The sequence below is a fragment of the Fringilla coelebs genome (genome assembly GCF_963513975.1).
Source record: "Fringilla coelebs genome assembly, chromosome: 1".
Classification (NCBI taxonomy): domain Eukaryota; kingdom Metazoa; phylum Chordata; class Aves; order Passeriformes; family Fringillidae; genus Fringilla; species Fringilla coelebs.
Window position 1 is genome coordinate 122332137 of NC_140028.1, and position 144179 is coordinate 122476315.

The window sequence follows — 144179 nt, forward strand, 5'->3', positions numbered from 1 at the left end:
CCACATTTGGGAAATTGCATCACTGCACTTGGAGAATTTCAAATAAGACTGAAGATATGCTGGTGAATTTCAACTAAGAATTGTTTTTAAATAAAGGCTTTTCTGTTCTACTTCTAAATGACATGATGACTGAAGCCAGCTAAATTCAAAATTGTTCTTAGAGAAACTAAGCAGCATGTTTTGTTCATTTGGTTCTCACCTCTTCCTCACAACCTGTGTGGGATTTTGGTGGGTTTTTTTCAGAAATAAGACTGTATCTTGGTTTGGGTTAGTTGAGAGGGTGGTGGTTGGTTTTATTGGTGTCTTTTTTCCTCCCTTCTGAAGAAATCAGGTAGAATAATCAGGTTATCTGCACAAGCTTAAAAAAGAACAGTTCTTCAGCTTCCCCACTGGTACATATTATAATCTATATAATTTGCTTTCAGTAATGCCTTTAGGGTTTATGATATATAAACTCCTAGTTGTTCTTCCATCCACGAAATGCCAGCATCCCAGAGAAGACTCCCGGATATTTAAACTAGATACTCAGCTGAATTTGTTTTCAAGTAGCAAGTTCAAGACTTGGCCTAATTTGAGCTTCTCTTGTCCACCTCCCACTCAGTATTCAGATTATGTTTGTGTTACATCCATTGGTCATAATGCTCTGAAAGAACCTCAGAAGAAAATGCATTATTGGGTATTGTTGTCTCCTGCCCAAAGGTGTGTTCAGGTAGAGTCAAGCTCCTGCATGTCAAACCCGTGACTGTTTCTGTACTTTCTTATCTCATTAGCATTACCTAGGATTTATATTACTTAATTCTATTTTGTATTACTTGTATGTATACATATGTAATTCATATTAGCCTGGAGAAAAGGAAGTGCAGAGGAGCCTTGTCCAGAACTACCTGAAAGGAGGTTGTGGCAAGGTGTGCATCCGCCTCTTTTCCCAAACAGCAAGAGACAGGATGAGGAAGAGGCCTTCAGTTGTGCCAGAGAGGTTTAGTTTGGATATTATGGAAGAAGATCTTCAGCAATGTCGTCAAGCATTGGAATAGGCTGCCCAGGGAAGTTGTTTTGTCACCATCCCTGAAGGCATTTAAGACATGTGCAGCTGTGGCACTTAGGAACATGGTTTAGTGGTGGAGTTGACATTGCTGGGTTAATAGTCTGACTCAATTATCTTAGAGGTCTTTAAGTCTTTTCAAGCCTAAATGGTTCTGTGATTCTATGGCTGAATGTTAAGCCTGCATTATGCACATACACATCTGCTCTCTGCTTCAAAAAAAATTAAGAAGGCCTTTGGCTTTTGCTGCCATGAAGAATATGAATTCACAGATTTTTGGAAGAGACTGAAACACCAAGGTGAAATTACTTCACTGTCCCAGCCTCAGGCTTCACAATTTTATGGAGTATTTCCTTCAACAAAGGTAACAAGCTTTCTTCTTACTCACCTAAATGAGAGGGAAAACATCTCCTTACCACAGCTCAGTTTTTTTATTTGAACAGGTCATAAACGATTATTTTCAGAAGAAACTATCTTTGCATATAAAATTTTAGACAGAGGGACATCCCATCTGAAAAGCAAACTTCTGGTGTGTGATTAAGAGCACATAGATAGCAAAGTAGATGAATGGAGGTAGCATGAACCCAAAAAAGTCACTCGGACTCTATTTTAGAGCTATGCAATACTCACAGATGGTACTCAGCATCACTGGCAGCTAGGAAGTGCTTAATACCTCCAAAACAGATATTTTCACTTTTCAAAGCTTCATTATTAGTTATTCACACACAGTTACAATGAAATTGTTGCAATCACAATTGAGATCCACTGCACTGCACTCCACAGGCCTGGCAAGAAAGAGCCTGAGTTCTTCTGCACAGAAAAGTTGGTCCAAAAAGGGTGTGGGAGAAGAGCAAAGAGCTGATCATGCAGAAAAAAGAATCACAGGGTCTTGAGCAGGAATTGGTTTCCTCCTCTCTCCCTCCTCTCCCCATTTCTTCCTTTGGAAGGGATGATATGCTCTATGCAACTTAATGAGCATCTTCAAAAGGGGAAGAATCCCACCCCAGCTATAAACAAAGAGATTAAATAGAAAATTAAAAAAACGAAGGAATAAGAAATGGTCTCCTGGAAAAATATTCCCCATCAAACTACTTCATGAGAAACATAACCTTGTAGCCTAGCTACAGCTAACCACTCTAAACTTAAGTTAAAAATAAATCAGTGTATTCTGATATCTTTGCAGAAGCAAAAACTCTGGACTAAAATGCACATGTAAAACAGAGAAGGCTCCCATCAGTAGAAAGGAGAGGAGCAACACAAAAAAATGTAGTTTACAATTTTGCCTTTGTAATTTTGAGATGAACACATTATGCTAAAAATATCATAGTGCAATTTGAGAAGAAATACTATTTCTCCTTTATCCAAAAATATTTTCTATCTTTTGAAGGTGATCCAACCATCTGAAAAATATTCTACCCCAGATAGCCAATGTACACCCATGTCTCCATGTGTTTGGTTCATCTGTCCAAACATTGTCACTGACAGGAAGAGCAACATTAAACACAATTAAATATAATCAATTAACACCAGCCATAACAGACTAGAAAATGTATCTACTTAAAAATACCTATTACCCATAAGCACATTATTAAAAACAAGCAAACCAAACACCCTACCAGAAACACCCTGGGAACTTGTTTCCCCAAGAAAACCATTAACCCTGAGAAAAACGCAAAACAGGGTGTGCAAAACCAGGGGAAACACAACTTTACTGAAACATTTCCTCAAAATGACAGTCAAGTACAAAGAAGGTGTAATGTATTGTACAGGTATCATAGCTCCTGGCCACTTTGTGATTTCTCTGACAGAGCAGAAGAACACCAGCAAGACACCTCTCTGCACTCAGAAACCACATGTGGGAAGTTAGGGCCAGTATTTGGCCCACTACCTTAATTACAGCTGATCACCTTCACATTTCATTCTGGCTAGTAATTCACAGGCAGGACCTATAAAATACCACATTGCACTTCGGTTTTTCTTGCTTTGTGGCTTTTGTTTATGAGACCTGAGATTCAGCCAGAAAGGGCTTGACAGAATCACTTTAAGATAAGAAAGTCCTGGTTACTCATTTATTTGTTGGCAATCAGACTAAAAATGGAAAATTGTTGTAGGGTTTGGGGACAATTCGATATAATCCCCTCCCACATATCCACAGCAGTACAGTGACATTTGTGCTGTACTGAAGCTCAACAGCAAAACTATTAGTAATCACTGGGAGTAGCTGTAGTCATGGCACAGTGCTTGGAATTAGGAGACTGGATTTCGGTGGGCATCAATGGAGTGGTTTAATAAAGGAAGCAGCCAGCGAAATGTTGCAGTCCTCCAAGCTGAAACAATGTCACAGTTATTCTGCTGTCACACTGGCAACTGCAGAGCTGTTAGGGACTTGATGCAGGGAAGGGAGAAGGTATGGGCAGAGGTGAATGCTGTAGAATGAAAAATCAGATAAAGAAATATGTCCCAACACTTGAATTTTCTGAGAAAAACTGAGCTGTGTTATCCAAAATTCCTAATGCTGTAACCAAGCAAAACTATTATTTGTGGTTTCCCAGAAACTGAGGAGCAGGAACACATCTGATTCTTTTAACTAAACATTAACATCAAAGATAGCTATTTATTTATAACACTTTCTAAACAGAACAACTTGCAAGAATTCATTAATGCTGAAATAGCTTTACAAGTTCTCTAGTACACATTTTCTCAAAGAATAAAAACAAAGAAATGCATTTTATTCTTGAAATTTGTGGAGGTCTGTTTTAGGTGACACTTAAGTGATAAGTGTGAAGAATTTGGCAGGATTACTATAATTCCTCTTGCCTTAAAAAGAAAGTCAAACCAGTGTGATTCATTGCTTTTTATAAAGTAGAGAGTTTTTTATTCTTTTTTCCTTCTAGAGTGAGATAAGTAGAAAGAAGGCAGTCATTCTGCTGAAAACTCTATGCTCTGAGCAGGAAAATGTCATACATTATGGAAATGGGGAGTTAAGTCAGTAAAGATCTAGAGACGTAGTTGAGGGGACTGGATGTTGTTATGCACATATTTCAGAAAGACAGGGAGGAAAGAAAGGGAAAGGGAGGGGGAGCTGCCCTGTGTAAACAGGTAATTAATTCTAGGGCCTTCCATCCTGTATCAGGAGAAGGAACAATGAGTTATCAGTTCAGGAGTATTAAGTGGGCAACAGAGACAAGAGGTAAAAAAAATGCCCCTTAAATTCTTGGAAAGTGCCAGGAACAGAATTTTCTTTCAAGAGTCAAAAGAAGTAACTGGATATGGGCATTTCTTCATTTAATCCTGAGAAACTGAATGAGATCAAGGAAGGAGATTTCCATAAAAGAGATGGTGATATTCTGTAGTTCAGTAGTAGTAGTATTTAGAGAATAGTAGTTCATATTTAGCGAAAAAGAAAGGAATAATAACAGAATAAATACAAGATTGAATATAAGATTATTTGTACTCAATAGGATTATTGTTACTCATGGAAAGGCAGCCTAAGTGCAAAAAGGCTGAAAAGAGTTGGTAATTAATAGAAATTTCTTATGAACTTGTAACACAAATAAGAGAACATTTCATGCAGAAGCATGAGATTCATGTGTAGGAATAATCTATCAATAAGCAGAAGCTGGGAAGGAATTTACAGGAAGCTTTTTTACAAAACAACATCTGGGAGATGTACTGGAAGGAAAACTGAATAGAAGCCAATGCTGTCAAACTAGGATGAAAAAAACCAAAATTCTTAAAAGCGCAGAAGAGTCACATGTGAAACATATGGAGCAGCACTGTGTAGCACTGTCAAGTCCTGAGCTGGAGTGCTGTGCCTAATTTTGGTTGTTTCAAGACAGATGTGGGTGATAGGAATTAAGGAAGAAAGTGAAACTGAAGGCATATGAAAGATATGACCCTTGAGGAAAGACAGATGGAATTTGGTTTAGTATAGTGGAAAATATGCAATCAATTCTGGAAAAATCTGAAAGACCGTTGCAAGACCAATATAATCCAGTGTCTTCTGTATCTACTGTGTTATTGAATTACAGTAAGAAAGAAAAAAATTAGAATGCTCTGGGCCAGATAATTGATGAAACTCTTGGTGTCTAGATTTTTGTGTTGATTCTTTTCCTTTTAAAGACAAGTTATTTTGTCCATGAGGAAAAAATTGGTATAGATTATTTTGCCTTGAATATTGGGAAAAGATGAGATTGTCTTCTGAGACCTTCATCAGCTTGATTTTCTCTCTGGTGCTGGTAAACATAATGAAGGGTAAAACAAAATGAAAGTGGTTTAATCACAAACAATTTGCATTGTAATTAAAGATATGAGTTTAGCAATAAACTGAGTCTGTGGAACGGCTGGCAACAGTTTTGATGAAGGTCTCACTGGCAAAAGATGGGAAAGTGGACAAATGGCAGTGACTTCACAACCCAATCTGTACCCTGGGGAGGGTCACTGACATGGCCCACTGAAATTAAAACAAATTTTCAGTCTTCTTTTTGGAGCGCATCAGTTATTTTACTTTCAGATGAAAAGTGGGGTTTGGCTTTGGGAATGTTTATTTCTGAGTTTACTCCCAAGAGCTTATTTCTATAGAACACTTTTTGTTCTTTCCATCATTTGTCATCCTGGAACATTGTCCTTGTGGCTTTGTTTCTGCACAGACATGATGCATTCTGGAGAATGCAATGTATATCCTTAGCTTTGGCCAAGAAAAATGTTTTTCTGTGTTTTTCCTTTCCATATGGCATCACTGCCAAGATGCCAAGGAAACTCAGGCTAAGTGGTATTCCATAGAATTGTGGCCATCCAGAGGGACTACTTCTGGGCAAAATAGATAAAAGCTGTTAAAACCATGGATACATGGACCTCTTCTGCAGGTAATGGATATATGCTCAGCAGTGTAGACATAATTCCTGATACAATTTTTTCACTGGTGCAATTTCATAGTGTTTCATGAATATGACCCCGGGATGAACAAAGCTGTCTGAAATGAAACCTTTCTGGGTCTGAAAGGTTTTATTCAAGCACTCTATACCATCTCACATCAAAAAGTTAGGTGATAGTGGGTTATCAACAGTTCATAATACAAAAACGTGGAGAAAATATCAGCTGTCTCTACTACAAGGATGGCCAGCTCTTGCCTTTGAGCTGAACAACATTTTGAAATGTGCTGCATAGTGCTGGGCAGGATGTGAACAGCACAGAGAAAGTTCACTTTTTAGTCTCAGACTCTCAAAGGGAATTACCAAGAGACAATTACTTTCTTTTAAATATTTATATTTCTCAACATAATGCCAAATCTTGAGGGCAAGGACCTCTCTCTTTTACTTTGCCATCTCACCCTCCAATAAAAGAGCATTTTGTACATATATATAATTTAAATAACATGACTGAGTCAAATAGGTGTTATTCATACATGTACCATGTGTTTACTACTGGAAGATGTTCTGAATAAATGTTTATATGGACTCTTATATGGACCCTTTACCCCCAAGGCTCAGCAAATGTGGTAATTTCCATCTAAAGGAATCAGTGTAAACATCTCTTCTCTCTGAGCATGCTCTTCATGACTCATGAGCACGTCACTGAATCTTTCTCTTGTCAGGACAGGCCATGATAAAAATTAAGGTTTAAAAAAAAATTCAAGATGTGTGCAGAGAGTGACCTTCTATTGATACTATTTAATTCAGGAAAAAGAAAGTTAAAATGCAGAGGCAGAAAAAAAGTGATGAAGACACACATAAGACATTTTACCCTACTGAAAATAAAACAAGACAACTGTGGGTTTCATATTTAAATAACATATGGACAAGTCTTGACTGAGAGAGTGCCTGTCTCTGGATTGAGCTGGTGCTGAAATTTGGGAGCATAGTTTATCCTAAATCATGGTTTTTCCTGTCTGCTCCATGACCCAGCTCTGCACCCCAGCTGTCCCCTCTTCTGAGAGACACAGCACCTGCCTTTGCAGCTGGTATCACCACTTCCTTCATTTCAAACCCACATTTTCCCTTTGTTTAAAAGTTCCCATTTCTTTTGGCATGCCTCAGGTGTTGAAAATCTCAGCTATCCCCTAGTTTCACATCTCATAGTCACCTCCAAGATATATGGTCCCAGAGGACATGAATGGGAAAAGCATCCTAGAAGTCAGAAGAAATTGTCTCAAAACAGAGGAGATGGGGAAAATTTCTGAAGGCATCTGCCTTGTACTACTTGCATGCAAATTTCAATTGATCACCAGAATTAATTTGGTTGTTTACCCTAATTATAGACTTGGCTTAAATCTCTCAGATTAGAGATTGTAGTTTCTGCTCATAAAGTTGTGTTATGTGGTCACAATATTGTTTTGCCTTAGGGTAGTTGGGTTTTTTCCATGACAGACCATTCACATGTACTTGGCTGCATTCTCTTCTGAGGAAAAATGTTTTGGCATTTTAGAAAAAAGCAGTAGGATTCCTGCCAGCTGATGGTTCCTGCATTTCAGTCTGCAGTGTCTGGGGGCTAGTTTTGATGCTGGCTAGGATGGCACTGATTTCTGTTTCAGAGGTAAGAAGACTGACAGGGCTGAGGGGAGGAACAAAGTACCACACCTGTCTGTCACACCTGTAGGTAGGTAAATTGTGGTGAGGGCAGAGTGAGAACTCCATGTCCCAAAGCTGCCTGAGTCAAACTCCAGTGCTTAAAAGGATGATGTTGTCATCTTCTAAACTTCCTTTCCTTTTGAGTAAGTAGTCTCTCAGGTATCACTAAAATCTCCCTTTCCTACATCTTCCCCCTTCCACTCTGAGAAGTGACAGTATTCGCTGACCCTGGCTATTTGCACACTATGCAAACTGGGATCTAAAACCACATCTGCTTCCCTTAAGTTCCTGACCCAGTCCTTCAGCTGACAGGTGAACAGTGTTTAGGAGTATGCTTTGTCCAGTGGAATCTTTAACATTTTACACTCCCAGGAGTGAAGGAATCCCTTTACATGGACTGAGGAGTCCTCAGGTGACTGAAGGAGCTAGTGAGATACAGGTCCTGGTTCGTGTTGTGATGTAAACTTTAGATCAGGACTCTGTAATGTTTTCATGCAGGGCTGAACTTTTAGCTCTAAATGTGTTTGCAATATTAAACTAGTTATGTAAGTGTACATTTTTGTATGCATCACTGCACAGTCATGCCTGGGCTCTCACTAAACTTTCCTTCAGCTGCACCACTTTCTAAACAGGCTACAAGAACTCTAAAGAACTTCTGGTTGGACAAAAATTAACATGGCATACAAAAAGGTCTGATGAAAGATATTTCCTTTAAAGCAGAATTTGATGCATCCAAGGAACGCACAATGCCTGAATAGCTCTCAAAGATTCAGGAAATGGTTAGCCTTTTCAAATTACCAACAGCATAATTAATTTTTAATATGGTTGCTTCTCAAATATTGCTTTGATTTACTTAGGGATACAAATTTGTTTCCGTAAACAGAACAGAAAAAAAAGACTTTTTCCTCTTGTTCTTCCTTATGACAATCTGTGTCATTCACTATGTACTATTCTGATGAACTTATGGAAATAATTAGAAGATCCCAGCAGTACCCACTGTGCATTACCAAATATCCCTGAAGTCAATATTCACTGTGTTTCCCTTTTTAAAGTCATTCAGAAAAGCTTTTAATGAATTGAAAGGAAATTCTTACCATATGTCCAAGAGAGCAATCAGGAGGAACTTTCAGCCAGTAACACTGTAAAAGCATTGGATTTTTTTTTTTGTTTGTTTGTATTGGATGCTATCCTATTACCAATAAGAAGACACAATCTGAACATTCATCACTTTTACACCTCCAAGACATTTGTACTGTAATGCCATGGAATACAACGTTCTGCAATGTTGCCCTAGCTATACATGTGATAAAAATAAATAAGCACAGAACCCAGCTATTTCTCCTGAGATCTTAAAGATTTATGTAATTTTTAATCAAGAAAACTATTGTGTCTTTTCCAGCCAAAGACCCCAGAACAACCTATCATAGCCTTAACCAGAATCCAACAGGGAATAACCCCTCTCTTGCCAAATGCACATAAAAGTTCAACCATGGAACAAGACAAAGTCAAAAATTACCGAAGTGTTAATCAAGAGTGACGGCAAGAAGCTCATATCCACCAGAAGCTCAGCATTCTGTGGGATGCACAACATTTAAATTGCTGCTCTGCTGGATGTGGGTCACCAGTGTGGCTCTGGCAGTAGGACATCTCTACAAGCAGATGTCTGAGGTGACATGTCTGAAGGTGGGAAGGGTGTCCCTTGGTGAATGAAATGAAGATCACTGTGTTTTTGCAAGTGTTAGCGCATATTTCCACAGGGAAATCCTGGCAAGATGATGGTTCAGGATGGTCAAAACTTTCAGTAAGCATGGTTTTTTGTTTAAATAAACCAAGCACATAATCCATTCTGCTCTACCATCCCCTTGAAATGTTACTCTGGAGGAATCACAGTAGTCTCTAGTTGTCATTCTCTTAGAGAGCAAAAAATTAGGTTGAGCTTAGGATAACTGTGTCTCTTGCTGTCTGAGACTCCGTACATAAGTCTTTCTCTTTCAGGAGAAAAGAACATCTGACTTGGTTACACCTTCCATTATAAAAAGCTGTGCTTATGGGGGTTTCCTTCTGGTGTTTTCATTTTATGTGCCAACATGTGTTTTGAAAGTAATGTGAGTTTAAAGTACATAACAACATTGAAAAAGACTTGTGGTATTGGTAAATATTTTCGATTTGTATTTAGTGATTTGAGTATTTACATGCAGAGAAATCATGTGGCTTGTTGTGAGAATGGTCATAGATATGAAAAGAGATTAGCTAAATACACAGTTAAAAGAATACATTAAATTGCCTGCTTTGATGAACTCTTTTATAATAAGCCAGGAATGTTACTGGTTTTGGATAAAATTTGGTATCTACAATAACACATCTTCATTGAAAGACTGCACTTTTACTGTCAAGACTGATCCTACCCATTAAGGAATATTTAATACAAGAAATAAAATGAAATTTATCTACACCAGTATAGCATAATATTTCCACTGTAGCTGCCAAGAAAGAGTTACTCATTGAGTAGAATCAGGGAGAGTGGTATATCTTGCTTTTCTTTGCTTTATTTCCAAGTATCACAGGGACAGCATGATGTAACTTTAAAATTCCACACAGGTGAATTGTAGGAGTGAGAATCCATGAAGTGTTACTCAAATGATGCTGTCATGACAAACTCAATATTTCTCTGATGTTAAATAGTGTTCAGGTTATTTCCTGACAGTTGTCGGTTTTGGAAGAAGGAATCTCTTCCTGTGGATTTTGGTCAGAAAAACACCTTGCACTAAATGCAGAACTCAGAGAAATTTTCAAAATGCATTTAAAATTAGTTTGTGCCAAATTAAATTTTTATATAGCTAAAAAAGGCAATATTCAAAGAAAAAAATAATATTCTCTAAGTGGCTAGATTATTTTTATGCTCTTCAAATTACCCCATCCCAAAACTTTCCTAAAAATATTGCAAAACAAAGGTTCAAAATAGCTTCCAAAAGATAGTATTTTAAACTTTGAGTACTGAGGATACATGAACATGTAGATTAAGAAGTGTTCTTTTATTACCAACCATCTGCTTTTATGTGCATAACCTGAATTAAATTGAAGTTCTTTCACCATGAAGCTAGAAGGTTCACAGGAGAGGCAAATCAGACATTGAAGTGGTTGATTGAGCCTTGATTCAAGAATACTAATATGGGGAATTAACCTGGAACTCCACAGAAAACTTTCCTTATGTGATATTTCTTATTCCTGTAATGATATAACTCCTCTGGGCTTATAGCAATAAGAACTTTGCTCTAAATATTGAAGAAAATAATTTTTAGACATGAGATAGTCCAGAAAGTGGTGATTTGTTTTCTTTTTTAGCTCTTCAACCTCTAATTTGTGTGATCTTGGTCAGATAATCTTCTCCTATTTATGTAAAAAAAAAAAAAAAAAGGAGAGCTTTTACAGAAGTTTTAAATTATTTATATATTTATGAAATGGAATTTATGAAATACACATTTCCTGATCCATGGAAGTGATCAAAGGATGAAAGTCCCAAGTTCTACAGACAGAAAAGTCAGATATATACGTAGTAATAAACATCAGTCAGCAGCTGAAAAACAAAATCTGATAAAACTTGGCAAATCTGGAAGGCCACAGCAGGACATACCTTCTGTTTAAGGCTCAGATGTTTTGTAAAGCATTGTGTGGGCTGTAAACTGCAGAAGAGCTACTATTGCATTTTCTGAAAACATCACCATCTATCTTTTATTTACTCTCCAGCATGACTTACTTAAAAGAGAGGGAAAAAAATCTCAGTAGCTGAAGCTGTTTCTTGGCTCGGTGACCACACAAGCCGTAAGGACACACCGGTGGGAGGATGGTGAGAAACAGCTGAAGAAGTTGGTGAATTATCAGTATGCAGGGTCATGCACATGTACAAGCCTGCTCAGCCAGCATTCACAGGCTGGGCTCTTGCTGAAGCACGTGATAAAAAAGTGGAGGGCATTGTAATTACCAACTTGGAATGCTGTGCTGAGGCCATTCCTGTTTATCTCCCACTATAAAAGTCATGCCCTCTGTTGCGTGCTGCACGGTAATAAACAACCCTATAGAAAGGCACTGGGGCAAACAGGATACCTCCTCCTCTATTTCCCAGGGCTGTTCTTTCTCCCCTCTGTCCTTGACCTCAAACAACTCCTGCTTTCCTCCACTGCTGGCCTCACCAGCCCTCCTGGTTGTCCTGGCCAGACTCAGTCGTGCCCGTCCCTGCCGTGTGTCTCCCAAAGCTCCCCACGGACCGGCGCCCTGCCGCTGCTCCGTGCTGCCAGGGAGGAAAGGCAGCACTGCTCCAGTCCTGGCTCTGTAAGAACTTGCAGAACTAAATGAAGAATCCCAGGCATCAAGGGAAAATCCAGATGTTTCCCTCCCATCTCTGGTCATGCTTAGGATTCATCCATTGCCACCTCACAGTAGGAACAATTTTATTCTTGGAGCAGTTATTACTTATGATCCCTAAATTAGTGATATCTTGAGTTTGATAGTGGCTGTCATCTGTGACTAAGGACATTTTGGAACAATATTACAGCATTGGCTTATTTCGGCTTCCTAGTGAAACAGCAAGACCTTTTATCTCCCTTATTTTTTAATTAAAAAAAAAAAGAGAACATATTTGAGCAAATGATCAGTTAAGTTGATCACAGTAAAGCAAACCTAGCCAAGACAGGCTGACTGTTAGCACTGAGCTCCAGCTACAAAACCAGACATTAAATCCTGGTAAAAATGTTATTTCTGAGTTGTGGTAAAAATGTAATTTTTAAGAGACAAGAGTAATGTAGAGATGTGATGCCCCTCAAACCACAAGGCCCTTGTGCATGTTATAAAAGAGGTATAATTGGTGATCAGTTCAACCAAGTTTTACTTTGAATTTTGCTACTAAATCTGGGGTCCATTTAATGTCAGGGTTATCAGAATTAAATTATGCTTAAAACTTTTGAAAACAAATGACTAGCAAATGATCTAGCAAACAGATTCATGCAATAGGAAGCAGATAACTGCATATAAACACAATCAGAGAGAGATAAAATGCCTTCACTCACCAAAGGGTCCATAAATGCACAGGAAGTACAAATCAGTATTCCAACATGTTGAAAAACGTTGAAATAAAAAACACCAGTTCCTGTTACTTCTTATCACTTATGGTTTGCAGTTATTCAAGAGCTGTAGTACCCCTCACACTTTAAGTTGGTTACTGTTCTCTCCCCCACAGACCGATTTTGTATGCAGGGATCAGGAAATTCCCTTGAGCCAGAGAGGAAAATTTAAGTTTCTTAATTGCCTTATCTGTTTTACAACTCCTTTACAAAATGCATTATCGCTGCTTATCAGAGGGTGGTTTATGTTTAACATTTTCAAAGAGATAAAAGGTTATGAACCAGGAACCTAGCCCTGATGTTCATGCAAGGTGACAGAAAGGGAGAGATGTTCATTTCAGCTTACCTTTCAGTGCAGAGAAGCTGCCTCTCACCATGCACATCACCATGATGAGCAGGACACGCCTCTTCCTCTGGTTAAATAGTTAATTCAAGCAAACATCACTGCCAGAAGGCTTTGCTTTGCAGAAAGTAAGAGGTGCCCTGGTGCAAAAATCAATATTTAGAGACCAACCATTGCTAGGTAAAGTTCAGTAGATCTTTTATTGTACCAGGTTAATGTGTGCCAGCAGGCAGAGAGCTCCAAGAACAATCCCCACATTGTGCTGGATTTTTTGTGTGGTAAGACAGCCCAGGGAAAGACCAGTCACCTCCTTGTGAGCAGGGCATGTAAGGATGCAAGAGGAGACAGAGGGATATGAGACATTCACAGGGCAATGTTTTCCTATTGTCTCAGTTGTTTTCTTTCCAAGAATTTTTAGGCACTTTTGTAAATTTGTGCCCATCAGAGCCCAAAGTTTTAGCTGTCACAGACACAGTCTTGCCAGGTAACAGGTAAAGGGACATGCTTTGGATGCTGGGGAGAGCAACATTTTAAATTGGTCTAACTTGTCAAAAACAAAACAAAAAAATCTAAAGCTACCAATGAATAAGGATGGTGGTTTTTTTCTTACCAGAATCATGTTTTTTTCAGGAAGGTCATGCATGATATTGGAAAGTTGCCACCCATTTCATAAAAAAAAAAATTAAAAATCTGTACAATATAGAATATTTCCAGCTTTAGTGATAGTGTGTGAGTGGTTTTTTTTTTGGCAGAAATATAATGAAAATTGTAAATTAATTTCTGATAAAGACACCTGCCACAGAATTTAAGTTTTTGTTGTATAATTTACTATCTGTGAGGAAAAGAATTATTGTTTACTTCTTTATGATCAAGTCTCACTGATTTTCTGCCATGTCCATGTTTAAGAAATCAGTCTCAAACAAAAAATAAAAATGAATTTTCTATCACTTCCTCCAGCACCTGGGAAAACCACGCCCAAGAAAACAGACATTTTTTTCATGTTTCCCTAGAAAAGATGCACAAATCAGTGTTTTCCATGTTTAAAAAAAAAAAATCAGATCCCATTTGTCCTTCTGACCTATCCTCTCTGAACAAGATTTTAATCAAATTTGACATCTGCTTCATAACACTTGAAGCATTTTTCCTATCAGAGTGGCACTTCATCTGGAATTTTCCAAAAGACATTTAAATTTTTAAAATTTCTATCTTAAATTATCCCCATAGCTAATTTTCTTGATATTTCCAGTGTCTGGGGTGGCAAGATCTTACCTCTAAGGCAGTAAGGTTTACTTTAGTTTCAAAACAACTTTAAAATGACAGGGCTTCTAGACATAGGATTTCTGAAATGCATGCAACCTCCCCCTAAAAAATTTAATATCAACAAGGATAAGTGTATTATTTTCACCTGATAAAATTTAGATGTTTTCAAAAAAATCTATGAAATACCGATATATCCTTTATTCCATTTCATATTATATACATAAATATATATTATTTAAATTATTCTATTTCATGTATTTCAGCTCTTTCTTCAGAGGCATGTAAGAACCAGTCCTTTAATATTTGCTTTTTATAGGACATGTAATGATGAAAGGCATATAAAAGAGGAAGACAGAAAGGCATAAAAAAGAGGAAGACAGCTGAAGGCTGTGAAGGAGTTTTCACAGGTCTCACAGACAAATGTGTGTTAGACCCAGATTTTACTGTGGGGTTACATGAACTTTGAATACAACAAATACTTTGGCAAAGGAAAAGCAGAAAAAAATGCAGTGAGATCTTCCTAAAATTAATAAGTTTTATTGATTAGACAATTGGTGTCTTATGTAGAGGGAGATGTATTAGTTCCAGTGGGTCTGCCATTCCTTAATGCATCTGCTAACTGCATGGAGAAATGCAAGTAAAACTGAAGCAAGTTGGCAGAAATGTTATGACACAAATATTGGCCAAGCACAGGGGATCAGCATGAATCTTTGTCCAAAGGAAAAATGTCTAATGTGAAGTGAAAATATTCTCCAGGATCTGTTTTGCTTTGTGGAGGAGGCTGTTCCCCAAAATTGTGAGCAGGCTTGCAAATTGACTTAACACAAGGCTGACTTAACATCACACAAAGTTTGGGTGAATATTTCCCCTCTGGTCAGAAACTTCCTCATGCTTCAAGGTCCTTTTGCAGGTGGATCTTATGCTCCAAAGAGGAATTCTTACAGATAACAGTGATTTTAGCTGTAACTTGTACCAGTAGTTATTGGATGCACTGTGACAGATCTGAACATAAGTGCTGCTTTGAAATTCAATCCCTTCCTGATCCAATATACTGCATTAAATGAGGTGGACTTAATATGTAAACAAAACAGAATGGCCCAGCTTTTCAGGTAAGCTGGAAACCCATGAGATTGACTTCAAGAAGAGCAGGATTGTATGCCTTTTTCTTTCCCATATATGTAGTTTAATTTTTGTCCATAAGCTGTTACCAGTAACCAGCATTAGTGTATTTATCTGTTTCAATATATCAACCAAAATAATAAAATATTCATTTGCCCTCAGGGAAACAAAGGAGAACCAAACCTTCATACAAAGCATTAAGCCATGATTTGCTTCATTTACTGTGTGCAGTTCCTGTCTTGTGGAACATTTGTTTCTTAGTATTTCATGCTCTACTCGGCAGGTTAATCACATGACACATCACTGGCACTGCAAAAATCATAAGGCTCTCTAAATTTGCATTTATTATATATTTAACACCTGAAAGAAGATAAAAAATTAGGAAAACAGGCTCCATGGTGTAAGTCACATGATGGGAAGATGGCCAATTCAGAGAACTTGCAGACACACTGCACATTTTCAGGAAACTAATTAAAAACATTCATATCCAAGGAATGGGAAAAAGCCCAGCCCCAACGAAATCAAAACCAATGGCCCAGAAATGTTAAAGCAGACAATGCTTTTCCTGAAAGTAACCTACTTACTGGTGTTACTTTTACTGAAATTGTGATTCCCGTCTGATGCACCAATCAAATGTTGGATAATGGAACTGGATGACACAAAAGAATGTGTTTGGGTTTACCCCAAACTTAGTATCCAGTATTTTTCAAGGTTTGGTCAAGTTGGCTCTGATTGTAGCAGAGTTTATCTTTTGTATCTGCTTTTCTCAAATCTGAAGGACCCAGCTGTGATTGCAAGTAGAAAAGCCAAAATACTGATGGAAAAATTTTGCTTTTAGTATTTCTAAATTACTGAGCAGAGTTAACTCTCTGAAGAAAGATTGTTTTAGAGAAGTTTAGAGACTGTTTTCAACCTGATGATGTCCATTTACAAGTGCTTTTCAGCTCTCACTACAGCTCAGGGTAAATTTTTGTGATAGTATTTCAGAGATATTTTTTCCTTGTGGCTACATTAATTAAAGTGGAGCAGAAAAATATGGAATATTCTTAAGAAAAAGAAGAAGGTCTTTCTTCACAATTTAAATGATACAAGATTCTAAAGTCCATTGAATAGTACATTTCAGCCAAATCCCAATGTCTCCTACAACACCAGAGAAAACACTGTTAAACCTACTTGAACCTTCTTGTACCTGCAGAGTGGTGCAGCTGACAGAAGCTGAGGTATTAGGGGATACCATGCTCTATGTGATTAATTAATGAGGATGAGGTTGTTAATATAGTGGAAAACATTCTATTAGCTAATGAGCATCCATGAAAATTTACCAAGCACTTTGTCATATTTGGACTGACGCTTCTGTAAATTATTTTTTTGGGGCAGTTTTTAAAAAGGCAAACCACATAAATCAGAAAGCCTCTAGAAATGTAGTACCAGGAAGAAGAGGGCATTGCAGCTGAAGGAAAGAGGAATGGAGCACTGTTGGTGTGCAGGAGAAGAGCTGCAGAGCGTTGGGGTGATGGCTGGTGGGTGGTGTGGCAGCTCCCTTGGGGCTGCCTTCTCAAAGGAGTGGTTTTGTCAGGTTTTGCATTTCCCATTGCAGGCAAAGAATGCTTGGGATGCTTCACTTCATCTTTGTGTAACTTGAATAGTTCCAAATACACACTTCATAGATTTTTTTGTTGCACTTCTGAAACTCCATTCAAGTGACAAAAAACAAACAAACCACCGAAAACCATATCTGATGGCTGCCATACCTTGCTTAGCTTGAAATAATATTTACTCCATGCTATCTGATCTGATCACCAGTAAATGAGGAAAAAAACTACAGCCTGATTTTAATTAGGCATTACAGTATGAAAGTATGTAAATAAAGAAGTTATGATTTGCTCAAAGTAGTTTGTGTAATACCAACTCAAAAGCCTGCTGGGGATCCCTAGAAGTACAAGGGGAGAAAGCAGGCTTGCCATAACAGAAGCCATAACAGAAGCCTTATCTTTCCATGTTAAGAACTCCAGATAAGCAGATAAGTATTAAGTAAAACCCAGAAGTAACTAGATTTTCACATTGATTGAATTCTGGCCTGTAAAAACTTTTAAAGTAATTAACTGAAAAAGACTACAGAGTGTATGCAGAAATAGCATAGCTTTTATAAAGTAACAGATAAGTAAAATGAAAAAAAAAAGTGGAAGCTCCAAGGTGGGAAAATTGTCCAAATATTGGGGAAGTAGAGAAAACAAACATATTTTCAATCAGAATTTCTTGTGTTGTATATCCATACAGCCCATTGCAATAAATAGAAACTGTGAACTGAAAATATGAATGGGATTACAAAACCAAATTAAATTTATCACTCATCCTGATGACTTATACTTCCATCTTGAATAAATATCTGTGGCCTGTATTTGAAGCCTGGAATTTTCCCAAAGCATTCCAGCTCCCCCAACCCATGGCAGGACTTTTTCTCTTTGATGAAGCTGCTTAGAAAGCGAATTGTGCAGCTGAACAGCCAGCAGACCAAGCCTTGTGCTGTCTCTCTGAGGTTTGGACCCTTACTGTGGATCACTGAGGTCTTGGAGACTGATTATTGCTCTGGAGTCTGCTGATTGAACTTAAAATGCAAATGCAGACATTGGAAGCAAAGGCTAGCCTGTAGGGACTGTGCCTTCCTCTAGTGGCAGGGCACAGCTGCAGGTGCTGGTGCTGGGCAGGAGTAGTGAGGTGTAGTCCATATCCTTACTTGCAGAGATGGCTAGGGCAGCTCCCACAACTGGGAGAGCATTTCCAAATTGAGAGCAATCCTTTTCTTGCATGGAAAAATGCAACTTCCTGCTGACCAAACCAGTTTGTAGGCTTTAAGCAAATCTTACACCTGTTTCTGATCAAAGACGTTCAAATGGAAAGGAGTTCCATTGCTGGCATTCAGTCTGTAATAGCTTATCAAAAACCTGTTCCCTCTTTCTGGAGAGCAAGGCTGGGAGTCAATTCATTGTTGAATAACCCACCTGGTGTGTAAGAAGAACCCTTAATGAAAACAGATTGTTGTGTTTTGGGTTTTTTCCCAAGTGCCTATTAACTGATGGCATCTGGGTGATGAACATTGTAAAACCTCGCCTGGTACTTGGGAGAAGACACATTTTAAACATTTTCTCTGGTACCTTCAAGTGCATTTTGAGGCACAGCAGACTGTACTGTCTGGTATGAACGCCTGCATTTTCCTGTAGTGCTCATAAATTCAGTGACAGCAGGGAAGGAGAGCTTGCAGCGCAGGTCTTCCAGTCCTGCTACAGAGCAACCTGCCTTCAACTGTGGAAATATCTGCAAGAAGCATAAATGGTATGAGGATAAGTTGCACTTCTGCTTGCTCTCAGCATTTAAACCATCAGGCAGGCACATATCTGCTCACTGCCAGCAAAGCCACGTCCCCACAGCTGCCCTAGCCAGGTGCTTGTTCCTGGGCCTTGCCTCTCACAGCTCCATTGCTGTCTTCCCCTAATTTCCTTATTTTCTCTCCCTAAAATGAATCACTTTCTTTTCCTACCTTGTGTTAACAGATTTATTTTATACAGCTTCACAAATTGCATCTAACATGAAAAGTCTGCATTTTGCTCAGAGCAGCTTTGTGCCTCTTTAATAGAAGTAAAGAAAATTTAGTGACACAACTCCATTGTTCCCAGCAAAAGAAAACTGGAAGGAGCAGCATTCAGTTTGATGCTGCTGGTTCCCAGATCCTGTCAACAAACACTCAGCAAAAACCTTTGCTCTAGTTTTTAGAAAGAAATTAACACCACACATTAAAAGATAATAGAAAAGTAAATGAATAACCAATTAAGTCACCACGAGTTCCCAAGTCTTTGGTTTTACCTCAGAAAAATCCGGGAAGGGTTCTATGCCTATTTTATTTTACAGAAGGAATTTTGAATTAAAAATTGCCTCAGAACTTGCACAGTAAAAATGTAAAAGTTTTGTTCAGCCTGTTTCTGCACATGCATTATTTGCCAGTGACCTGGCAGCAGGTCCAAGAGACCACAGGCAAACTGAGCCCATAATGCTACTCTAACATCAAGCTTTGCTGTGTACTGATGTTAATGATGGCCAGGTCTAGCAAATTTACTGAGGCCAGTTAGAATTTACAGCAGCAGGGTGAAATATCTATCTGGGCAGAGGAGCTCCCAATGATTTGTAAGCGAATTGCAAGAGAGAAGACTGCATAGCTGTGTGATGGCAATGCCTGTCTTTCATGCAATATTTTATCTTTCACAAAACATTTGTTCAAAAATGTATGTATACCTTTATTCAAAAGATTTTTTATAATTCACTTGAATCTTGGTGAAAATGAATTCATTTAGGAATTCCTACAGTGAGGTGTGCTAAAACAAGTGTGATAAAATTTGTGCTTACTTTGCTCCTTTGTGCCCTGTTTCCATTTCTATTTCCATGGATGTCATCAGAAAGACTTCGTATTTTTGCCCCTCATCTTCACATTGTAGAGTTGTATGACATCAGTGTTTTGTGCCAATCCAAAGTAAAGCACTCTGGTGTTTTTAAGCATACCTACCCAAAAAGGCCTTGTTTTCAAACTGCTCTGCCACTGCCTTGACACAGCCTTAGCATTCTGCATGTGGTGTGACACAGCTCGGAGGGTGCAGGGTCTCTCCTCCCTGCTGGCTCACACAGCTGCATGTGATGGCACACATCTGCCTCACACCTGGGCTCTTCCTGGATGACCAGAGCAGCCCTGCCCCACATCACTCATTGGAGTGTGGGGACCTTGTGGTGAGTCATGCCCAAACAGAACAGAGGTATTTCCATAAGCCCTTCCCATAAAAACTGTATGGAAAAACGTTCTGGTTTAGGAATAGTATTCCCAAGTTTAGTGTTCCTGCCAAGCCTCTCCAAACCAAGTCCTGCTCACTCACATTAACATTCTTTATTCTGTAGCATTCACATCTTGCCCAGATCCTACATCTCCCATGTATATATATATATTTAGGCATGGGCATCATTTCCATAGTCAATGTCTGTCCCTCCAAGATGACTGTGGAGTTCATTTAGTCCTAACTATGGGCTCTATCCATCCTAGCTGTCTTCCACTGCAGGACTGCTGGTGTGTTGTCAGGTGGTTGCAAGCCACAAAAGGACTTCATGGATGGTGTATCTGGAGCAGTCCATACTTTCTGTCCTTGGTAGTTATGGCATAGAGTGGCAGTGTCATTCAACAACCAGTATTATACAATTTAACATTACAAGTATTTTTTACCCTTGAGGAAAACATCATATTTCCCTGTCCATCTGCATTACCCACCCAAATGCACCCAGGTCCCTAAACAAAAGCAATCCCACAAATGTGTTTGTCCTTGAGGCAGGGCTAATACCCTGACATGTTCCTCATATGAACCACAGGGACTTCATTCCCTTCTGTGGTATGTGGAGGCTTTCATTGGGCAGGGCAATTTCAGTTGGTGGGTGGCTCTCACTAAATGCAGATCCCAGCGTTTGTAGGTGCACCCCTTGTTGCTCTCAATGCCATTTTTAACAGTCCATTGCCCCATTGGATTTTCCCAGGGCTGGTGCATGCTAGGCAATATGATACAGCCACCCTAAACCTGGCCCAGGTGCTCTCTGGCCCAGGTGTCTATGAGGCTGTTTGTGCAATGAGTCCTGCTATCTGACTCAGCTCTTTCAGAGGTGCCATGTGGCCACAGGACTTGCTTTTCAAAGCCCAGGATGGTGCTCCAGGCAGTGGTGTGAGGCTCAGGGTGCATCATCATCATCCATCCATCCATCCATCCATCCATCCATCCATCCATCCATCCATCCATCCATCCATCCATCCATCCAGTCATTGCTTCCACCACTGTAAGCTCCCGGCACTTGCCTTGGTGGATTTGTAGCAGTGTGATGTCATCAATCTGCCAAGCTTCACAACATTTGTGTTTTAGCCATTGTCCACATTATCACAGAGGCCTTACCGATTCCCAATAAGGCTGTCTTGGCTTAGGAATGGTATTCCCCAATTTAGTGCTCCCACCAAAACACTCCAAAGCATATGCCACTCACTCAATCCCCTCTCTCCCCACTCCCTCCCCTGTGGTGGGATAGAGAGGAGAATTGGAGGCATAAAAGGTAAAGATTACTGGTTGATATATGAACAATTTACTGGAAACAGCAATGAAAGAAAAAAAGAAGAGTGACAAAATTGATATTAGAGAGCACAAGAGGCAAACAATGCCTCAGCACATGCGATCCCCCACAACACCTGACTGCACAATGCTACCTGACCTGAAATGGAGCCCTTTCCCTCACTCCCCACAGTGGCACAAGGTGTTATAGAATAACCTCTCAGTCCTGGTCATGCTGCTCCTGGCTATGGCTAAAAATTTAGCCTGTCTTGGCCAGAACCACGAAAAACTGTATCAAACACCTTAAAACCAAAAGAAAAGTCAAACCCAGCAAAGTAATAGCTTTTTATCAAATCAGCCAAAACTGGACAGAAATGAAAACTGGAAGATTTCACCAGGAGAAACTTTCTTAGAAGCCATGAAAGTTACAGCAGTGCTGAAGCTACTTTGGTCTGTAATTTACACCGTGTCTTGTTGCTATGAACATAGACTGAGGATTATCTGTTTCAATAAGATTTCATGTCTTTTCTAACCATTTATAACCATGTAACTTACCTTATTAGCAGCTCTACCTGTAACTACACAATGTGCATTTATGACCCATTGTGATTAAGTATGTATAAAAAACAGACCTTTAGCCAACAATTAAGAGGTTGCCAGGATCAGAAGAATGGTTTTGAGGAAACCACTTCAAAATCTCCCTGCCTTGCCATAGGAAGGCCAGCGCCAGATGTGGTGGGCAAAAGCCTGTACATTTCAACAAAATCAAAGTTTTAACAGTCCTAATCTTGTCTACTTAATTGTTCTGCTTCCATTCCAAAAATTTTAGCAATGCTGCAGATGTGCAAGAAAGCACCAAGTGAATGTGAAGCTCTGGAACAAGGTTCATGAAAGATTAAGGGCAGGGAACCTATTACCAGCTAGGACTATCCTGAAGGTAGTCTCTTCACAGTATATTAATGTTATGATATGATATAATATGATATAGTATGATATGATGTTATATATCAGGAATCAAAGCAACAGAAATATTTCTGGAAGAACAGGAATACTAGAAAGAAGTTGGAGAACTGTTGCATCTCCAAGATACTGTCTCAGTACTGAAAGCAGGTAGTAACCGCTGACTGGGTCCTGATCTTTAAGCCAACATATAACTGAAAAGTTTTAAAGTAAAACATTAATTGCTCTAAAAGTGAAAATGAATCTTAGAAAAGTCAGCTGGAAAACACAGGAGGAAAATGATACATGGGATGACAATACTACTAATAGGGAAAAAGTCTGTTTACCTTAACTGTAGATGGTGAGAAAAGATGAGTGAGCACAGATTACCAAGTAGCTGCAGATCTGGATATGAGCATGAAGCAGTGTGGCCAAAAGTACACTTGTTGCTGCATTCTGGTAGTTCATTTCTGGTGCTGCCTCCCTGCCTGAAGTTTTAGGAATCAGAGTTGCAATTTGCACACATGCTCATTATTTGTGACTAATGAGACAGAACAAAAAGAGATTTGGCATCTTCCTCTGGGTGGTGACTACTGTGAGAGAAATTAATTATTGAGAATTATTTGTGTCAGAGTAGCTCAAAAATACTACTGCTGCAGAAGAATTCATAGCTGAAAGAAGACAGAGAATCATCTCTGATGATTGCCTTTGACAAAGTTTCCTTATGAACTTGATAACATGGCAATTGCTCTTCATGATAAGTGGAAATGACCAAAAAAGTGTCCTCAGAAGAGGTCAGGCATGGCTGTTATATGCTGTAATAGACAAGCCATAGATGGGACAAATTTAATGCACTCAAAAAGATGAGCCTGCCTGCCTCATCGCTGCTTTTGTGCATAACACCTCTGGAAGGTGGCCCAGGCACACCAAAACTATCAGAGATTAGCTTTAATTGTGACAGGGGTTCATGCCTGTAGGGCCAGGAGCTCCCCAAGAACAAGTGACATAGGCAGCCAAGCTTAAGGGGCCAAAATTAAACGGGAAAGGAGGGGAGTGACTTAATACGGAACCATAAAAATCAAGCACACAGGAATCTGAATGCAGTGAGGTATCTCAAGCTACACATACTCCAGAGGAAAAAAAGCTCAGCCCAGTGAATGCCTCCTTGTTTGCAGGTCCAGCCTAGCTCTAACTTTGCTTAAACAGGGCAGGGTTGGGAGTCAAAGGACTAATAATCACACCCTTATCTCCTCCCAACTGAGATTTGACTCACAAAAACTGTGTCAACACTTTTAGCAAGAGGGTGAAAGAGGAAAATTATCCCTACCATAGCTTCCTTTCATTTGGCTTATTATTAACTACACAGCCAGGCTAAAACACTAATATTTTCTCTTGGCGTTAAACATGAGGATTGTTGTTTACACAATACCTTAGGTCCTCTGTCCAGTAAAAATTATTCACTAGAAATTCATTAATGTTTCTTCAAGAGAGCTCAAACACTTTTTTTTTTCTCCTTCGATGATGGTTATCACAGCAACGCTGATCTCATCCACAACTCTGTATCTGCACCTAGTCCCAACTTCAGCTGGATTTGGTGAGTGGGATTCATACAGGAAGGGTGGCAGAGGTCTGCCCAACAGACACACACTCAGGGGGAGTGAAATTGTGACAACTATCAACACTTTCCTTCTTCAAAGGGCTGCAGAGCAGTGAATTTTTATCTGACTTGGAAGGCTGGGTCTTGTCCTTGAGGAAATTTTTTTTTTTCTCCAACACAAGCATTCAAAATTGTCATTTGGTCTATAGACTTTTGCAGCTGAGAAGCTGAGAAAAATTTGGTTTGAGAAGGTCTTGTTTCTTTCATCCCTCTGGATGTTTTGATGCTGGGCTTTGTGGGTTTTGAATCTTTGTTTCATTTTTTAAACATTAGCTTTTTGTAGCAATTTAGAAAAGACAAAACCAACAAACAACCAGCAGAGAACATCTGCATTTAGTGGTTATTCATCTGTTTTCTGAGAATAGGTCTGTATATATTAGAAATTATATGATACAGTAAAATGGGCTGTATACTATATAACAAAGCATAAGTCATCTATATATTATATTTATTATAGTTTATATTACATGTATTATGATCTCTATATATTTAATATATGTTACAATATATTTGATATAGTTTATTATATATAATAATAATTTTATTTTTATCTCTCTCATTATGAAAAGCTAGTAATATCTAAAATGAAAACAACAGTATGAATCTCATTTCCAGGTGTGGCACAGTGTGAATAAACACTGTTTTGTAAATGTCAACTTGTATGCATAAGGAACAAAGTATCTCCAGCAACATTTTCAAAAGTGACCAGGGATTTTGCTACCTCAAAGATGCTGGATTCTTGCCAGTTGTTTTAAGTTCCTCTTGGACTGACCCTCTCAAAAGACAGCCTAAATCTGTAGATACCTTCTAAACTCCAGGGCAAGATACAGTTTTGCTTAGATCTCAGGTTTTCCATGCAGCAGAACCTTTCTGTGTCTCTGTAGCAAAAGGATTGTCACCGTGTAAATTATTATCTCATATCTCATCATGGTGAAGTGCACCCACCCACGGCACTGATGGGTGGTAATTCATGTCCCTGAGAGGCAGGGCAGCATTGCAGAGAGATTTCCTTGGAAGTCCTGGCATAGGGGAATTGCTGCTTGCATTCAAGAAATATGTTGGGAATGGCTTAATACTTGACAGATAAGTTTGAGATTTAATGAGTCACTCCTGTGCTAGCAATTGGAGAAGGAAAGTGGGGAGGACTGCTGGAATGGAGGAGGGTTTGGCAGCTGTACCTGACAGAGAGAGCTTTGCATGGGATCACAACACCTGTTTGTGCTGCTCCTGGAAGGACTACACAGCTGGACTGCATGAAGAGCCCAAGAGCTAAAAACCTGCAATTAAACCCAAGTTTGAGGCCAGTCTATCTGCTAAAAGAGTATGTGGCCACTGTTGGGAGAACACAGGGCTCTGGTACAAGAATCAAGCTGTCACTGTGTGCTGGGACTGGGAGACGTCCCTTCATGAGTTGCACCCACAGTATGAGGTCCCCACTCTCTTTTAGTGATGCCTTTTTCTCCTGGCGACAGTTTCTGGGATGTGCAACTCCTGTGCACAAGGCTAATGTTTTAAGGGGTTGGCAAACCACTTGAGTAAGAAAAGGACCCAGAATAGTCCATCAGAATCTGTTTCTCTCCCACAGTGTAGCACTATGTGCAGCACCATACATGTTTGAAATGTATTTTTCTTGCATTTTGCCTCCACTGAGGAGCTGCTTATTTTTTTCTTTCCCACCATCACAACCAACTTGGTAGGGAAAACTATGTTTGTTATAAATTCCCATTAGGCTGAACAAAGACACCAGTCCACTTGTCAGGGAACTCTCTTTGGCTTTACTGTATAATTGTCTTAGCTCTGGCAATCAGCCCAGTCTTTAGTCTCAAAAGTGTGTTCTATCAAGCCCTTAACTTTTACAACACACTTCAAAAAGCTCCCGACTTCCACAACAAATTTGAGTGCAATGTACAGGGTAGAACATGATAGTTGAGCTTTGATGAGACAAAGAAAGAGAGGAGAGAAATAAAGGTGGAAAAGAGAAAGAGAAGCAAGAAGATCCAGTCCTTATATCCCATGATGGTCCTGCTATGTGGATAGTCTGGATCTGGAGTAGTGAGACTAAGAAAAAGAGAGGAAAAAGAGAAGGAGTGAGAGGGACTGATGCACTTCCTTTCATAGCTTTCCTTTCATAGCAAGCCTCTCATGTAAAACTAATTTTTCTTCCCATTTCATGGCACACACAGCCAGATTGTTTGCATCTGAGCAGTCAACCCTTCTGAGCCCCTAGGAAGGGAGTCAGGGGAGGGTAAGAGTGAGTCTCAAGGTGGAAAAAAAGTTGGCTCAGCAACATGCTGCCCCACCTCTGTGGGACCCTCTGTTCAGATCACAACTTTCCTGTCACAACAGCCAGAATATTTGAGACAAAACACACCTACATCCTACATGCTTATGCCTGGTCCTCCACACCCATGCACACAGTGCTGTGTTTGTCCAAAATGCAGCCTTCATGTAGATGACATAAGTTAATTTGCACAATGAAACTTTCCCCAAAACAGGCTTGTGGAGCACCAACAAAATGCAGTAATCAGGGACATTCTTCTTCCTCTGAAGTGATCACAGTGGATTTTGGTTTGGAAATGATGACATATTTTCAAGTTGTGACTAGTGACCACATTTCCTGATCTACTCAGTAGTCAAGCAACAAGACCCAGATCTCACATGAGGCTCCAGAGAGCTGCCTTAGAAATTATCCTCAAGAGATGAGTTGAGAATGTAATCATACCATAGGATTATTTTGTCATATTGTCTGCCTCCTCTGAATTTTTCTTTCAAACAGTCACAGAGATGTTTCATGAACCAATTTATAAACTCAGCCACAGCTGTTATTACAAAAAGTTGTGCTGGAAACACCTCATTAAAGGTTCTGCCATGCTCCATGGTCACAGGAGATAAATTTTATGTTTTTATTTGCTCATTTTTGCCAATATTCCATGATGTTTGATATAGGGTGTGTAATAACCTGTAACTTTAACTGATCCAGAAGAATATATGGCACATCTTGTTCCTCTTTTGGGCCTTCAGTTTAAATAGTGTGGAAAAAAGAAGTTTTAAAAGAATGAAAATTTTATTACATATATAAATGGGATACAGCAACGGAACATTGCATATTACAAGAATTACATATTATTTTGAGTAAGAAAAATGAAGCACCAAATGATTATGTGGAAGGAGAAGACGAGTTAACCTAGCTAGCCACTGGATGGCACAATTGCTTTATTTAACTGTTGCAAAACTGGGTTGTTTTTCCTTCAGATTTAATTGAATAAACAAATCAACCCAGATGCGAGGGAGTTATTTACAGTGTAATAAACCACACTGGAAAACCATTATGCTCTAAGTAGGAAGTACAAATTATTACTGTGCAATTTAAGATGTTCTGTTAACACCACTACTTTAATAGATCAACAAAAACAACCATATGAGCAATTTTCCCAATACTGGGCTTTGCTTTGTGTGCTGTTTATGCAGCTCCAGTGTCATCAAATTTGTGGATAAAAGGAAAAAAAAGTAAATTGGCTGGAAATGTAAAGTATAAAGGTCTATCAAATAGAATTTGGCTTCCTGATCAAAAACTTACTGTTTTAAAAATAAGCTATAATTAATAGGCATAAACACTGAAGTTTTGGAAGTGTCCCTAATTTCCCCATTGATCATTTTGGACCCTCAAAACAATGTTATTCTATTTCAAGGCCTGTTTCATGGTGTCAAGTGTACTGAAATTGCTTGATGCTTTTTCTTGCTGACATTCTTTGGATCCACACCTTTTTTCGTCCCTGGAGGAAAAGTGAGAAGATGTCAATAATTTATAACGTGGAAGTCTATGACATATGAATTTTACCTCCTGTGGGATATGTTCCTATTTACCCAAATAGTATTTAAAGAAAAAAATCAATCATGTAAGACTGATATTCAACCTTAGAAGTACAGTAATAATACACAGCAACAGCAGCAGCGTCCTTTTGATAGACTTTACTGGCAGCCTTTTGCTCTAATGGGACCTCTCCTTCCCAGCTCCATCTTCAGCAGCAATTTTGGCTGGTTTCTCATGAGGAAATATAAACACAGCAAGAAAGAGCTGCAAAGTGGGTGGGCACCATTGTTTGCCCAAATCAACCACAGGAAAAAAAGCTTAAGAACTGCTGATTTAACTCTTGTGGTTTCCTAAAAAACAATAATAAAAAAATAAAAGCAGGAGAAAGAGAGATTTGCACCATCACTTAATTTTCAATTGGCCACTTGCCATTCATAACTTCCGAAAGATGAAATCAGCCTACAATTCTTAAATCTAGAAATTTCTCCCACTTTGGTGTTTGGATAAAATGATACCTGGGGACACAAGATATGGGAACAACCATGCTCCTCTACCCTTTCCAAAGGTTGGCTGTTGCTGGCCTGTTGCCACACCCACCTGCCAATGGGCATATGCATTATTTCCAACCTTTGTCTGCCAACCAAATAAATGGGGACACGAAGGAGTGTGCTGGGGTTATCAGGGAAAGATGCGGAGATTCCTGGTAGATGGAGAGCAACCAGATTTCATCATATGCACAACTCATGCTTTCTAAACTTGTTTTAAACTCTGAAAAGCTCAGTCAGATACCTCGTTTCAGACACACATCAAAAAAAGAGAAAATAAATAAGTAACGTTACCCTTGAAGGCTGTCAAAGCACAAAGCCACAATGGAAAGGCTGAGACTAGCTCCAAGGGTTTGCATGTGGAAACCATGGCACGTGGCCAGTCCCAAATCCCAGGGACGCCTCTCTCGCAGCAAAGCAAATTCTTTAATAGGCATAATTCAAAACCAGAAGAATAAACAGTATTTGTATGAATAGCTGATCAGTTCATCTGTGGAGGAGGGATCCCCTTGAAGGGGGAAAGGAGTAGTACTCCTGAGACCTAAAACCACTGGATGAAACTGAAAAAAGCATGTACTTAATACTACCAAACACTCCTACACAAACCCAAAGAATGATCATAGAGGAAGAACTCATTTTTCTGTAAGGAGAATTCCTGGCACACCACCAGTCTGTAGCACACAAGTCAGCTGACCTACAGAAGGCATACGAATTAGGGATCCTAATATTTTTCTTCAGTCTGTTTAAAATGAGGAAAAGAAGGGGCAAAAAAGAATGTGTTACATTAACAAAGGGTGCTGCACTGGAGAGAGTGCCTGTGAGATTAAGCACCCTGTTTGCAGGGCCCAAATCTTGAACTGGGGTGGGATTTCCCCCTGGGGCTCCTCCTGAGCTGGCCTCTGCTGGCTACAGCCCCGCAGCTCTGTTGTGCTGCTCTCATCCATCTCCTGTTTTATAAATCAGCTGCTAGAAAAAGTGTTGAGGAAAGCATGAGAGGTCAGGGAGGTCCAGTTGTGGTACTTTGGGTACTTGGGCCTGAGTGGCTTCTTTCAGGGGGCCATGTTCCATTTGGGTGACCTGGAGAACACGGCTCCAGGGCAAAATCTGATATTTAGAGACACAAACATGCCTGTACTCATGAACCTTCTATGGATGCCATATTTACATCCCGCAAAGCTATCATGTGTTCAGGCCCTCACATGACAGATTTACACACCATGAAAAATATTAATTATCCCAAATATATTGCCCAAAACTTCTGTTTTATAACATATTGAGTTCTCAGTTCATAGTCACACTCTTTCCTTAGGCAGCAGTATGAGACCTATGGGCACTCTTTTTAGTGGACTCATAGCTGTGAAAATTACATTCAACTGCTACTTTTTCAGCACATAAATTACTTTTCCAACACATAACTCTGACAGTTAAAGAACAACAAACTACTCAAATATTAAAAAGACAGACTCATCTCAGCATCAGTCTAACGTTACTCTAAATGCCATTTATAAAACTGGAGTTGTGCCATAATGAAACAGATCTCAAAGCTATGTGCTTAAAATTATGGTTGTAACCAAATATAAGTTTTATTTCACACAAAGGGATTTCTTGCTGTTTGCGGGTTGCAACATAAGTAAGGTTCTACGTGCTCTGTTTTCTGGATGATTGCTTTAATTTCTTTTATAAGAAATAAGCACTGAATGTACAGAATGGAAGATTTTTATCCACAAAACTCTTATTTCAGTGACACCAAAAAAAAAAAAAAAAGCTGATTTTGCCTAAGGATTCAGCAGGTCCAAATAACTCCATGTATTAAGTCTGTTCAAAGTCAGGTTAAGGCAATATCACCCCACCTCCATGTGGGATTTTCTGGGATCTTAAACTTCCCCATATGCATTAGAAGACGGAAGTATCATGGGCTGCAATGATGTGGTTTGTCATCACCATGACCTGCTGACAAAGATATGTGCCAATGGTCACCTCTTAGTCTTGCCCTTGCAGACTCTGCCCAAGGAACCATATATTGACCCACTACCTAGAGTACTTGCAAAGAGGCCAAACGAGCAGCAGTTTTAGGTTGAGCTTGACTGTGTTGTTTTGGGTCAGCCCTTGAAGACAGTCACGTCTGGACAAGTTGACACCAGCTTTGCTGTCACTATTCCACCGAAGACAGAAATGGTTGGACAGTAAGTGACTGAGAGCAAATTTTAACTTAGGGTTTGTAAACACATTTCAGGATCTTCTGTGCCGAAAATGTTGCAGTTGTGAACGAGATGCTGTTCTGCTGCAGCCCAGCTTCTGTGCTGCCAAGCAGCTGCAGCCGCCTGTTCGGCATGAGGGAATGCTGAGATGCCAGATGGTGGGATACAGCATCTCTCCCTTCTCCCCCAAACTTGCCAGTGTGCCTTGTGAGGGACCACCTGAGTAAAGCACAGGAGAGTGCATGTGTAATCTAATGCCCTCCTCTCCTGAGTGGAGTGAGTGTCCCTGCCCCCAAAAGGCAAATCAGAGCTGATTTCACACCCGCTGCAAACACTGTAGCGGACGGATAAGGTCAGGACTAGTTCAAAACAGCTGTAAGGTTCAACTTTCAAGTTTTTTATAGTCATATGTGGAAAATTCTACATAGTCACTTGTGCATTTCTAGAAAAGGGGCATAGATGGCAGCTGTGTCTATTATATAATATTTCATCTTGCTAGCTCTATGGATGCAGTCTGTACCTTAGATGCTGCAGTCAGAACTGATGTTGTGGACATGTGAGGCTTTCCTTGAAATTTTGTGGATGTGGATGATGTTACCCTGGTGTAATGGACAAACTTCAATTTAATGTGGGAAAGGGAAGATTGTGAGAAGGAACATTTTCCATAGGAAATATGAGAATGGACTATACAAGGAACATTTGGCACTTTTCTGATATGTCATATATATTCCACAAGCTTTTAAAACCCAACTCATGAGTGGGAAGAGAGCATGAATTGCAGAACAATTGCACAATATTTGGTCTAATATCACACTTTTAGCCTGAAGCAATCATGTGAATTTGTATTTCAGATTACCCATGGTCTTTCTCAAGAAATCTAATTAAACTTCAAAGATGTTCCCACTAAATTGAGCCCTATAACTTCAGCAACAGGAATGACATCAGAACCTTTGGAAAGGAAAAAGATGAATATTGCAAGAAAAAAAAAAAGTAGGAAAAAATGCTTTTAGAAGGCTATTGACCATGGGCCAAGCCATGCCCTCAGCTGTGTGCATGCTATTCCCACTGAAGCTAAAGGGATTTGTACATGCCTTGGAGCAGAGTATGGTTCTTTGCTTCAGATGGCAAAAACCTCCCATGGCCAGATACGGAATACACATTCAAAGTCAATGTATGCTATAAAGGTCACTGAATTGAGTTTCTTTGTATAGCTATTTCTTCAATGAAGAGAATCTGTCTGCTTTGTAAAGGAGTGTGATGATTGCAGCTTTTCCTTCCTAGCAGATCCTTGGGAAACTGTTGTGAGCTGTACCAATGACCCCCTGCGTACAGCAAGCCTCTTGGAGCAAATGTAGGTAACACAGAGGGGAACAATGATCTGTGCTTAGGAGCTAACCAGGCTCCACATATCTCACAGACTCACAGACCTATCCCGATTGGAATGGAGCTTGAGAGGTCTCTAGTCCAACCTCTTGTTCAAAGGAGAGCAATGCTGCCTTGGAAAAGTTTGCTCAAGACATTGTCCTGCTGGATTTAAAAAACACTGAAGAACAGAGACCCCACAGCTTCTCTGAGCAATCTCTTAGAATGCTTAATTACCCTCAGAATGAATATTCTTCTAGCCTATGTCCATTATCTTACCACGAATCTTGGAGAAGAGACTGATTCCCTTGTCTTGATCACCTAACAGTTGCCCATAGGCACTGACAGGCTGCTCCTTGGTGCCCTGGAGCCCCCTGTTACTGAGGGTGAACAAGCCCATATCCCTTGGTCTCTTCTCACAGGGCAAGTGCTGCAACCCTGACCATCTCAGAACCCCTCTGTTGAACTTGCTCAAGGTCCTCAATGCCTTTCTTGCATTGAGACCCAAAAGTGGATGCAGTATCTAGGTGTGGTACTACCAAGTGCTAAGTAAAATGGGACAATTTCTTCCAGCATTTCTCTTGCTATGCTTTCATAAGTACAAGCCAAGATGGTACTGTTGGTGTGCTTTGGTGCCCAGACTCTCTGCTGTCACCCATTCAGCTTGCAACCACCAGGCTTCACAGATCCTTCCTAGCAGAGAATTCCCCCAAAAGGCAAACCCTTGTGTAGATTGGTGCAATGGGTTAGTCTGCAATGGGTTAATACAGGGTGCAGGATTTGGCATTTGCTCTTGCTGAGTGTCACAAGGCTCCTGTCAGTCCCTTCTTTCAGCCTGTCAAGACGTCTACCCTAATCTAAATGCACACCCCAGGTGGAAAAGCAGTAGAGATTCATACTGTGGAAAATACCTTAACAGATTTCAGTCATGATGACTCTTACTTTCAGATTTATCCTAGTAGTCTTTTTCTTGTTTTTAATTTTCCGCTTCTTGTGATTCAACAAATGTAGGAGTGCATTTCGGACTGTGCTGTGCCAAAAATTGGAGGAATCTCTGCCAAAATTTTGAAGTTCAAAACTTTCGGCTTTGAACAAAACCTAGGAGTGAAATAGTGATTTATGACCCCCTCAAGAGACTATTTTTAAGATGATAGTCACCACAGTAGAGGACATGATAATCCTTTTTTTAACGTTTTTCAGATACCTTCTTGTTTTCTCTCATTTTCACTGTTGTCTAAGAGCAATACCTTCCATTGCCATAGTTGTATTTAATGAAAAAATCAGCTTACAATTCATAATTTTATCTAATTAAAAATTCAGCTTAAAATTCAGGGAGATTTACTTACAAAATGATCTAGTTTTCAGATGCTATCATTTATAGCAGGACTGTTTAGGGCCCATATATAACATTTTCATTTTCTGTGTGCCTTGCTCAGGACACTAAGAATCACATCATGTGCCTAAGAGCATTTTCCAAACTCTTCTTGAAATCAGACAGCCTTGGTGTTATGACCACTTCCCTGGGGAGTCTGTTCCAGTGCCCAACCACCCTCTGGGTGAAGAACCTTTTCCTGATATCCAACCTAATGTTCCCTGACACAACTTCAGGACATTTCCTCGAGTCCTGTCACTGATCACCTCAGAGAAGAGACCAGTGCCTGCCCCTCCTCTTCCCCTCATGAAGCTGCAGCTGCAAAGAGATTTCCCTCAATGTCCTCCAGGCTGAAAAGACCAAATGACCTCAACTGCTCCTCATATGGCTTCTCCTCCAGAACCTTCATCATCCTTGTGGCCCTCCTGTGGACACTCAAACATCTTTATGCCCTAATTATAGTGTGGTGCCCAAAACTGCACCTCTCTTGCCAAGCTGGTGATGCTGTGCCTGTTGCATCCCAGGACACGTGTGGCCATCCTGGCTGCCAGGGCACTATGGGAGGATAATGAAAAAGGAGCAGTTGGCAACAGAGACTTCTTCAGGAACAGATGTTGTAGGTGTCCAAAAAGGGAAAAAGAAGGAAGAACACTAGAAACACCTTTCCTGCAGGGAGAGAGGGAGAGTCGTGTAAGTATTGCCTCCGTGGAAAAGCCAGCATATGTGTGTATGGATGTCAGATATCTGGCCCAGAGGGAAGTGGGTTAATGAAGAAATTCATTGAGGACACATTGCAGTTGCTGAATATTTTGTCTTAAAAAAGGCTGTTTACTTCTGCTGAGGCCTAGGCTGGCAGATGAGATAACCAAGAACGTCATATTGATAAGTGAAAGGAAACATTACTCCAGTAATAGGTATCTCTTAACAGGATTGTATGTGCTCTCTCTTAATGCAAATGCCCTTCTGGAATTAGGATGTCCATCAGGAAGGGAAGAGGAGCAAAATGCTTTGATACAGTACACGGTTCAGACATATAGGCAAATATATAACTTGCCTACAAAGTGCAAAGCTGGTTAACCTCCGAGGTAGTGGGTTACAGTGGGTAGAATTTAGGTAACCATATATCACATATAGAAGAGAGAAAGTAGGAAATTCTGGAGGAAAAGATTTTCATGCTAGAAAAAATAGCTGGAGACCAGGAGTTTGATGAGAACTTTCTGTGAAGCCTTTATTATAGCCTGTGCAGACCTGGAGACAGAAGAAGAAAGGCAGAGCTGTAATACTGGGCGGGAGAAAGGTATCTGGCTGCGATTTCTGCTTCACCAGGAATGATGCTGTGCACTGAAAAAAACAGAATTATGAATGAGAGAGAAAAGCAGATAGGGAGAGAGACAGAGATCCTTCTTGAGCCAAAAGGGAACTGGACTTCTACCACTTGTATGCAAGAGAGATGTGAGGAATCATCTTTCCTTCATTCAATGGTTTCAGAGCTAAACAGGAAAGTATGCTATAATTCAGTATAAGATCTCTGTTAAGGAGAAAGACATGAAAATTCTGTATCAAGTGAAGTCATTAAAATGTTAGGAAGCATTATAAATAAAAAGGAAGAAGCATCAGTATGTCCCTAGTAAACAGGTGGGTTGTGTACATTCTGAATTTTGAAAACAGCTCTCCTCCTTCATCCTTAATGAAGGAAAGGAGAATGCCAGTGATAGGAGAGGATCTGAAAAGTGCTGCAAAGAGAATCAAGGATAAGGACAGGTTTTGGTATAAATGACTCTGTATGCTTGGACTTCATAGTCTGGGAAAGGTGACCTGGCAAGTTTTCCAGAGAAGAGTGGCTGGGATTCAATGTCCCCTCTGTTTGCTTGGTTGTCCATAGCTCCTGCACTTCAAGTGCTGCATTCAAAACCAGAGGAAGCTCCTCTTCAAGCAGCAGTTCCTGACTTGGTGGCTGACTCTTTTTTCTTTTAATTTTTTGTTTAAAAAGTAAGCTCAATGGCCCATACCTGAAGGTGAGGGTTACTGATTTACCAAAGGAATGAGATGTAGGAAATGCTGAAAAATGACTTGAGGCTAGGGGACCTCATGGAAATAATACACAGTTGGAGTGTGCTTATGCTTCCCATGGCAGCTTGGCTGCACTGCTGGAGACAGATACATCATGCTAGACGGACTCCAGGTTTGAAAAAACCTGGTTATTCTCATGGATTACTGATATAGAAAGTAAGGACTCTTGTTGGAACATGGTTCTGAGAGCACTAGTCACTTCCATATCGCTAAGGTAAGGAGGGCACAGCATCATTCTTCTTCCTTATGAATACTTTAAATTAATCCTATTTTGATGGCTTCTAGGGAGGCACCAGGGGGAGATAAAGTATCTAAAAATATCATTCCAAGGGGGATCTCAAAAATACTCGAATAAAAGAGAGTTCTTCAAGAAAGTCCCTCACATCATAACCCTTAGAATTAGCAAAATTTCAGGTGTGTTGTACTGCTGACTTCAGGCCAGCTGTGTATAAATTGACTACACATTTTATAACCAATAAAACTTCAATAGCCCAGGTGCTGTAATAGTTTAAAAATTACAATACTGTCCTGTTTGCCAAAGCTTGCTGAAGAATAGCAATTCCCTTATTTCATTAGTTCAAAGGACAATTGCAGACTTTGCTGGCAAGCACTTGCATTGACCTAAGGAAGACGCAGGAAACAAGCGCTGACCAAGTAAGGGAGTAAAATTTGGCAAGGTAAAACACTTGAATTCCATCAGAATAAGGGCACCAAATGTATCAAATCACTTAAATAATAGCATTTAGACTGGGTAATACACTTTACTTAGAGTATTTCAAGTGATGCTGACAGATGTTTGTTAATTTTCCTTCCCCGCATAAATAAAAATGAAAAAAAAAACAAACGAAAAGAAGGGGGGAAAAAAGTAACTGAGTACAATAACACACTTGACAAAAAGTCAACTAATTAGAAAGCAAAGTTCTTGGTTAGTACAGGAAGTAACAATAAATTATGCATTGCATTATTTTCAGATACTTTAAGTCCAAACTACCTTTTTTTTTTTTTTGGTGGATAAAAAGGGGGAAAATAAAAAACCTAAGAATACTTGACAATATTTGCTAGCAGAAATTCTTGATGATCCAAGAGACAACATCATCTAAGACAATAAATAAAGCTTTTTGTGTTTTAGATCACCAAACAAGTTCTGTAAAAGGTTGTGGTTTTTTAAAAGAAGGGATATAACATATGACATTAACATTCCCAAACTGCTATATATCTGATATCAAAGGCAATCTTATGGATTTGATATTTAAAGCTGCTCAGCATGTTCACTTCTAACAGAGTCTTCAAATGAACCACAAAGGCCCAGCAATTTCACAGAAGTGAACCTTGGACAAAACTGTTGAAACCAGAGTTGGTTTGGTTTTGGGTCTGGAAATTAATCTACTTGGTTTTCATTTTAGACAGCATGAAACACTTTCAGTCTGTCGCACAATAATAAATCTTCCTTCTGAGAATGACACTTTTTGGATTTGCAGAATGATCTGACACATTATCTTTTCCTTCTTTGGGCCAAATGATTCTTTCTTTTTTAAAAAAATTGAAGGCACAAGGAAAAAACTGTTTTCAAAGGCATGAGATAAAAACTGGCAAAGGAATCATTAATTTATTATTTTTGACATCGTGATTAGGACCTGTTTGTGAACCAAAAATCCCTGGATAAGGTGCTGTGTCTGTCTTCTATGTCTTAGGTTAAATGTGCTAGGCAGCAGCCAAAAATGATAAAAGCACAAAGAATAAATAAAGACACCAGGGAACAAGGGAACACTTCAAGTCACAGTTTCCACATGATAACAGAAACAGAAATTTTAAAAGACCCTGCTATGCATATGAAATTAGGAGAGGAGTTCCATTTTAAATATATACAAAAAAGGTGTGTGAGACTACGCCTGCATATAGACTGACAGGTTACTTAGCAGTCAGAGATGGACATCTTGATGCTGAGGAAAAGTTAATTTGGATGGAATAGGCAGACAGACACATAAACATACATAAATACACACACAAAAAGTTATACAGAAAGAAATACAAATGAAAAAAAATTGTTATCAGAATGGGAATATTAGAGGAGAAATATGTCTCTGGGCTTTGTATGTTGCAAACACCTTGCAGAAGCTGTGATTTAAAGCTTACAGAAGGAGAATTCCTGTGGATATCTGTGGGCTGGCTAGTACACCAAGAAACAGCCCCAGCTTCTTTACTCTGGAAGGGAGCAGGGGAATGGGTCTGCACCTGACCAAGTTGAGAGATGCTCTCTTTAGCTTTGCACCACAGACTTGACCTTGTTCTTTTCTGCCCAAAAGTAAAAACGTTTTCCTCATCAGCTGTTTCCTGATGGAGCCCTCTGATCCTGTGTCTGCAATTTTCAAAGAAGACACATGTAGAGCTCAATTTAGGTATAGAAAGATACGCAAGAAGAGGAGAAAAGAAGCTGAGAAAGACAGGAAGTATTTATTTTAGCTGTTGTGGTTTTTTCCCCACAGGAACCTGGGTGCAGCTGCAAAATGATTCAAGGAAAGAAGCCAACCATAAACACTCCTGAAGGCAAGGACAATCTAGAGAACACCATGATTAAGTTGTGTAAGTGTTTGAAAATCCTGCTTTGTCTAGAGAAGACTAAAGTAAGAGTGTGTCCAAAAATTTTATGACAAACCCATCCAATGTCATGTTCCCAGTCTCCTCAGCAGGCCACACATCTCAGAGCACCAGTGATGCTTTCAGAATGCCTGTGGTAAGGCTATGGTCAAAGCCCAAAAAATCAGAAGGAGGTTTGTGAGAAAGGCTTCTCCTGTGAGCAGTTTTGAGAGCAGAGAAACACCACTCAGAAACAGGTCCTGGGCTCTCCAGATTGCTCAGACATAAACAAGAGGTTTAGGATGAGGCTTTGAGCCCCAAAAGGGGTACTTGGCAAGCTGCAGAACTGAAAGAAATACATCACAAGTACTGATTTCAATAAGCATATGTGACATAACTTGGCATTATTATGCTTTTGTGGTTAATAATTTAGTTTTATCTGCTTGCATACACATCATCTTTATTAAACAGTAACTGTCCTTCATGAATCATGAAGTTCAAGGCCAAGAAAATAATCAGAGACCATGCTATGCGCCGTGCTGAGGAGACAGAATGGTTTGCAAAAAATAAGGAAAATTCTGCTCTCTGCCACCCACCAGTTTCCCTGGAATGAGGAACCAGATGATAATGTTGGGGCTTCTTGAATACTAATAAATCAGACTACTTTATATGAATTCTGTACAGTTATGATTTATTAGTCCAACTTGGACCACTCCAAGACTCCCAAGCAGAAGATGAGCAGCCAGAAGCACTCACAGCACCTGTGTTCTAATCAGAGCTTCAGACCACTTCAGTTTCTGTAAAACTAGATTTTTATTTACTTTATACGATACATTAAACTACTTGCTTTTAAACCCAGGGTAGCGGGAATGCATTTCCAAGGTTCTTGTCTTTGTTGCAGTACCTGAAAGCAAAAGAAACCACCCACTTGTCAGATTAACTCCTTACTAGTCAAAAGCAGTCTGTTAACAAAGTTTTACCCTTAATTCTTATCATCATCTTTTGGTTGTCATCATGCATATTCAGATACTCACTCAAACCAACTCTCCCTAATGCTATTCTCTCTGAATATTGGACCAAATTCTGCAGCTACCATGAAAGGAATCATGCAGGCAGAGAAATTCTGTAATAGCATACACCTACATGACTGGTGTCATAAAAGTGGCTGAAATCAGGATGTCTTTCCTCCTCCAGCTTTAGAGGCTGTAATTTAGGTTTCTTTTCTCTTTGGAGAGTCTGGGCAGCAAGCCTTTTCCTTGGCAATGGCATCTGCAAGAAAATAGCACTTGCGTTAGGTTAGAGACACATTTAGGTCCTGTTGTACTCTCGCTGACAGCTGTGTATATGTGGGTGAAAATGGGCTAAATACAATGCCAGTGTCACAATCCCTGTCATGACCTGGATATTTAAAGGTATATAGGCATGAATTAGTTACTGGATTAGAGAACACAGGAAAGAAGAGAGGAAGAAAGATTTTATACAGAGCACTTACCATCATTTCATAATATACAGGATATGCCAACAGTGCTTGGTGCCAGGATCACTGGCTATGGGAGGCTTAAGTAGTTTAAAAAACCTCAGCTTCAAGCTGCTCCCAAACGGTAAAATGGAGGCCTATAGCTCTGGCTCAAGTTATATGCTTGAATTCTACATCTGAAATTCAGATCTAGGTTTATGTTTACTCTGAGTAATGATAACATGAATGTTTTTCCAATAAAGAGCTTTCAAGAAAAATGTGTATTTCTGTTTATAGGACTCATTGCTCCTGCTTGCTCTGGGTGTCAGTGAAAGTTGATTACAGCATCTGTGAAAGGAAATTCTCAGACATAGTCTCACCATGCATATATTAAGATGATGTCCCTTGCTTTAATAAAAGAAGCAAAAAAGATCTACAGATTTTCCCTGTGACACTTTTTTTTTTCCTTCCAGTTCTGACTTTTTCTTAGTGTTTCTCTTTTGTGGGACACTAAGCTACATGATGATTGAGAACACATCTAGTTGTAACTTGATTCTCTCTCACTCCTACAGCACAAACTGGATTATGTTAGCAGCATGGATGTCCAGTTTTACCAGTGATATCTGGCAGGTGTCAGCGCCACAAATGTCTCTTACTGAGGCATCACGGCAAATTTTAAGTGTCTTTATCCAAGGCATAACTAAATCCTTTTCAAGAGCAGTTTTGTGCAACTGTGCAAAGCAAATGCTGTGACTGATTTTGCACAAGGAGAGAATGAGAGAACCTTCCCCACCAGTGACATGTTTTTGCCAGTACTTGTGAAGTGACCCAAGTGTGCAGTGAGTGGCATAGATGAGGCATCTGCAGAGATTTACCCACTCCCAGAAATCTAGCTCCTCTACCACCTAACAGAGCAAGGGAAAAGAGAGGCTATCACAACCATATTGATCTAGAGATTGTATTTACACAGGAAGTATCTTGTCTTCTACAAAATACTGGCACCTCCTGGTGCTTTCGGGTTTCAGATGGGTCGGGCAAGGTAAATCAGCTGCACCTCCAAACTGATAAATAGTTTTTTCTCCTTCCCCTCTTCTCAAAATTCATCCTGAATGTGCATCTACTCATTTGCCTACATCTGATAAACAAAGTATTCCTTGTATTTTATCTCCTTGGACATGGTGTTGTTCAATTTTAAAATAACCACGATCATATTCTTCCCTTTGCAGATATGGGTACACCTCAGTAAATGAGCTTTATACTTTTAAAAGCAGGTGAACTTCTCTTTTTTGTCACAGATATGTTTAATATCAAAAATATGAAAAATCTATATGGATTAAATATTGATTTTATTTTTTAGAGAGCAAGTACAATGATGTTGCATTAAAATAATGCTATGTCATAGTTGTTACAGCTCTGATAGAAAAATAAACATCTCAATATGCTACAGTGTAACTCATTAATAAATACCACAATAAAAGTTAGTAGTCAACTGAAATTAATAAAACAGCTATAAAAGTATACTATTTTAAATAATAAAATATTCAATATATTTCCAGATGAACAAAAGTAGTGATTTAAAAGTATCATTCAAAATGTAAAACGAGCAGTAAGAAGTTATCAAATTTAAAACCTCTTCCCTTACTAATGTTCTCTATGCATAAAATCTAGACACACATTATTTATCTCTCTATATTTATTTTTTACAAAAGGTAGTATATGTTAAATAGAAAGTTTAAAACTGTAGTAGTATTAATAGCTGTCATACAATTGCTAAGTAAGACACTTTAAAGTAGCATTATTTTTGAAGCAGTAGTAGGTAAGAGCGAAGATGTCAGCACAGTGAATTCATCCAACACTAATGCCTCTGTGAAAGACTCATTTTTCAGCATCTCCCTTCAAAATATAACTGAGATATGCCAAATATGATATAGGTATCAGGATGAAATGTTAGAATTTGGACAGAAGTAATTATTTTAACAAATGCCACATACTTAAATTTATTTTAATAGGTACCTTTTTTTGAAGCATGTTCAGAAAAGGAAACAAAGAGAACATGAAATTCAGACCAGCAGAAAGCTTAAGAATCTAGAAATTTAAGGTTTTTTCTTCCCCCCCCCAACCCCCCCCAGCAGGTGAACCATTCTGGGCTGGCTTGCTCTCAGTGAAACCCCACTGATCTGGCATGCTATTAAGATGCATTCCCATTGGTGAACTTTAACTTTTTTCCCCCCTCTCCATGGATTTCAATTCTCTGTAAGAGCCAACCTATGCATCAGAGCAGTCTCGAGATCAGAACTAAAAATTAGTGTTTTTCTTAAGTATTGCTTCATTTCTGCTTTCCCCTCTGTTGCAAAAGGGTAGCCAGGACATTGTCACCAGGTGTCACTCGCAGTTGGGACAGAGTAGGAGTCACCCAGCACTGACTCAGCACAAATGCCTCTGTGAGAAGTGCCTTTTACAGCCACTGCTTACATTCCTTAAGGCTGGCTGGTGGAGATCCAGGGGCTGGTGGGAAGTCAACGTGCAGGTGCCCAAACGCTCCCCAGGAGCTTTAATGGAGGTCTGCAGCATTCACGTTTACAGGCTGTCCCTTGCTGGGTTGTGTGCAGGCATTTTTGATGAATAAAGATGCAAAAAGCCTGCAGCCTTAGGGTTCAGACTGCACACAATGCAGTCCCAGTCTGGGGCCAAGTGCCTGTGATGCAAACCTAGGGCACCACCACTGCCAAGCCAACCCACTCTGAAGAGGCTTCCTGCCCTGACAAAAGGTGAAGTGAGATCTCAGAGCACCATTTCTGCAGGGATGCTGTGGGGAGCCCCAGCACTGTCCCTCTTGAAGTCCCCACACATGCCCTTGCATGTCTCTGCCCTGGGCATCACCAGACTCTATGTCTAGTTTAGGATGGAGGGTTGCTTGAAGCTGTTACACACATTTACTCCATGGTTTGCAAAACATACACACTAAGCAGGAAATAAATATTACATATTATCAAACTGGGAAAATAATATTTTTCCACTGCAGTCCGAAGAATGCTTTACATAGCAGGTTTTCATGACATCATAGAGAGGAAAAAATAAATCCAGTTGTAAATAATAGCTAAAATGTAAACTATGCCCATACGAACATCCTTCCTTTTTAAGGTTCATTTTTAACGTCCTTGCAAATGTAAGGAATTTCAGCTGGGCACAATGAAAATTCCTTACATACCATGTGCACGTTTTCTGGATGAAACAGCTATTTTCCCACACACTTCTGCAGCAATCTTATTAGTGTAGTCATGATGCTTGGACAGAACTATTTCATAGCATTTCTTCATTTTATAGTACTCAAAAAAATCTGAAGTAAAATACATACTTTTTAGTTACATAAACATGCAATTCCTGAAGTGTCAGGCAATTAACAGGTTAAAGGTTAAAAAAGGGGACTAGAATTTGAAGTGTACATATGGATTTTAACAGTAACAAATATGCTGTGAAAAGTCATGCACATGCTTCATTTGTGGGACCAAAGCTAAAAACAATTCCCCAAACCAACGATGAGATGCAACAGCATCTGCTGGTATATTTTTGGATATAAGCACGCAGTAGAATTTACTTCTTTCTAAATTTTTTTGAAGGAGCCCAGTATAAGAAATGTTATTTGAGAACTTTGGAACACTCTGTTCTAAGGTTAGTTATTTTTTTCCCCTATTTTTATGTGCATCTTTGATGCACAATACATTGAAAACTAATATGAACTAATTTGTCTTTAATAACTCCCATATTAAGCACTATAGGAAGCACAGTCCTTCTGCAATCACTGAAGAAATTCCTTGTGAATTAAAGGCTGCTTTCTCATTTAAGGTCATGTGCTGAGGGAACACAGCTCCCTAAATAGTGAGGCTTTTGTTGAGCTATTCATCTCCTGCAGCAGCTCTTCTGAAAAACATGGTCAAAGGCAGAGGGAAACAAGTACCAGGCAAAGCCAGAGTTTCTCATGGATAGATTCCATCCCTAGAAACAAAGCCTCCTCCCAAGAATCCTGCTCTGTATAAGCTCCCCACGGGCCTTCTAAAAGCCTTGACCTGTCACATTAGCAGCAGCTTATTCTCTTTCACCAGCCTCTTCCACAATACAGCAAAACCATGAGGGAGATGCAAGAAAGCTTTTTTCTTTTTTTTTTTCCTTTTCTTTTTTTTTTTTTTTTGTTAATTTATATACATTTTTTTAAATCTCAGGACAGCAAGCAGCTTACAGTGCAATTTGTCCTGTGAGCTGGCTCTTTTTGATCAGAGCATTTTAAACATTCAGGCAGGTGTTTGATAAGGAAATACTGGCCATGCCCCTTCACAGGCAGCAGTCCAATGCCAAGTGCTACAGAAGAAAAGCAGTAGCAGCGTGATGTGATGTGTCTGGAAGATGGGTATTACAGCTCAAGTCTTTCTTCCACCAAGAACCCAGTTCCATTTTCCCTCACCCACAAAACTGAACTCCCTCTAACCGTGAAAAGTAATTTCTAACTAAAAAAATATATTTATCAGTTCAGTAAATGCTTTAGTACATAATTTAAAGGCCATTGTGGGGTGAAAATAGATTCTGAGGAATCTTTTTTTTTTTTTAGGGTTTATCACACTGTTTAAAGAACATAATTAACCTCTTTTTTATATACTTAGATATACTCCACTAAGCATTTTTAAAATTTAAGTTAAATAGACAACCAGAGATTGCTTCCTACTCACAAGTAGCCATGAATTGTGACAAGGGTAACAGCAGGTCAACCTTTATCAATCTTTTATCCCACCAAAACCAGTTTGAAATATTTTAATTTACACAGGAGGAAAACAGTCCTATACACTTTAAAAGAAAAATGAGAGTTTAAGATGTAGTTGGTAGACTACAGAATTAATCTATAACTAAGGTTCTACAATTAAGCTAACACTAAAGTCAGGGTCAGTGTAAAGAAACACTCTTTTTGTTAAATGAGATAATTTTACCTGTGTGGTAGAAAACTCAGGACCTACTTCAAAGACTGCTTTAAAAACATTTCATAGTCCAAATTACATGTTTTTTTAAAAAAACATTCCCTAAGGTTTTATGACTAATGAAAGGCCCATTGTCTGTGTATTATTTTTCTCAATCCCACTTGATCTATTACCCAAGAAACTTAACACTTATAAAACACTCACCATTTTTCTACACCCCACCTTCCTTTCAATCCTCACAGTCCTCAGGTTTCAGTGGGAATTTACAGAAGAAATACAGAATAGGAAATACAAGTAATTTCTAAAGACTGCTCATAAGGAAGTCCTGCTTTGTTTCTGTAACTCTTATCTATGACAAATAGTATTTAGTATTAGTAAAAAATGTTGGTGAAATTATACACTGCCTTCTGAGATGATTTTTCTTTTTGCCAGCAAGGTTTTAGTGCATTAGAGGTTGATCAGATTTTCATAGGGTTTCAGCAGCTCAGAGTTAGTAAATCAGACTGACACTTCCAACAAGCATATAACAATAACATGTGTTCTACCACTCTAGCTGGTTTCAGGGATGAAAAAAGAAGATGCTTCTGCTTGACTTTGTAGCTTCCATTCTGCTCTCAGAGAAGCTTATATTGGTCCCACCATGTTTGGAAGAGTTTTGCACATTTCTGAAGGCAGAATCTGATTCATATTTATAAAGTCAATTAATGTGTTTTGAGAAAAAGACTCTTATTTTCCTCACTTTCTTCTAGTTTGCAGGTTCTTTTCTCCATCACACACTGGACACACTTCTCAATGCACAGTCACAAAAAATTGAAGTGTTACAAAAATCTTAGAAAACCTAATCTCATCAACTAATTTACATAGAGAAAAAGAGCACATGTAGAATCAGACTTACGCCTGACATCATATAAAAAGATCCAAGTCCTTATTTGGCAAAACACTGACATGTAGCTAGCAAACCAAACACAGCTCTGGTGTAATTTATCTCTTTGCAATGGATTTGATGCTGTTGACTCTAAAGGCGTAGTCTGCTGGCAGTGATCATCATGTAGACTATGCTGTTGGGTAAAGGAACTCTCATTTTCTGTAGTCACTCAGTTTCCAAACACCTTAAATTTTGTATAAAATGGGGGCATTTTATTTAAACAAGTAAAAAAGCTTAAAATTACTCTTTATCACATATAAATTATCCTTAAATGACATCATCCATACAAAAAACCCTATAAATATATAATTTACCTGTGTATGCATGCATCTGTGTATGTATACACACACAACATACACCTATACCAGGAACTAAACACTCATTTAATCCCATCATTTTTATGAGGAAAAGATAAGAGGAATAAGCAGACAAATTAGTGGAACCTGTCAACTGAGAGAACTATAAAAGTACCATTTACTCTATTAAAGAGCATTTTAATAGTTTCATCTATTGCTATAATATACAGCAATGTTAATACTTCAGTCACAGCTTTTGTCCATTCCCACAGAGCACATCAGTACTAGCTACATGTAGAGTGAGATCAGTGCTTTGTCAGACCGGTTTGTATCTACATTCTAGGCCATAACTAAATAAATTAGAATATGCTAAAGTGCTACATCAACACTAATGTTTGTGAACAGTAGTAACGCACATTTCTCTTTCAAAAAAATTTAAAAAAATACAGCAGCTATAGTTCCAAACATAATCACATAATGTGAATATGTTTACATGTCACTTTGTTACAGTATTCAACAAAATGCACAACACAAAACCATATGGCAACAGTCAAGACTCCCACAGAGTACAAAAGGTAATTTCTTAAAAGTTGAGCATGATGGAAATAGAGATTTGGAGTCTTCAGAAGTCACACTTGAAAGTTTCGTTTAATCGCAACTTGCTGATGTCGATATTTATTTCCTCTGGTTTGTCACGTCTGTATGTTACTGTTCTTGTACAAACTGTAGGCAAAAACATCTTATCCTTGAAGGAGAAGATACAATTTTTATCAGCAATTAGCTAACTTTTATATGCAAGAAAAAGATTACTGAAGATGATGGCTCTGAAATCAATTACCTTCTTTGTCGTAGATACTCTGTAATCAGATGCAGATTTAACTTTATTGCTACTCCCTTGCAGAATTATCTGCCTGATGATAAGGACAACAAGCAACCCGATCAGGAAGGTAACTATAAAGATTATGGAAAAGACTCTAAAGTAGTTTCGTCCAGAGAAACAATCTGCAATGAAAGGAAAACACAAGGGTAAAGCCTAATGTATGGAACAGGCACATTCCTCTAACACAGGCATATCCACCACTGCTTAGTAATGCTGCACAAATGTAATACAAGCCTGATAAAAATTAAGGGAAAATAAATTAAGGGAAATTAAGAGGAAAAGTTGTCACATGCAAGCTTTTAAAGTTGGGCATATCAAGAAAGGCAATTCAGATCAAGATCCATGATAGAAAAATAGTGAAACAATTATTCCTTTAATTTAGGCTTCATTGTATTGCCCACCATAAATTCTTTGTAGACCAGTGAGTTTATAGCTGAAGTAAAGAGGATGAAATATTAGAGATGTTTGGGGCTGACAGACTTTAATCTTCACAAGATAACAGTGAAGATCACGGGTAAAATTTGAAAGAAATTGTGTTTTATAGAATCCTTGCCCAGTGCTCTCCTCACTGGTAGATTAATACATTAAGCTTTCCTTAATACTAAAGTTATAAAAAAAGTATTCACAATTAGTTTTCTCATTGATGAACTGTAATATAAAAGGATTTATATATATATTTCAAGGTATAACAAAAGGTAACCATTTACCTGCATTTTAATTGCTGCATGGAGTGATTAAACTTTGTGAGATTTTATTTAAAAAGATTTTGTTCTTCCACAGACCTCATAACTGCAGTTTTTTATACTTGAAAGGAACTTTTAAACATTCCTGAACTTGAGGTAAGCATTCTACTTCTTTCTTTCCTGTTTCTGGTAATGTCAAATTCTATAAGCATGGCCAATGTAATAAAACATACAGATGCCATAACAAATTTCTATAAATATTTCTTTAAGCATTGCTCTAGCAGGATTCATCATTATTAGATGTGACTTCTCGAGGAGCTGGGAAAACTGAACTTAGCAATGCTTGACAATCTTATTTCCTGTTATTATTTATCTTTTACTTTCCCTAAAGCAATGAATGATTTTTCTCTTTTTCCTGCTTTCTTTTTTTGTTATTGCAATAATGTGATATACTTCTGAAAGGCATTCTGGCACTGGCAGATTTAATTACTAATTGCAATAGATTTTAATCTCTTATTAAAATTACCTAGAAAATGCCACTTACCTGAAGTATTATCAATATAATGCAGTAGGTAAGTGCATGAGGTTGTGCACTGGTCAAGTATGACTTGAGATGCATTATTAGAATGATAGCACTGAACACAGTTCCTGTAAAATAAAAATTATAATTGAAAACCTATGTCTTTCTCTGCACTCCCCTTTAAGAGCTTGTATCAACAGGCTGATGTATTGCTTGCACATAATGCTTTCCTGCTGTTACTAAAAACATTGCGACATTTATTTATTTTTTTCTGAAATGTGATGCCTCTCTCAGCATTTTATCCCCCTGATGCTTCTCAGAACCTACTAGTCAGAAGTTGCAAACTAAAACATGTCTTTGGCTTTGAGCCACCTTCACCCAATCCTTGCTCTGCCTTTTGTGATGCAAAGGCATAGCTAAGGTCCAGCTTTCTTCAGCTCTCAGCCTCCACCTTCCAGTCTTCCTTACCTATCAATCTCATTCAGAAGCACGCTGGAATTGAAGGGTACAGGTAGGTAGAGGAAACACAGCTTTGTCAATAATTTTTGGGTGCTATGTTAAGACAAAGCCAAGGAAGTCTGCACTGCTGGGCAGTTTTGAGAGAGAGCTCAACAAGTGGGAGACAATGCCCTCAGTCTTACTGTCTTCACTGTATAGCCCTGAAGGAGACAGATGTCACAAGAGATCCCCAAAAAAGCCCTAATTGAATTTTTAATGAAGATATGCCATCTTCTAAATTTATTAAAGGCACATGTTTCACAGTGACTTTGAACAAGTGTAAGCCAGAAAGGTTAACTGCATTTTATCTAGTGAAATCTTAGCAGCAACCTTTCCAGATGTGGCCAAGCTTGGTTCTCCAGCATTTTCACCAGATGAGATATAGTTGAAATAAATACAAATAAACAATGATTCAGTTTTGAGCACAATGACCTTTCCAGGGAAAGGCTGATCTTTCACCCTCTGCACCACAGTGAGATGCACAACACTACATGTGTGACGAGAGGGTGCAGAAGAACTGTACCCAAAGAAAGGGCTTCACTTGCTCTCTGTGCCAGGACCACTGAGCGCACCACTGAGAGCCTGGTCTAGCTTGTCCCCTCCTGGGCTTGCTCAGTTTTGACCTGCACACTGTCCCTTCCTTTACATGAGTAAGGAAAAATGACATGCTCTAAGACTAGCATGGCAAAGACTAAGTGTTTTGAAACTGAGCAATGAAGAATGTTGTTCTCTGGGTAAGACCAGCTCTGCTCTGCTGACCAATGGCAGTGACAATCGTCAAGTACTGCTCTAGCTCCACACCACTTCCATTCAGCTGAGAAGCACGAGGAGTGTGCAAAAACAAATGTGGAGAATATTACTGGACTTGGTGGCATCCAAAAGTAGGATCTATTTTCAATTTTTAAAAATACAAACTTATGGTTTTATTTCCTACCCAGGAGATCTCATATGAAGAATGGTTAAAATAGATGCTGACATGCAATTTTCTTAATTGCCAGTGGGAATTCAACTACACAGAGAAATATCAAGTATGAATTGTACCAATTTCCTACCATCTAAATAACTAAGAAATATAAGCAGAAATATTCCTTCATGTTTCAATACTAGGGAGTGAAAAAGTCAAGTCTAGCACAAGAAACATACCAGTTTTCTTCACAGGCTTTGTTACAAGTAGGGCAATATTCACAGAAACGGCCAAAGCTTCTTGGGTCTGTGCACTCACACTTTCCACATACACATTTTCCTCTTCCACTGCAAATTTGGCCCTTTGAATTCAGGCAGTGCTTTGCTGATTGTGATGAGCACTCACAACGATCACCTTCCCAGCCAGCAAAGCATTTGCATTTACCACCTTCACATTCACCATTACCTACAACACAGAGAGGCTGGAGTCATATGCTTCTATGAAAACACAGAAAACAAATTTTAGATGGATACATTTGTATTGTTTGTGCTTTACCTTGAACGGAGCAACTTTAGACCTGGACTTTCTAATTAGTTTTTAAGTTAACAACTTGGACTGAAGTTACTGGCATGATCAATATTGAAGGCTGCTGTTCATTGTTAAGTTGAGCATAAGTTGCTGCTATGATGTCACCCTAAAAGCTTTTACTAAAATTCTGCTCTTTTGCTTTGGATCAAAACAATGGAGATTAGGAATTACACAATGACCAGGAAAATAGTCTTCAAGCAAACTAAACAAACTTCTCTTTAGCAAGAAAACATTCCATTCAAATAAACAGCAAGATTTAAGCAAGAAGAAAGAGTAAAAAGTTCATATGCACAGGCCAGGTTCTTTCCTTCCTTTTCATTTTCCACTTCTATTTCCATTTCCATTTCATTTCCTTTTTTTCTTTTTTTTCCTCTTCCCTACCATAAAGTGGACTACAAAAAGAATGAAAATTTCTAACAACTCTGTTTCACTTAGAGCCTCCTTTCTGAAGCAGGTACTCCCTACAGTGTTCATGTTTATACCAGTATTTGAAATCAGTATGTTTCACAGGACTGATTTAGGGTGGTAGAAAATCAGAACCTCACCTGGAAGCTATGACCCCTTCCTAATCTCTCAGTATCTCATATTTCCATTATACTGAAATGTATCAACTACCTTCCTGGAATAATGTTATTTTTTGTTTGAGAAATCAGTATCATTACTTATTAAGAATTTTGAGATTTAAATATTAAAATAGCTTAACTTTAGAAAAAAATCAATGTAACCCCTAGAAGATGGTGGTGAAATTTAAAAGAAAGTAGTGGTGAAGAGAGTCCAGGAGTGTGAATTCCTAACAGGATGTTCAGAACATTTCCCACACTAATTCTGCACAAACGATTCTAGTTCTTGGAAGCCTTGTATCATTGTTTTCAGCTGCATCACATAAAGTAGCTTCATAAAACAAAACAAACCAAGAAAATACAGACATAAACACTGTAACTTACCAGAACACAAGTTTCCTTGGTGATATGGGCAGGAAAAATCATCCATTTCACAGTACTTGCCATACACCTTGCCTAGCTTGTTTTTGTAGCAGAAACATTTTCCATCTATGCAATTTCCTTGACCACTGCAGATGGGTTGGTCCTGGCGTTGTCTGCACTTCTCTGAGGAAAGCGTGTCTCTGTTACAGTTACTGTCACTGCACTGGGACTGTTTGCTGTCAGGAGAAGTTTCATCAGCCCACACTCGTTTGTGCCCTGTGCTGTCTCCATACTGGCAGGCACAGCTTTGCTGCACATTGACAATGGCAGTTTCATTGAAACCAATAGGTTTAAGTATGACATATTTTCTTCCTCCACTTGTATGACATCCTTTCATTGTAACCGATACATTGAAAAGTGCCTAAGAAGAAATAAAGACAAATTTAACATTATTATTATTTCCTTGTTCACATTTGCCTAAAATTTTTAACACATAAATAAAGCATAAATTTATATTGTATATGAATGTGCAGTAGCTGATAATAGCAAAATACACAGTGGTGACTTGTCAAATATGATGTTTAGTAATGATAGGCATCACAAGTACAGTTAAAATCCTAACAACAGAGGATTGATAGAAGTCTACTTTTCAAGTTAAGAAAGCATAGTTGCAAAAGACAAGTTTAATACAAATTAAATGGAAATAGAAATATCATCACCATCTTCCTGATATTATTTTAAGTGTATATTCTTTTATATCACAGTAATATTCAGATAATAATTGGGACTAGATTGAGCAAGACAATATGCAAACAAAACCAGAGATACTCTTCATGAAAAGAATCTATGAATGTCCTGCTGCAGAATTGGTCATGCACATATAAACCACACAGGTTTTTGGATGGCCCTGGCTACCCCTACTAAAACACAGAAACAACTCACATGTTAGCAGTTACTTTTCCCAATTCCATGGACCCAGTGCCTGGCTCCAGGCCATGTCATGGCCATCACCACCATCCTCCAGGTCCTCATCCCAGCACTGCCCACTACATGCCCCCATGGCTTTTTGTAGTCCCAGTGCGGGACCCAGGATCATTTTGGTGGTTAGGTGATTGCCATAAAGTTTCCACCAATCAATCCTAAAAATTTTTGACAGCTCTGAAATGTGTGACACACTAGATATCAATCTTGTATTTTACAATGATTTATTTGGTTTTTTTTTTGACCAATATGCTTCTGACAGGGTATTCTCTCTAAGGTTTTGAATTTTTTCATCTTCCTGATGTAAAGCAACTTTTTCTCGTCTCCTCACCAAAAAAAATGTAAACAGGAGAAAAAAGTGAGATAGTAACACAAGAGAAGCAAGCGCCTTTAAACTTTACTACCAAAAAATAAAGATTTCCAAATAAAAAAGGAGAAACCCCGAGAAACTGATTACATATGAGGCTGAAACTACCCACAAATACTGAGGGCATTCATCTCTCATCACTGTCTCTCCCTCCCGCTGTGCCCCCACACGAGAACAACCCAGCCCTTGGGGACAATGGTGGCTTTGTGGCAAGTGGGACTGCGGCTGCCTACACGGACAACAGGAGAAGAATGCGGTGCAGAAACATGCACTTAATGTCATATTGAGGGGGCACACAGGCTTTGTCTTACCCTTTGCTTTTCTTCTTCTCATTTCTCAAATGTGCCACTACACACATAACCCCTCAGTAGCTCACACTCTCCATGCATTGAGATTTCTTCCCTTGAGTTGCATTGCAAAAGTGTGGCTATAGAGAAATTGATTCATACAGCAGGTGCATATCATGTGGGGAAGACAGGCTGCAGCTAAGGAATGTGCTTTTTGTTCAACACAGAGCCCTGCCAGAAAACATCATCTTCATGTACAAAACAGTACTGGAAGAATAGCAGGGAAATGGGAGGGAAGGGAAAATTATGTCGTGCATATGAGTCGTGAAATTTGATTCTGAACACAGCAGCAGATAGATTGAACCTGTGGTGACTAAATAATTACAACACCAGGACACTTGCTAATAGCCAAAGTTAGTTTTGCACCCTGAAGAAGCCTCAGGATTCTTCCAGAATTTAATCCACTTTGTGTTTTGGTAAGAAAAGGAAGGAAGAAGGATTAGACAATGAAAGGAATGTGAGAATTAAGGAAAAGCATTTTGTCTGTAAACAAATACTGAAAGAAGGATTTAGGGTTAAAATAAATTAATCTCTTAAGGATGGCTCATTTTCAACAGCCGTAGAGGTTTAGGACCACATGCAATCTTTTACAATCAACTGGCTTGGCTTTTATTAAAAAGAAACAGATATAAATATTTTTCTTTTCATTAAACAGAACAAATTCCAGTCCTGATTCTTATGACATGCCCGGGGACTAACAAGGGGGAAAAGATGCTTTAAGAATAAAACCAGCAAATCTCCTGTAAACTGTAGAAGCTACAATCAGCAGCATGCAGACAAAATTCAGTAGAGCATAAAATACATTCAAATTTACATTACAATTAACACATTTAATTTGTTTTACTATTTCTACACACAGACACAAGCTATTTCTCACACTAGTTGAGACATAAGTACATGTCAAGCAGGAAAGAACTCCTTGACCTTGCTCTCTAGAAACACAGACTTCTTCCTGGCAAGTGAAAAGAATTACTCCAGTAGTCCAAGCAATTAAATAAATATATCAAGGCACAGAGAAGTTTTTCTGGGAAGAAAACCATGTTCTTTACCTCAGCCAGACATCTTCCCCTGCATTTTCATGGTGCATGATGCTCTGTTTCATTCAGTAGGTGCCACCAATTCAAACAGGAATAAATTATTTTATTAACTTGATTTATAAAATAAACTAATTATCCACAACCCTGATTGTGCAGGAAGACTAGTAAAGCAAGAAGAGAGAAAGGTGACATCTAGTACAGTCCCAGGGAACACAAATTCCAGTGATTTTTTTCCACTGGGTGATTATCTTTCAACCTCTTTACGTACAGATTTCATCACAATGGATGTGGTGGTTGTGCCCAGTGGAGGACAAAGCAGGAAAGTTTTAATGGACGTTAGCTTTCAGGAAAAGCTTTGAGCCTTAGTTCCATGGGATTAGTGAGAATTAAAATAAGATTCAGGAAAAATAAATCCAGAGAATAATAGAGAGCCTGTGATCATTAATCACATAAATCCATTTTCAGTTTAAGTAAATCCCTAGAAGATTTCACACCATTGAAACCCAACCAAACAGAAAAATAAGTATTCCAGTTCCTTGAAGAATGAGAACTATCAACATACTTCTTTATTATATCCCACATTTTTACATCCTTCCATGCCAGTTTTTTTACTTCCATCAGGACAGATCGCAGTGATATTGAAATGAAGACCCTGGATCTGGTTATCCACTTGAATTTTCACTTCAGAGATTAGTTTCTGTAACCAGAAAACAAGTTTTAATTGCACTGCATCTCAAAATGTAATGTACATTAGTGACTAACACCAAGTATGGCTCCTATGTCTGACTAAAAATGAAGAAAGCTTGTCTGTGTGAATAAAGGAATGAATTAAAGCTTTGTTTCCTGTGTAGAGACCCAATTACATTCCAAATATACACAACCAGTGAACTGGTAATTCTGATAAAGAGGATTAGGGTTTCCAGATAAAAATGTTTTCAGCTTTGCTAGCATAGTTTTGAGACTGCATTTTTCACAATTTGAAAATCTATTCCAACAACCATGTGCAACAAAAACTGCTGATTGTTTGAGTCTACACTGACTTTTAGCCACACACCTAAAAATACAGCAGTAAACATGCATACAACCACTGTTATCCAGCAGAAAAGTTTCCTAATTTACTTGACACTTCAAAATCTTCTGATATTTTTGCAATTGTCTTAGAAAATTTTTCTCTGAACAAACCTTAGGGTGACCTAAAGGTCATTGGGATTATTCTCACTGATTTTTCTGAGTCAACTAAGACTATAAAAGCCAGCAATTGGCTGATTTTGTATTTAAAAATAATGAAAAAGCAACTACTGTGTAACTTGTATTTACTACATGACCTAAAATCCTGCTTCCTTCAAAGAAGTACTTCTTGACCATTTAAAAATTTATTAAAGCTCTGTACAAATTTATGAGCTGAAAATTGCACAGAGGGGTTTTCAAAATTCCTGTCATATTACTATTAAAAAATTCGTTTAGTGGGATATTTTTACTACTACATGTGGAAACACAATTATATGAATCTTAACACATGTTTATCTTAGTAGTAACTTTTTGAAAATTAGTGACTCATCCTTGGCTTTTTAGCCAGGGATTTTCAGCCAGGGTTTTCCATAGCTAAGCCTAAGGTTTCCCCTGCCTGGAACAAGAGTGAAAGAGGCCCACTGTCAGTGAATATCAACACTAAATTTATTTTCTTATCTACGTCCTTTTTTTCCTAGAATGCAACACATTCAGGACCTGTTCACCATGTGTTTATATATTAAAAAGCCCCTAAAACTATGATGAAAAACTCAAATTGTGAAATCCAGTGAAGGTTAGGATGGAAAGAAAGACAGTGTCTAAAAAATGAAAATAAAGCTAAAGCAAACTGGGGGTGGCTGGACCAGGAAAGTCCCACTGAATCTTGTATTGAACAAAGTAATTGCTTCATAACATTTCATTTCCTCTCCTTGAATGTTTGCCCTGCACTGGGTAAGAACTGTGTTTCAATTTAGGAAGGACAGTGTAAAACTGTCATAGAAAAGGACTACAATTTTCAAAATTCTATGCCAGCAACTTCCTGCAAACCTCCATATTCAAAATGAGATCTCTTGACTTTATAAGAGAAGTAAAATACCAGTGAGAACTTCTCTGCAATTTGACTACCCCTATACTCCTCTGCTTTTGAATGCTTTTGCCTTTTTCCTAGTGTCTCCAACGTGACAGTGAGAGAAGTGCATGCAAAAGCACTCCATGATTTAGGAACAGCCGTGGGGGCTGGCTCTTCAATACAGCAAATTTGCTGTAAGCAAATTGCTTGATTCTCTGGTTAAGCAAGTAAAATGGATAATTTCAGCCTCCCAAATCTAACTAATAAAAAAGAAAAAAAAAAGAGATACATGTGGATGCATTGCATACACTTTTGTAGCTGAGATTTCAACTTTCTGAAATGGAATGTTTGTGTGTAACATTTTCATTCAATCATGCAACCTATCTCATTCATTTAGATGCTGCTCTATGGGCTCCCCACGCTCTGGTACCTCAAATGTCTATTTCTTGGCTTCATTATCAAAGCTGTTTACACCCTCTTTTCTTCACTAACAACATGCCTGTTTCACTTTCAAACTGCCATTCTACGTCAATCATGTGTGGAAAATGGCTTTATGGTATTTCCCATACTATTATTTTCTCTTTCCCAAACTATTATGTTCAATTGATGACTCCAAGCAAGAGTTCACAAGGCCATTGCCATTTTTCTCTCCCAAATCCCTATGAAAACTCTTCCCTTCCACGCCTAAAACCCCCAAGTCATTACTCTGCTCTTTACAGTATAGCTACTGCTTTTCACAATATCCACTGTTCTCAAACTACCTCCTTGTAAATTCCCATTTCTTGTTTGTTTTCTAAAAATTTTGCTGCAAAACTCTCCAGATATTGCGTTGGGCTTTTGCTCTGAATTTAAATGGTGCCTAGACAGTGGTGTCTGGTCTGTAACTAAAGATCTGAGGTGCCGAAATTAAAATAAATAAACCATCTTTTGAAGTGACATAGCAACTGGGTACAGAGAACCCAACACGATATTTAGAAGCATCCTTAGAAATTAAAAACCAGTAGCTCTTGGCTTTGAGACCCTGACAGCCTGGGACTTTGAGAACTATCATAAAATAGTATCACCTATCCACCTGGACATTAGGAAAAGTACGGAATGTATCCTTGTGGACTTCGGATGGAAGACAAGATCCTGGAAATTCCAACTTCAGGCTATAAAAGATGAAAAATGTACACATATTAAATAGAACATGTAACTCTCATCTTACCTGATAGGCTTCTACCACCAAATCATTGAGATTTGCTGCATGGGATTCTATTTGTCTTGCAACAGTACCAGGCAAGAGAGGTAAGAGATCCTATGGAAAAGAAATCATTTATGCACAGTTTTAATTTTAAATATAAATATTGTGCCTTCAGAATTAAAAAAGAAATCGGGTTTCTAACCTACTTTATACCAATGAAACTGGCTTCCTTGAACGGCAAAAATAACATTGATGTTATTGTCAATCAGTTTTTCAGAGAGCTGACCGAGAGATGGATGCTCCTGCAAAATAAAATAGGAAAGAGAAGATTCCAGATTAGTAGGAAAAAAAATCTTATATTTCACATATGGCACATTACAGATTTCCAAAACCAATCCAATTGTAACTCCTAAATGTACAGAGAATGGTAGACTGACATCAAAACCAGGATGGGGCCATCCTAATGAACAGTAAAAAAAAAATCATCAGGGCTTCAGACAGGCTTATCTGTTGCCAGCTATGTTGATCTGCTGCACAGTGGGAAGACTAACTCTCTGGTAGTATTTTGTTGGTTTGAGTCTGATGCTTAAGAAATATGGATATGATGTGGTCCATGGTCCTTCTAGAAGAACAGGGAATGAGAGGTGGGCTCTTGTGCAAAAGTCAGGGAGAAAGCAAAACACAAAGCACTGAGATGAGGTGTGCTTTTGGGAACAGCAAGAGGGCAATTAAAAATGTTGGATTCTCAGATGTGTATTTTGGCATCATATGCAGCCTCTGGATCAAGTTCTGGCAACGTCAGTATTCTATGCTTATCTCACGACTGACAGTTTTCTCCTCAGCGTGTTCAAGACCTGCCCAAGGACTGATGACTTCAGTCCTCACCATGACAACCTACTACATTTTCTTAACCACACCTATGCTCGAAGAAGATGGCATGAGTTTCACAGCTCTCCTCAGTAACGCATTGTTCTATTTGGTGGAGTACCTATGACAACATGTCCTGTGCCAATGACCTGCTCTTCTACATTTCTCATTGAGAGATCTGACATGGATTTGAGAACTAGAGCTGTTTTGCTATCTCTTCATCCAAGGTCTGGGGAACTTCAGGGGTGTCTGTGTGGTCCCAATGGGCTTTGGACACCTGGGTTATGTGAGATTCCTTCAGCTCCAGTACTCCAAACCAAACTGTATCTGAAAATCACCACTTATTAACCAACCTTAAGTGAATACTTCTCAAGAAGTAAATTCAACAGTTAAAATTCATTACTAAAAAGAAAAAAGTGACTGGGGGGGCCTTGGCCTGCGATTCCACTTAAAGAGATTTCATCTGGACACCTCCATTTATGTCAGGTACTTCAACCTTTATCCCCCACATACTTTTGTTGTCTTTCTTTTCCTGGTATTTTTCACCATCTACATCCTATTGTCTCTCTCTTGCACAAACACAGTCTGTTACCCTGAACAATTTCTTTCTCCTCAGATTGTCCCTTATTACTTAAGGGACCTTGCAAGTCAACAGCCCTTCCAGCAATAATCTGAGTAGCAAGACAGCTGAGACAAAGAGAGTCTTATGCAAGAGAGCAAAATCCATTTTCCGTCATATTGCACCATTATAAAGAGCCTGCATAATGTACAGAGAGAACAAAAGAGTATCTCGGTGCAGTTTGATATTGGCCAGGGTACATTCCTCTCTCAACATTTCAATGCTTTGGTAAAAGACTTTGTTCCTTAAGATAACTGATGAAAGGTAGATAACTCAGTATCAAACAGGTCTTCTTTCAGTTCCAGCTGGAGAGAGCAGCCTACAACAGAGTGCTAAGCCCTCCTTCCTTCTCCATGGCACAGAGCACAGTGGTGGGGCCTCCACTGTGCTGCACAACCCTACAGGCCATGTGCAATTGGCTGGCAGATCACAGACACACCAAGTGGTCCCAGGACATGACTGAAGCCAGATGTTCTGCAAACTCCTCCTGCACCATAAATGTGGGAATGACAGGGGCAGTACCAAGAGATCAGGAGATGGTGGCAAAATAAGTCAGTCCTCTTCCTTAGCACATGACACTAGATCTGTCTGAATTTCAGCACAATGGCTCCTCAGCAACTGTGCAGCTATTAGCTGAACTCTGGAATCAGGAGTATCAGAAATAGCTTTCCAAGCCTTCATAAAACAAAAACTTATTCAGATGGAGCTTATGACACCCACAGACATGCAAGGGCTGCAAGGACAGGATCCCCAGACTACCCCTGCTCACAAGGAAGGCTGAACTTCCATGTACTTGTCATCAATAGCTCTCTAGAGTGTCCAGCTTCTTGTTTACTTTTATTAGAATTGAGTTAAAAAATACAAAAACCAAAACCAAACAAAGCCCAAAGCATCAACAGACCCACACTAGCTTTTTAATTTTAAGCATGCAAAGACATGACATAAGGTAGCAGAGGTCACTCATGGAGCCTCACTTTGCTTGCTATGAAAACCTTGCTGTACTTTATGTGTTTTCATCTTATCTCTTCCCAGTACTACTCAGGTAAATGTACTTTAATTTTGGATCATCTTTCTTGTTTCAATTGCATCATTCATTTTATTATTTTAACTTACTCGGTTAAGCTGAGAAGATAGCTAATACAAATGTTAAGTATTTCAGAAAGGGAGCTAATCAAACACAGGTCTAATAAAAGAGACTAGATTTCTTTCCTGTCATGCATTTTTTTTGCTGACCCTTCTGTGACTGCTTACCAGAAATTAGAAAGAAACATGCAGAAAAATGTCTAAGTGGAAACATTTCTGATATAAAGGCTAAGCTTGTTCAAATAAATAAAGCAAAGTCCTCTAAACTGGCACAAGTAAGAAATAAAAATACGCCAAAATACAATCTTCTCATGACTACCCAAAGCTAAGAATCAAAGCAGGAAAACAATGTAATTGCAGAAGTCTTTAATTTAGCACAGCCAAACAAAATCATATTGATACCAAAAACCCAAAAGTATGTTTCATATTATGTTTTCTAAAAGATTGACAGACTTTCATGATATTTCATTTAAGTATCAAATAGTTATTCCAGCCCTCTGATTTCACTCACTCATTTGAATTTGGATATCTATGAATAAAATAATCACATGTACCATGGATGAGACAAACAAAGCAAGAAATCAGCACACTTTCCCTTACAGACACTATTGTGTTGTCATCAAATCTGCTCCAGAAAATGCAACTCCTAGTACTGAGTTGATGCCTACTGTTAACATGTAGCATGCAAAACTTAGCACATATTTAAAAAAAAAGGGGTTAGCAGGCAGGAAACACATGGATCTAAATGTTCCACCACAGATCTAAGCATCTTTCAAGGTCATTTCATTTGGGTGGCTAAAAATACCAATTTCATAAAATACATCCGTAGTAGTCATCATGGAGATTTCATTTTCCATATGGGAAAGTTCTATTATGATCCATCAAACCAGAATGCAGAATATCAGTTAAAACACCTTTTTTTTCAGTCAGCCATCAATTTATCATAGCTGCATAGAAATATATTCATTAATTTTGTCCATATTTTCCATTGGTGAGTTTCTCCAGCTGCAACAGAAATTAATTCCCAAAGTTGGACAGAAAATAAATACAGTTTGTTGTTTTTTGTTTTTTTTTTCCTGAAACAGACAATATCTTTATTATCAAAGGAATCCTGAACACCAAAAAAGATTTCTACCTTTAGCAATTATTTAATAAGCAGAGCAAACGTTCTCTGATTTATAGCATTGCAACCAAGAAAACTAAAAAGAAAGAAAATAGAGAATGTTCTGCTTTGGAAAAGAAAAGTTTCAGGATTATTTGCTCTAAGTAGAATAAACTGAATAGATGATTAGAATGGAAAAAAAAAATCTGACATCTGTGAGGAAATATCCAGGAGGTGACAGAGGGAGTATATGAATGCAAGAACGTCAGATAAATGGAAATCTAAATAACCTTCCTGTTAGCACACACTGATCTCCCTCCTCCGCTCAGCAAGGCCCCAAACACTCACTGCTTCCCAGAAACCTCCTGTATTTCATGATAAAACAACAGCCAGCAGCCTCTTCCTGCTGCTCCACCATCCTTGTAAATAACAGTTGCCGGGATTACATTTAGGTCTAACCTCACTTACACAAGCCCTCACTGACTTCACTTTCACATTGCTGGCTCTGGCTGAACTCAGGCTGTACACTTTAATTAAGGGCAGCCAGCACTGAGAACAAGACTTCAATGTGCTCTAATTGTACCACAGCTCATACTTCTGATTTCTGGGGATTACATTGCAATGAAGCAGTGATTCATGTTTCTTAAATAAACAATTCATATTTATTTAAGAAAATACTCAAAGCAGTTGAAACTTATAATTCTTAAGAAAAATTCCTTTCTTCCATCACTTATGACTACTTTATCTATTACTGAAGAAAATATTTTGAAAGCTAAAAAAAATCTGTTGAAGGCATCTTACTTTGCTACAGCAGATTTGCTGCAACTTTTTGCAGAGGTTTGTATTACCACATATTGGCTTTCTGTGGTGTAATCTGAATGCATTTAATGCTAGTCCATCCATTTGAGGCAGCTCATTGCTGTTGTATGCCCTCTGGTTTACTCTTACCAATCTTTCAACCAACACTCCTGTGCATCCTCTGACCATAAACCATAGCCACTACCTTTGTCTTGTGAGCACAATTGTACAAGTCCTACATATTATCAGCTTCTACTTGTGCAAAATATCACACCACACGCTTCTTACTTATATTTTATACAATACATGAGTGATTTTTATGAGATGCTAATAAAAACCCACACCAACACCACAACATATCCTTCTTTGCTGCGTACTGCTTTTTTCAGACTCCAAAATACTTTAGTCCACACAAAAAGAATGTCAATATGCCAGGTGACCAATTCTTCATTTCACAACTTGCCTATCTGGAAAAATATTATTATAATAACTGAAATAAAATCAATGCTTTGAGAGCAGTCTAAAAACCTCCTTTAAACAGTTTTGCACTGCCTCTCTGAAGGCAAAATCCATGACATATACCTTACCATACTCGTAGCTTTGATGTACACATTATCTTTCAAATGACAGTTTCCATCATGGGGAATTACAATTCCTGCTAATTTACTATCAAGGGCCAGATGGGAAGTTTGATCTGTCATCACAAGAAGCAGTCGCTTTGCTTCGTTACGCCATCCAATATGGCTCTACAAAGAAAACAAAATTAGGCAGAGGAAAGGAGTAGCTAAAGTATTTTCTAAAGTAATCAACAGCCAAATGAAAAATTAACATGAAAGACCACTTTCAGATGTTACACTGCCTGGCAGCATTGCATTTAGACCAGGCTATTAAAAGCATTTTGTGTGGAAGTAGACATAATGTACTATATCTGAAAACTACCAATTTCTTTGCTTTTTTCCATTTACCATTTTCTTTGCTTTTTAAAGAGCCATGTCCCACTATACATGTCAGTTATGCTCCATACAGTGGGCTTGATAACAGCTGCCACATTGTGCATGTCACTATTAAGTACAAATGCAAAGCCCATAGTTTGTAAAATCCTCTGGAAGAATTACAACCAGTAAATATGCAATCATCCATATTGATACTTGGCACTGTTCTATTTTTACGTTGATTTATATTCTCATCACTCTATAATTTTCTTTTCCCACACAATTTCCTGCGAAGTGCATTAGTATGCAATCACAAATCAATAAACTAAAGTTTGAAGGCCTTAATGCAGTTATAAATTGAGAAATTCCTTATTAAGCAGCAAAAGGCTACATTTATTCACCATCTTAGGGGATTGATAGCAAAGTGGCAGCCTCAAGAGTGAACTGAATGCCTTTCAGGAATTGGGTGATGTGAAGGATGCAGCAGGGTAAGCTTATACCTAAATCAATTTAGATGCCAAATTGTATTTTCAAAATATTTATCTCTGCCATTATAATCAAATTTCTGAGGCACACAGGAAACACATCATATGCTTTTTCAGTATTCCCTCTCTTGCTTATTTAATCTACTCTTTCACTGCTTCCATTTTATCTCCTTCTTATGACACAGAATCTCTATGATTCTCACCTGAAACATGTCCATGTATTCAGCCATGCTTTGTGATTTACTCTCTGCCTTCCTTTCTTCATGGAGAGGAATTAAGCTCCCTTCTCAGGCTCACTCTCTACTGTCTCTGAATGGGGATTAAATATCTCAAGCCAGCAAAAATAACAAGTACAGAGGGGTGTCTTTTCCAACTTATACTTTAGGCTTCAGTCTCCTTTGGACACTCCTAGACAGCATCCCTCTAAAGAAAGTTTATTTTAAATTTTATTTGTAAACAGGTTTTGTCTTAAATCATTCCAAATTCTCCTCCAGCACTGTAAAAACCTCCTAAGACTCCATCATTTGACTTTGTCACCTTGAGACTTGTTTAGTTTTAGGTAATGCTGTGAGGAGCAGGGAGTTGGACTCAATGATCCTTATGGGTCCCTTCTGACTTGAGATATTCTGTGATTCTATGATTCCTACCTACATATGTCACAGCAATCTAAGTTTTAAAGTAGCTCCATGTCCTAACTTGCTACCTCTTGCACCTATGATGTATTGGTTAAAGCAAGATGGAACAAGTTATAAAGGTCTATTGTAGGCAAAATGAGTACATATTAATATAATTTATAGTTCATGATGGTCATTATATGAATTGCACATTCTTCCCATCCATTTCAGTTCACAATTCACTTACCAGGAGAGCCTCCACATTCTCATGAATGTTTCCATTCTATTGTTCTTGGAAGCATATATTATTCTAGAACTCACATGTCATAAGTGTGGAATGTGTCCAGTGAGAAACACTGAATTTTTAGGAATTTTTCCAAAGTTCCAGAATAATTTTTTGTAACAGCTTCAATCACAGTGTTTATGAAGCGTGGTTTTTACTTACCTTCTCATCAAAATTTGAAAATAAAATTGGACCAAACTATCCATTTTTAACATAGTTTGGATTACTTTTTGTTCTTGAGATATTGTACTGTGCAGAAAAATAGTGTGAAGATGGACAAGATAAAACAATTGTCCTGACATCATTCTAACAGATGAGAAACACGCCAAGCCTGTGATTTGCATGGGAGTTGAATATTTTATAGAGCATTACCAAACCCATGAATCAGCCAAATTTCAAAATTCGTACTGCATTAATGTGCATAAGAAGAAAAACAACAACCAAAAATAGCTCTTTAGAGCAAAACAAACTCTCTTTATCTAATATGCTTTCAGGTTGAGACTTATCAATGTAGATCTTTTCTATCTTTTTCTGCATGGCAGAGACTGTGATGACCTTTTATCAATATACAAAAGTTAATTTTTAGTTGATTTGCAATGTTTTAAAATTTGACATTTTTAAAAGCTGAGAACATAGAAGTTCTTCTGTTTTCCTTATCTACACAAGCAGTTAAGTAAAACATCTTCAATTTTCAAGTTCTTAAGGAGAAGAAATGTCAAATGGTATGTCTTCATTGAGGAACACAAGCAGTGCTTTAATGATTTTTGAAACTAATTATGTAATTGACTGAAATTAATACATGTGTCTGTTGAAACAAGAAGCAGTTGCTTTCATCATCCATCCTATGTTGGTTAGGCTGGTTAAAGACAGAAAGTGAACATCCATAACCAGTACTGAAACATGTTCCCTCATGCTCTCCTTTTTCAGTTTCAATTGAAAATTTTTACTTAAGGGGGAAATAATGGAAAAGGAAGAAAAAAGTTTACTATTATCAGGCACAGAACTGGCATTTTGAATTCAGGAATACTGACCACCAGTTTATCTCTCTCTCTCTATGTGTATACATATATATATATATATATATAGCCTGAATTACTATTTCTTTACTCTGTTGTAAATAAGCTCCTTCCTTACCTGGCACACAGCTGCTTGGAGCATCGCATCGAAACCCCCTTCAGGTGTATCAATATTCCCCGATATTTTTTGTTTATTTACTGCATTTCTGAATTCTGCTATATTGTCAGTCAGGGATAGCACATGAATATAACCATGAGGAGGCATACAGTCTAAATTGTAATCACTGTACAAAAACAAAACAAATAAAAAAGCCTTATTTTTCCTTTGAAAAAGATGAAAACATTCAATCCCCATTAACCCATAAAATCCTAATAATAATGATGTTGTTAGCACAGAATAAGAAACAGAGAAAAAAAGAGCAATTCCATGTGAAATTAAGTTTAGTGGGAAGTAATTATAATTAACTACAAAAAATGTATATTATGTTGTATTTTATGGAATTGTGTATATAATAACTTAGTTAATACATTAACAGTGTTTCATACAGAACCAAAAATGCTACAAGAGGGATGGTATGATCTCAGGGATTATATAAAACCTTTTGGAATATCTACAGCATGGTACCACTTTGCTTTTCATTATCCTGAGAAAGGACTATCATACTGTAAGATCTTTTAATAGGTTGCTACACAGGCTATTGAACTATAACAAAATCTAAGTTCCTATATCCACTAGTGTTACATAACTGCACACAAAATTAATACTGATATTAATAATAATTACCCCATCAAATAGATGAGAAAATCCATTTTCAGTAACATCACAGCAAATGATACTTTCTCAAATTATGCATAAGGGAGAGAGTCTGATTTTTATTGTAGGTAAGCTGTTGTACCAATCATTGACCTGGGACCTATTCACAGCCGTGATTGATGGCACAAGCTGAAGTGCTCATCCGTTTCAGAGATGCTGAGCAGCTTTCAACTCTTAATTTCTAGTGCATCCAGACTGTAACCTGCTCTTCTCCAATCAAGGTACAGTCAAAGAAGAGAAACCGGCATTGAAAGGATTAATACCTCTGCAGATGTCTCCTCTTAGGCAAAATACATTGTGACCTAGAAATGCTAATCAATATCCACTCACTATATATAGATGGTCTAGATGACTGCTTTATCTGTAGATAGTCACATCTGTAGAAGGAATTCCACTACTAGGAACAAATTCAAAACCCACTGAAATCACAAAGGGTACTTAGGGACTTCACAGAACTTTGGATCGTGTCTTCCCAGGAAAGGCAAAGCAAAAATTAATATTCACTTTTCCAACTACTATCATTTATACAGCTCTGAATTTGTTGTGTATATTCTTGTTCTCCAGGGGTTTTGGAAGTGATGTCTCACTTTATATAAGTGTTGAACCCAAGGTATATAAGGCATGGCATGAACAAAGGAATGCAGGCCAGAACATCTTTTGTATTTAAAAGAGGAGCTCCTTCACATTAGAACTGTAGAAGTAGATCAGAGAATCGCTTATGTTCATTAAATGTGCTGAAAGAAACCACATCATGTTGACAAAAGCAGAATTGTCATGAAAGAGTTAATGAATACATGACCATACGCTAGGAAGTACCTTGGTCGGAAAGTAAAAGCTTTATGATGAATCTAGGTAACAGATCCAAAATACTGAAAACCACAACAGTTGAATTTAAAATGAAATACAAAACACAACCAAAGCAGCATGGGTTTTGGCTTGTTTTGCTAAAGAAAATACAGCACATTTTTTCTGATATAGAAACAGTTTTTCTGAAATCATTCACCGGGTATTTCAGAAGTAATCACTGTAAAACAATTTTCAGCATTTTCTTAGGAACTTTGTCAAAGAACCACGGTAAAAGGAAACAAAGATAAATTCTGAAGAATTTTAAAAATAAATATGTATAATGCATATTTCTGTCATTAAATACACATCTCTGTGCTACAGTAAATGTAAAAAGACTACATACCTGCACTGGTTATGGATTCTACCTGGATGAATGCTAATATAGGGTGACACAGTTTTATCCACATAGGATCCAAATCCAAGTCGAAAATCAAGAGAAATATTCTCCATCTTTTTAGATAAAGCAAATCCAACAGAATTTAACTTTTCTATATTGTTGTGCATAGAGGCTGACACATCAACTAAATAGTAAAGATCCACAGGGTATTTCTCTAAAGGACGAACTTTTAACATAAAGTTTGCTTCACTTCCTGATTAAAAAAAGAAACAAATACGTTTGTTTACTATTTTTGAATGGACATGCATAAAAATACATTTATTTTTGTAGCAACCTCAGCACAAAGTTGTTTGTGTCAGCAAAGAGAAAAACAAACAAACAAAATCTCCCAAGAGTAAATGAAACCTTGAAGAAGCATTCAAAAATAAGCCATAAAATGCTGTTTTGGAGAACATCTTGGGTTTTTTTCTTGCAGGAGCACTGTGCAATTTATTGTAAAAATCTGACTTCTCCCCATTTTGTTTTAAATTCATGGTTATGCAATCCCTTTGGCATTATAACAAAAAGCAGTTGTGGCTCACAAAGGACACAGATCTGCATACAAATTGGGGTCAGTCACTTCAAGGTTGTCACTTCAAAGTATGTAAATGTATCCTGCAAATAGTTTGTCATATGACAGAATCTAAAACTTCATACACACCACAAGGACAGCACAGTCTCAAAAACTCACATAAATAATGATAAAAGTTTATCCCAAACTGCTCATCAAATCCTAAAGATCTGATGAGAAATCTCTGTGGGATCAAAATATATATATATTTAAAAAAATGTTTTAATATTAAAAAAAAACCACCCATCTTCTGTTATATACAAAATAGAACTCTTATTTCAAGATGATAGATGTTATTGCTTTGAAAGCTGCTAAAACTAGTCCTCACATTTTTGCTTGTCTAATATTCTGTAATGTCAGCAAAATGACTGAAGTTATTTGTATAGGCAGAGTGGGTGCAGTAATGCGTGGTTTCAAATTAGCAATCATTTTATGTCATCTAAAGTGTGAGCTCACAGCAGAAATGAGTTCAGGATCTTCATGTGATGAGTGGAGAATCTAATTTAGTATTGTACAATGAAGATACAGCAAAGGACAGGAGGAAGGAAGATGTTACAGAAGAACTACACAGGTTTTCAATAAAAACTATCAAAAGGTACATCCAGTATAGAGATCTGACTCAGAAAATTTAAATATGCAAAGTACTTTCTTCCAATGATCTTTGAACATAATCTCTCTGAAAATGTCAGGATTTGTCTGTATTAGGTTTTGCACGAGGAAAACAATTTCAGTGTGCTGTAATTTATGTTTCCTCTTTGCCAATGTCAATTGAATTACTTTTTGCAAACAAGCTTTGCAGGTCTCCAGTTTGCATATAGTGAGATACTGAGTGCAGCTTTTATTTCTTCCCACATAGATCCTAAATGATGAGTATATGTAAACAGTGACAAAACCCCCCAGTATCAAAACAAAAGCATCTTTACACTGCATGATTATACTGTAGCAAATGTCTCTTTTGAGGAAAAACTAGTGGTATATCTGTGTGTTTCCCTGAGGTGGAAAATATGGGCAAGATATCTACATATAAAAAGTTTTTCTTCTGGAGTCCTTGAAATTTCATTCTTCTGCCTCCCTGATGCTAAAACTTCTACAAAGCATAAGGAAATCCAAACTTAATTTCATTATTTGCTGAAAAAAAGCTTAATGAAACCAAATTTGAAAAAGCTAACTTTTTTCCCTGTGAATCCAGTATGCCTTTGGAAATAAAAGTGATCACAGACAATGCTTAGACGTAGCTCAGTTCCTGAGACCACTTCTCAAAGCAGAAATCAGTCACTTTGAAAGGAGAGTGAGGAAAGGAGAAGTGCTAATGTTACCTTGACTGTTTTATTATTGTAAAGTGTGAAAGAGATCCTTTGTGTTTACACTCATGCAGATCCTTCCTTTTTCCCTTGTAATTGACAGAAAATTATCATTTCTAAAATGAAGATCAGCAAAATATTTCTCCTACACATTTAATGTTTTCCAGACAAAGATTGATCCCTCTCACATATTTCTTTCTCCAATTATTCTTTGCAAAAGAAATAAATTAAATTTTATTGAGTGAAAGGTAACCCTGCATCCCTTTATATCACCTGCACTTCTGCTGTTGGCTACAGCTTTTTTAGAGACAGAGAATGAACACTGATTTAACTAGACTTGTGCTGAGGGCAAATGGAGATATACTAGTAATAAAAAATTCAGGCAGTGAACACCTAAGTCTTCTTTAGGAATGTAGTCTTTTATTATATTATGGTTTTGGTATTTTTCTAGTTGCCTAGTCAATGCACTTGAAAGTAAAGAAATAAGAAGTTTATCAAATTATGAATTTAGGGATTATAACTCTATTTGCTTTCAGAAGGAATATTTATATACATGTAAGGCAAAACTGTTAGTGTAAGTGGCTAAAGAATCAAGAAACCACATAAGGAAGGAATAGCTAAAATTCCCTTATTACTGGCATTATTCCAAGCTGAGTTTGACAGAAACAATTCTTGGTGAAGAGGATACTTGAATATGGGAGCAACACCATCACAGTTCTACAATACGATGCCATAGCATCATTCTTCCAAATAATTATTTCAGATGCCTCTTCACAAAATATCTGTACTTAGAAGCATTGTTTTTATTTTAAATTCATTATAATATCAATGTGTTAGAGATGACCCAACCTGGATGCAGTTGGACTGAAACTTTTCCCGGTGTCACTTGTGTATTTGTTTCATGGTCACTAGGTATTGTGACATGAACCATGGGGTTTTCAACCAAATCTGATTGGCAGCCTCTTTTCATTAAGTTGAAAACAGTGTCACAGCGTCCCTTCTGTGTTGTGCCAGCCATGAAATCCTGTTTAATAAGAAACAAAAAGTACAAAACAATCTGAGCTGAAAAAAAAACCTGTATTAACTTCAAAGGATGAATAAAACCAAAATATTGGTCTTTGAAACAATAAAATATGCTACTATAATTGCATAAATTATAGGACAAGTTCATGAAGCCATATGTTTTTTATAATGACAATGATGCAATATTTAAATTAGAAGTTAAACCTAATTGCACATTGACCCTTTTCTAGACAAATTTTTTATTTAATGAGAAAGAGGGTCTTGCACAATCAGAACAAGCTGACTTTGGGGAAAAAGGAAATTACACACTGTTATAATGTCACTAAAAAAAGTTCTGTGCCATGCTATGAGCTCATTTTAGCAAGAAAGCATCATTTCCACAACATCAAAACAGGGTAGTTTTCAGAAGAATCCACTGGTAACGTTACTCAGGCTGATATTTAGTAGGAACACCAGAGGTCAGCTCTAGATTTAGCCAGCCTGAATTTGTCTATCCCACTACACAGAATCTGAAGAACTGCTGAACTATATCATTTCAATTCCCGGAAAGAGGAAACCATGTATAATTACAGGAGCGGACAGTTTAGGATGTCACCAACATAAAAAAGCCCTTGCAGTAACAGAAAAGTGATTAGTAAAAGGATGATGTCAGAAGCAGCCCATCCTTTTCTGCATTGAAAGAGAAAAGTTGTCAAAAATTGTGCCAAATGATCCAATGCAAAATTCCTTCCTGACCACTAATCTGATGATTAATATGATTCTGAACATGTGGGTTGGGGGGAAGACAAGATCTTTTGTAGTCTTTCAAAGTATTGGTCCATCTGAGTCAAAGCTGGAGACCAACCAAACAAAGGACAATCTCTTATCTTTCAGATGCAAATGGGGAAAATAAGCAATCTAAAATACAGCCAACACTGTATTAGATAATAAATAGTCATCCAGACCCTGTAAAGACAAGACCTGTAAAGAAAGCCCCTGAACAATGAAATATGACAGTCCTGTATCTTGTTTTTCAAATTTCAAAGCTTCTTTTTGTAGTCTATCCCTGATATATTTTTTCTATAACCTTCTTTATTAAAACCAACAGAGACTGCTTTTGAAGTTACTGCGATTTACATACTCTTTTCAGTGTATACTTTTCAAAAAGCTAGATTTTTAAATGCATAAAGAGTGTAGCTACTCTTGTTACCAGTAATGACTAAAAGATTTGTAGTGTTTTCTGAGGTCCACTGTGTATGGGTATAAATTCAAAGCATTTCAAGAGTTCCTCAGGCCTGATTATCTTATTTAAAAGATTTTTCTCATGAAGCAAGCAGGCTAAGCTGCACTGCAATATTTCCATCTGAAATAATATGAGTTATGCCATTCCATAACCACGGATGGTGTGTAGGTGAGCCAGCTGTTTAAGAGGGTTTGAGAAAGCCCTGGTCTCCATGAACAGCTCTCAGGATTGACTTGAGAAGTGAAGCAGGACAAGCAGAACAGAAGTTAAACTGCCCAAGTCCATGTACCTACTTAGAAGGGGACCTGCTGCAGCCCCATAGCACTGGAGAGTTCGCAAATGCTGTTCTGTAATAAATGCAGATGGAGGAGGATAAAGCTTTGCCCATTGTAAGACAGGACACGGGGCCAGAATAATGAACACTGTAATCCATTGTGCCATCTACACGTGCTAAGGTTCCTCTGGGAAAACAAGCCCTGCATGCCTCTACCCATCCTTGCATTACTCAGCCTTGTACCTTTGGCAGACTAAGTTAATAATTCCAAGACATAAATATTACCAGTGCCTTACTCTGCTTATCTCTGCCAGGTACACCCCAGGAACTTATCTACCTTCTCTGCTGCTAACCTGAAAGCTACCACTGATAATTTCCACGTGAGCTTAAAGAGCATACGAGCTTGCAATTGCCAGTGATATTCTTCAAAAGCTTGCTCCTCTGAAGTGATTACTCAAAATTATGCTATCAACAGGGTTATGTGTTTTCTGTCAAACAAAACCAGAAATTCCCATACTCTTACAGCTTGCAAAGTAACAATAATTTCAGAATAATTCTTGCTACCTAAGATCTATCTTCTGTGCCAAGTCTCAGAACTGATAGTTTCCAGTGTCAAAATGAGAAAAGCATCATTTTTTCCATTTGTGATAGGATCATAATATAAGGTGAAGTTAAAGTCAACTCCACTGTTAGTACAACCTTTTGCTAAATGCAGTAGACATATATGTATAGACTTGCTTTCATATATGATAAGGACTTAATACAAAGTACTGATAAGTAATTTTGCTCTGGAAGCCAAGAACTGTTAAAATCTCAAAGCTACTGTAAGTCTGCCAAAGCTGTCTACAAAACAGATGGAATGCATTAGGAAGGTCTCACTTTATTTAAAATTACTGTGATTTTCCAAATAAAAGATTGCATTCTCTCCTTTGGAAACAAAATGTATTTCACATTATTTCTCAGGTTCTGTCTCTAGGGGTCATTTAAATATTTTTTTGCTATTTCTCACTATAATTTTCTCAGTTTAAAGGTCTTTATCTTTATAAAGATCAGAAACAGCTAAAATATAAAGTCAAATGTAATTAAGCAAAATGCCATACCTCTTGAGCACACCATCCACACTCTGGACCCAAAGCAAGACACTTTGTGCATGTTACTGCATTTGAAGTGGCACATCTGTTTTCCGCTGCAATGAAATACAAACCCAAACATTCATGATTTATAATGATATGTGAAATTGTAAAATACCTAATTTTAAACCAAGATTTCAAAAATTACTTCTCCAGATTAAGAGTGATGACAATATATTAAAACAGAAGTAAAACAGAACAAAGGCACTGTGGCAATGGAACACAATTTTCTTTTCTCTACAGTCTAGAAATATATGCACAAATTGAACAAACTCCACTCACAATTCACAAGGCCAAATTTTTAAGATCCTGATTTAGAATAATTTTGAAGTGCAAATTTATCTTTGGCATGTATCTTGCTGATTTACTGCCTAAGAGAAAAGAATTTACTAGGTAGCTTATCATTTCACAGACATTTTCCCTTTAAGTCATTTACACTTGACTGAATTATTCATTATTCACTCCTCATGAAACCCAAAGTATTTTCTCACCTTCTATAAATATTGCCCCTCTGCATATTCATTTTTGCAATGAATAGTTTCCCAGAAGAGGAAGATTTTCTTTTCCAGAAGCAAATAGAAATGAATCCAACACTACATGTGTCACAGATTGAAGACACATCATTCTGTACCAACAATTGCAAAAATTGTGCCTACTTACATGTCTACCAGCAAAGTCCTTTATATCCTTCTCACATCTTTGTTTTATAGATCACTGCTTAAGTTACTACTCTTTCCTATGAAACTTTGGCAGTTGGTATTGAGAAGAGTCTTTTCAAGGGACTGGGTCAGCTCAGCTTCAATGTCAGCGTTAGTGTATCCTTTCAGCATGTTGAGCACAAGCCTCTTGCAGACCAGTGCACCCCTAAACAAGACAGAACTCACCTGCTAGGAGTTATATGGAGGGCACAGAATGCACAGCTTGGTAGCACTGTGTTAAACAACATTGCTTTCTGGCTCGTTCAGTATGCCATATTAGAAAATATAAAGGGAACAAAATAAATTTAATTTCTGCATATGAAAAAAGGCTGCATATGTTAATGGTCCATTGTGATAATGTGCATCATCATATCAAAACAGTTTGATGAAAGGTTTGGTTTTTATCCAAAGTTTTGGTGACATGCACTGTCTCAGATTATTTCTTTCCAACCTGCAATAATAATGCAAACCATCTTTCTTTTTAGGTAATGAGACAAACTTCTCACAGTGAACAGTTCCATTAGGAAAATATGTACTAAAATACCTTTTTTTTAAAATTGATTTTGCTGATTTCAGCTGTGGATTCTAAGATGAGATCTGTATCATATAAACAGCTAGTTTTCAAGAGGTCACTTAGAACGATGGCTGATGCAAGGCACTAATCACAGTTTGCATGTTATTATGATCAACAACACATATACCAGTATTAACAAGCCTAGTGCAGCACAGCAGCAGCCTTATACTGATAATGTGTGGCAATGTAATGAATTTCAAAGGTCAGACCAGTATTTATATTTCATACCAACTGCTGCTGACAATTTTTGCCATGAAGGCAATGTGAGGAAAAAAAGCATAAATGAAAAGGAGAGCTACAGGTGTGATATAAACAGTAAGTTGAAAAGCAGCCCAGGAAGGTGCTGGAATGCAGGGAAAACTGATTAAAGGGTGGGAGAGGTTGGTAGGGATAAATAAAGAAAGGATAAAGGTAGGGATAAATAAAGAGTTGCTAAGGAGAAAGAAAAGAATATGTCAAAATCTGAAGGTTTTTGTTTGGTTTCCTTTTGTTATAAAAACAAGCATAGCAAGTTTTACTTGGATGTGAAATGAGAGCAAGCTCATTCAGCACTAACACAATAAAACTTTTTTTGTAATTATAAGAAGATAGCAACTGCACTTTATGCAGTTCTAGTTCTGCACTCTGAAAGAGCAGTCCTAGAGGCCATAGAAAATGTTACCACATACTGCAGGAGAGGGAAAAAAGCATGAAGATTTTGGGTAGGCACTGACATGCACAGGGTTTTAGACCTTGCCACAGACCCCTGTTTAGACAGTATTCATAAAGTGCAAAGACTCAGAATGAAAAGTTGTTGAAGGAATAAAAATAAAAGGAATGTAATTGTTCTTGGCACACAAACACCCCTCCAATCTTCAACTGAGTATCAAAGACAGCAGAGATGAAAGGCATTACAAGAAAAAGAGAGTGATAAATTCAGTGAAGTGTCAAAGGACAAGGAAAAATATAAGCTGCTGATCTGCAGCATAATAGTGGTTTTTAGACCACCATGGAGCAAAATAGGGAGAAAATTACATGAATTTTGAAGTTACTCATTCAAGTTAATATTCATTGCAAGAGACAGAGCTGCTCTGATAAGAATAAATAGCTGACATGAAAAAATGAGAAACCTGTGTTTCTAGCTCTTCAGATAAGGAATAAGGAAGATTAATTCCTAGTCATTGCAATCAGTAAACCAAGTAAGCCAAATAATAAGTATGGCCTAATTAATTTCCTGCAATAATATCTGAGACTCCTTTCTTAAGACATATAATCCTATCTGCAAAGCACATACTTTAATTTAAATGCCATTGACCACATAACAAAATATTAACACCTTTTTTTAATATGCACTTGCTAAAAAAACCCAACAATATGTGTCTATGTGCCATTTTTCAGATGCATAGGAAAACTGACTGAAAAATAACAGTCCCATTTTTTTTTCTGTATGGTTAGTTTATTGAATCTATTGAAACTTGATTTAGTTTATTAATACAGTCTGTCCAGTAAAACATAGGGGGGGGGTCTGTGTGCCTTTGCAGACTGCTAAGTCAGAAAAAATATCTTAAAATCCAGTTTCAGTGTGATCACATTAACAAATGAGATATACAGTACTCCTGGATGGAAAACTTTTTGCTGATAACTCTCCAGTCTCAAGACCTCAATTTTCACAACATGAAGTCACAGATTGGCAATAGAGAAGCTTGGTACCATTGGAACAAATGTTGAAATTTTTTGTTTTTAATAAAGAGAAACTTGAAAAAGTTGAATTAATTTCTTTATTTATTATTCTATCTACATCACTACTCTGGTTCCCAAGTACATAGTCCATTAGAACAGTAACATTTATAGACATGCTTTCATTCATCAAATATTTATTATTTAGTTGTAAACCTACTCTAGAGCCATAACTGTTGAAGTATAAACTTTTCAGTTGCTTTAAAAAAATCATGGTAAAGCAAGAAATATTTTTTTATGAGTTGACTTAAAAAAGAAAGGAGATTTTTCCTGCCACTTCACCAAAAACAGAGTCCAGAGAAGACTGAGTTACTGCTCAGCCAAAGCTAAGGGCTAGTTTCTACTGGCTTAGTTTGAAGTGATGTATGCCAAAAGGTATTTTCGACAAGGGCCAAATTCTGTGCTGGGAACTGCACAGGCATATGCATATAATAAAAAGTGCATCAGGTTAAACTACACTTTTCCAGCCTACTCCAGAAAATTACAACCATGCTCCAACAACTGCAGCTATTTACAGTGATCACAGGTGTGGCAAGCCTAAACTCTCTGCAACAAGAGGGATCAAGACAAGACAAACATCCTATAAGTTATAATTATATCCTGCCTCCTTATTGTGAAAGTAACCTTATCACAATCAGGGTATTTATCTCAGAGATGAAACAGCAATAAAGCACTCTGGTGTCTCAGAGGGGATGTTAAACAGGTTTTCAAACAGACAGCACTCTGTTCAAGTACAGCCAAGAATTTGGACTTGTATCAGCTTCACAGTTGGTACACGCTTGTGCTGGTTTTGGAGAGTGTACCCTTTGCTTTCTTAAAAGAAATTATATCTTGCAGCTTATACTCCCTGATCATAGCCCTCACACTGGTGAGCACTCATTAAGGCAAGCAGATAGGAAAATATCCAGCTTCCACAGAGCTGGTTTTCCTTCAGTTGTGCATCTAATCTTGTTCTAGGGCAGCCATCAGCCAGGCTATCCCCCTGCACAGATAATGAATGAGGCCCTCACTAACTCCTGTATAGCCTAATTGATGAGGAAAGCTGCTGCTTTTATGCAGTATACTGCAGTTACTTTCACCTTTCTGTCTTCAGAGCAAAGCAACATGACCCTGCAGAGGGGACAGACCATGGCTGTCCCACCTAACACATGGCTTCCCCATTCACTCTAGCTGAGCATGCAGGTACAATGAAAAGCATTATAAAAATGCTACAGAGGAGGGATTATTTTTCCATGATTATTGTGTCAGACAGTTACTTGCTCAAATTACAGGAAAAAAATGAGTGTCTGTGCTTTAACTGCCAATCCTAAAACCCAGTCCTGGAATTAGGGATTTTTCCCCTCTTTTTTTTTTTTTTTTTCCAAACAAGAAATAATTCTCTCTGCCTTTTGTGCCATGCCTTAAAAACACACTATGTCACCACCAGATTTTCCAATAAAATTACAAGGTATACCTCAAAATCAGCTTTAAGAAGTACTCAACCTAGCCCAGGAAAGGAGATTCCAACTTGAATACTGCACAGTTTTTATGCTTTATAATAAAACTCTAAGATTACTTGAGAAGAATACCAAACAACTTTTCTTTCCGTTACCATTTTTTCTACTGCATATGGGATTTGTTAATTTGTTTCATTTGTCATTAACTTTTGAGCACTTTAGTTTCACTATTCAGACAGAAAGAAGCTAAGCTGCACACTGATTTTAAAATGTTTTTTGCCAGCAATAAAACAAGCAGTAAACTAAAACTCTGCATGGTAGAGACATGTTTTTGCTAAGAAAATAAAGATGTGTAAAAGAAAGGTGCAAAACGCTATTAAATTCTGAGCTCTCAAAAAATACTTCTGTAAACCTGGCACATGAGTAAAACCACCTTTCCAAACAAACAAGATAAAAACCCCTCCAAACCAAGCTAATCAACTTTTACAGTGTTCCTAATAGGAAAAATGGAACCGGAAGAGATAAACCATAATATGGTCACAGAAATGGTAAGAGGCAGAGGTGAGAATCAAAAAAGTCATTGCACATCTAAATAAATGCAGTGAAAAGAATCACTAGTGAACAAGTCCTGATAACTGATAGGGACTTCCCGTTCCTAACTCTGCCAATATACCCCCCATCCCCATCCTCTCCCCGCCCCCCCCCCCCCCCCACCATTTCCCCCCCACCAGAGTTTTGGGGTTCCCAATTTATCTGCATTACTGTATGAAGACAGTACCTTTCAAACATGAGGGTCATTAGTGAAAGCTACACAGGTGATTTAAAAATCCATTAAAATGCAAAGCAATGCAGAAGTCTGCCCTGCATGAGTTTGTGCCTTTGCAAAGCATGCAGGAAAAAACACCAAGATCTTCCTTTTTCGCACATTGTGCAAGGTCTGAGTGACACCACTGGAGAGAGCTGAGACTGGATTTCAGCTGAACAGCGCAGACAAAAGGGGAGGACACCTCTGTCAACACAGCACTGGGAAAGCCCTGGCAGAAAACAACAGTCATAGCTGATGCTGGGGGATAGAAAATGCTTTGTAAGTCTGCTCTGTAAAGGCACATTGACATGGAGTTCCCAAAAATTGAATGGACACTTCTGTAATTAGAGAAGGATATTCATATTAGGCTTTGAGCCAATTATATAAAGATCAATAAGGGGAAGTGCCAGGTTCAGCATTTCAGTCAGAGCAACCCCATGTGGCACTAGAGGCTCTGGGGAAAAGGGGGTGGAAAGCTGCTAGTGAAAAAGACATTGAGGTTCTGGAGCATGCCCAGAGAAGGGCAATGGAGCTGGGGAAGGGTCTGGCACAAGTCTTATGAGGAGCAGCTGAGGGAGCTGGAGGGGTTTAGTCTAGAGAAATGGAGGCTCAGGGGTGGCGGGGGGGGGGGGGCTTATCACGCTCTACCATTACCTGAAAAGGATATTGCAGCAAGCTGGGGGTTGGCCTCTTCTCCCAGCTAACAAGCAATAAGACAAAAGGAAATGGTCTCAAGTTGTGCTGGGGAAGGTTTAGATTGACTGTCAGGAAGAATATCTTCACTGAAAGGGCTGTCAAGCCTTGGAACAGGCTGCCCAGGGAAGTGGTAGAGCCACCATCCCCTGGAGGTATTTAAAAGACATATAGAATGCTTAGAAACATGTTTTAGTGGTGGGCTTGTGCTGGGTTAGGTTGAGAATCTTAAGGGTCTTTTCCAAACTAAATGATGTTATGATTCAAGGAGATACTCCTGACATTCTCTGAGCCTACCTGTGTCTTATCCTCATCTCTCTGAAAAGTTCCAGCACTTACATGAAGGTTGCACACTATTCAAGACAAAGACTTGGGGAACATAGGCCTCAGACAGATGCACAGCAACCCAAGTTTTTCACCTATATACAGCAATTTTGAATTTTTTTTCCCCAGAAAGATGTATATAACAGCATTTTCGAAAAGGTACTACCTATAGTAGTTACTGGTATCACATCTAGAATTCAAAAACACAGCATTCAAACCACAGCCTCAGACATGGCCTTGACCATGAGAGACAGAGCTATTGACTACTCCAGTCTGACTTTGTTCCCAAGCCACAATACAGAATGAAAACAAGCAATGCAACCTTGAAATTTTTCACAATACAATTTTTGTTTCTTGGCCAACTTTACTTGTAGCCTCTCTTTTCTATGAAACTTCCTGCTTTTCTGGGAGATGGTTACATTTTGTTGATGCAATTCATGCCTGCAAACAATGAGTCAAAGACTACTCGGTTTCAGAAACTAACCTATCCTGTCTCTTGCAAATAAAAACATACAGGAAAATTTACCAAGATTATATCATTAGAACAGACTAATTTCCCAGAGTCATAAAAGCTAATGCTTCTATGGCACAGGTTCGATGGTCCTGTTTGCACAGCTTTACACCAATAAAATGCAAAGCATATGGAAACTGAGAGCTTAAAATGTTTCTTTTTTTTAATCCCTTCATTTCAAGGAAACTTCAAGATGTGTGGAGTTGTGTTAGTTCTGTTTCCTAGGATGGAACATGGGCATAGGAATCATTGTACTCCAGTCATCTACAGCTGCTAGAAGCTCTCTCAGAGTTGACCAGCTTGAATGCAGTCGTGCTGCTTCAGCAAAGCCTGGAATGGCTACTGCCATATATCACTGCTAATTTAATTTCTTGTGCATTAGTAAGCACTGCTAGCAGGCAGCCTATCAACAGCCCAGAATAATTGGTATTTTCTTGTGTATTCTATAAAGTCTTACCTAATCAGGAGGTCATGATGGTTATAAAGGTAGATAAAAATGACTATTTTCTGCCTGCTTAAGATCAACCTTGAATAAAAGACCAGCCGAAGTTTTATCTCCCATCATCTTCTATAGCTGTACCTCCTTAAACCAGGCCTTCAACCCCTAATTGTTTCCCTAAAGTACCCTTTTATTGCATGTCTAAACACCACCAAACTGCTTCTTTCTGCCCTATAGGAGCATGACCTCATCCTGGCACTGCCTCTTCATTCACATACCCAGCAGCAGTGCAGTGGATCCTAATGCTCAGGGCTATTTCTTCCCACACAGTATCACCAAAGACAACCTGATAGATTCTTAGTCCATAGCAAGGCAAACAGCTTACTTCACTCTCTTTTATCTGCATACACGGTGGTTTGGAACAAACCTGTTCTGCATTCTAGATCGAAATTCCCAAAGCTGACAACTCAGGGGAACAAGTCCCTCAGTTCTGAACACAAAATGATAAACTGAATTGTGCTTTTACAGAACACTTTCCTGAAACAAACCAAAAGCTGTGCAGGTGTGGATTAGGGAGACAGTTCATTGAACAAACATAGTTTACACTTGCAATGGGAAAACCTCAAGAATATGAAATAAAAACTAAGACTGGTATCAGAAAGGATAACCACCACTCCCTAAGGAGTGGTGTATAGTCCACAAGATTGGGGGGAGCATTTGTTCAAGAGGGCTATTTAAAAAATGTTACTTTTTTCTAGAATACCAAGTCTATGGTATTTGTTATTTCAGTAATTTGCTTTTCAATAGAATTTTCAATCCCCAAAGATGGTCATTGTCTCTGAAACAACTTGGTAAAAAACTTTTGAGATTTTTTTCATAAATAAAAAACTCAAAACCCCACCCACCTGTCTGGAACACACACTGGCCAACCTCTATTTTAGGTTTAGCCTGTTAAATTTTATAATTTGGGGGCTAAGATTATACAAAACATGACAGTGGGCTATAAAATATGCAGACTCACATACTAATTATAAGCAAACTACACGTGCACACAGACTGTTTGAATGCAAGCTTCTCCTTCTGCTCTTTCAAGGAAGTATTCACGTTTGTGTAAGGTCTGCAGGTGCAGCTTAAATGCTCTCTTAAGAGACAGACTTCAAACGTGCAAATTCTAGGCTTTAAACAGGTAGTGGTTTATTAAATGTTCTGAAGTAATGCCACAACATTTCTAACAGCAAAATGCACTCCAACAACTTTGCTTAGCTTGGAAGAGCCTGCTTGCTGATGTCATTAGGTTTATTTAGATACTTTGTGCCATTTGTGCCATTGTGTAAGTTGTTACAAGTTTTCTTATTTCCTGGTAGTCTTGTTTGAACAAAACGATGGGAACTTCGTTGTTTCTGGGAAGAAGCTCTCATCTGAGGGAAGCAAGTTGTCCTCAGCACAGTACTAACCCTTTCCACCCTGCAGAGATAAGGTGGAAATAAATGGTACTATCAAGTATAGAACAAACTTAGCCTAATTCCCTTGAACACAGAGAAGGAACAGAATTTATTTTAGGAAGGGCAGCTACTGGTTTAATCAGAATACTTTTGTGATGCCATACACCATGCAGCTGTATTCGTAACACTGCTACAACAGCAAAAGACCAAAAATACCAAAGTCTTCAATATTTTAACCCAATGAACTACTGCTGCTAACAATGTAACTCCCAAATCAGTGGGCAGAGAAGAAGCCTGAAGTAAAATGAAAATCAAACATCCAGGAAGATCATTTGACCCGCCTAAAGCTACAAAAATTTCTTTCTCCAATAATCATAGTTAAAATATTTGTCTCAGCATCTTTCGATGACCATAAATACTTCAGACTCATTATTATTGTCACCATGGGTAAATACCAAGAAGTTACCACAGGCATATGACAATGAAGTCATGGGAAGCAGAGAAACATATAAAGAAAAAAGTCAATTATGAGCTTTGCAAAGTTTTCAATTTAGGCCCATTTAGCCTCAGCTAGAAGTTGCTTTTTTGGCAGCTTTCAAATGCTGTAAATTCTGATCATCCTGAAACACTTACATTTTGCTCAAGGGGTTATTCTTGTTCTGCCACCAGAACAAGGGGGAATCCTGAATGGCTGGCAAGAAGCTTACTTTTCTTCTTGGAGAAAGGTTCCATTACAGTGTACAGTGAACTAATTCATTAGATCCCCACTTCCTTCCCAAAAGTTAAACTAAATAGCCCAAGTCCATTTATGTAAAGTGCCAAAAGGAAAAAAAATTAATGAAGTTCAAGTACTTAGAAAAGAATAACAGACCATATCCTACTTTGTCCATCAAAAATTATGTTTGCTTAAGCAGATGAGAAAGAATTATTACATCTTTCCACTGGTTAGACAGAAGTCAGCAATTAGTAGAGAAGATACAGGAACTTTGAAAACAAGATTTCGGTGAAAAGGAGGTTGCAAGTAGAATGAGAAGCACTGAGGCCTTAAGAATTTAATTTAAAAAAAAACCCCAAAACACAGAAAGTTTATTAACAAAATGGAAACTATATCCTTCTCCAGTTTTCTGTTTTCAGTAAATTCATCATGAGAAGTCAAATTTATACCAAGATGTCTGGATTACAAGTTACAGCAAAAGCTCTAAATATTTCACATATATATAAGTTTTGAAAATATAACATATGACTTTAGTGCCATTTATATATTTTAAGAACACTAAATAAACTTTAAAGGTCAGAACACCAAGCTATTCCACTTGTTCTTCTTACCCTGACAGAACTCATTAAATCCTAATCACTGCCTTAGATACACCTATCCCGAACTAAGAAAGTACACTTTTTCTATATTCAGTTTTTTAAATATACATTGTTGAAAAAAAATCATGTAGGCAATGTAGATTTAATTTATACATTAAGGTTAATGTTTCTTACATCAGATCTATTAATAGAATCATAGGATAGAATCAGAGTAGGACCACTAAGATCAACCCAATACTGCCAAGTCCACCATTAATCCTCTACATTGATATATATTTACATGAAAAACTTGAGTTTATATGCACCTGCCTGAGGCTTCTCTGAGTTTTTGTCCTGAATGATTCCACCTTCATATAAGTGGGGGAACTTTTCAGAGATGAGGATAAGAAAGGTACATGTAGGCACAGGAGTACCTCCTTGAATCATAGCATCATTTAGGCTGGAAAAGATCCTTTAAATCCTCTGGTCCAGCTGTTAACTGTTATTAAAAAGTCTTGATGAACATCAGCAGCCCATGTCAACTTACACAATTTGTAAATAAAGTATCTTCCATTTTTCTTCTTCTACGGTAATTAGTTCTAATTGTCCCAAACTCAAGATACAACATGGACAAGTCATCAAAAATTCTTCATAGGGATTTGAAAAATATTACCAGCATTTAGGTGCTCTGTAAAGTACAAGGGAGGTTATAATCTGACATTTTAATGTCCGTTTGTGGAATGGGGGTCATTTAATGAAGATTTTCTTTAGTTTCCATGACGTTCACATCCTGACATCTTTCCTTCTGGGGAAGTGAAGTAAATTAACCTTAGATTGTATGGAAAATCAAATTTATTCATTTAGGCCTCTTGACTAATGGGGCCTAATTTTTGCTTTCTCAGTTGTTGCAGTTCCAGTCCTTGAAAGTTTAAAGGCCCAAAAAAAAGCAACTGCCTCTTCAAACTGTAGAGAGTATTTCTGATGCATGCACTCTTCAGACTGCCTTGACAACTTTCCTCAGCAAGAGCATATCCAAAACAACAGAGGCAAAACCTTTCCAGAGCACCAAGAAAATGGTTATTGCTCTTCTAGTTCATAAACTGGCCCTCACCTCTCTTTTCCCAGCGTCATCTTAAACACCTGTAGCACTAAAACATTGTAAACACTACACATACAACGACGAGTTTCATTCAACTTGTAAAAACCATAAAATAAAAAAACACCTTACCACATAAGCCCTCTGAAGAGACATGAAATTGCAACAGCTTATGAAAAGTGTACAATTTGCAAAGCAAATGTAGGCATGTCATTGGCAAAATATGTTCCTTGAGCAATTCTCACATAAACAAACCTCTCCCTCACTATTCCTCAGAACTGCAACTTACAGCCCGCTCAAACACCCAGGTTGTTTTTCCCCAAAGGCTGGTTACCAAAAGGTTGGCTTTCCCAAAGATGGCCCGTTAGCCCTAGGGAGCAGATCACCCACGCAGACTCAGGAAATGAAAAATGGCTCTTCTCTTCTTCTTGGATTGCTTTAAGCCTCAGGAAAAGCCGAACTGGCTCAGTCCTGGGTATTCCATATAACGCAGCTTCTTCCACTGAGTCTCAATAGAAAATGAGCTGCATGGGTACGCAAGAGAATTACCAGACAAACGCCAATTAAAGCTATCATCATGTATCTTTTATTTCAGACTTTTTTGTGTGCTTGTGTGTGTGTCATGGGACATTTCGCGATCACCTCTCTTCAAAAACTTCCATGGGTGGTTTGAATAGCTTTTCTTATTCCTTTGAGAAGTAACATGAGTAATGGTTTATAAAACTTTCTTACTAGAGGGATCACATGGAAATCTGATGCGACAAGACTGGCGAAGCACCAAAGACCTTGATGGGAAAAAATTAATGAATCAAAAGTCATGCTATTGGCATAAATCAATTAACAACTGACCCCTTCATGATCACAGATCCCCCACTTTCTCCAGTGGTCTTTCCAAATCACACTCTCAAGAAGACTGAAAGTATAAACTTTTAAAGTTGGTATTTAAAGAGACCTGTCAATCACAACTATCTAAGAGAATTGCTATGTGACTGTTCTCCAACTTTTAGTTCAAAGATAAAGATTTCCATCCCATCCCTGTTTGCACATCACAAGTACACTCTGTTTACTTGAGCTGCATAGAGGAATAACCCCCTGGGTATTTTGGAAAGCACCAAATACCTTAGTTTTCAGATTTTAATATTAATTATAACTGGTTTTGGGACACTGAGGAGATTTGAACTAATGTCATCTATTAACCCTGCTGAATCAGTCATTCTTCAGTACTTGAACCCCACATAACCCCTGTGCTTATACAGCAGGTAAAAAATAAGAGTTTCAGCAGCTGGTTTCTGAACAAGGCAAGGGAACTGTCTTCACTGAAGTGAGCACTTACTCAACTGGTTAGCACAATGCATACACATGCTCTTGCTGTAGAATCCAGCTTTTATTCAGTTCACTGGTTTACACCTTTACGAGTTTGTCAGGTTTAATGCTCCAACATAAATGCAGGGATCTGTAGAAATCCCTACAGAAATAGTTTGATTCTCATGTCAGGTATTTGTTATAATTGGCTTAGTGAACTGCAAATTTCCTTTTGGGGAGACTTATTGAACAAGGGACTCTTTGTAGAAGGCAGCAACACTACTCTTTTTATCTGAGCTTACAGGACCCATAATTTGGGAATTGCAAATTTACAGCATTGTGAAATTTCCTTTTGCACTCCTTGTAACTTCAAACCCTGCACCAAATTCTACCTTTACTTATCCCCAAGCAATGACTCACATCTCAAACTGCAGTTTGTAGAACAAATACCTCAGGTAGTATCAAGCTCTCAATTTTTCAATTAGAAGAGCCAAAAATGCTCCAACAAGAATTGAATAAATTTGAGTTCCATGTACATTTCATATTAATTCCAGTCTCTTTTAGAACTGGAGATTCAGTGCAACAGATATGCAGGTTCTGCCAACTCTGCACATAAAAAAACTCGACTTGCTGATGGCACAGGAAAAACACGATGCTTTTCTCCATGCCCAGCACTGTCGGTGCAGAAGCAAAGAGGAGTGGCTGCTTGAACAAAGCCATGCTGCCAAATATCTGTACATGGAGCTGCTGCCCAGTCTCTCTCAAAGCAGCCTGCAGACATTCAAAGAATCCAGGTGGTGCTGCACTGGCTACCACAGCCAAATGTGAAAAATCACAACATTAATAATAACAAAAAATTTCACGTGTTCATTCACAGAAAAACAAAACAAAACACTCTTCTTGCTTCAACTGCGGCTGTAGCCTGTAAAGTGATTATGTATGAAGGAAAGAATTCAGTGTGCCTTTCAGCTTTCATGAATTAGCAGAGGTTTCAAATGAAAAGGAAAAAACAAGGTCTATGTGAGTTACAGTCTGCCCAATCTGAGAGCTGTTGTCACAATAAACACATAACCCATGACGTATCACCCATATATATTTTCACTATGAAGCACAACAAAGACAGCAAGCATCCTTTGGCACAAAAGCCCCATGCACAACCTCCCCCCTGTGGCATTCTGTTCTGATGCGTTATTTGCCCTAGTGTGTACCCAGGAACTACACTCATGAGCAAGCACAACACTGCATTCAGGCACAGAACCATCCTCTTCATAAAGTTTCAATTAGCCTTTCAACTCAATTGCACTACATAAAAAAAATCTGGGATACTACATACAAGATGTCATGTTTCCTAAGAAATTTAATAATATATTTTATTTTTCCTATTGACATTTAGTTTGGTTTTGAATTCAAAGTATGAAGCCAAAAAAGTAAAATAAATTATTCTATGAAAGTTAACAAATTATTCCATTGTTTTTAATAGCACTGGGCAAATCCCACTGAATTAGGCATGAATTTGTCACATATGCAATAAAGAACTTAAGACTAATACATTGTTCCCACTGTAAATCTTGGTTTCAGAGGTTACATGTTAACATTTTAAATCAGCTCCAGGCTTAAGCTGGGAAATGCCAATTATTCCACAAGCAGAAAAAAATACAGAAAGATGACTGACAACCAGATCTGCTTTCATGATCACTGCTAGCTAAATAAGATCCTTTATAGGACTAGACTTAACCTGCTTGCTCTGTTAACTGCTGCACTATCTAAGGTGCATTTGCACAAACCGCCCTCAGCCTGCACACATTAAAACTGATGCTGGGGGCTTTGGGAAGCAATTCCACAACGCGAGGGTTACTCACATTTACCAGAGCCTTTTTCACCAGAGAACCATAGCTCCCGGGGAACTGCCAACATGCACGTTATCCCAAGGTAAACAGAAGACAATCTTCTCGTAGCTCTATCCCTATTTAACCCTGTCATTGCATGCCATATAAACGACGTAAAACAGAGTGTTGCCATCCCCAAGAACTGTCCCTAGCTCGGTCCCCCGGGCGGGTCCGCATGCCGCTTGGCGGAGTGCTGCGGAGGGTGCACTTCAGGATCCGCAGCACCCTGGAGTGCGATAGTCCCGCCGGCTCCCCGGGAGCTACCACGGCTCCCTAAAGGCGGGACGACCCTGGCGTGGGCAGTTAAATCACGGGCTGGCCCTGGCGGTGTGAGGTTTGGTCAGGAGCCGCTCCAGCCCGGCTCTCCCTGCAGGTACAGCCCGCCCGCCAGCTCGGCCCGCCCGGCCGGCGAGTGCCGGTGGCGCCGGGCGGTCCCAGCTGTCAGCGCTGCGCCCCAAGGCAGCCGCCGGGCCCGGGCAAGCCCCCCGCCCCCGCACGACCCAGCGCCAGAACCAAAGCCAGCCACAGCCCCAACCAGCCGGGCACGGCGAGCAGCCCCAGGCGCTCGGACACTTACAGCGCTGGCAGAGTCCCGGCACGGCCGCCAGCAGCCGGGCCGCCCCGAGGAAGGCTCCGGGGCCGCGCTGGCACCTGGGCACGGAGACGATCCCCGCGGTGAGGCACGCCAGCAGCGGCACCCACATCATGCGCCGCAGCCGGCACTGCTCCCGCTCCCTCGCCCTCTTCTCGGGGCCGTGTCTCGGCGCCGCGGCGCGCTCAGTCCCGGCCCCCGCGGGGGCGGCGGCGGCGGGGCCGGGGGAGGGGCGGCGGCGGGCCCTGCACAGGTAGGGCGCTCGGAGGGGCGGGCGAGGGCCGCCGCATCTCGGGGGCAGCGCCTGCCGCTCCCCCGCGCCCCGCCAGGACCGGCCCTCCCCCGGCTGCGGACGGGCCCCGACCGAGCGCGGAGCCTGGCTCCCTCCATCCGCCTCCAGCCCGGCGGGCCAGGGGCGCCTCGCCGCCCGCGCTGCCTGGGGGGCGCGGGGAGGCTCCTGGCACCGCGCGGGGAGCGGCGGCGGCGGCTGCGCACCTCCCTCGGGCGAAGAGGGCGGCTGCCGAGGGGGGGCGGGGACGGCCGCCCCCTGCCCGCCCCCGCCGGGGCCAGGTGGGCGCTGCCCGCCGCCGTCCCGGGGCGCCGCCGGGGCCGCCTCTCCGCGCCGGGGAGACGGGGTCTGCTGAGGACGGGGAGGGGAGGGCAGGAGACCGCGGCCGGCGGCGCTGCGCGGCGCTGTCCGGCCGCAGAGCGGAGGGTGCGCGCCAGGCCCGCGGCTCTCCGCAGGTTGCCAGGAGACGGCAGCGGGGCAGTTTCCGCGGGCTGGAGTGTGGGGGCGGGCCCGGCGGTGAAGTCACTGCACCCGCCCGCGCCTTTGTTCGGCGGCGGCTTCGGTCGCGGCTCTCCGAGCTCGGCACGGTCGCTGTCTCCGGGCGAGGAGGCGGGCGAAGGCCGTGGGCAGAGCGCTGCGCCGCCGGCCGCCGCCGCACCTCGCCCGCCGCTTTGGCCCTGTGGCAGCCGCTCCGCCCCGCTCCGCCGGTTGGGCCGGCCCACGCTGCTTGTGACCCCCCGCCGCTTGCTTGTGCGACCCTTGCCGTCAGCACCTCCGTAACCCGCGGCGCTGCCCACCGGCCCCAGGAACGCCGCCGTTTCCACCGGGGCAGCAGCGCGCCGGCCCCTGGAGCGGCCGGCAAAACTCCACTACATAAAACCATCTCCCCTCCTTTACCGCCCTCCCCGAATGATTTCTGCGCGGAGTTTCCACCCCTCCGGGCGCAGTAGGAGCAACGCAAAGGTTAACTATGTCCGGAAAGTACCGCACTGTGCGGACCAGGAAAGCCCCACCGGGCCAAGGTGCTGCTGTCCCTGTGCTCCTCTGCAGGGCTCCGCTCCCCGCGGACGCTGTGAGTGCAGGCACTTTCCAGGCAGGTAAAACCCACCTGGGCACCTCGCTCTGTCACACACTGGTGGCCGGGTCCCCGCCCGGCTGCGTTAGGGATGGGTGTGCCGACCACGGCCAGCCCTTTGGCATCCTTCATTTCTCATACCGGCAAGAGATGACAGTGCACGCAGGATTCTAAAAGGATCTCTGCGCTGCATCCAAGTCTGCCTCTGCAGGGTACAACGTTAATAAATCCTGCAAATGCAACCAGTGTAAATAATATGCTGTTTCACTGTCTTTACGAAAGCCTTTTCAAATCCTTCTCAAGCTAACCCTTGAGAAGCTATGGATGATTTAGCATCTGAATGTCAGAGGTCAGAAACTGAGCACGGTGGGTTTGTTCAAGAGTGCTGAGGAAGAGCTGGCAATGTAGCAATCTCGTGGTCCCACTCTTGGGAGTTTTTAAATGATGTATCATAATTTTTGCTTCATTTTGGGAAAATCCCCCATTTCAGACATCTGACTATCATTCCTTGAGTGGTCACAGCCCAAATGGGGATATGGGATGTGAGAAAGCCATATGCAATGATATTAAGAAAGAAGTATGGCATCTACAGGACTTCACATGTTCTTTACCTAAAACCTCTATGATTTCAGACATCACAGTCTCAAACACTGTAGGTGGAGAGCTGCATGTCCCTTGAGAACTCAGTTGGGTGCTATTTGAAATAGGATACACAGGTGACAGGTGAACTAAATTCAATTTACTCCTGTTGGGTACAGTAATGTCTAGTTTATAGATCATGATGTTGCAAATTTATGGTGATTCAAATGTATCTGGAAAAAAAGGATTCAGATGATAGATCAAGAAAGGCAAGGAAATATCTTTAAACAAAATGCCATCAGAAGCAAAAGTCACTGAAACTGGGATCTCTCTATTTTGGATTTTTCACCTGCATAGTCTAAGTGGTGCTGATGGGAGGAATTATACAGTTGATATCTCATACAGATATATTGTGTATGAAACTATTTATTGGACAGAATGTAAATTATCATAAACAGCATAAGGAAAATGGCTATGTCCTCAACAGCATGAATTATCTTCTGAGTTTCTAAGCAAAGGCTGTTCATCATACAAGTAGGAATCAGTCATTACGTGCACTACTCCTCATGAGAACATCATGCAAGGATTTGGTGTTCTGGGCAGAAAGACAATACCTGCAGTTTAATGTGGAAGTATAAAGATGGATCATTTTCATATAAAATCTGATAATAAGGCTACCAGAATGAAACTACTCTGGTCATTAACTTAAGCCCTGAAAACATAATGAAAAGGATGCCGATGTTGTGTGAGGGCTAAGCACTCTGAATGAAGTCACCAATAAAAGAGCCAGGAGCTGAACATACCAATAGTTTAGGCCTCAATGTATAGAGGCTGCTGTAAGAGTTTAAAGTATATTCTGCTGCTTTATGTAAAATTTACTTTTACCCTATTTCTTTAGCTTCGTTCTTCCCATGGCGAAATCCAAGGACTTAAAAACATTTACTTTGCAGTGATAGCATCTTTGAATATATTGTTACTTAGACAGTGTTTATAATGCAATAATATAATTAGGCAGGAGTTTTGAATAATAATTCTAGGCTTGCAAGTAGAGAAACTGAGTCATCCGAGGTCACATATGAGAGTATGTAACTCTTAAACTCCTGTAACAAGGAATTTAGCACAACTGGAAATGGATTTAAAGTCTCAGTCCATTGTCCTATCCACAGGGCTATGAAACCTTGAAGCAATGTGTTTGGGGAATCTCTGTCCTTGGAGAGAGTTGAAACTTAGCTGAACATGTTCCCAAGTAGACTGAACTAATTGAACCTGTTTTGAGCAGAGGGATGGTTGGGCCTCAGGGGGCTTTTTCCAGCCTAAGTTATTCTACAAATTTTTGTGGTGGAAAGTGTGTTATTATATTACATGTATCCCAAATTTCTTGAAGTGTTATAACTGTGGCTTCTTTCCAGTATTTACATTTGCTTTATTGAAACAAAATGCAATTGTCTATCACATTGTTGGCAAATAGTCTCTCTTTTCAGGAAACAGCCTTGAAAATATTTCATCTGCAATGAATGTTAACTAGAGCTGGTCAAAAACCCCAAAATTTTTCTGAAAAAAGCCGTGTTCCTTTTTTGGTTGAATGTTTCCAACCATCTTTAGTGTGCCATTTCTTGGGGGAGAGTCCAAACCAGGACTGCAAAGGGAAGATTGATGGTATTTTGCAACTAGTATCAAAGCTTTTTTAAAATAAAAAGTATTATTTATCCAATCTTGTGATTTCTTACATTATAATGGAATCTTAGACACAATTGAAATCCCTGTAAAAAGCACTTTGGTATTGTTAAATTAATTCTACTTTCCTCCAACTTCCCTATTTTAATAGTATAGAATCCTGCAAGAGTACAGTAATTGTTTTGGATTTGTTGGTTTCACTTGATCCCACTGACATGCAAATTTGAATTTTTTTGCAGTATAACTAACTAAAAGAATCGTATGCTTGTCTGTCAGATACAATTGCATTTACTATCACTTGTGTTCATTTCTTTATACAATATTTGAATCTAAAACTGCATCTGTTTCATACAAAAAGGTCAGTGTATTGTGCAAATCCGTTATAATCCATCAATTAAAAATGATGGAATAATTCAAAATCAATGACTATTCCCAAGAAACGGTTGCCAAGAAGGCCTTTTCCTCTGAAGTGCAGACTGTGAGCAATCCACCTATGCTGTTTATTATATACAGAAAAATTCTACATATGATTCCAGCTGCCTAATGCACTACACAATTTTTTTAACAAAATGTTCTTTTATTTTGTAATTCTGAAAAAGAAGATGTGTTAAAAAATGCGATGCATTTCCTTATAAGATATTAAAACTGTGCACATTGTTTTTCATTTCTAGCCTCAGTTCTTGTAAGAACTGGCAAAGTGAATTTCCAAACTAGAAAAATCTTTTCTCCCCCAAATAGTATTTTTTGTTATTTCTTCATTAATACCTACCTTAGTTACCAGCCCATGCTATTGAACTTCCTGATGTACATGGCACAAAGAGAAAATGTTCCATTTTACTGTAAAGCAGTAATCCACACTGTCCAACAATCTATTTAATTTTTTGTGAAGGCTTGCTTTGATTTCAGGTGGACATTTTATGTGAATATACAAACCTTACTTAGGTTTGCAACTTCAGTAGGCCTGCATGATACTATCAGGCAGCATCTGAACCAATACCTTTTTGCATTTACCCTCTCAGTGTTAACAGTTTGGTCAATGTCATACAGAGACAGGTGGAATACTACTATTTATTTTCCATATACTCAGCCTGGTGACTTATGTATGCTGCATCTAAATGTTGTTATTCATAATATATTTGGAAAAATTTAACTATAAAATTATTTTCTTTTCTAGTCTATGTGGCACAAACTTCTCCATTCTGCTTTTCTGAGAAAATTACTTGCAATACCATACTGGCACACTTTTCTTCCTTGTTTATATAACCATTGAATTGTAAAATTTTTATATTAAAAATAGTGTATGTAATCCTCCTGAAATCCCAGAGCATAATCTTGTGTACTTCAGTGCTTATGACAAGTCCACTGAAGAAGACTGTATTATAAGACAATAAACCTGAGATATTTCAGACTATTCAAGAAAAAAAAAATGCAGTGCCGTTGGGTTCTCAACAGAAATGATCAGCAAGCAGTTGAGACAGAAACAGTAGCTGTTTCACAGGTGAGAAGGTATCATTGTTTTGGGTTTACTGGGTTAAACCCAATGCTTTAAGTTCTAGACATTCATTTCCAAAGACATCTGTAGTGCAGGCAGCTGATCTGTATATTGGCTTGGGGGGGGCCTCAATGCAGGTGTCCTTGTCCTCTGTTTAAGAAAGAATAGGATGATTTTTCTAGACACAAGAAAGCATAAGAAATTATCTATGTAGTCCCCCTAGGAACTCAAAACCATAAAAATATGTATTGTAACAAGTGGTCAAAGCTGAAGTTGTTTATTGAAATGATCTAAAAATCTCTTTCTGGAAGTAATTACTAAAAAACCCCAGTAGTATATTTAGTTGAACAGATGTATTCTGAAAGAAGAACATTTCAGTTGTTGTCACATGAAGAGTTTTAAAGAATAGTGTTTCACTAAGATTTTTTGGTATTTCCACTATGCATTTTTATGTGACTGAACTGATATTTTAGACAGAAGTGTTTCTTGTGACAAATACACTGTTTTGAGAGTCTTTATGACCTCAGAGAGGTGAGGTCCCCTGTGGTCTGTCTTCGAAGTATAAAATTTACCTGGGATTCTTCTATATGCTGTCATTAATACTTTCCAGATATTACCTCATGGACTTACAGGCACCATGACTTGATTTCTGGAAGGAGCAGACAGAAGAACAGTAGGCCAGATGAGTTATTTCATTAACCTTATTTCAGTGGGACTTTGGCCTGAAGGACTAAAGGCCTGACCCTGTGTTACTAATCTGTGTGCCATTTTCCTGTTTTCCTTCAGTGACTAACAGAGAAAAAAGAGCATATTGTTTGAATTAGTTTTATATTCACAAAGGACTGCAGCCCACCCAAAAACAGTCATAGCATCTTTAAAGCTATGTTGTTTTCCAGCTCCATGGAGGATGAGTGAAGACCAGGTTTCATATTAATAGATGTAGGTATAGATCCACAGACACTGAGTCAACTGTACTCTGAAAACACACATTTCACAGAATACTTTGTGACATGCACAAATAGCACTTTTATATCTACAGAGGAACAACATCCACTGTGAAGTTTAGCAAGTCGCACTTTTTTTTTGTTGTTGTTATTATTGTAAGCTCAAACTGTCCACAGAACATTGGCACTCCATGCATTTATTTTACCTCCACCCATTTCCTCCTGTTCTTGTTACCTGTCTCTACTTTTCTCTCTGGTAATTGAAAAAGGTATGTAATCTCCACTTAGTGCTTAAAGCCAACATAGGTGCCCATGAAGTCATTGTATTACAATTCAGGTGTTTTAATTTTCTTCTTCCTTGAAATTGTTTTTCCTCTTTTTAATTTTTTTTTCCCGTTGAAGACTACTACTCCCATTCTGCCATCTTCCTCACCTGCATTAAAAAGTTTTTATTCTTTCTTCTCACCCTCCTTCCACCCAGTCACTTTGAATGGATCCTCAGATACTTGCTCAGATACTAGGCCTCTTGCTTTCACCTACTTCTTCTCCGTGTCTCACTTCCCTAACAGAGTCCCAAGGTCACGATTTCTTCTGCTGCAGCTATATCAAGCAGTTTTTCATCTTCTTCCTCATACTCCTTCCACAACAATTTTACCCTTTTCTGTACCCTGGATTTAAGACCTTGGGTTACCAAATGTCCAGAGGAAATATTCTGTAATAGTACATTAGGCCTGACATTTTGGGAAGTTTTCAGAGAAAATTCCCACATTTGCCCCTGACAACCATTAGCTCACTTGTTATTTCCCAGAGGTTTCCTGTGTTATGTATTACAAGGAACTGGTAGAAAGTAGGTAAAATACAGTAGATAGTAAGTAGGAAATATTTCTTGGGACTTCTGAAAGATTAAAGTTCCTCCTGAGAAACTTTTGAGGAAATTAGGTGTTAGAGGTTGAAAGGGAAAGTTAAGATATGATTCATAAACAGTACTAGTGTTGTTTAACAGAAATTAAAGTTCATTTCTAGCTCAGAATAACCTGTATGGATCAAGCTCAAAAGTGTTCTACAGTTTAAAAGCAGAAGTTTGTAACTGGGTGATTGATGAATGCAAATAATTTCTCCTGCCCATAGCTAAGCTGCTGCATTGAGCGGTGGCTGATGAGTGGAAAAATCCCACAGGCAAACTCTGTGTGTGTGGCAGAGGGGGTAAGTGGGAGACATGGAGAACATGGAGGTGGGTGGTTGTCCAGAATTATCAAAGGTTCTGAACATCTCTGGTAAAATTTCATCTGATCTTGTCCTCAGTCTTGAAATGGGGTGTGCACATTACAGCCTGGTTACTCTCTGTGTGGTGTTTACCTGCATATCCTCTCTCCTCTCTCACCAGATTGCTGCTCTAGACTCACTGCTAAAATGACAACTAAAATAAATAGAGAAATATTTAGGTGCAAAATCAGGAAAAAATGGAGGCAGATGGGGACAATTAGAAATGGAGAAAACATTGCTTATTGATGTTTGTAATTGTTTAAAATATGTGTCCACATATATATATATTCTCACCTCTTACATCCTGCTTATCCTCAGACAATTCATTTTGGCAATGTTTTCATTTTGGCATAAGAGCATGTATGTTTGGGCAGCACCTCACACAAATTCTTCCCTTCTTCTGGAAGATAGCTCTACTTCTGAATTTTTTTTATTTGTATCAGTAAGTCTTCTCTTGTCTAATTCCAGGATCCAGTGGAACTCTAGTTATTGGTTTTACTGCTCATACTTTAAGCTAAAATAAAGCTAAGATTCTTTTTAAAATAACATATAAGTAACTCTTGGAATTCGGCTGTAGAAATTCGTAGGATTTAAAAATGAGATATTTATATGAATTGTATGTGCCTTTATATTAGCCAGGATAAAAGTTCATAACAAAGGTAACCTTTTGTACTTCAGAACAAGAACTGGTCATTTTCTAAGGCTGCACAGAAATTTCTCCTGCAGCCACACTGTGACATGTTCCTTTAAAGATGATTTCCACCTTTGCTGAAGCATCTGGTACCAGCTGTGACTAAAGTCAGGGTAAGGCATGAGAGGGACTATGGGACTAATGTATTGCTAAGGAACAGAGAATTTTCAGGGGACAGACAGTTCTAGCCTGAGTTGGGGCAGTCAGGAGTAATTGAATTGTTCAGTAGTATATAAAGTCAGTATGAACTGAGGATGAAAATTAAGGCCACACTGTTAACATGCTCTAGAATGTAAGACATTTACATTTACATGAACATATGAGAGATATCATAAAAAGTTCATTAGTAATACAAAAGGTTCATTTCAAGCTGTAAGTTCATGCTGTAGGTGGTTTTTCTGCTAGTTTTACAATTTTCTTGCTGGCCACATCACTTAGAGCATTCATTTTCATTCAGATCCATACCCAATATTCTAAAGTCTAACAAAAAAAAAAAAAAGAAAGAAAGAAAACAAAAAAGAAAGAAAAAAAGTGAAGGTCCTCTCATACAAGGACCAAAGTGGAACATTTACCATGCAAAGTTACAAGTTCTAGATACCTTAAAAAAAGGTTTCCCAACAAATGATTTACTGATTTCATCAGTGTAAAAATGATAGTTAATTGAAAATGAAAACTTTATAATAGATCTAAAAAACCTCTGAAGTAAGTCAGTACTGCCCAGCTAGTACAGATACTGTGAATAAGGAACAGTGACTTTGAGCTAATTAATGACAATCAGATAGTTGTAACTAGCTAGAGAATTGAGGCATAATTCTGCTCCTTGGTGCTAAAAGGATCCCTGGCCAGGATTTTATTTTCCATCTCAGCTCCTCCTATTTTCAAAGAGCTTAAATTTCCAGTGTCTTGAAAGATCAATCTCTCCCCTCAGTGGAGAGCACAAGACCTACACAAACTGCCTGCTGCCCGCATTGTGTTGCCCAAATGGTAGCTGAGCATGCCACCCCTTTTTTTGTTCTTGAGCCATTCATTGCTCAGTAGTTTGTATTGTTTCTTTGTTCTGGCTGTCTTCTTTTATCAAAACCAAATAACATGCTTTGTTTTTATATATTTTTTTAAGATTTTAGGTGTTATTTCAAATTGAAAGTGCATGTAAAAACAAGAAATCATTCTTTCTGTAGTGCTGTTGAACTACTGTGGGTTTTTCCCTTTATTTTGTTTATGTGGGGCTTTTTGGGTTTTTTTTTTAGAAAAAATATTTTTACCCCATAATCTCTTTTAGTAATCGTGACCATGGAGGTTGCCTGTAATGGTAGTAGACAAGCATTTTACATTCCAAACATGGGAATGGAGTCTGGTGGTCTCTCTCTAAAGAAGTGCAGCAAACCTTTAGGTGGCAGCCAAGGGCTGCAGTTTGAATCCCTAGATTTATTAGTAGTGTGTTTTATTTTCTCTGCCTCAGTTAGCAGGCAGAATGTGATGAAGAATGAATTTCTAATCCTTCCAAAAGGAAAACAAATAAAAATGCAGGTGAAACAAAATCTTTGAAAACTGGATATATCTGAATATGCAGGAGTACAACTGGGTCTCTCTGCAGTCTGTTGCCTTTCCACCAAACTCTGTTCCCTTAAAAGGACTCTTAAAAGCACACCCTAAACCCCAATGTCTTACTCCTATCAATAAATTTGATTCAATCTAGTGCCTTCATGTTGTGCTCAGATCATGAATGATAATTTGTGGATCTGGGTGGAGGTTGGAAACCCATGGTGGTCTCTTAACATGTACATCCTCTGCCCCAAGGCCATCATAGCAGGGTAGTGGGGAATGCTGATTCCCTTCCTCTCCCACAAATTAATGCCACCAGAGCATCTCCAAAAGTGGCCATTCAAATGGTGTCTTCAGGAATTATTGTTCCAACTTATTATTCCCATTCCACTCTAAATTGGAGTTTTGTGAAAATGTCAGATTGTTGGGTTTTTTTCATAAAATGAACTATCCTGAGCCTACACTGCTGCAGTTATGCAGTAGATGTGTTGAAATATATTCTAACAATGTGTTCTTATCTAGAGGTATCAAAATGTTTTTTGGTGAAATTAAAGCTCTCTGAAAGAAACTGTAGGCTCAAGGGTCTCCCTTAGGGGAAGAAATGCATCTTTGTTTTTCTAAATAGCTGAACAATGATATCTTTTGATGAAGAACTTGCCTTTTTTTTAATTAATGCTATTTTCATACTGGAAAATATGACTGCATTTGTATTATGTAGTTTGGAAGTTAAAACTAGAGAATGAGAGATTTACAAATAACCTCATTTGTTTACTGTACTGTTCCCAATGTTTTTCTTTGCATAATTAACAATCACATGCAGCTACAAATCATGTTGTTTACCTCTGCAGTCTAATGCAGGATACATTGCCTCACCACCCCACAGAGAATCTCAAATGTTCAAAATTGCAGTGCCAGAAAACTACATATGTGTAGAATAAATACCCAAATACAGCATTAAGACAAGGTATTGTACCCTGACTGTGAACCAGATGTTAAAAATCAATTAGTTTAACTTAAATGACTTGTGGTTCAGTGACTAACAAGATTTATATTAGAATATATTACTTTCTTTGAAGGAGATTGTGAAGGTATAAGGTCTGCCTGAGTGTATGTATTAGCTAAGAAGATTATTTTTGCTTCCTTCTCCCTACTCTCTTTTTTCTTTTTTTTCCTTTTCATATTCTCTATTTTGTGTGAGCCTACGTGGGTGACTGGAGACATACATAAGCCCTTTTCCCAGTATTTCTGAATCTTCAGGTGCCAGCAAAGGTCTCTTCAGAAGATATACAGCTGCAATAAAACATAGCTGGACTGGGATAACAGCTGCCTCCCTGCATGCTCTCTGGTTTGTGTCTGCTTAGCTCTGAGTGGGGATGGAGTGGAAGGAGAGAGGAGAGCAAGGCTGTCTGCTTCCACCTGTGGAGAGGTGCCATACTTTTCCTAAGTCTATTCCTCCTTACTCTCATGCACTGTTGCATACTTCAGGCTGCAGAAAAAGGGCAAGCATCAAGCTTTACAAATTCTTTGCATTTTAATTGTTCACTCCCATTATCTGGCCCAGACTTCCACTCATTCACATTTCTGCTTGACTGGTTCCAAGAGGTTTGTATTCACCTCCAGAAAGCAAAGAAGGCGACATCTAATTCACATGGTTGAAATTACTTAGTAAACAGAATGGGCTGAGCTGATGTGGAATACAGCCAAAATACTGTAGAAGATGTCATTTTTATTTAAGAGGCACCAATAGATGTTTACAAGATAAAAAAGGTAAGGACAAAAGTTTTACACCCATAAGACACCCACTCCACTTGCATGTATATTCCTTATTACTGGCATTTTTTTGTTCATATATCAAAACACTGAGGGTTGACTTAATAGAAACAGAGTTACTAAATTACACACTTACTTTTTAGTTAAATATTTTATTACTTCATGAACATTTTCTTCAAGTGAAAAATGACCATTCACTCCTATTCAAACATGCATATCTCTCTTAGGGGAGCATTTATTCAGAGGCTCTGTCTCATAATCATGGTTTTCTAAGTGACAGTGACTGGCTGGGCTCTGCTCTTGTTTTGAGCTACACTAAGACATTTTGTGGCTCATTTCCCTGCTCAGGGAATATTTGGGATATGGGGGTAGTTTGAAATGTTTGTTTGGATGCGATGAGGAATGATCTCAGAAGTTACTAGAAAGAAGGGGCTTATTGAAGTGGGAGGTAAGAGAGGACGTGTCCAGTATGGTGACGAAGGAATTGCACATGAGCTCATATAAATAATAATAGCAGGTGTGGGTAATTGCACTTTAGCAATACCGTGTTTGAAAGCAGTTAAGTTGTAGTTTCTTAGCAACTGCTGCTGACAGAACCGTTTTAAGTGGCCAAGGCTTTCAAATTAGGCAACACCCTCAGCCTGCTATACAGCAGTATTAAATGGAGGGAAACACTAAAACACAAGTGTTCCTACTCTGTAAACAAAACACAACAGAAGGCCAGAGCTGCAGAGGAGGTGATGGAATAGAAAAAGCAGAAATTACATCTATGTTTCTAGATAAGCCTTTTCAGGAACAACTGCTGAGGAAGAGTATTTATGGAGAAAGGCGTGATCCATGACATATTAAATCAAATGGGTAGGCCTTAGGGAATGTTGAAAGAGAGATAATTTGTAAGTAGGCAACTTTGTTATTATGTTGGCACATTTTGGTCTTTCTTCTTATATATCTGTCATGTAAAATCTACCTGTCTGTATATAAGGGTGTACATAAAGGATTTTATGTTTTTGAGTATATCTGTGTTTAGTGTGAAATGTCAATGTTATTACTAATGTTCATCACTTTGAACTATGCTGTCAACTTAATGTTGAATAAGAACATTTCCTGAAAGAAATCTGTGATAAAGCTAACCAAGAAGAGTTGGAGTGTTAAGGAGCCTAAAGGGTACATGCTTTTGGCTAATTGACCCAAATTTACATTTGTCTGATTCATATTCTAGCATCTCAGTTGTTTTCAATTCCTTATGGACGCTCCACAGGAAGATTTTTCTGATTGTTAATATTATCCCCAGTTAGCTAGGTCCTATCCTACCAGTCAGTAACATGCTCTTAATTCCATAGAGCCATCAAGAAGCTAACTGTAATTTTTTTCCTCGTTTGAAACCAAAATATTTTCTGGTAATACACAGGCTTGGATAGTTCATTCTGGGTAAAAGTTCTCCAACCCAAGGTGGAAAAGCTAATGAAGTAATTAAGGTGTATTGTGGATTAACAAGTTTCAAATTCTGGAACATTGCCCTAACTTCTTACTTACGATTTCGGTAAGTGGGAAAGTCAACCTGTCTCTTACACAAATGGTATAGTATGTTGTGCCCTTATTCTGGCTTCATAAAATTCTTTTTACTCTTGTAAGTTAAAATTTTTGTATGCAAAAGATAAGTGGAATTGACTTCTACAGTTTTTAAAACACTTTAGTTATTTTCCCATTATCTTCCAAGTGCAAAGCACATTTCTCTAGCCTGTCTTTCTTTAACAGATATATAGGAAGGTGTTTCTGGAAAGGACCTGCTCTAACATGGCCTTTCACTGTGTCCTTCATGAGGACAGTGTAGTGTTTAGAGTGAGATGAGACTATACAAAATATATGCAGTCCCAAAGACATAAATAGTAATCTGGTTTATTTTGCTCAGTTCTCTAGCTGTTTAGCTGTTATCCTATGTAGCCTCATACAACCTCAAGTATGACACAGATGCCAGAATAATACACTTATAAGTCACATTGCTATTATGTGACCAAAAGCATGTACTGTATTCCCAGGAGCTTCCTATGATAGCTGCACACATTTAGAAACAGTTTGTGGATTTGGAGAGAACTTCTTTTTAGTAAGTTGGCAAAGAGTCATCCATGACTCTTTGCTATTAGGTGGGGAGTCTCCAAATATTACTTTGTTGGGAAAAGGCCTTTAGCCTTTTAATAACATCTCATTGAAGTATCTATCTTCCAGCTTTTACTACAATTTATTGAAATGAATCTGATGTTTTTTTCTCACATTTCACTGTTTTATTCCTGGCTTGCTTATTAATTCTCCTATCTTCATGTGACATAAAAACATCTTTCAGTGCTTCACTGTCTTGTTTTTAAATTTATATTTCACTGAGTGGAGGAATACCCATGGCTTTCACTGTGGCATGGTACACAGATGTTTCACCACAGGATATACTTATCAGCTTGGATTTAGGACAGAAAACACTAATACTGCCCAAATCTGATTAATAATTTGTTCTCAGTACCTTCAATTCTGGTGAATATGCTCCTCTTTCTCTCTGCAGGTGTTCATATAATTTTCCAACAGAAGTACTGAATTACAAATATGAGTGGACTGTGGTATACTGAACCCAGATTTTCAAAATAATCAGGATTCAAAGCACCCTGGAAGTAACCAACATAATTTTGGATATCCAACTACAAACTTCCTTCTAGTTCCTACTGAAACCAAGTGGATTGCCATCTGAAATCTGAAGATCAGTGCACACACCATTTTTCTTACAGAAAGCCAGACTTAGTTCCAAACAAAGCTGCCACCCTTTTCTGTGTTCCCTTTTTTACCTAGCTGAACTAAGAAAAGGAGGCTTGTATTATTAACAACCAATTGTTACAGATACTGCAACTTTTTCTTTTTTTTTCCCACTGCAGAATAAGAATTTATTTCTTTCAACATTTTTATTAAAAATTATTGATACCATCTTTCTTTTCTCTGTAGCTATTTCTCAGTTATTTTTGTATGATTCAAGCTTATTGTTCTGAATTATATTCAGGAACCACTTCCATGATTGTGTTCACTTCCATGATTGTCCTGTTCACTTAGGCCACATAGGTTTTTAGAGCTGTCTTCATTGGCTGATGGCAGGGCACCTATCCTGTAAATGAACATGGTTTTTTCCAGTTGAGAAGAGATGATGCTGTCTCTACAGAGCTTCTATCTATTACTCCCAATTCAATCACTGATACTTCATTTCTCTTTTATTGTCTGTAGCCTGTGACTAAAATGCAGCAGTGACTCACTATTCTATGAAACAGGTCCATATTTTTCTTTTTAACTTTATGCTTCTTTTCAAAGTATGGGTGTGTCAGCTCTAATGTGCACGTGGCAGGATTGGGAAAGAATTTGGAGGCAGAATAAAAGTATTTATTCCTTTCACAAGAAATTCCACCTATTTAAAGATTTTAAAGAAGGCAGATGGGAAATGCCTAAAAAAGCACAAACTCAGGGGAAGCAGAAAAAGAGCAGGTTGGAATGGACCATCTGTGAAAACTTTCTGACTATCACATGTAAAGCTTGAATTGCTGGCATAGAGAATGAAAGCATCATTATCTCCAGATGATGCAGATGTTGGGTCTGCCTCAAAATATTGCAAAATTGTTCAATCTGTGCAGCAGTAATTTTCCAAGATGTATGAATGGCATAATCTGAGCTGGATTCAATAGGCTGACACTACCTGCCCAAACAAGCAAAACAGGGGTCCTTTCTTTTATGCCAGTTTGCACACAGGATTTTCTGTCTTGTTATTTTATGCATTGCAGGAAAGGTAACTTTGCTCAGACAAATTTGGTAATTCCAAGAGAATTCCTTAAATTATTTGACTGACGAACTAGCTGGATCATTTTACAACTAGACTTAAGAGACCTACTGCTCTATGAAAAGTCATGATAAAAACCCATAATATGTAATTAGGGATATTTCATTTAGTTTTCTTTCCTTTTATTTTTTAAAATTAATTTTGTTTTTCAGCAGGTTCTGATGAAAATATCCTCTTAAAAAAACAAACAAACAAAACAAAACCCAAACTTTTCAATTTTATTTATTTCTCTGAGCGCATGCATTTGACAAAATGAAGAAACATTGCTAAAGAACAGTTAACTATTTTTAAAAAAACTTATTTTAGCACTATTATCTTGTAGCAATAAATGGTTTTCAGCTATAAAATCTTTCCTGAGTTGAAAGAGTGGACAGCGACAAATATGAACAGGAAGTGGTACTGGCTAGAGTTTAAAGAGATCCTCTAAAATGAACTTTATTATTTTGAAAGTAATTTTAAAGTCATCTTGCCCTGTTCTTTTCCCCTGTCTCCTCATGGGATTTTTCTTTATTAGGGGTTTCTGTAAGCGTAGATCTCAGCTTCTGAGTAAAAATTTGGAATGTGTGTGTATATAACAACATAATTAGTGAATACAGTGAGCCATTGAAATTGGAATGAAAAATTCCCCGCCAGATTTTATAACAGCTGCTGAAGTCATGTGGATAAGCCTGCTCCCAGTCTGGACATCATGGGAAAGAGATCAAAGGATTGTTCAGAGCTAATCATGCCTAGAGTGCGGTAAAAGAAACAATGGCAAAATTATGTTTATTTTTTAGGTTTTTAAAATTACTTTTGTTCATAATTGTTTTATAGACAACCGAAACCTTGTTTCAAAACTTTCAGGCTCAATTTGAAAGTATTCACCCAGATTCTCCATAGGAACAAACATGTTGCTATGGAAATGGACCAGAGCAAAGACAAAATATAGATGCACAAAGATTCCCCAGAGGAATGTAATTTGAGGCATTAGTACACTGCTTAAACAGTATAAACAGTGTCCTGGTATGCCTTGTTTTCTTCATCAAAAGTAAAATAAAATATTCCTAATCCTAAATGATCTGTTGTTTTCGGACAACTTTTAAACCTTTTAACTTTTTAAAGATTAGCCATATTTCTAACAATTTGTTCACTTTTTTTTTTTTAATAAAAGACAATAATTGATATTTCTTAAGTGCTCTTAAAAGAAAAGGGTAAATCAGAAATAAATTGGACACAACTTCACAGAAAAAACAGTGGTGAAAGCTTTGCTGATGCAAAGAGATCTTGCTTGCTGTGAGTTTAGTGTTCCTAATAAATGTGTAAAAATGGCTTCCTTTTTCTTCATTGGGGTATAATATGCTGAGCCATTGTGGAACTTCTGAGGAAAAAGATGAAACCCGTGCATCTCCCACTTGGCATAAGCAAAAACTTTTGTTAAGTTTTTGGATCAAAGGACCTTCTCACAGTAATTCACTGAATGGAAATTTCCTGCCCAGGTCAGTACTGCGTTTATAAAAGTGCAACAGCTCCTGTAATTTTTTTCTTATAAGCATCAGTTTCATAGGTCTCTCATTTTGAGCCAGTAGCTTGTGGAATTCAGTATACATGGCCTTCTACAGCACTGCATGGCCGTGTAGTACCACCACAAGAGACCTCAGAGGGGATCTCTACAAACATCCAGAGGATGGAGCCAGGCTGTTCTCAGGGGTGCCCAGCAATTGGGCAGGGGGTCCTGGGCAGAAACTACTGCACAGGAAATTCCACCTGAACATGAGAAAGACCTTCTTTACTGTGCAGGTGATCAAGCACTGGATCAGATTAACCAGAGAAGTTGTGGGGTTTCCCTCACTGGAGATATTCAAGAACCATCTGGACTCAGTCCTGTGCCATGTGCTCCAGGAAGGCCCTGCTTGATCAGGGAGGTTGGACCAGATGACCCACTATGGTCTCTTCCAACCTCATCCATTCTGTGACTCTGTGAACACAAAGAAGAAAATATTCCAAATATAAATTACATAGATCAGCTTCATGGATACCCAGTTCTTAATATTACATTTTTAAGCTATTAAAGAAAATGGATTTCTCTTCAGGGATGTTTTATTGACAATAATTTGAACAGACTTAAAAATATTTCTCTACAGCTGGCAGCACCTGCCAAGCTTTTGTGTGAAAATAACTGGGTTTTTTAAATATAGATGTTTATCTGTGCTCAGGATTAATCTTGTTAAAGAAAAGAAATACTCGGAAACCCTTCCAAATAAGTTGTCAATGAAATGGGAAGTAGGCACCAGATTGCCTCCTTCAGAGTGCTTCTATATATGGATGAATACCTCTTTAATAAGTTTAAGTTCCTTGAAAACTTCATGCTTGAATGTGAGTTCTCTGTTTCTCTTGTGTTTTCATTTCTAAAAAATATTTTTGGAGCACATTTGTGGGGGGATAGAATAGAAGAAAATAAAGGTAGCATAGAAAGTAATTTTACTCCTAAGGAGTTGCAGCTGAGCCAGTTAGTAGAGATTAGGAACAGGCCTGACAGCTGTAGCCAATGAGAAGAAGAGTGTTATAAAAGAGTGGGTTGGGTGGTTGAGGGGGACTGTGGTCAGTACATCAAGGAGGTATGAAATGCTTGCAATAAAGAGACAACAATATGGAACCTTTGCAATATGGTGATAACACACCTTGGTTGTTTCCCTCCCCCACCAAAAGCTGGTCACTAATGTTTGGTTAAGAAGTACTGTCACCTCCTCATTGAATTCTGGGACTAGATTGTTAATGTCCTTAGAAGTTCAGAAATATTGTTTGTACCTATTCTTTACCTAAACCTTAGCTGGGCTCTTAGGGGCTTACTCCGAATAAATCTCTCACTAGTAATGTCAAATTTAAACTGAATATATATATATGCCCATGGAAGGTCTTTAGAGGGGAAGCCTAATTTCCAGCATACACAAACATTCCCAGTGCTGTCTGACCCAGGGTAATTTATGTGTGGGACAGAAATGGTTTGGATCTTGAAAAAGGAGAAGGAATTGTCAGAAGTTTTGGTGAAGCTTCAAGGGAACCAAGTATCTGTAACTAAGGTGAAACTAAGAGCTTAAACAGGAAGGCAAAATGCTAATGAGTTGAGCTTCTAATGAAAACTGAAAAAGTTAAGTGATATGACTTTTCTTTAAGACTGAGCTTTTGTTGGAGTGATAAAAACAACACAGGATCCTGTAATCAAATAAGAAAGGATTGGTTTGAAAGTTTTGGTTTTTATTGAAAAAGGCATACATGTGCCACCAACAGGCAGGAAAAAACATGGATCACAAAGATACATGGCAAAATGTAACCTCTGGGAATTAATAAGAGTTACAGCTATATTAAACCCCCATCAAGCAAAGAAAGCCTGCTCCACACCACACAGACAACAAATCAGAGGCTGGTGGCAAGGCAGAAGCAATGCATTCTTCAGGCAAAGGCAGTGCATTGAAATTATTACACTTGGACAAGCTGAGCATCTGCATTCACAGCAAATGCACTTCCAGTGTCAGCAAGCAAGACACAAACCCAGATTTCTAAATAAGCTGTGGCACCACTGCATATCCTGCCTCGTGCCAATTTTTTTGGTAGTGGTTGAGCAAGGCATGAAAGTGAGTTATTTGGGTATTGACAACATAGAACAAGATTGCTGATCCCTGAAATTCCAGTTATGGGGAGGTAAGAGGCAATGCTGTTCAACTGGTGAAAAGTAGGACATGAGAACCATAGGGATGGCTGCCCTCTGCTCTTGCAAATTCATTTGCTGCTTCCTCTAAAAAGCTTCAGCAGGATACGTAGTTTGGTACATACGAAACAAAACAAGTTTCCCAGAAATCTAGATGGGAACAGTCTCTTTATATAGTCTCAACAGGGAGGAAATTATTAGTATTTTAGTTTAGAAAAGTACATTAAGGTAGCACAAACGAAAGTTCTGGTGTGACTTGGAATATGTGAAAACCGAGCACTTTATAAAAACAAACCCACAAGAAGGCTTTACCTGCCCGCATGCACAGTTATGCACAATGGCCAGAAAAGCTCCCCAAAACTGAAGCGTAGAGCACAAAGGTTTACACATGACGTAGGTGACAAGCAAAGCTGTGATAGGAGACAAAGTCATATCTGGAGATGAAAGCTAAACTGCTGAAATATCAATGTCTTACCAAATGGAAAACAATTATGTAGAATCTTTGCAAAGGAAATGACGATTTAGTGACATCTAGTGATGTTAATGCTTGTCTAGATATTTCCATCAAAATAGAACGTCAAATATAGGTTTGGGGTAATCCATATTGTACTCTAAAGGAAAATATGATTTGTGCAGATATTCAGATTTTTGCTGGGAAAATACAAATTATGTATATAATTTTGGGGTTTAGCAGTTTAAAAGTAACTTAAAAGTGAACTACAAGCAAATTTGGTTCATCTTTGAATAATGGAATTGTATAAAAAACAGCAAAGCAAAATATAGGCAAATTAAAAAATTAAGAATGTAACTAGAACATGATTTTACCATTAAAAAAATCCCATAGGGGACCTTGTACTCTTCAAGTTGTTGAAATTTGATTAGTTTAGAAGCTCAAATATTATATACAGGCAAATGCACATGCTCTCTATTGTCTAGATGTAAGCACTGAAGCTCTGAAATGACTATGGCACATTTTTATGTTAGCTAAAGAATCATGAAATGAATGTATTTTTATTCTCTGCCTGCAGAGCCCCAAGGAGTTGAGCTTATAATGAAAACACTGAAAAAGTTAAATGATATTACTTTTCTTTAAGACTGAGCTTTTGTTGGAGTGATGAAAACAACACAGGGTCCTTTAATCAAATAAAAAATATTAGAGATTATTTTCTGCACTTTCACTTGCATGGGAATATTAATTAAAAAAAAATAGCCCCACTGTAAAATATTTGAGGCCATCCAGTGAAGTATTATTTTAAGGCAGGGGCCCAGTGTTAGAATTCTTATATTTCCCCAGAAGTCCCTCCCATTTTTGCACTCAGCTTTTCTGTATCTACCTCATTTATAACCTTTTCGTCTTGTCTCTTTTAGGTTTTAAGCTTGATATGTTGGGGTTTCTTTATCAACCAGGTTCAGTACCATCCCAAAACTTTGACATCGATAATTTTTATTTTTTTATTTTTATTTTCTTGCTAAATGAAGGGGAAAACCACAGTTCTTTAATATGAGACCATAACTTTATTCCAAGAGCAAGCTCATTACTTTACTGTTAAGGAACAAATATACTGTGACCACACAAGAAAATTGAACAGCTCTTTTCTAGTTCTTAAGCTGCTGTTTTATTTGGCATGGGAGAGAAGGGTATTGTTGTCTTTTATTTGTCTTTCATTTCATGCCATGCAAAGCTGCCCTCAAGCACCAGTGGGTATGACATCCTTTGCTGTGATATACAGCATGAGCTGTACATGTCCTGCCCAAAGAATGTCTTGGGAAGGGCAAGATGTCAGTGTGGTCACTGAATGCATGCTTCCCAACCTTATGACAAGGAAAAATTTGTATTAGCACAAAACTCAGAGCAACTATTGCAGAATTCAGAAGGGTTCACGTAGGCTACAATAAAATAGGCTTCCAGGCTGCCTAGAAAGGTAAATGCAGGTTTGATGTACAATCTGTGAAGCTGGAAGCAGAAGACATGATAAAATGATGTATTTTGTGTGTACAGGCCCACTGTGCAGAAATGATAATAAGGTGAGAGTGACAGCTGGATATTTTCTGGTGTGCAGTTTTTCTGTCAAAGAAAACTAACCTGCTGAAAATGGAGATATCCTGGGGAATGTTGATCTCTGTAGACACTTGTTTGGCTTTTTCACAAAGCAGGTTTTAGACTTTGGCTGCTGATCTAGACATCAGGGTCCCAGAGTTTTCATCAACTGGCCCTTCAGATACTTGCTGCTTCCTGGTTTCCAAGATCTCTATCCTTCCAGGACAATGCAATTCAGCATGTGAAAGCTTAGAGTCCCTGGGAACTCAATGCCCAAATATCCACCAGACAACATAGCTGCCTTCAAAACCATGAGCTCAGCCCTTGAAATGTTTTGCTTTTTAAGAAATGATAGCTCCTAGACTCCCATTTCGAGCAGAAATCAACTTTCAAAATTTCATTTTGATTTGTGATGCTTAAAACATAATAAATGTTACCTTAAAAATTACTAGAAAATAATGATGGAAAAACGAGATGAAAGAAAAAAGGGAAAGTTCAGTGGAGATGGGCAAGCTGAAAATAATAATTATTATTAGTAAAACTCATGAGCTGGAGGTTAAATGCAAGAAAATGTGTCAGTGTACCATGTCAATGGGACCCTTTTAGAATATTCATATTCTCTGGTAAAATGAGCATCTTCATATCTGCGTTTTCTTTGGTCTTTTTCCTTTGCATCATCATCTGTTGTATTCAGACTAGAGCTTCGAATCCCCATAGCATTTATTAGCACAACAGCAAGAGCAGGAATACTCAAAAAAAAAAAAATTGACGTCCTAGACTGCATCTCAAGATTATCATCATTTTTGAACAAAACCCAGGGGTGAAATTCAGGCTTGATTTATATCCCTGACTAATATTTTTAATGAGACTTTTATTGCATACTATTTTCTTTTTTCAGGTGCTATACAGGTACATTGACTTAAGTATATTATTCTAGTGTTGGAACCAGCAGATCTCATTCATCACTTTCAAGTTGACTATAATTTCTTTCAGTTCTTTCAGTTTTTTCTGTGATTTCTTTAACCTTTTTTAATTTGGGGTTTTTTTGGCCATTATGCAAACTTTCATTTCACACAGCTATTCTGTGAAAGGAGTTCCCTAGACTGTGATTAGAATTTCTCTGCATATCTGCCCTTTTAAACTGAAGTCTCCCAAGAAATCTCATTTTCATTCTGTGCAATACTCATTCTTTTGCCCTCCTTGCTAGCCACCAATCTGATGTACTTTGTGACTTGCTTAATCATCATCTAGTTCAATAATTAACTTGACATTGCAGATTATTTAGCATATTCCTGTTGTGGCAATTTTGCAATTTATTGTTCTATTCATCCTGACCACTAACACTTAAACTAATATTGCTATTCACAATCATTGCTTGTCAGCTCAAGTATTTCAATTCTTGTGTGATCTTGATACAAGAGCAGAGGTATTTGAATGCTTGTATAATCCTCATATAATGAAATTTTACTGTGTTCTTTTTGTTTTTCTCATCATAACGTCTAATTCTTCTTCTGCCAATCAATTTTTAAAGCATTTGTCTTCTCATGTAGGTTGCTTAGAGTCTAAATATTTTTTCACATATTTGCTTTCACAGTGCAATATAATCTTAGACTCACAAAATTCTGATGGAAAGAAACCTCTGGAAGCATCGAGTTCAACTTCCTGCTCACATCAGCCATAAGGGCAGACCAGGCTTATCTGGGCCTTACTGTGAAAACAAAGGACAGATGCAGCACACTTTCCTCATAACCAGGCAACCTGTTTCAGCTGATGAAAGCTTTTCCTTCTCTCTAGTCTTGACTTTTTCATTTTATGCCCATTGTCTCTCATCCTAACACCACCATACTGTTATGAACAGCCTGGCTTCCCCCTCTTACACTCCATCATTTTGTAGGTAGTTCCTTTGAAATCCTCTCAGCAGGACAGTCTCTTTCTTTTTATTTGGCCACAGAACCAAAATCTTTGTGATGTTTGATCACTAACCATCATCTTAAAAACCTAAACTAATGCTAGCATGTGTGATTTTTTTGTTGCTTTACCCTTTGCTGCAGTCACATTTGCTGCTGTGTCCGGTGCCTCAGACAGAAGTTGATTGATTAACTCCACTCAGCTCTCCAAGGAGTACTTTGCCATGTTTTAGACCATTTTCTCTTGTCAGGAGGCAATCAGATGGTGAAATGGTGGCACTGTTAATTTAATTAAGTGATAACCTCCTCATTTCCAACGTGGATTTTTTGGCAAGTCGGGTCCTGGACCCTGACTGGCTTTTTCTGGGCATTCTCCTTTCTGATTCTGAAGCCAGGGCACTCACTGCAGGCCTTGCTGTGCTTCACTTGCCTGTTGAGATCTATCATCAGGCATGAACCTTCTGGGATTTTACCACACTTTTAATTCAGATCTATCTGCAGTTTTCCATTTTTCTTTTCAGTATTAGTGTTTTTTGGCATTTTGGTTTGACTTTTACCCCCAAATATCAGCAGATAGCAATTGAGGTTTCACGTGCAATATGAACCTCATCAACAAATCAGGAGTAATATTTTAGTTTGGAAATGGTAGTGATTCTTAGGTAGAGGTTGTGCTGTACCTGATGTGCTGTGCCCGCATCTGTTTATAGACTGCCACATTTTATACCTTCACCTTAGTTCAGAGTACCTCCCATAACAGGGAAAATAACAGAAATTCATCTTCTGTACACCACTTGCAACACTTTCTAGACATTGAATTATTTCTTAAACTTCCTTAGGCCAGCTTTCTGAGGTATATTTAAGAGACTAAATAAAAAGAAAAACTTAAAGCAATTTATAAAATTAGCCTTTTCTGATGTGCCCAGTCAAGACAGAATTCCGCCTTTCTTGGTCTGTGCTATGTCTCCCCACCTTAAGAAACTTGGAGTCGGGATGAGCAAGTGGTTTGTGTACACAAAACACACTGCTCAAAAGATTTTGATTCATCTCATGCACTGATTGTTCACAGTTATACTGGGTGAACTGTGGAAAATTCCTTCAAGATCTCTAGGATGACCCAGAATATTTTGTTATTGACTTTGGCATACATAGGTATAACACCTCATCAAGAGCTGATGGACATTTCTTTTTCCTTTATTTAAAAAGACAATGGTATCACACCTTGGAGCCAAACCCTAAGATCTATGGGAGAGTAAGCAGGCAGGTAGGGTCTGTATGCTGCCTTTTTGAAAAGCTTTATTACACCTAAAGGAGAGCAAGCCCTACAGATTTTTGACCAGCATGCAAGAAGAGGATTACTAAAAGCAACAGCAAGCTGGTCGTGAAACTGTAGGGGAGCTACTTAAGACCAATTTGTCCTTCTCACTGAGTCTGATTAGTCAATTCTTTAATTTTAGGCCCTTGCTGAGTTTTTGCTCAGATAAATTCCTGTTACAATTATCTGGATCTTAAACCCATGACTCAGTTTCAGAAGGTCAACCAGCAGGTGGCACTCCCCATCTGACTTAAAACCGATCCAGGAGCCAAGAGAGAGCTCCTGGCACTGACACGGCAGGGCAGACCTGCCAAGCCACATCCTGGGTGGTACACGGGTGCCTTCATCTCCATCCCTGCTTTGCCACATGGAGGAATCTTTTCTGCTGACCCACTGGCAGAGGAACATTTCTAGGCTTCACATCGTCTCCAGCATCTTTATGTTGTGGTTCCTTCCTTATTGCACAGTCTGCTGCATAGCCTAGAAAAAGGTTGAAAATTACAGCTGGTGCAGAGGAAGCTGCAAGTAGCAATGACCAGAAAAGAGCTGTAGAACTGAGGTGAAGGGTGACTTGGAAGTCTGGAAAGTGCATGCCTGGAGAAGGCTACAATAAGCTTGGCATTAGAGTGAATGCAAAAAGATTGACGTGCGTGCGCATTTGTCTCAAGACATATAATTTGCATCTCACTCTTCTGTAGGTTTTTGTGACCTTTTCAATATTTCAAGTTTCACATAATTAACATATTTCTTCTGGTTAGAGAGGCTGAAAGGTTAGAAAGGTGGAAATCAGAAATAAACGGATGTCTCCTTTGAGTCAGCAGATGAAAAAGGCACGGTCTGACACGAACTAAAATTTTAATTAATGGAAAATATGAGACAGTAAGAAAGCATCAAATATGAAACAAGATGTCAAGTATCTAGAAAAGTTGAGTTTGAGGTGGCTTCTCCCTAGCTCCTGAGTTCCTCTGTATTTTGATGGCTTTCATCCTTCTTATTTTTTCCATTGAGAAACACCTGAAATATCTTTTACATTCTTCCTCTCACTACAGGTTCGGTTTTCTCTGCGTCTTGTATAGTTTTAGTATTCCCATGTTCCCAAAGAAATCATCATGGTGTCTTTTCTTGATAAATTTTGCTGCCCTACATCCTTCTGCTTTGTACCCTTCCATAGTAGTTTGCATCCATAGAAAAATATTGCAGGAGTGCTAAATTTAAGCAAGACTTTTTGATATCTATTTTCTATATCCAAACACATTAGAGGAAGTTCATTTGCTACATTGAAAGAAATACTCCTTGCAGTCTAAATATAAGTATATATAAATATACTGTTTTGTTTTCCTAATTGGAGATATAATTCAGAATAAAGGGATATAACTCTTCATAAATGAGTATGTATTTTAAACTCTAATGATTAATCATGAAGCTGGTATGATCTGAATTTTCATATCTTAATAGGTCATTATACTACTGGTTTTATTCTGTTGATTGTTCTGGATGTTCTTATTTCTCACTTGTGTCTGTTCAAAAAATTGTGCCTGTCATTACAGGTTGCAGTTTATGAAACCAGACTTATGAAATGTATAAATCCTGTTGGTTAAAAAATCAGAGTTTGCTGTATCAGAGACTTAAAACCACTGCCCACAATTAAAGGGTTGACAATCTGAGAGGTACAGCAGAATTTTATTTTCTTGTATGATGCTGGTGAGATGCTGAAGTGCTTTGTTAATATGTAAGAGAATGCATTTTGTTCTAGAATCAGAAATCCTGATTTTTACCTTTCAGGGATTCCTTATTTTATCATTTGGCATGGGGTTTTAGGGCAGTAAATAAACTGCATTATGGATCACATCTATTAAATTTGGGATCAATTGCAGCACATCTTCCACTTGCTAAATATTACATACATATATATGTCATATGTTTGTGCATGTGTATGGCCCTGTTCTTTCACTATGTAGGCTCTAAACACATTCTAAATTTTTTGCTATATAAAAATGAGAAAAGGCTGCCACAAACTGTGAATTCCATAATTATTTTGTTCTAGGCAATATTTCAAGACACAGAGAACTACTTGTGTTATTTCTATTACAGAGTCATTAGTGTCAAACGCAAATCCTTAAAATAATAAGCCATACCTCATTTTCCCAGAACTGTGAAATTACATATTTTTAATTCTCCTGTCATTTTTAAATCTTGTTTTTTGGGATTTTTTTCTTAGCTATTCTTAATCTGTATAAATTGGATACACATACCTATGTGTACTTTTCTATCTTCACGTGTGAGTGTGTGAAAGTCTGCGAATAGTTTTTACTTTTCCATATATGTAGTAATTCCAGAGGAAAATCAAATCCAGTTGCATACATTTGAAATGTCTGTTTTTCATAGCCTGTCTGGCAGAAAATACTCTGTTCTGTTGGGACGATGATAACCGGGAGCTATACGAACTCTTTTATGTCTGCATGCATAGTCTCAATCTTCCATTTACAATGATCTATATTGTATTTTAAATATCTCAAAATTTTCTGATTAAAGAGGCTTGTCATGACAATTAAAAGTAGTTTTTTAGTGGTTATCATATATTAAATTATGGCAGTATCTTGCTTTCAAAGACAGAGACTGACAAGTCTGTAATTACAGTTTGTATAATTTCACCATTTTTCCCAGCAAGAACAAATATGCAGACAACATCTATAGTGCTTCATTAACTGCCTTATTTAAAAAGCTCTTCAATATCTGACTACATTAATTTTAAAATTTTATTTTTTGCTATGATCTGTAAGGTGGAAAAGCCTTTTTTAATCTCTACTTTATGTGCCAAAAAACAGTACTGAAGATAGACAAGTAGGAATAGGTTCTGGCATTCAAAAAGTTTTAGTTTCTTTAAAAAAAATTTAAGAAGAATCTGACTTCAAGGTCATATTGGAAATCTGGAGCATAATAAGGTTTCAGGTTCCAGGCTAGTGCCCTCCACACAATGAATAATATGCTAGGTAATATTCTGCTTGAAGAAATTGCTGAAATGCCTTTAGGGAAAAGGAAAAAAAAAAAAGGAAAAGGATTCATATCTTTTTGAAAGAAAGGTGTTAGATGTATAAAGGCTTGAACCTTCCTTCATTTTCCACTACTTTTGTTGAGAATTAAAAGTACATAGTATGTTGCAGGACTGTTCACCTACATACTGGTCCTTAGAAATGTATGAGTGCTTTTTATTCTGCCAAATAAATGCATGCTGTAGGGTACAATCACTGTTCAAGCATTCTTTATTACAGGTTGTCACTCATGTATTTGAATTGAACATTTTTCTCCAAATGAACTGAGAAATCTTTACCCAGTTTTTCCCTACCCCTTTATGAGAATTGGACATGTCACTTGATAAAGGATCAATTTTTCAAAACACCCCCATCCCAAAGCTTCCTTGGGTCTATACACACTGTTTTTCATTGTATGGGCTTGACTCTGTTGCCAACAAAGAAAAGCTGACTGCATTTTTTCTCTCTGAAATTCAAGTTAAACATAGGAAACAGTAAGCACAAATGATGAATTCAAGGTTTTGCAAATGCAAAAGCTTAGACACAAAACTATGAGAATTTTTACAGTAATCTTATGAACTCTTCAGAAGGTCAGCTCATTTTTTGTACGAGGTGCTGATATACTAATCATACGCCAAAGCAAGAAGATTAATATGCACAGAATCTGTAGCCTCTTGGTTTTTACTGTTTCTAGGGTTAAAAATTACACAAGAAACAATGTGCACTGCAGTGTAAAAATGACTGGGACCACTTTCACTTTCATTTTGTATCTGGTCTCTGTTTTGGAGGGACAGACTGTGAATTGTACACTGCATTGACAGACACCATGACTGCAAACTAGCACTAGTATGCATTCTCTTGACTGTAATGCACTCTTTTTCTTGCCCAGTGTTGCAGACTGAGCAGCCAGACACATGGCTGGGAACAGCTGCTCTTCCTTTGTATGCTGGGGAGCCTGAGAAGCAAATCTTCTCTCCAAGGTAAAGCCATGCTGCATTGTTTTGCACTCCAATGGCAAAAGTAACCAGGAATTGAATTTCTTTTTGAAAATACCTTTTGTATATTACTTCCTTAGATGAGGTCTTGAAAAAAACCATACGAATCCTAGTCAAAGTGGGTTTAAGGCGACATTACTTTTATCCATGGTCTGATTCTAAACAATAAAGAGAGCAATGCAGAAGCAAAACAGTAATATCATACTTCAGTGAGAGATCTGACTTCAAAACATTTAGCAGATCCAGCTAGCAACTGAAACTATTTTGGCACTAAGACCTCTGGTAAAAAAAAGGAGATAGCAGGATGAAAAATTGCAGAAGACTAGAAGTGGAAAAATTTTTCTGTAAGTGGAAAAATTTCTAAGGGTTATTCATACTGAAAATAGACCCTTTTAATTTTATATCTAACTTCATACCGTCAACTCCCAAGACCAATAATTCCAATTTTGGAATTAAAAATTGTCCCCACAAAGCACAATAGAACACTTATTTTTAAATTTAAAACACATTTTTAAAATTTAAATGCAATTAATGATGAGAGACAACGTGCAAAGCTTTGTGGTTCTGTATAATTTCACAAGTATTTAAACACAAAGATCCCAGAAATGTGGCTGTAGCCACCAGTGACAAACACCCAACCCTATTGACCAGTGAAATACATTCCAAAACTAACCTCACAGATGCTGTGAAAGCAGGGGAAAAAAATCGAGGAGGAAGACAAAAGTTTGATGGGAAGATGTGAGACATGCAGCATGGATACTGAAATAAACAAACAAACAGAAAATTCACAAAAGAGAAAGTGATCAAAAGGCATGGGATACCGTGAAATGCAGGGACACGGACAAAAGATTGCAAACTTGGTCTCCATTAAAATAGTAGAAACAGAAAAGGACATAAAAACACTCTGGGAAGGAGATACAAAGAAGGAAAATGCAAAAAAAGAAAAAAACTAAAAAGAAAATTTGAAAATTTAGTGACTAAAAGAAAATGGACAGGGATTGCATGTGTTGCAGTGTAAAAAATCAAAACAAACCAAAACTAAATTCACAGATGCTAAAAAGGAAATGAAATCTTGCCATTTCAATGGGGGTCAATTGTGCAAGCTTTGATACATGTCCCTGCACTTGATGGCATGCCATGCCTTTTGGTGGCTTTCACTTCAACCAAGATTTTTCTGTTTGTATTTTTTTTTTTTTTGTTTTTTAAGTATTCATCCCTTGTCCCTGATATCTTCCTCTTCAAGCTGTGTCTTCCTCCTTGTCTTTTTCCCCTGGTTTTGCCACATACCCTTGTGGATGTTGGAAAATTACAAAAAAACCATATCAAATAGGAATTAGAACCTTGAGGGCATGATATGATTGACATGGTATGCATAGGTAAAATAAGAAAAAATTTCCATAGTGAAATCCGTCAAAAGGCGTGGCATTCCATCATTGCAGTGACATGCACCAAAACTTGCCTAACCGATCCCCATTTGAAATCCTGAGATTTTGTTTCTCTTCCCAAAAGATAATGAAATTTTCTTTTGGGAATGGAAAAAGAATCCTCTGAAATGGAAAGGAAATCTTTTAAACACTCTGTAAAGGAGACAGTGTCAAATGAAATTCAATTGATAAAAACCAAAGAAAGCAGAAAATTGGGAGATTTTTGGACTACTCAAAAATGGTCTTTGAATTAATTAACCACAGTTCAAAGGACCAAAATAAGCCAAAAGTAAGCACACTCTGTTTTCAAGATCAGGGGAAAACATCAAGGAGGAAACCAGAACTTTGTGGTGGAGTTACATGGCATGCATACGGAAAAAAAAAAAATTATTGCCCAAAGTCAAAGCCATTAAAATTCATGGGCTTCCATGATGGTCAGGGGTATGGACGAAAGCTTGTCAAAATTGCCACCAATTAAATCCTGGAAGCAGAATAGAAGGACTTTCGAACACCCTGGAATTGGGATACAACCTAAGGAAATGCAATTGAAGAGAAAATAAAGAAAATTGTGATATTTAGTGAGTGTAAAAAATGGACCTGTGCTGATTTTCCATGGGAGCCTTGAAGATTGATAATAGTCACTTGTCCTGTACTACACTAGAAATCTCTATCCAACACAGATTGGTGGAGATAGATGATATTTCCATGAATTAAACATGCCTTAAGGCCACCTTAACTATTTTCCTGAGCATTTACTTGTACCCTGAAAATGATAATTTCTTCTCAAGGGTCATTAGTGCAAAGAAACGGTGCTACAATTCACGTCCCACAGAGGCTTGGCAAAAACCTTATTAAAACTCTGTTGAGTCTTCCTAATTATGACCAGGGAGAGGTGTTTTTTGTGCTCACTTCTGTGCCATTCTCTGCTTCATTCAAAATTTGTGTTCCAAAATCAAGGGCTCAGAATTTAGGAGACACTGTCGTTAAATTGGTTTTGGTTCACAGTTACATGATTTCAAAGAATTTTTGCCTCTGTTCCAGGAGGCACTTTCTTTCCCAATCTTAATGACCCATGGGATTAATAGGTCTCATATTCTTTCAAGATCCTGTTGCAAGTCCTCCAGTGAGGAACATTTCTGGAAACCCCAAAACTGTCCTCATTCCCTTCCTCTTCTCTGTGGTTTCTTCTGGAGTATAATTAATATTACACAAGACAGCAGATGCAGAACTGAAACTGGCAACCAGCCCCCAGGTATTTGTAGGCTTTCTGAAACAACACTCGCAGCTTTTTGTAGTGTATCTGGCAGTGATCAAGTGTGAACCTTTGAGTTTTATCTTCAGTCAGTATTATGAAAAGAAAACACAGAAAAGCTGCTCTGGAACAAGAAGAAAGGTTTTCTTTCTCCAATAAGACAACATGTGCACTCTGAACATCAAACCTGATGAGTGGAAAAGAAGCAAAAGTATGCACAAACTCTGCTAAATTAAAGACCTCCTACAACATCTCACTTGGGTAATTGGGTGACATCATTAACAAAACCCACGGATCATCTTCATGAAGAGGGTATCACGGCAGTGGAGCCTCAGCCCTTGTCATCCTTGGCTCCTGAAGCTGGTGAGGTTACTTCAGCCCCAAGCCTCTGGACCACACTTTGTCCATGGCAATATCAGGACTTCCACAAAAAACCTTCCTATGTGCCTGCTACGTGTTCACCGTTTGGTAAGGAATCATACGTATGGGATGTAGTGATAGATTATGTTCAGCACAATACTGGTGCAAAAAAATCACCCTTCTTGTATTTATTAGGGCTGTGTACTGTTCTCTGAAGCCCAATGGGATTTAAAATGCGTTCTCAGGTCTTTTTAAATAGGCGAAAAAAAGAAAAAGGCTGCATTATTATTAATCATTGCATGGAAAATTAAAATTGTGTTATCAAGAGAAGTCTCTGTAACAAGTCTTATCTTGATGCATCTCACTCAGTTATCACATGGCCCTAAGAAGCCTAACATCTTTCTTTCCATTAAAAATTCTTTCATTCCTTTCTCTCAAACACTTCAGCTGTGTTAGCACAGGGCTACAAACCATCCCTGGCCTGCTGTCTGTTACTGCAGTATATTAAACTGGTCTTGGCTCTATAAATTTTCTTCATAGGCTTGGCCATATTTTTGTCTCAAATACTTTTCTGAAGTTTATGGGATCCTTCATTTTTCATGGATCGTAAAGTCAGAATGAACTGTTGAGGTATTTGTTTTGCCCTCCCAGATAAAACATTCCACATAATTTCTCTGAAGCAGATTACACTTGGATGGACCTGCCCCAGGCCTATCTTACAGCTCTGTGGAGGCTCCTGCAGAAATTCCAGGCAAATATTTCGAAAGAATACTTTCCTCACTTCTCTGGACTCTTTCTTGCCTGTTGGCAGGAATGGGATCTCAGTAGTACAGACCTGTGTAGCAAATTTTAGGGTTTATCAGAGGTGGCAGGGTGCCAGGACTGCTGGGTGCTCTGGAGGTCATCATCTGCAAGCAATTGTAGCATGCAGCATCTCTCTGCTGCACTCTTAAAAAGATCCTGGAGCAAACTCTGGAAGGCACAAACATGCCTGATTTACATTTGCTTGCTTAATCTTGTGTCTTCAAATACTTTGGAATATGTGAGCCAGAAATAGATTGATTAGGTTTTTACTTTACAAAATACTAAAATCAAACAAAATCAAAGCTTCATAAGGTTTTGGAAATTCTAAGTTTGTTAGAAAATGCTTTATAAACTTCTTTTTTACTTCTGTTTTCTTCTTTAAGAATATGTATTTTGTATATAATGACAAGCATAAAAGTTTCATTTAAAATATGAACTCACTGGCTGAAATATCAATAAAAGAAAAATATACTTTTATTTCTAATTGGATTATCCTGTTACAAGGAGGCTCTCTGAAAATGTACATGCTTTTCTGGTGATTGAGTACACTGTGTTTCCAGTCTTGTATTTCATGGGGAAAGCTCTGCTGTTTCCATAGGGGAAAAAAAAAAAGAAAAAGAGGGAAGCTGGCAAAAGAACATGTTCTGGAATAGAATTATTCCACTATCAAACTAATGTGAGTTTCCAAGCATTTCTGTGTGTGCGTGTGGAATAGAGCCCTGCTACAGCAGCTTTTTTTATTGCAAAGCTTTAAAAACATGACTCATGGGTGTTTTGTCAGTGGAAATGTTTGTAAAAGATGTTAGAGCATTATTTGTTTTCAAATTGTCTGTTCACTCTGGTTTCAAATGTTTATATACAAATCACATTCTTGATTCAAATCATCTGAACATAATATGGTGTGGATAAAAACCACTTCATCACAGTTTTTCTTCAGATTTCCACGTGATACCTGTTATAGAAGAGAGTCCATTTTTCAAAGTAATGTGTATTACTGTAGAAGTTGAATTTAAGACTTTTTTTCTTAAATATGACATCAGAAAAGCATGTAAGCACACACATCAATAAATGATAACTTTTCAAGTTAAATATATAACTTTAAATCTTTATGCTGAACTGGTAAATTAATAATAAGACTATCAGTACCACTGACCATGAGTAATTGGAATAAAGTCTTCATAGAAAAAGTAACAACAAAAAAAAATTCATAATGTTATGAATGTTATAATGTATACATTAAGTCATTATGAATGTTGAAATGAGAATTTTATTTATTACTAAACATGACAGTAACATCCAATTATGCAAAATCAAAATCTACACACCTATATTAACTTCAGAACTCATAGAACAAAGTAAAGACTTTATTTTTTATAGGTGGACTACTGCTGGTTCTCATGATATTGACTGAAGAAAGGACACAAAAAAAATCAGAAGGTGAAGGAAAGAGACATGGAGAAAAATACACCTTTCATACTTCATGGCTGTAACCAGATTTTCTACTTCAATCTGGCTTCTTTACTTATAGAACCACTGGGTTCCTGGTGATGGAATGAAGAAAGGATTGTTCATTTCTGTTTATTTAATGGAAATCTTTTTTTTAGTCCTCCAATACATTAACTAGTGTTTACATCTAACAAAGTATTAAACAAACTAAAAAACTTTTAAAATTGTGATTTGACAGGATATTTTTATGTCACTTCTGTCTCTCTCTGATTCATTAATGTTTCACTGATGTTTACAAAAACATATTTCTCCTATGGTAATACTGCTGCTTGTCATGAAAATGAAGCTGAAACATTTGGCAGGATATGTCCAAAGGAAATAAACAGTAAGGGGCTTTGTGGGGTTTTTTTGTAGTTTTTTTGTTTGTTTTGTTTTTTTGTTTGTTTGTTTGTTTGTTTGTTTGTTTTTATTAGACATAGCTCTTTTCATGGTTTTCTACTTTTCAAAAATCCAGCATTTACAGCCAGGCTGGTACTTATTGAAAGTTTGGCTGATGTCATTTGGGAACTTCACATGAAGTATTTCTTAAGAGTGGATCTAGTGGTGAGGCTAAGCTATGAAAAATCTGCACCAGTTTCCCAAACTGTTGTGATTTTAGTATGATTCTTGAATAGAAGAAGAGATCAAAATTTTTAGTCAAAATTTCTGCTTAATTACTTTATTTATCTTGGAAATATTTTTAAATAGAGGAGTTTTATATGAAGTTCAAAGAACTTTTTTTTTTTTTTAAGAAAAAAAGGTTTACTGTAAACCTATTTAACTGTTTTAGGTTTTTTTCCCCTCAAGTAGAAGTCTAACTTTCTGACTTTCCCTTCAACATTCTGCTGAATTTCAGATTACTCTGTAAACAACAGTCAAGAAACAAATCCAAGTTCAGCAAGACAGTTTCATTTATCAGGAGGTCTATGTATTTTTAAAGGTGTAATAAGTAGAGATGGAACAAAATAATGAGAAAATGTAATGTTTTCCTGAAGATAAAATGAAATATATTTAAAATTGAATGTATTTTAAGTGCTTTAATTAAAAAAAGTAATTTTATTTCTAACCAAATGTAAACCTTTTTTTCTTGGTGCAGTAATGGCCTGTACTTATCAGCACCTGAAACAAACAAAAATAGTACTTGATCCCAGGAAGAGAGTTGAAACATTTAATCAGAGATCACTAAAGCCTTTCCTTCTATGCAGCTCAGGGAAATGAAACCCTTGCTCTGCTCACTGTAATTTCAATATCTTCAGGGTTTTTATTTCAAAGTCTGTGACCATGTGTGACATCTCTGTGGTCATGCAGCTTTGAATTGAGAATAACTTCTGATTAAATGCATTTACTTGACAAGGGTTCCCTAACAAGAAAAAAAGTCTAAGGCACCAAAGCTCTTAATTTTCAAACAACCACAAGAAATACCAGAGACTTGATAAGTTTTCAGCATTCAGTGAAGAATGAAAAAATGCAAATAGTAGCAAAATTCTAAGTGGTAATAATCTTGTAAGACAAAGATTTTCATCGCAAGGTCACTGTATTGAACAACCTGAAGACATGCCTGTCTCTCAGAAACTGAGTACAACTTGTTTCTGCTTTTTGCAAGCAGGTGTGATCTTGGTATTTTACAACAACTGGAAGTGGGTATAAACAAATGTACAGTTCCAGTTACTCAAAAATAGACAACAGAAATCATGAATCTTGAGATCTTGTAATGGTTTCTTGTAAATGATATCCAGTTATGGTAGATGACAGAGCAAACTTTGCCAAGAAAAAACAACCGACTTTATTGGAGCACAAATAGATAATGACAACAAGTTCATATGGAGTCTTCAAGACTACTCAGTGTAGAGAAGTTTTAGTGATTAAGTTCCAATACTTTATTCATTTATTTGTCATGGAAACTTCTGCAAGGATTCCAATACTACTGAAGCCTTGGTGACATAGGTAGCAAAATGGAGATGGCAAAGACTCTGCTCATTGTAAAGCCCATGCTTGGAATGTGGCATAGCTTCGTACAGTAATACTATTATTTTATGTGACAACCATGTGGAGGTTTAGAAAACTATACAATTTAATTCAAATTACACAAACAAGATGTTATTTTGCAGGACAAATTAAAAAAAAAAGTCATGATGATGATATAAGGAATTTGACCAAAAGGATAGTATATATGCGAAGAAGAAACGGTTTTAATTTCTGAGCTGACCAGAACAAGTTGCAATAGGAAAACTTGAACACATGCAAAGAAAGAATTTAAAATGATTCTTTGAACTGATTAAAAAGTGTTGTGAGTTTTAAAAATCACCTTCTTTCATACTTAGTTTTATGGAAAAATTCCAAAGACGGTAGATCTTTCCAACGCAAGTGGCAGCAAAAGAAGACAAATCTTGTCTCCACTCCTGAAATCTAGAAGTAAGATATCAGGCAAAGCTTAGCACCTTGTTATTCAAATAGCTGAATGAGCCTGCAGTAGGAAGTTTTTCAAAGTACAATTTCAGATTATGTATGCAATGAGGAGCACTCACTTGATATGTTATGCTAGAAGAGCTCCAGCTACATGATCTTTGGCAAAGAAGCAAGGATAAAAATCTGTGAAGGGTGTAATTTCTGAACTGCCACAGACATTTTGGCAGGAATGATTTGTCAAGGGCAAATCCACCAAAATGTTGTCAAGTTATAAATTTTTGAAAGTGCCTGAGATTCCAAGGAAGAAGAGAGTTCCAAGAAAAGTGTGTCTGACAAAACTAGACACTCAAATTCATCAAAGTACTTCATGACATTTTTCCTTGGCTCATAACTGCATTTCCCAATGTCCAGCAGTCAGTCAAACTTCGAACAAAAGAGGCACCAATTATAGAAGATCTGGTCATTCATGTGAACTTAATAGAAACATGCATGCAGATGTGCTTTGGATGAATGGCTTTAAATGCAGCTTTGATTGCCAGATTTTATAACTTTCTTAGCATTTTTCCTGTCATGATTTGTCTGATTCAGGGAGTGAGGAAGGTTCTGGATAATAGAAAGGGGGAAGTGAGATTGAGGCCTGAGTTGAAGGGGCTGGTATCATGCAGCACTCTTTTGACCAGAGAAATGAGCCCTGGAAGAAGTCATGTCACAAGAGGCAGTCCAGCATGCTCTGCTATTCTGCAATTAAATGCTCCATGTGAAGCTGGTCAGCAAATAAATATTGGTAAAGGAAGCAGAGTAAAGGCAATGCATGGCTGGTGTAGGAGATGTGCCCAGGCTACCAAGGAACAGGAGCCTGGATTCACACACAAGCCTCGAGCTCTCCATGTGCGAGGCTTGACAGGTCATGCCTGTTGCAAGATGGTGTGAGCTCCCAGCAAGATTGTTAATGTCAGATCAGAAATATGTATATTTCTTCAACTGAACAGCTACAGTGTCTGTATTCAAAAGCAGCAAAGGCAGTAACAACGGGCCCGGTGGCACTGGCAATGCACGCTCTTGTGGGCGTATTAAAATCCTCTCCTCATCATAACGAACTGTGCCTTTGATCCACAATTTAACAGTCATGACTGAACTTGTATATCATTTTACATGTTTATGAGGGGAAAAAAAATATCACAGCTTGCAGATGTTGTTGAAGAATCCATTTCAAGACACTCATCGGGAAGACTAGTCTCTGAACCTTTTTTCAGTTTTGTCATTTGCTCTTTTCTCTCATATTTAAAAGATTAATATTTGAACAGTATTTTGCTATGATTAGACTTGTCCACTATTAATAAAGTGAGATAATCATCCCCTATTCAAAAAAAGTAATTTTATATTTAGAAATTAAATCCAAAATGTCAGTAAACTGAGTAGTAAAATGAGTAGTTAGTAATATAAAAGCAAAACTGTAGGGTTTTACATGTGCAAGTATTTATGAGCATTTCTTTCATGTTTTGTAGCCTGTTTTGCTGAAGCATGGGAGCATCACTGTCCAATTTATGTATGTCTTTGAAGTTTACCTTCAGCAAGAAATGCATGCAAAGGGAATCATCATAGATCCTCTGTGATCCACTGACTCCAAACTATCTTAGCCTGATTAACTTTGGTGCATGCATTTACTGAAATGCAACTGTTATTTTTTCTTACCATTTTGAGGTAGTTTTACAACCCTTTTTATTCCCTATTCTTACCTGCTGCTGATCGAAACTCAAAAGTTGTCTAAGTCCTCAAAGTTGCATCTGTTAACACCTCAACCAGTGGAACTGCAATTTCATTTCCTCTGAATAATCATGGCTTCCTCACTGCATTAGATTTAAAAACCAAAAAGAACTGTGTGTGACACTGGAAGATGCCAGGTTAAGCATTGGTTGTATTATTTTGATGGAAAATGTTTACTGAAACCACCCCTGTCATTTAAAGAAGTTTAAAGAAGTTCATTATTTGATCTTATCTGCTCCTGTAGGTGTCAACAAAGATAAATCATTGCATTCAAAATGAAGGCAAGAGGAACAAACCTTGCAAGATTTTTGAGTGAGCGTTCCCTCGAGCTAGTCAGTGCTCAAAATATTCAGTGATTTGCAGAGACCTGCCTTTCAGAACAGGTCCCATAAAGATCTCCAAACCAAATGTGCTTCTATTTCCACGTTTTCCAGTTAATAGGCACCCGGTGTACTGAAGTGATGTTCTGTGTTTATTAGCTTCAGTAGGGATCAGACCCTCAGAAAAGGCAAACTAGAATTATTGCCTTCACTTCAGCAGAGTTGCCTGGATTGCTAGCAGATCTGGCATTATTACTTTTTTTTTAATAACTGCATTCTCAGCATATGCTGTACTTAAATCCTACTGTTTATTGCACCTTGTAGGCTTTCTCTAAGCTGGAAAATCATTTCTAGTCAGAACCTTTGAGAGCCTGAGAAGAGAAACAAGGAGAAATACGATGTTACTGGAAGATGAAGTCAGAATATTGCCTTCTTCCATTACCATTACTCCCATATGAGCAGCCTCAGTGCAAAAAGGGTCAGCACAGGTAGGGAGTGCTCAGTGGCCACCGCCTCGTGGGCTGCAGGAAATGGCTGGGGGTGCCAGCCGTGGGTGGAGGGCTGCTGGACCAGCACACACTGCTCTGGTGGTGTAGGCACTAATTACAGTCATTATGGTAATCAGAGGCAACAGGAGGTATTACTGAATAAGAGGTTCTCTTTTAAGTACCATGGGCACACAGGTAACAGCAGCTCTGCCCAGAGCTGGCCTGGTCTCAGAGTTACTTTTCAGCTGAAATACTCTTGGGTTCCTGCCCTATTACTCCCAAGGAAGCCAGAAATTATCTTCCCTTTTGGTAGGCAACATTAAAGACCGTCTCTGGGCCTTTACATGAGCTTCAGATTAGCCTTGTGAGGTCATTTGGGAATTAAAGCCAGGTCCTTCTTTTAAGCTACAAGGATGACAAAGCCAGGCCTTTTCTGAAAGGAGTGGGGTCGCTGAGTTGGGAGTAACTGTGATGTACTCATAGTGAATAAGAAATTCCTTGTTAAAGGAGAAAAGTTCCAGTTGCACAAGAAGTCTTTTTAGGTCAGGTGAATATTTGCAGAGCTTTTTGAAAATTGCATTTCAGTTATTAAAAGGTGGCAGAATCATCAGGATGGCGTAGCACTGATTGCTTTGTGAAGCTGAGAGACGCATACTCCAGAGCTCAGATTCTGTCTCATAAAAAACCATACATATGCAATGTAAGTATGATGATACTGTTCCTAAAGAACAAAACACCAAAATACACGGTTAAATATGCATCAACAACAACAACAACATTAGATGATGTTTTGCTGACTCAAAAACCTGATTGAACACCTGAGTGAATACATAGCTCAGCAGTTTCTTTATCAGCGGTGGGGTTTTTTTCCTTGGTATTGTTATAAAAAATTGTTTTGCCTAATGTACCTGATGGTGAGAAATGGAGTGCTTTTTTCCAGGAAATGAATGCACAAAACATAAGAGCTCAGATGCACAATCCTGTATCAAAAATATGTGACAAAGGCCTAGTAGAACTTCACTGATTAGAGTCACTATAAAAATAAATAGAATCAAATTATCTAAGGAAAATGCAACCAAACCCAGTACCTTTTTAATCTTCGAAAATGATGTGTGAGTAATTGATGGATGAAACGTGATCAGTCCAGGTATCTCATACAATTCTATGAAAGTTGTAAAGATAATTTTTTTTTATACTGCGAACATTATTGAAAGCTTAACTCCTATTTCTAGTTGTACACAACATTGGAAAGGTAACCTTTGCACTACCTTATCTACCATACCACACAGTAAATATGAGTAATGAATACTTAAGGTATTAGACATAAAAATACCGGATATGAGAGGTCAAAAATGTTGTAACCTTAGAGTATTGTTTCAGTCATTGCAGATACATGCAGTCATCTGGCTTATTCTAACAGATCACATTTCAAGGATATGTCACAGCAAGCAGCACCATGCTGTTGAAATAAGGAGGCCAGGTAACTGTGAGAAGGGACAAGAAATCAGCTTTTAGCTTCACTCACAACTTCTTGGTTGACTTCTTATTCATCTGCTCTTTAGACCACATTTCATAGAAACAATTCCATTTGGGTTTATTATTAATACAGGTTAAAGCATCCTTAAACTTAGGAGAAATGTTTTCTACTGAACTGATTAAAGGTTCTCAAATGGAAGAATATAACCCAAAAATGAACTTTCCCTTTACAATGAAGAAAACAATGAATTTGTGGTTTTTAGGTTTTCAGGGCTTAATAGCTCCTGTATTAGTGGAGACAAAAATCTGTTTTAAAGGGATGAATAGCTGATTTACAGGTAAAATTATAATTACTATGAAATTGATCGATATTTAGCAAATAAGTGGCAAGGCCAATAAGTTGGTAAGAAGGTATAACCCAAAAAATTTAATGCCTTTGAGCCTTTCCAAAACTGCATTTTTATCAAGCTGAAGGCAAAAGGAGAAACCCAAGCTAGCAAGTACTTAATTTCAGCTTTAAATGGCATAAAGAATATGAAACTCTTATTATTTACATCCATTTTCAACCCCTATCTAACACGAAGAAAATCAGTTTTAAGCTTTTAATGGTGCTGCAATGCAAATTTCAGGTCTTACCCTGATGTCTTAAATCTGATTTTCAGAAGCGGCTGCTTTCCATGCAGGCACCTAAACAAAGGCTTGTCTTTCAAGGGCGTCTGGTATCTCCTGACTCCCAGAGTGAGGCACCCATGGCCAGATTTTCAAGTTCTTAGCACAGTCATTGCTGAAAAACAGGTCCGTGTTGACAATGTGCACGGTCAAAGTGAGCCACCTACTACTTAATTCAGTAGAGCTGCTTGGGATCAGCAATGAGATCAGATTCTGGCTCTTGATGTCTCTGTGTTTCTATGAGGAAGAGCAGCTTTAGGATTCAAATTCTTTTAAAATTTCTGTTTTGAACTGGATTTTTTTCCTGTTAAAAAAGGAAACCTTCTCTGGATTTTGTGGTTTGATTTTCAGTCCCTCTTTCATTTGTAATTTTCCATGAGTCTCTGAGGTCCAATAATAGAAGAACCTTTCCTCCACAGACATCCTCAGCTTTCTTTTTCACTTGGATGAGCCTTTTCATGAAACTTAGTGTCTACTCAGTCTGAGATTTCTGTGCCTGCGTTAGGCTGAACTGGCTCATGAATTCACAGACTACTGGTGAGGATCAATTAGTCTTATACAGAAATGGCATGATCATGTAGACCCTGTTTCCTGAGGAAATCAGGCTAAAAGTAACAAGAAAAATCTTCTCCTTCTCTACTAATCAACTATATCCTACCAAAATGTTGCTGAGTACAGTATGCTAATAATTTCTAGAAGCATAATACAAGAAAATCTGAAATAGAACAGCATTTTTATTTCCTCACTGCTCATTGCTGTTTAAGATATGAACTTTTTGGCCCTGGCCCTTTTTTTTTCCGGCAGGTTTTATTTACTGTCACATGGAATATTTTCCCTGGGGACGTGTAATATAAGTGAACTGGGATTTAATGAGGAACTAGGACTGAAATAGGGTTTTCCTAACCTGGAAGATGTTATTGTTTTGCTCAGTCTGATGCTACACATGTGGCCCTGCTCTCTCCTGCTACTTCTGCTTTGGATCTGTAGGCATCACTTCAAGGAGTTCAGGACTGGTCTCTGCAGAACACTGCTTGGGCCATGGGGGTCTTCACCTTTGTTTTACTGACTGAAGTGGGAGGATTGTAAGCTCAAGCCAAACTTGTTTACATTTTGAGGTCTCTTTGTGCCTTTTCTCTGTAAGAAAGGACTAAGTGAACCTTCCCTGCAGAGTGCCACAGATTTGGCTGTGGGAGAGAGAAGTCTGCTAGTGACAGAATGAAAATGGTATAAACAAAAATATACTTTGTTTAATGAACACTCTTTGCATAAAGTAATCTAGCAACCAACCAAACTAAACAGCTTTAGTTACAGAGAGGAAACAAATGTTTTCATGGTACAAAAGATATCTTGTGAATCTTTCCCTGGGGCACAAGTTCCAACCCACTTGTTATTTCAAGAGGGAAAGAGATCTTTCTCTACCACTTTCAGAGCTCTTCCTCCAAGTCCTTTTTGGCAACCATATGCTCAGCATTCAGGAATGTTCCTACTGTGATATTCTTCAGTCCAGTTTGCCAGCTAATTTATCATTGATTGAATGATCCTCTTTTAAGTTTTTGTTATTAAAAAATATGTTCTCCTTTTAATAAAATTTCATATTCCATCTGCATTAAAAAATGTTATACTCATTCTTTCATTAAGATAAATACTAGAGGAAAACAATGGTTGTCCTTGAGTTGTTGATATAAGTTGATATAAGTTGTTTCCTTGATATGCTGAAAACCAGAACAATTCTTTTTTCTGTAGAGCTGAGAGCTCTTTTTTAGAAAAACCAACCAAATTTAGCAAAAAAATCCCCCCTTCAAAAAAACAAAACCACCAAACCCAACACCAACAAACAAAACCCAAACCCCCCACGGAAAGCAAACTCACATTTCAGTTCTTGGTCCAGATTTCTGTGGAGAAATTATTAAACCTCTTTTTTTTTTTTTTTTTTTTTTTTCCAGAGTGCAAGCAGATCTAGTAAGTACAGATATAGCTTTTGCTGCTCAATATAGCATCTTCCTTACAAATTTCATTGCTGGACAGGGTTGTTTCAGTTTGGTCTGCTGCTGCCTTCAGCAGTTTCAGTGCACACTTGTGTTTTGGCTGTATCTTTCCATACTATGGTACTCTTGCCACAAGTTCTGTGCATTCATTAAAGTGTGCTGTCATGGATTTTTATAAACCAAATCTTCACCTTGACTAAAGTCTGAGATACAGCCTGCTGGGGATACAACATACTTTAAGAGCTGTTTTTCTGATGTTCAACATTGCCCAGAGCTGTGTCCCGTCCTTCAGACCAGGTAAAATCTCTCTGATTCCTTTGGTTCACTATTTATCAGGAGAAGTGGGTTTGCCTGCCTGGGTGGAGTACTCACTACAGTTTGTAAGGTCTGCTTTGTTTTAGATACGTGTGTTAGTGTAAGTCATATCTCTTAAGAATGTGGGTTTTGGCAGTGTTTGATACTGGCAAGAGCCCTAATGAGATACAGAGCTGGCAGGAGTGCTTTTGCTGGTATGGAATATACTCAGAGGCCTGGAATCAGTAAAAACAGCCAGAAACTGCTTTTTGCCAGCATTGCTATATTATTAAACATTTTCTAGCATAGTCCTGTCAGAGGACCAGTTTTCACCCCCACTCTCCTCTTGGTTATTAATTGCTATTTTATTGGGAGGAATGTCCAAGCTGCTACCTGATGTATGTTCTGCCAGGGAAGTTTTTCTACCATTTACAGGAAGGGGCAGGGGAAGAATTACATATTTGACCATGCCTGAGTGGATTCTTTATACCCAGAATGTCCTGACATTGAACCTTTTTCTCCTCTCCCAGATGCAATCATAAATCATAGCGTAGTGACCACAGCTAATTTGTGTTGGAAATAATTATAGAGGTAACTGTCACGTAGCCTACGGTTAATGGTGCCCCTCTTCTAACTCCTTGATGGGCAAGGAGTTTGTGTGGAGCCTGTATTTGTTTTCTCCTGAGCTTTAGGAACATTTGAAACAAATGGGATGAGAATGAAGCACAGTGTGAAGTGAGGCCTTGGTGTTTCCTGTGCATTGGATGAGAGCTGCAGCAAACAGACACAGGTCCAAGAGCATATGCTAAGTTCTGCCCCAGCTATTCCATCTGCTGCAAGCAAATAAAATATGTTTACACACAGAACCTGTGTGCCCTTTGACCCCACAGTCATTGCTGGGTTCAGCCATCAAAATATGCAATAGTTTAAATACTAAATTAGTGAAGGGGAAAGCACATACTGTGATCAGACAAGAAGCAAAGACATGGCTGCCACTTCCCATGCATGTTATGTTACTTCAAGCCATCATGTGATTTTTTTATGCTCCAAAACACTCCTGCATCCTGCCACCACTGCCAGTAAGATCACAAAAGCTAAAGGATGTGGCTTGGTGGCATTCACCCTCCTCCAAAGCGAGGTCAAGTATCCTGTGGTGTTGTTTTTGCCCTGGAGTTGGCAGCTGCTGGGGACCAGCTCTATTGCTGTTGCTGCACTTTTTCTGGGCTCTGATGGACTTACCCATCATGTCTGGATTTCATCCAGGCCTTGCCGTATACATGTCCTCCCAGCTTCCAGGCTTCCCATCTTGGAATTATCCTCATTCATCCTTCTTCTGTTCCAAGAGATTTCTCCCCAAATCCCACTGATTTCAATGACAGAAGTATATCTGAGAAGTGGCAAACAAAAAAAGGAAAAAAAAAATTGCCAGGTGAGCCTGTCAGCATCTGCCATTGGTTTTGTCTGTGTGTACAGCATGCATGTACAACCAGTGCAGTTAATTAAACCCATGGAAGCGCTTATTAACTGTCCACATATAATTTAGCATTCCTAAGGCCTAGGAATCTAAATCTCTTTCTGGAAGACTTTGCTCTGAAAACGAGTCAAACTGCAGAAAACTTCAGTGTCTCATCAAATGATGATCCAAAAAAAGCTGTTGCAGAGCCTGGGTTTTTGAGGAGTCTGGAAATGAAAGCTGACTGGTCAGAACTGTTTCTGAAGTGGTAGCAGACTATGCAGTGCTGTCTTTTAAATACCTGGTTTAGATGCCTTCAAGGTAAGCTTTATTATGCAACAAGATACAAGCGGTAGACTTTAATAAATATGTGGGAACTAATAGATGGTCAGCCTTGCAGGGAAAACCCAGATAGACTGGGTTATTAATACTTGGGCCCTTTTGTAGTTTGGAGTTTTCCAGTGCCTAAAGGGATGCTACAAGAAAGCTGAAGAGGGACTTTTTAAAGAGGCATGTAGGGATAGGATAAGGGACAAAGGCTTTAGACTGAAAGAGAATAAGTTTAGATTAGATATTAGGAAGAAATTCCACACTGAGAAGGTGGTGAGGCACTGGAACAAATTTTCCAGAGAAGCTGTGGATGCCCCATCCCTGGAAGTGTTCAAGGACAGGTTGGATGGGACTTTGAGCAACCTGATCTAGTGCAAGTTGTCCAGCCCAAATAATTTTATGATTCTATAGCTTTATGAGACCCAGAGATCAACTCAAATCATGTAGATATTTTATGTGAGTCACCAGGGTCCCAACTGCAGCTTTATGGGTTCTAAACTCATTTTCTACCTGAGAAACAGCTGGGAGGGATACTATTTTAATTGAATTTTGATTAATCCCTACAAACTGGGATGTTAAAAATCATCAGCCTAAATTTAAAGTCTTTCTGTTTAAAGTAAAATACCACTAATATTTTTTTTAATTATTCTTTATTCAGAAGAATAGATTGATAAAAACATCTGGCTCTGAAAATACTTCTGCTTTTAGACAACATTTCTTTTCTGAGGTAGTGTTACATTCAGACAAATCAAGCCTAGGAAAGGTACCTTACCTAAACAGAAATTTTAAAGAGTAGTCTGACATAACAGAAAAGGGATTAAAATTTAGGGTTTAGGTCACCAAAATCTTAATTTATTATTAGATTATATTAGTATGACAGTGAGTTTCAGCTGGTTTGGGTTGTCATTGTCATTAGCATTAGACACACATGGAAGACATTATCTACCTCAAGAAAGCACAAAAAAACAGAAAATGAAGCATATAACACAAATTAAATACTTGCTTTCTTAATAGCTCTGGGTAAGCCACTAAATGTCACTGGAAATTTTTCCCTTCTCTTCCTGGTGTCTGACAGGGCTTATCTGTCCTACATTTTCTATTTCCAGATCTTAATTTTTCCAACTATGCCTTTAAAGAAACAGTGGTAGTAGAAATCACCCAATTTTTCTGTAAGTGGCAGTTTTAGCACGGAGTGAATAACTATGCCATATTACTCTAACATCCTGCTTCTGACAGCAGGATAAAGCTCTTAAAAAAAATCTATCTTGTTGCTTAAATCATTTGGAGATGGGGCATCTCTTTCTTCATCTTTGTCACGTGTGGTGAGGTGGGAAAGGCTGTTTGCTGGATGGGGTGGGAGAGAAAGTTCTCTGAATGCTGCTGTCATGGATTGAACATTTAGTTGAAATAGTTGGCCATTTCAACTTCATTTTTTTCAGGATGAAACTGTTTGCTGAGTTCAACCCCACTTTGCTGTCAGATCTAACATAACCACTTTTTTTGTTAGGTTGCTTATTTGTTGGAAATTTCCCACCAATTAGCACTGTTCATAAACATCCGGGATTCTGCCTTTCTCCTTTTTTTTAATCCTGTCTGACTTATACTTCAACTTTTTGAATGCAGGTTTAGGAAGCCTGTGAAACCTCTTTCCATGAAAGGGGAGTTTCTGCTGTGAGTCCTTAGAGTCATAAACCCACAGGTAGCAAATAAAAACAGGATAGGCAAATCATCCCTTCTCCAAGTCCCTGTGACCTTCCTGGCACGTTTTTCTTATCTGTCTGTTCCTGTAACCTTTGTCCTTCTAAACTTTATTCCATGAAATTCTTAAGTCACTGAAAAAAACACCTGCAATATAACATACGGGAAAATTTACTATTTCCTAAAGGACATGGGGTTAAAAAGGAATGTTTTCCTCCTCACCCTGCCAAATGTTTCTGAATTCCCTCCTCTGTAGATATGTTATTTTAGGTCACTGCCTCCCCTCCTTCACTTGCTTCCTTATATCCAGTTGTCTGATTCTCACATATGCAGAGATGCCTAAACCGGTCATACAGGTTCAAGCAATTTCAGTCACAGTATTCCCTGCCAGTAAATCTAATTATTTCTAACTTGACCTTAATCAGAAGGCCATTCTTTGAACCCCTCCAGCAATTCAGTATATCTGCAGCATGGCATGTGAAAGTAGAAAATCCTCAGTCTGTTCCAGTGGCACACAAGGGGCACATGCCTCCTCCGTCTCTGCTTATCTCTCTCCCCCTAAGGTGAAACTTCCACACCACCTCCCCCGGTTTCAGGTGTAATCATGAACCAGCTCAAGGCAATTATGGGTAATGTAGTCCCGTGGTTGACGCCTGTCTGTTGGAACCAGCGGTGCCGGGTTCCTGCTAGACTGCGCATTCCAGCAGGCATTGCTCAGCTCTCCAAAGAGGGAGGCTCGCCAGGTGTGCTCCACACCACCTGAACCCTCAGCACGCCAGAGTGGTTCAAAGCCAGAGCAGGAATAAGTGCTCCTTCCACAGTACTGATGTCTTGAACAAAACCATATTTTGGATCTAGGGAAAAGCTCTTAGTTTGCAGAATGGTGAGTTTGCTTTTTTGTTTCTTTCAAGTGTCTGTTGCTGGTTACGTTTAAAATACGTTGGAGGATCTGAAATATCAGAGTAGCTTTTTGCCTAGCACTGTTGCATCAGTCCAATACTATCTTTTGGCCATTGCTAGTTCCAGGTGCTATTGGAGACAGTGCAGAACTTACAGACATTTTGAATGGCATGATCTCGTACCCCAGGGTGATTTGGGATGTGTGGAGAAAGGCACTTGCTAAGTGCTGGTGATTGCCTTTGCTTAGAACACAAGTAATGGCGACCCTCCTAAAATTTTTAATCAGTTTTAAGCTTGCCTTCTCTGACTTTTTACTTCTGTGAAATGAGCTGCTGTGGATCGGGGTGTGTGCGCACGCACCTCTGTGGGCTTTGTTTTTTTTTTTGCTGGTTGATTGGTTGGTTTGGTTTTATTGAAGCACTATAAGAACTAAAACAGTCCATGCTTGCAGCTGTTGGGTTGGCCTCCAGCTTTGGAGTTGGAGATCAGAATGGTGAACACCCCTTAACAATCCCCCCAGAGAACGAGGCATCCATTAGAAGTCAGAGAAAGAGAGTTTAAAGAGCACATATACTTCTGGACACTAAAATTTTCATTCTCTATTAAAAGAATCCCTGAAAGGTAATACCTCCAGCTTAAATGGAGGCAAGACCTATCATGCTGACATACCTTGAACCAACTCCCTCTATGGCTAAAAAATAATAAGCAGAACTGGCCAGTGTGTTTAAAAATAGAAAGATTTAAGTGAAAGGCAAAAAAAATAACAGCTATTGTTCTTTTCCTACCTGTTCTTTTCCTGTTATTACCACTCAGCTAACACTTCTTTTTCAAATGAAGGGGTTTTTTTAAGAAGAGAGATCAAAATGTTAACAGCTTGGGAATAGTTTTTTGACTGGCATTATTATGAAAGGGAAATAGGTGTCCTCCTGAGTAACTGATACAGGGAGAGGAGAAGTGAGGGAATTATTGCTACTGGGTAGATCTTGGGAGGCACAAATTGCCACACTGGAAGTACTTTCCCCAGCCCAAAATCATGTATTTGACAGTAGTTAATAGGAAAGGCTCTGACAGTGAATTTATACTCTGAAAACAGCTGCAGAGTGTCTGTGTTGGGTGGGACACACACAACGGGATTAACAGCACAAGTTCAAGCTGGTTATTGGCGTGTTAGAATCCAGAGTTTGGTGTTTGCCTTGGGTGCATTAACAGCCAGGAATACCTACATTTGTATTCACTACTACAACAATATCCTGTGGGAGTGTGTTCAGCAGGCTAATTACACAGAGTCATAGAGTCAAAGAATTGCTTAGGTTGGAAAAGACCCCTAAGAACATAAAGTCCAGCCATTACACCAGCACTGCCACGTCTGCCACTAAACCATGTCCCTGAGAGCCACACCTATACATCTTTTAAATACCTCCAGGGATGGTGACTCCACCACTTCTCTGAACAGCCTGTTCCAAGGCTTGACAACCCTTTTGGTGAAGAATTTTTTCATAATATCCAATGTAAATCTTACCTGGAACAACTTGAGGCCCTTTCACTTTGCCTAATTGCTCGCTAGCTGGGAAAAGAGAGTGACCCCCACCTCACTACAGCCTCCTTTTCAGGCAGCTGTAGAGAGCAATAAGGATCCCCTTGAGCCTCCTTTTCTCCAGCCTAAACAACCCCAGCTCCCTCAGCTGTTCCCCAAAAATACTCGTGTTGTACACCTTTCATCAACTTTTTTTTGCCCTTCTTTGAACTTGCCACAATATGTTGTAATAGAAGGTTTATTTGACATTTAAATATTTGGTTTAAGTTCTTGCGCTGTCTCGCTTCCTTGTCTTTCTCCTGTTATTATGAGAATGGCTAATTGAGTTCAATTACACACTTTTTTGTTATTTATTGTTTTTGTGACTCTTTATCATAGTGATTTCCCCCTTTGGTCCAGGAATACTTGTGTTTGCTGGACTATCTGTGAGAGATTTCTATGAATGGTATCCAAGGGAAAAAAAAAAAAACCAAAAACCTTTGATGCTCACTACCTCTGAATTTGGATGCCATTCCTCTCTATTTTTCAAAACAGATAAACTCAAGATCCTTAAGAAACTACAGGTGTTCATGCTACTGTAAACTTTGGTGCAAGTTCCTGCAGGGAAGTCCACCCTTGAAATATGGATACAAAATATATGGAACAAACACCAAAAACTGACACAGTGCAGAAATATAAATCACACTGCTGTAAAAGTCAAAAGACTGGCGTTTTTTGGACAAAACAGCCAATTAGTGAGCCTAGTCTGATGATCTCTAGAGGATGTCCTCCTGTCTGAAAAGCTGAGCTCTGAAGTAGTGGCAGCTGTAGTTCATCATGACATGGTGCCTATCACCACAGATATGGCGCATACTTGTAACAAAATTTGTAAAACAATAAGCGTACTTCTGTCTGGAACTATAGGCTCTTCTATCACTTCTACTGCATAGAATTGTAATTTACCTCACAGGTCTCACAATGGAAAATAAAACATGATTTGGAAAGACAAAAAAAGCTACTTGAATTCCTTTCCTGATGTCCCATACACTGCTGCTGTCCCCAGATGTTTAGTCAATTTTTACCTTAGATCTTTTTAACTTCTATGGAAGTCTTCTCATCTCTTGCCCTCTTTCTGGAATCCTTTTCAGTTCATCTCCTTCAAGTCTGCAATTTCAGGAGAAAATAGGCAGGTTTTTTTCAGAAACTGAATTCAAGAGTAAAGTGATATCATATACTAATGGAAAACATGTACTTCAATTAGCCCTGCAGTATTTTACCATCTTTTCATCTGCTTCTCAGTTCAGATGAGTATCCCATTTGCATTTATGCACATCCTTTTTAAAATGCTGAAGGTCATGCTTAAGCTTTTCCTAAGAAATTTCGACTAGATTAGAAATCAATGTTTATGGGTAATTTTAAATTGTTCCTTTGAGACCACCTTTTCTTATCTATAACAAACTTAATCTCATGCTGTCTGATTTGTTAGGCTTTCCCATAGTTCTTTTTAGTCTAGTGTTAATAATCTCAGTAATTTTAGTTTGTGAGCAAACACAAAGCACTCTCCACTGACTTTCCCTTTCCACCCTCCAGAATTTCCTCAAAGAGTCTATTGTGTACTTTAATATGTGGGGTCACTGCAGTGCAACCCTACCAAGGAGCAGTGCTGGAGCTGAATCTGGGCTTTGAAACACAGAAAGCACCAGAAAACTGAAACAATTGTGTAGCTTGTGGCAAGGGAGGTTTTGGACTCTGGTTTGGTGTCCTTTTGGTGATGAGCAAAAGTTTTTAGGTTTGGAGGTACATGAAATTTTATAGAAGGCATAACTCATTATTTACTGGAAGAGTAGGAGTCCTTTTCTTGTGCAGCTGAACTTCACCTTGTAAGCCAGCCTGATCAAGGAGAAGATGGCTGACTATTTAGCTGAAAACTATATTATGCGCTGCCTCTCCCTTGCTGTGTGAGTTACTCTGCAGGCTGAAATGCTCTGAAATGCTCACAGCCCAGAAGAGAATAATTGAGGCCTTATGTCAGGGAAATGTACTTACAAAAGACTTTAGATGACAATTATTTGAGTCCAAAATGTAAAGAGTAGACTATGTTGCCATTTTCTTCAGCTCTCTCAATGGGGAAAGGACCTTTTTGAATTATTAGAGAAAGTCTGCTTCCACTGGAGACTCAAAGTACTTACAAATCTTTGTGTTCTTCTTTGCTGCATCCCTGTGAGATGGAAAGCTGCTACTTCACTTTGGGTAACTCCTTGAACTCCATTTAAGGTCAGTAATGGCTGCATGCTGCAGAATGGGCTAGTCTCCTTTCTCATGCCCTGCCATTGCTTCCTGCAGGCCAGTGCAGGAGGACACTGAGTCATTGTGCCTGGACCAGCTCTGGGTGAGACCAGATAAGCACCAGTGTTGATGCAAAGGAGATGTAGGACTGCTGTTTTCTGGAGCAGCCAGACAGCCAGCCACCAGTCAGATGGCATCCCCAAGACCAGGCTTAGCCTCAAGCACAATGCCACATGATCTCATTTATTTTCTAACACTTTGAAGACTTGGGAGACTTGACCCTTCTTCTATTCCAGGTTTGCTCTAAACTAATTCTTTAATCTCTCTCTCTCTCCCTCTCTATGGAGGCATATAATATTTCCCTGCATTAAATGGGGGGTTCACAAGTATTTAAATTGATTTAAATGATTCTAAATCATATTGATTTGTACTTTAATCTGCACTGGCCTTTAGTTAGATATAATGATATTATTTCAGGTTTCATCTGTACCTACTAATAATTGCCAGCAGCCTTGCTTGTCCATTGTGCCAGTTATCCTGTGATCATGCCAAAGGAAGCAGCTCCTTTCCCCTGGCTGAATAAGCTGTGTCATAAAACATTCATGTAACAACTTGACAAAGAGTTGTTCAAGCTCTCACCTGAGCCTACGTCTGTAAAAAATTCCAAAAGTTTCACAAGTCAACGCAAAGCTTGTGACCCATCTGTAGCAAATCCTAAAGCCTCATTTCTGTCCTATTTTCCTAATGGGACCAAAGTTTGGATATGTATTTACATTGAAAATAAACTGTTTTTCTACATGCACTAAGCTGTGTAATTAAAAAGAAATGACATTGTCTGAAATAACTTGGGGGAGGGACAACTGACAAAACTTTGAAGTGGTTGGTTTGTATTCATACATGATCTCACACAAAACCTCTGAGCCCTGGAGAAAAGGCTGTGATGTGATGATAACCTTCTTGGGTTCTTTCTGATCCACTAGCTTTAGCAGGATCTCTGTAAAGGTGGGAGGGGTGGTGCACAACAGAGAGACAAGAAATATCAATTTATTCATAGCACTGCCCTAATTCCTGTAACACTAATTGTTACCTATTTCTCTCTGTGAAATTATAGTGTCTCAAACATGAGTAATGACAGATTGTTCTGCTCAGGGACTTCTTTTCTTTTTTCTTTTCTTTTCTTTTCTTTTCTTTTCTTTTCTTTTCTTTTCTTTTCTTTTCTTTTCTTTTCTTTTCTTTTCTTTTCTTTTCTTTTCTTTTCTTTTCTTTTCTTTTCTTTTCTTTTCTTCTCTTCTCTTCTCTTCTCTTCTCTTCTCTTCTCTTCTCTTCTCTTCTCTTCTCTGGCTTGAGTTGAGTAGTGGACACTAATAAGGCAGAGGAAAAAAGTGCTACTAAACAGGAAAATATGTAGGAGAGCTCTTTGCACCTTGGAATTCCCTGGTGTAGTTTAACCAGTAATGATTTTACTGTAGTCACAAAACACACAGCAAAAGGTATTGTGTGCACTACTCACGTGCTCCCCAGATAAGAACTTCCCTAGACTTTTCCTCATCTCATGCAATAAGTAGTAGCAGAAACAGAAGGACAATATTTTGAAAGTCTGAACTTGATGGAAGTTGCATTTTCCACCACTGCAAATATTTTCCAATAATACATAGTATCAGACTTCTAAGTTTGGCTACTAGTAGAAGCCAAACTTGTTTGTTTTACCAGATAAATGAAGACATGGGAGAGAGAAACAGTGTGTGTGTCTATATCCGTATTTTTCTGTTTCATGTGATACATAGCTGCACTTTACTTGTATCTGATTTCTTCTCACAGCTGGAAAGGGAAGACAAACATAGCAGCGTCAAAGGCTGCCAGGAGGTGTTATGAGTACCTGCCTTGCTCCAGTTAATTGCCTTTTCAGGGTGTAGGCACTTGAGAGAAGGGCTCTTGTGATATTTATGCAATTATTTTCATCCCTTTGGTCTTAGTGACAGTTCTCTTCCCATGACACTTTCAAGTCCTGTTCCCATTCACTGATTTTCTGAGTGGTCTGGGACAAGCTGTTTGGAGATGGATTCTTAAGGTGTTAGCACTTGTTTACACAATTCTTACAGTAGGGGTGGAAGACATTGGAATATGGTCATCAGTTTCTTTGTAGTTTAGTCTTCCCATCTTGGTTTGGAGTTTGGACTGCTTAACCTTCAAAGGTTACCTTCAAAGGTAACCTTCGAACCCAAACTATTCTGTGATTTTGTGATGTGTAAACTTGTTTGTCTCCATTTTCCTCCATCCCTACTCTTCCTAATCTTGTGCATTAAACAATCAGTTTGTTGGTATGAGGCCCTGTTTTTATGTATTTGTTCAAAGCTTAGCAGAGGGATGCTATTACAGCAAGTTCTACCAGAATGCCAATAAAAAAGTAGAAGAAAACCCTGAAAACAATATAAACACAAGCTCTGAGGCTTAGAATTGAGATTTTTTTAACATTTTCAGTTCAATAAAAAATTTTACAATCACACAATTTGTCCACAATAACAGCTAGTTAAAATTCTATGGCCTTGATTCTTCATAAGAAGAGGAAAGATGATTGTTTTATTGGGTTTTTTTTTTCTCTAAAATCTATGAATAAATCAAATTTAGTCATTCTGAAATTATCATAACCATAGGATTTTCCAGATTTCTGTGCCAGTGGTGCCAAAAGCTGTGTCTTGTCACAGATAGGTCTAGGAGGCTGAAAAACTAAATATTTCCTAGGTGGCAAATCATGTCTCTCCTAATATGGAGAAAGTGCAGCAAAAGCTCGCTCTGTTTCCCTGTAGGCAGGAGGTTGATTTATGGATTATGGATTAAGCCTCCGTTTTTTTAAATGGATTATGAGTTAAGCCTCAGTTTTTTAAAATGCTGATCTCTAAAGAACTCTAAAATGAAGTTACTTGTGTGGATGCTAATGATTCAACATACTGAATGATGATGATAGCGACTCACCATTTTAAAATATTGCTGAAATCAGCAATTTGAGATGAATCTGCACTGCAAAATGAAATTATCTGAACCAGTTTTCACAGCAAAGCAAACTGTTTAGTTGCATTTATCAAGACTGTTGGGGCGTAACATCATTTCTTCTTGTGTGGAGTAAAATCTCTTGAAGTTCTAAAGATTAGAACTTGCACCATCTTAGACAAATATCTTCTTATGTTCTCATTGATGACCTTCTGTGTGATACTTTTCACTTCTGGCGGATGTGAGATAGTTGTATAATAGTTAACATAAAACCACTACATTATAGAAGGTGTTTAGAGCATAATGATTCAAGTTTTGAGCAAAGTTGTACATATTTCTATTATTTACAGATGAAAGAACCTATACAAATACAACTCTGGGTGGTTTATCTGTCAGGAGCTGACCTAAACTAACTTCATGCTGGCAACCATTTGGACCATTCACCTCCAAGAATATTTGCCAAAAAAAAGTTTAGGTGAAGTTTTGGAAGCAGAATATATTTAATTTGAGTATTGTTTGACTTTTCTTACCCTTTCTGCATTAGACAAAGCTTTGTTGGAGAATCTTGTGTTCTGCAAATATCTGCTTGTCATCATCAGTGACCTGAAATGTAGATGAATAATTGCCATGAAAGGGAGGCTGAAAAACACGTTCAATAAATTGCACAATCAGGATTACATGTGTCTGTAGGATAGAGATAAAACAAATAACAGGAGTCTCCTGTCTCATTACAGCAAAGGAAAAATGCCTTAAGCAAAGTTACTTGGTGTCACGCATCAAAGTGCACATCAAGGTGTGTGCTTGACTTGCTATTTGTAAGCTAAATGTTAAAAGTATGTTTATGATATTTAGGGCATCATGACCCTTGTATACCTTAATCAAGGAACCACTGGCAGTGATGGCAAGGGTATATGTGCAGTGCTAGGAGTGAGCTGATTGACCTGAACAGTCTTTCAACTGCACTGTAAATGTATTGTGTATGCTGATCTCTATGGAAAAACAAACCCAACACAAAATAACAAGTTTAATTAGGAAAAACTGAACGGTGGAATTTTGCATATAAGGTTCTGCAGTATTTCACATAACAAAACACACATTTTGAACCTTATTATCTTGAGGTGTAGGAGCTAGTTGAAGGTGTTAAACTCAAGACTTGCTGCCAAGGAGGTGAGATGGGTAAGGAAATGCTTTGATCATCAAAGCTGGTGACCTTATGGAAGGGCTGTGACTTCTTCCTCCCACGTTGTGGGACAAATGGAGCAAGGGCAGTAAACTGATGAAGGTGAGACCAGAAAAAGTTTTCTTTAGGACTGCTATTTGGAAGGTGTTCCTGAATAGGCTGAATTCCCTGAACTAACACATGGTAGGTGCCTTCAGGTTCCTAACTAGAAAAATCCAAGGCCTGGATATTAGTTTATTTGATTTATAACCTTGTATCTGATCCATTTCTGTCTAAAGCAAAGGCTGCTCTGCTGTCACTGATCAGTCTGAAGCAGGCCAGCTAGGAAAACTCTATCTTCCTAGAAACATAGATCCCAAATAAAACAGCCTGTGCTGGTAACTGTAGGGACTTCATGCCCTGGGCTATTAGTGGTATTTGAGATGGATGTCTGCTCTTTTCAACCTGCTGTAGCCAATGTATGGGACACTGTTGGTAGTTTCCTCCAGCAGGGAGAGATAATCTTCCCTTCCTGCAAGCCAGGCTGTCAGAAAAAACAACTCTAGACATCACATGAAAATTTCATTTCCAAATAGTAGTTGTGAAATTAATGTGGTTTTGCATGATAAATAAACTAGTGGCCCCAAATCAATTTTCTGTAATTTCTGTAGTCTGACAATAGCCTGTAGAGCAGTTTCATATTGTATACAGGATGTCTATTCTTTTTTGTGAGTGGAGAATCACATGGCTACAGAGGTGGGTTTAGATGATAAATGCCACCCAGGGTTGTTTTGAGGTTTTTTTTGGGTGGTTTGTTTTGGTTTTTGTTTTGTTTTGTTTTGTTTGTTTGTTTGTTTGTTGTTGTCATTGTTGTTGTTTTGGGTTTTTTGTGTTTTCTTTTGATTTGGTTTGGAGTTTTTTGGGGTTGGGGTTTTTTTGTGGGTATTTTGGTGGGTTTTTTTGTTTGTTTTGGTTTTTGGGTTTTGTTTTTGTTTGTTTGTTTGTTTGTTTTTTGTAGGAGACCAGTGAAATCATGAAGCTTCAGCTTTTTCAAAGACCTTAGAGTATAAAATATTGAACATGCTTAGTCATTATAAAATTGGAAGGCAAGCATGCTCAGTGTCTGGGAATGCTGATGCAAAACAAAGGATTGAAACTAGGACTGTCACAAGGTTTAGGAGTTGCCTGTTCTTTTACCACTTTTCTTGGTGAAAATTAATTTTCTGCTTGTAAAAGTTCTTGGAAAAAGGCAAGAATGGTTGGCGTTATGGATTTGTTTTTGTTGAGGGTTTGGGTTTTGGTTTGGTTTGGGGTTTTTGGTTTGGGTTTTTGTTTGTTTTGTTTTTTGGGGGGTTGTGTTGTTTTGTTTTGTTTGTTTTTTATTTATTGGAAAGGGGGAAGGAGGCAGGGGCAGACCAAGGGAGAAGATGGATATAACATACGGTATAAATGTTGTGATTCTATCTAAGAGTTACTGATCTACAGCCTTTCACTTCCACTGGAAAGGCAATAACTTCAACTGTGGTGAAAAATGGTAAAGCTTGCTGAGAGAGAAAAATTGAAATAAAAGTCTGGGCAGATATTTTGTACTGATGGAGTATAATAAGCTGCATTTCTGAATCATTGTCCTCGAGATTTTCTACAGGAGTGTCTGAGAGATTCTCTTTGGGAATTTAATGTTTGCTTTCAGTCCAACTTTCTAAGCAATTTCTGACTACATCTCTTCAGCCACTGCTTTTATTTAAGGGTTGCAGCCAGATTTTTTAGGACAAATGAAATTTTTTCTGCAACTGATTATTTTTTGTATGTAAAAGGATGAAATTTATGATAATTTATGAGTTGTTTTGGGTTTGGTTTTTTTTTTTTCCCTTTGACATGTGACTGGAGTGGAGAGTCTTTTCTATTGTAGAGCTTGAGCTACGGACATCCTCATTTTCTGTCCTATGCTCATTCCCTCGAAATCTCTAACACAGTGTCATAGTGAACCTGTGTGGCGATAGGGAAGGAAATAAGAAAGAAGGAACCAACAGCTTTAAGCCTTCTTTCTCTTTGCACCACTGCCATATTAAATGCAGAGAAGGAATAACATTAAGTTATTATTAACATTAAGCTT

The 144179-nt window shown here is 38.4% G+C and overlaps 1 protein-coding gene across 1 annotated transcript; it reads right to left on the reverse strand.

Moving 5' to 3' along the window:
- Positions 1–41153: 41153 nt before the first annotated feature.
- ITGB8 (integrin subunit beta 8) lies at positions 41154–87361 on the reverse strand. The gene is made up of 14 exons (XM_084200863.1): positions 86863–87361; positions 72041–72126; positions 69271–69445; positions 66517–66763; positions 64632–64797; positions 61771–61929; positions 56921–57016; positions 56739–56828; positions 54017–54151; positions 50744–51143; positions 49451–49676; positions 47834–47937; positions 46565–46728; positions 41154–46471 (listed from the first exon to the last, which is right to left on the reverse strand). Exons 1-14 carry the CDS (start codon positions 86990–86992, stop codon positions 46349–46351), a joined length of 2301 nt encoding a protein of 766 aa, XP_084056989.1. The 5' UTR covers positions 86993–87361; the 3' UTR covers positions 41154–46348.
- Positions 87362–144179: the final 56818 nt, after the last annotated feature.

Bases quoted from the DNA above. Each gene is read 5' to 3' on its own strand.
- ITGB8 (XM_084200863.1), bottom strand. From the start codon at position 86,992: ATGATGTGGGTGCCGCTGCTGGCGTGCCTCACCGCGGGGATCGTCTCC. The intron at 69,446-72,040 runs GTATGGCATTTT...CTTATTAAACAG, and splicing joins GTGGATGGTGTGCTCAAGAG to GATTTCATGGCTGGCACAAC. The intron at 49,677-50,743 runs GTAAGTTACAGT...TCTGTGTTGTAG, and splicing joins CCAAGGAAACTTGTGTTCTG to GTAATGGTGAATGTGAAGGT.